This window comes from Aulonocara stuartgranti, assembly GCF_965226115.1.
Source record: "Aulonocara stuartgranti genome assembly, chromosome: 18".
Classification (NCBI taxonomy): Eukaryota; Metazoa; Chordata; class Actinopteri; order Cichliformes; family Cichlidae; genus Aulonocara; species Aulonocara stuartgranti.
Window position 1 is genome coordinate 6129117 of NC_138954.1, and position 144179 is coordinate 6273295.

The following is a 144179-nucleotide window of genomic DNA, read 5'->3' on the forward strand; positions in this document are numbered from 1 at the left end:
AGAATGTCTGAAACAGAAAAGAATCAAGGTGGTGTGGTGGCCTTTATCCCCTTCCTAAACCAAGTAGTTGCATAACCCTAACCAGGAAGTAAAAGTGCATGCAAACTTATAAGGAACTCCAAGGAAAACACAACACAGCTTCACAGCCTGTATCACTGTCTCGTGCTTTGTGACCCACTTTTTCAAACTTCTTATGACCGCAGGGCAAAACAGTCTTCATGTTTCTGAACATGTCGGAGTTTTAAAGAACAGCTTTGAAATTCTCATGAGCTGTTCGCACAAAAGAAAAACCACCATCATAATGTGGCTATCCTTTTGGCGCCAGCTGTGGGCTCATAGCTGGAGCTGAACAAAACTCCCTGATAACAACTGTGTTTAGACTGTTCTTCCCACTCTATGCAAGGTCACCTGGGTTGGCTGGTAGACTGCTTACTTAGCCTGGCAGGGCGAAGGACACTATCTCAGCTGAACTATGGACACGCACACACATATACTTACACTGATAAGCACTCACTCATCCCCCCTCCCCTTCCAACGCCTTCGATGCTTGTATCCTCCTGGGGAACACGGTCGGGTTTGGGCCCCCGCTGGAGAGTCGGCGCACTGGCAGGATGGCTGCTGTGTTGCCTAGGATTACTCCTCATCCCCTACCCACCCCTGTTGCTGGTCACGTGCTCTATAATGTTGTACTGTGGACATTTATGTGCTTTCTGTGCAGAGGAGTTTTTTTGTTTCCTGTTCTCATGCTGTCCTCCTATAGCCCTTTTTTCCCTCTTGTACTTTCCCATTGTAGTGTACATTTCAGTGGTTTTTCTGTAATGCAACCGTTCTCTGACTTGTATCCCCATGTGATGTCTGTGTTGTGTGTGTAAGGTCGGGGGCGGGTTCATTCCACTGCAGGGCCACCTGCCACTGCATGTGGCGAATAAAAATTTGAACTTGAACATGACACACTTTTGTGTTCTATTTTTCAGTGGAAGCACTTTTATGGAAATTAAGATATTTTAAAGCCAAATAGCAGCTACTTTTAGCCATGCTGGCATGGCGGTGTCAGTCAGTTGGTCTGCCACTTTCACCACGACAGTTGTGCAGACTTTTGTGCTGCCCAGAGAATTTAGCGGGTTTTTGTTCTGTCAAAAAACTTGAAGGTGAATGGGTGCAAATATCGACAATTTTATCTTTTAACAATTTTTGATGCATTTCCTGCATTATTGTTGAGTTTGTATTCACAGCTGAAATCCATCCCTGGATGCTGTGGTTGCAAGGTAAGTGTCATATCTCCCAAAAAGCCCACCGAAAACATCTTTGTATAACCTACTGAGCATTCAACACATCTGTCAGCTGCTGATAAACAGTTAGAAACTACATTCAAAAAGTTGAGGCCCCAGAAACACAGGATGGAACAAGTACAGTTTTTGAGAAGAAGAAGCAGCTAAAAACACAGCCCGTAAACCTGCCCCGAGTTCGTACTGTGAACAGTTTTTGTCATTTTAACATAAAACCTCTTATAAAACTACAGCAACTGTTTATTGTTACCAATTAGGTTAATTTGTTGCAGTCTAAGGCAGATGTGTATTTCAAGAGTGTGGAAGGCAACACGATGAGCTAAATAACCTACATTATATTTTAAAAAGGAGACAAATATTAGCTTGGAGGCCTGTCTGATGAGATCTGTAATGTGCAAACTGGGACTTGGAAAATGAGATCATTTACTTTAAACTCATAAAAAGAAATATGCAACTTGTGACTTATTTAGGTCGTTGTCATTCCCAGGGCATAAGTTAATACAGTTAATAATGTTTTGTTAAAGCAATTGGTGTCGATCATTTACCCACAAAATGTTTTTTGGTGGAAATGCTTCATGCACAAGTATTATTATACCATATATTAATATTTATGTCAGTTTTCCAGTGTGAAGTGGTACCGATGAGAAACTGATATTTTTAATTCAGTAGTTTCTATAGATTCAATCTAATAGCTGTTAGCTCTTTGACCTAGCCAGAAGGTAAAGAAAGTAAAAAGCAAGTGAAAATAAAATGAAATAAATCCGCAACTGGACAAAAAAAGCAAAACATAAAATCAAGGTCTCCTGGCGGACCAGTTTATTTCTTTGTGGTCAGTATCATCATGTTTGACATGTCAAGGCACCAAACTAAGACAGAGGTGGCTTATAAAACACTACACTACATCAGCTTATATGGACCTGTGCACGCTCATTAATAAGAAAAAATGTTTCTACATTGTGAACAAATGTGACAACGTTGTCAGCTTTTACCAACTCAGATGTCTTCAGTCTGAACTTACTGTTATTACACTTTAGAAAGTTGCCTTTGAGCAAATGTACCACCCCACAAGTCTCGACCTGGATGGACCGAACTGGAAGCTGTTTCTCCATCTTGCTTTGAAGTTGTGTTTGTTTCAGACACCCCCTGAAAACTGCCCACCTATACTGTTTCTTTCTTCCCCCTTTTCTCCTGTTTAATTCATGTACAGCGGGACACTTTTGTCTTTGGGGATGAGCTGAATGGTGATGTGTTCTTCCTCTGGGTTGTCCCAATTTTGGTTATTTGGAGAGACTGCAGACCATTTTGACTGCATACCACCCTTCTTTTCAGCAAACAATATAAGTTGAGAGTGCTCAAGAATATGGGAGAATATAGAGGATGTAACCTTAAAAAGGCTTCCAGCCAGTTGTGTTGAAATAGTGATTTAACCTTGAGAGACCACATTACTTTAGAGGCAGAGCAGGGACGTTTGTGACTTCATGGCTCTGTTTGCATTCATCATACCAAAACAGTGCTTACCTTAATGTAAGCACTTTTGATTTTTCATTTTTATGTTAAAACAAGCTTCATCATCACACTTCAAACTGATCTTTGTGCCATGTTTGGCTGCCTGAGAAAGGACTTATCCCTTGAAACTGGACTTGCTGGACACTTCATTGTTTACCAGAGATCAGTACCAGAGATATAGTATTTGGGTACATGTTTATTTGTCTTTTTATAAGGAACCCCATTAGCTTCCACAACAGTGGTTGCTAGTCTTTCTGGGGCCCAAACTATCAAATACAATCAAATAAGATATTACACAATAAAGTGGATACTAAATATCCGCATAACTTGACTCTTACATCCACAGTAAGGTTTTACAGTTGTGAAGCATATAAATATTTATATTTATATAATAATAACAAGTTTCCATTACAAATGACATTGCCCTTTTACAGTATTTCTAATAAATTAAATTTAAAAGCTGCCTAAATAGGCTTTTAAGTGATTTTTAAAATTATGAATAGAAGCCAATTCTCTAATTGCATAAGGCAACTTATTCCAGTGAAAAGATGCTCTAAATATAACAGAGTTTTTCAAAAAGTTACTTTTAACTCGAGGAGTTAGTAAATTGCGGTTTGTTGAAAATCGTGTACTGATTATGTATTTCATCTGGATGCTGCGACTGAGCAGAAAAACAATATGGTGTGTTTACCAGTATTGCTTTCTTTAAAAATACAAGTAAGCCATAGTATAATTTAGCTTGTACAGAAAGCCAAGAAAGTTTATCATGGATTTTATTGATATTTGTATAATATGAACACCTTAACACTAATCTGGCCGCCTTGTTCTGGACTAACTGAAGTCTGTTCAGATCGGTCTTATTAGCTGCTGACCAAATGATTGAACAGTACTCTAGATGAGATAATACTAGTGCATTAATGACATTTTTCATAACTGAAGAAGTAATATAAAAGCTTTTCCTGGCCATAGCTATGCCCTGTGCAGGAACTCCAGCAACACTTGAGGTAAGATGAACACTTTAATAATTGACTAACGCGTTTCGGCTTGTGGCCTTCATCAGGGTCATAATAGCTATGCCCTGCCCCAATTTTAATAGTCAATGTGCTGAGACCATGAAAGGTGGTGGTTTATGGTATGGTAAGTAATTTAATCTGGGTGACCTGTTCTAATACCGATCCAGCTATGGAAAGATTTAGTTGTGGGCTGTTGACTAAGCGTACTCTACTTCCTATGAACATATATTTGGATTTGGATACATTTAAGCAAATCGTGTTGTAATACACTTGTCATTTCGACACAGTTGCCACATGGTAGAATCATCAGCATACATTACAAGATGAGATTTATCCAGGACATACGGCAAATCATTCGTGAAAACTGAATAGAGAAATGGACCGAGACAGCAAACATAGATCAAAATATAGTTCAGCCATTTTCTTATTCAGCATTGTTAGAAAACAAACAAACTCTGCTGGTTCTGGAAAAATTCTGAAAGTTTCAAACACCTTAAACTTTTCATAAATAGCTGAAGGAATTAGGAAATGTGCTAGACTTAGAGAAAATTAAATACACAACATTAAACAAAGCAAGGCTTAAACAAAGCTTTCCAAAAATCTGGTTACCCATCAGCAGTCTGATTGAAACATTGAAATTAATTTAATGACGTTACAGATTAATGATGTCATACAGTATGAACACTTAAAAGTAATGATGTAATTTAGTCTGTCAGTCCATCACTGTTCTGTTTAACAATCAATGTGTTTTTATATATTTGTATTTTAGACCCATTTTGTTCACTTGAACTTCAAACCAGGTTTTTAATCCAGCTGTATGTCAGGAGTCAAATGCAGAACATTTAATTACAATGAGTGTTTTATTTCTCGCCATTGTTGTTCTGGGCTGTGGAAAGTGACTTTGTTTTGCGTGCATGTCAAAGCTTTTTGTGTTTTTTGTTTGCTGAAATCATTGACATTTTTGCTTTCACCCCAATGCAATGGTGGCGAGTCGAGTTCAGTTTGTGAAACTGCACAGCAAAAATAAATGACATTCAACCATTCAAAAGCAACACCTCTCTCTAAAAAGATCATGCATGTTAATGAATAATCCTCTGAACCCACTGCCACAAGTACGAAGCTCCCCATTCGGTTAAATCTATTAACATTCAATATAAAGAAATGAGACCATCAACGATTGTCAGGTTCACTCGGTGTGTTCACAAAGCCAAAAACAAAACGTGATCAGTTTTTGACACAGTGCAAAAAAATGATGTGATGCTAATGTAGAAATGATCCTTTTCAGTTTGCAAGTCTGCATTTGAGTTCACTGACTATGTCAGGGTGTGCTGAAAGAAGACCCAAATGATGGACACAAAGAGGTTAAAGAAAACAATCCTTTTATTGGCTGATACAAAAACCCTTCAAAAAGAAAGAAATGAACAAAAAGAAAGAGAAAAGAGTGGCAGATATTATTATCTGTCTAACCCTGGAAACAGCGAAGAAGACTCAAAGAGGAAGATGTGCATCCTTCCTTTTTTTCCTTTTTTAAAATTAGTTTTTAATTTTGTTTTAGCTTACTATAAATACCTTGGCAACTAGTCTGTCACATAGGTGAGACACCTAATGCATAATAACCAGAGATTAACTTACAGAATCTAACAAAATTAGATTTTCATGTGACTTCAATAAGGAAGATGTGTTCCATCATTTTCATTTCTCATTTCTCTCCGTGCACTACAGACCCTCTGACAAAAACACCCAAACACACACTGTGCCTGCAGCGAGGAGCACTCAGACCTTTACATTGGCAAAACCAGACAACCACTCCATGAATGCATGGCTCAACATAGGAAAACTAAATTAACCCTTGTGTGGTGTTCGTATTTTTGTTACTCAGCCAGTGTTCATGGGTCTGGTGGACCCACTAGAGTTTTGGCTTTCCAAATTAACACTATCAAACAATTTTATGTTAAATTACTCAACAGATGTTTACTTCATCCCAATTACAAGACATATGAATAGCAAACATGGTTAATTTTTTCCCTTTACCTTTGTTAGATCACATTTATGAATTAATGTGCTTCTCGTTTTTCTTTTATATAAAATGTTATAAATAAATCAGTTATAATCAAGTGGAGTGAGTGGAAAGACACAACACATTTACACGTGAAAAAATAATTAATTGTTTAATTTTTCTTTTGAAAAAAACTGAACACGGGTCTCACAGACCCGAACACCATACAAGGGTTAAACAGAGCAAAACTAACTTTCACATTATCTCACATTTTCACATTATGTTATAACTCCTCCACTGAACCAACAACATCGCGACCAAAGCTGTCAGACTACAGAGTAGCAGTACCTCAATAGTTTGGCTCTGCCCACAGCTGACAACAGACTCTGTGCAGGTAGAAGTCCACACCTGTTAGTGGACCTTTAACATGCTATGACCACTGAACCCTTTCCCCTTCAGCTAGAAACCTGCACTTAAAAGAGAAATGACATTATTTAGAGGATGTAAGGGTTCATAGATGGTTTAAGAGAGGGCATCTGTGTCCACCATCGTTGAAAGGAACTGGTTGGTTACAGCATCAACTATCAGCCATCTACGATGAAGTCTTGAGATACTTTTCCAGGTCTTTCAACCCCCACTCACATCAGTTGACCTCAAAAGCTGGCATAAAGTCTTACAGAGGCTTCACATGTTTGCCCCGGTGATGGTGACCTAACATTTTTCCCATCCTGGCACTTGACGACTAACATGATTGATAGTGGGTCACTCACCCTCAGGACAATCTCAGGGCTCCCCATGAGCTGTTTTACAAGTGAAAAAACATATTGATGAACCTACAGATGCATAGTTCTCTTTTTAAAGCACTCAAGATGACTGCGACCTGGATGACTGAGAACCTACACAGACACGCTCCATCATCTTCTGTCTCCATTAGTTGTGGTGATGTGGGCTATTCTTAGTGTGCTTTTTTTCTTCATCCCGTCCATTTAGCCATGCTTTCAGAGGAATCTCATTCAAACTTTTTTGTCCAATCAGCTATCTGAAGACATTCTTAGAGCCAATCAGCCCCCTTCTTTGAATGCATCATATCTGTCTGCGCTGTGCCTGTCACTCCTTCTCAGGCGTCTGTCTGTGCAGCCTCGCTGGTCTCCACCTTTGCTCCCTTTGGGTTATTTCCAAAATCTCAATCAGCCATCTGCTTATGCCGCTCCATCACCACCCACATGTAGACTGTGGGGAGTCTCATCACCATCTCCTGCCTTCATCTGTGATTCTGTTCTATGATGCTGCTTCTCACAGGAGTCTAACCACAAAATGTAGCGTTTTGCATCTTCTCATTTTTAATTTACATTTTAACCTTTTCTTATAAATGATAGATTCAAACCAGCATCTAACATTTCCTATATAATCTGCACAGCTCGGGGGTGGTCATATGAAACATTGAAACCGCACAGAAGTTTCAAGAGAGTTTAATTAAAAAACAAAAACTGGTATTTATAAAAATACTTTAATGTGAGGGATATTCATATCTCAGAAATTATTGCTCATTTCAATTATTTAGCATTGTTTGATCACTGATGTTGCTTACCTGCAGACTTTTAAGCCTAACGTGCAGATTAATGCTGTCGCTGTGTTCTCACTGCAGGTTTTCTGACAAAAGGTGGACAAAGAAATGAGAATTTCAAGAGCGAGGAACATTTGTTAGTAATTCATCCTTTGATAATACATATTGCGCTTGTTCTTTCATGTGCGTTGTCTCTCTCTGGGTTGTATTTTTCACATTGTTATGCATTTTATTGTAAGTATCATTTATAGAATAGCAGAAGAATTCAGAGAAAAAATTTTATAATTGTAAGTGGCAACTATAATAAACTCTCGATGTTATTAAATGTTAGATACAGTCTGTCTTGTACTTATTAAATCAGCAATGATAGACTAAAGGCACCTTCAGAAGCTTTATAGGGCACATCTTTCCACAGAGAACAGAATCTCCTCTTTTTCTCAGAGCTCCCTGCCAGGAGGTACTAATTTGCTGTCAGACAGCTCTGAGGGACCATCCATAATCAGAGAAAAAAGATTCTTTCATGTGTGACAGCGACAGTGAGTGGTGATGTTATCCTGAGGACGCCAGCCAGGCCTGTGTGTGTGTGGTGTGTGTGTCTACCAAAGACATATTGACTCTAACGCAGTCTGACATGAGAATCCAGCAGGCTTCACTGCAGTTACAACACAGACTTCCCATCTATCACTGAAATGTTTGATAGCCAATTTGGACTGAGTGTTTGATGCCTTTTCCATAATCTGTCCTCATCTTTATGGGAAGTACACAACCAGAGACAGGCTGCAGCTCATTTTCATCCCGAGGCATTCGTCGATGTTTTTAGTTTTACTGTTACGTACAGCGCCTTTACATATTGACCACCAAGAGATACAGGCCGTGTTTCAGAAGTCTGCAAAGGCTCTTTCACAGGAGGTGGTGGCAGGTTTATTAGTCCAGTCACAGCTTTGTCAGCCAGCTGAGTTTGGTTTGCATCACATTTGGACAGTTTGTGTTTTCACTTAGGTTCATCTTCTTCCACTTCCTTTTTTACTTGTGTCAACAACACTTTTACTAGCTGACTAGATCTTGGCATTAAAATGAGTTGGATAAGGTTAGAGAAAAAAACAAAAACAAAGCAATAGCATTCACTGACGTGTAAAAGCTGGAGATATTCACTCATGCTATAACGTCACATGCTGCCATGCTTCTCAGAATCTTATTCTATCTTACATTTATCTCATTTAGCCTATAGGAACACCTCATGATCCCACAGGAGGCACCGGAAAACTTTGCAGTTCTTTAGATGTTGTTCTGGGTTCTTTTGTGGCCTCCTGGATGAGCTTGTTGATTATTCAAAGTACTTTCGAACTGTTTGTCAAGGAACAGAATTTAGATTTTAAAAAATGCTCACACAAACTGTGGGGAAATTATAACTAATATGGTTAAAAATACGTTTTTATGTGAGAACTTTTGGCTTCATCACGTTATGTACAAAAAGTGAAAGACCTGGAGGAAGTACAATCACATCAGCAGTGTGATGATGCTGTGGTTAGCTCTTGTGCTGCACAGCAAGAAGGTCCTGGGTTCTCCTCCCACTGCATAAATAGGCTGTTTTGCTTATACATACATGTTGCAGTTTCATTTAAAACAATTTTAAAGATGCAAATTTAACAGATTCTGCATGCAAATGGCTTAATTTAGAGCTCAGCAAACCAAATGGACAGTCTCTTTTTTTTTTCCCTTTTTCCCCTTTCATCGATGTCCAAGATACACCGAATAGAAATGAGACTAAAATTGAAAAATCAGTATTACTCTCTTTCCTCTGCATACAAAATATGTATTTCACTGCTGTTCCAAAAGAAGCTAAATTTAAATCTAAAAAGCCTTTTTGCCGTTTTCACTGCACTTGATGCTTGTTCATTTGAATTTCTGTTCACTTTGCAAAAGGCTCACAGAGATCCTTGAAGAAAAGGATGTAACAGCCCCATTTGTTGACAGGGCCAAGGTCAACAGAAACACAGAGAACAAATCTGACTTTCATTTGAATCGATTGGTTTGAACTTGCTGCAAGGTGATGAGGTAGAGTGTTGACTCAAATGATTGACAGTCGCCTGATAGTTGCAGGTTTGGCCACGGTCTCAGACACTTCTCAGCTGTCATTGGCTGAAACAGAGTGACAGCTCACCCTACGACTCCTCTGGTCTTTACCATAACAACGTGTTCCCGCACGTGACCTTTGAACCCTGGCAATGTCAAGCGTCCACCAGCCAGGGACTGCCCACGCCGGGCTGTCAGACTTATAAACCATTCACTGTTGCATGCTCAAATACCATGCCATCTCGTCCCCTCAGAGCTCTCTTAGACTCACATTATTCAAGTGACATGCAGAGATCACATCAGAGAAAAGAGCGCTGGCTGAAACGTCTCCTTTTCTTAAGTGTTATTTCCGGTGTTCCAGTGTGACCAGGAGTGAGAGTGCTCTCAAACCAGCACTGCAAATTTTAAACCCTAACCTCATATTTTTGGCCTGTTGTTCTAATTTTACAAACTAAACATGCCTGCTGGGTTTGAAATATTATCTTACTGCTTGCTGATCAAAACAAATGCAGCCGTGCATTGATAAATAAAAGTCTGGCTGAAGGCTGTGTAGAAAAGAAAGAGATTGGCAGAATTTCAAGAAGTCACAGGCATCTAATATCCGCTCCCTGCACCTGCTTATGCAGTGGAAATGATGCATTTTGAGAGATAATGGCATCCATCACATCACGTCCTCTCTCATTACATCCTGTCAGTTCATGTTAACAGATACCAACACAGAGATAAAGCTGTAAGTGTATAAAACACTATTACAACTTACAAAAATAAATGACCTGGTTTTACTGAACAGTAGGTGACAGCAGATGACTCATAACTCATAACAGTTATATGGATGCATGAGTGTTTTTTTATGATTGTTTTCAAGCACGTGTTGCTTTCATTTCACAGACACAATAGAGAAATACTGGATTTACAGAGAGTCTAAACTGTATGATAGCCATCACAGAATAAATGGAGAAAATGATCCTAATGTAAAACTTTTGTAAAGTTAGAAAACAAGGAAATGATCATTTCTCTACAAATCTCTTATATTTTGCAAAACATCAGTTACTCCAAAGTTACAACTGAGGTTATTATTAATCTTTGTAATAAATATGATGTAGTGCATCTAATAAAAATTATTTATATGCTATTATAAAATTGAAACCAATCTTTTAATACCAGTTTTGAATAAACATGTATATGCAAGCAGGTGGGATGACGGCAGGGGCAAAACTGAAGTGAAGACCAAAAATGCACGCTGTTTTGTTTCATTCTTATTTCTCCGACTGTTTCTAACATTTAGAGATCAAGACTGTGTTTGAACTAGTTTTCAGGAGAAAATGTTGATTTGGGTCAAAATATGAAGAGTTTGGGAGTGAAACTGGTCTCATTATTGCCATAATGAATATGCTACATGATCCTAACTAAAGGCCGACCTGTCTTTATCTCTGAAACTGAATTATTGCTGTTGCTGTTGTTTATTAAGTCAGCAGCATCACAGCCATTGATGTGTTTCACAAGAGCGCCATAAAGTCATTGAAATGTGTTGTTAATTTGCAGTGGATTTATTTATATTATTTAACTGGAGTGGCCTATATGGGCCCTTTAAAAAAATGTACTTACATCAAATTCCCAATGAATTTACAGTCAGTAAATACAGACTAAAGATCTCTTCAATGTAGCTGTGACTTGACAAATCCCGGTTGAAGATATATTCTTAAATGTGCAAAGTTCTTTTTGTATATCTCAACTAAAAATACAAATCAAAATGTATATAAAGTGGAGACAAGTCCCAATTTGATCATCCAGAAGACTGTGGTTCATGTTCATTTTTCCATTTTGTTTTGTTTTCTTCTCTTTATGCAGATTCATTTTTATTTTCACCTGATTTTTACCTTTGCTTTCACTGGCTCTTTGGTTAGATTCAAAGAAAGGAAACTACGTGGATAGGTTTAGTAAAACAGTGTGGTTTGGGTTAAAATGGTAAAACCAAGGAGAATAAAAATGCTTTTTATATAGTCAAATAAAACCGTTCAGTATCAGAACGTTTAAGTTTTATAAATGCTGTTTTATATAATGCTATAATTCTAAATGAATCCCTGAGCATGCAGGGAAAAATAGCTGAAATAACATCAGTACATACTGATGCAAACTCATACTTGCAGTGTGGAAACAGTTAAAATGTTTATGAGCAGTCAGCACTCAGCTACAATGCTGCATTTCATGCAGGGGTTTTCTGCACTGTGGGTGAACCTATGGACATGTAAACATGAAATGTCCTAGCTGACCTAAAAGTGTCAGAGCAGCTTACACAAACAAATGAGACGCAGTGACCTTGAACCACGAAGGACAAGAATTTTTCTGCCACTGTTTTTAATCATTTTATTCTTAGTTTTCTCTTATGAATCAAATATTTACCCTAAACCTCCTGAGATGTACGTGAAATTCAAAGACATACAGCTGCTTGTTGGACCTAGCCTGGAGCTCATTGTGAAGTGTTTATTCTATGTAGGCATGTCCAGCACAAATAATTAAAATCAAGGGGTTCAAGTAGTTAAAATGTATGAGGTGTTAGCCGGAATATAATAAGAAATTAGGATCTGAATAGTGATGTATTCTGAAATGCAACAGTAACAGCTGATGTGGCAAATTCAGAATATGTGGCCCACAGCAACAATTCATTTTTTTAAAAGTAAGGAAAGCAAACTTTGAGTGTGTAATGTTTGGTTTCTTTCCAGTTGGAATTATCTGCACAAGTGCTACAAGCAAAAAAAATAAAACCCCCAAACTGCAATTCCTTTCTGTCTGATCTGCAGAGTATGCAGCAAAAATATTGAGGTTTGTGAGGACCCAAGCACAGATTTATGCAGATGCAAACTGGAGTAAACGAAACAACCAATTTAGTAGGCAGTAAAAAATAAAGGATGTAAGGGTTAATAATTCCTAGTAACAGAAACCTACACAGGAGAAAGAAATGTAGGAAACACGACCACTGACATACAGGATACACTAGGAACAACACACAGACACAAGAGTAAGTTGAACAGGACACAAGAGAAAACTAAATAAGACAAGAGACTAACTAGAAACATGAATAACAGAACTTTGGGAAACAGACGCAGGACCAGGACACTTTCATCTTAATATGGTACATTACTATCAGCACCAGCAGACTTCAGGTGGATTAGCTTTTATGGGAAAAATTCAGATTCCTCTCACATGGAACTGACAAGACTCCTATTTGCAATAATGAAGGTTTTTACTATGAAAACTGGAAAGTAGTTATTTTCTAACACAATCAGTAAAAGCTGTAATCAAAGCAAGTTGCTTTAAAAGTCAAGAGCGTGTCTCCCTGTAAGAAGAAATTCTTATTAAAAGTCACAAAAAAATGGTACTTCTAAAATACAAAAACCTCTAAAAAAGATACCTGTATTTCTAGACTCAGTGGGATTTGATGTTTCCCAGAATACTTTTGTTATTTGTGTTTGTTGTAAAATAAAATCAGTAAAATTAGCTTTAAATCATTAAGAATTGCAAACTTTGCCCTTGAGTAATCATGCTTTTAAACTCAGTATCAAAGTAATTCATCAGTAATTATCAGTACATTCAAATGTAATGGAGCTTATGGAAGAACATGACAAAAACAACCTGACACAGAGTTGAGCAGCAAAATCCAAATTAAGTTCTGCATAAAAAATCCAACAAGTAAATATAATTAATGCAAAAAGATAAATAAAAGGCAAAAAGACTCACAAGGAGATCAGACCCATATGGAAAAGAAATAAAATAAAAAAACAACTTAAAAAAACTTATAAAAAGACTTGCATCAGCTTTAGCTTGCTTCATATAGTGATTCATATAAGGCTTATATGATTTACTCATGAAAGTGGCCACTTCCCAGTTAAACAGATGTTTGGTGCAGACAGATGGAGCAGCCAGATGGCTGACTCCTCATGCGCACTGATCTGTTTCTCACTAGTTAACCAACTGCTAATTTGAAAACATGCCGTTTGAAATGTGGCCACGGGATAATTCAAGTGGATCGCTGAGTGAAGGAACTGAATGAGAAAGTGACACCATCTTACTACAGTGATTCCATCCATGAGGAATAACGTTTTCATGCATTATACAATTGTAGGACAACATAGCAGAATAATGATCCAAATAACAGAGCACAAAAAGCAACAGATGTGTTTAAACAGGAATGATCCATATTCACACAAGACGTGAGAAAAGGCCAAGCCTGCACATGTCTGAGTTTTCATTAAGTGGCATAAATTATCTGTCAAGAAAGTTAAATATGGATTTGAAAGGGTTTTAAAGTTATGCACTATGATGGCGTTTTAAGCTTGAATTTGGCTGAAGACCAGGGGTTATCAGAATAAGGGGTAGATTGTATGGTGTGTAAAAGATGGATACAGCCAGTGTGATGTCATCCATCAAGCTGAGCATTTCTTCTGTCATCATCATGTTTTGAAACTACATGTGATGAATGAGGGGCAGTTCTTACTGGGAAACCAAGAACCACTTATTTATGAGATAGGTCCACCCTAAAACATGCCCTCCGAAAGTGTTTAGTCCAGTCACAGTTCAAGGCAGCACAGAATCATTTTCCCATTGATTTGTAATACCAGGTGATAGTGGGGAAGTAGAACTCAATAAGAAATAAAAACAGAATCGAATGCAATCTCACAGACTTGCATTTCATATACAATAGAACACAGAAAACAGAACAAAAGTGAGAAATTGCACCATTTTAAAAAAAGACTGGTGCATTTAAAAAGAAAGTAAATGGTACAAAAAAAGAAACAATTTGCAACTAATTAGATTGATTGTTAACTTGTCATTAACATGATTGGATATAAAAAGAGCTTTTTAAAAGAGGCAGTTTCTCAGAAGTAAAGATGGTAAAAGGCTCAACTATTCACAATGTGGGCTAAATATATATATTACACTTAATATATATATTAAAATTACACTGTGACAGTTAAACATCTGTATCAGTTACAGTTTATTAAATGTCAGGAGTCAGTTAAATATCTTCAGGGTTGAATGTTTTTGACATTTACGTTACAGCCTTGATTAACACTGTTCACTTCCTCAGTCTCCTATTTTCATTTTTGCCAGCTAAAGAAAATGTTATAAAGAGTCAGTTTCCCCCTCTGGAAGACCGTAGTTTTCATACACAACAACCAGCGATGTGAAGTGCTCAGTCATCACCCTAACAGGGACCCCCTCATCCAGCCAGCCTGTTCCCTCCCAATTAGCAGCATCTTTGCCTCAAGTGACTCTGTCAGCTCCAATCAAGGCAGCCCGTCTTCTCAGAGATGACTAAACATCCAGCTCGCCTCCTCAAGGCTGGGCTCCAAGGACAAAAGAGCCAGCACGTCAAGAAGACATGAGAATGGATAAAAGTGAAGAAAACACGGGGAAATTACTAAAAGCCTAAATATGTTTCTTTTTATGCATGCATGTTCCATCTCTGATGCTAAGAGTCATTCATTTTTAATAGGACTGGGATTTTTGGAAGTTATAGTTGTAAAACTGTAGTTCGTTATCTTTTTAACACTGGTGTTTTGTTAGACATGATGCTCACGGTAAATTAAATCAGTGTTGTGGCATGTTTGCACATGTAGTTTAAGTAGCATACAGGGGAAATTAGCTTTAAAATATCTGGAACAAAGTTTCCAGACTTCTAACACAGTTTCAATCAGATTTGATTAATGCAGTTTTTAAGCAGTTATGTTCCTGTGACAGTTAAGATGAAAATTATGGGTCCTGCTCTGTTTATTTCGCTATTAGCACAGTCTAATCACCAAAGGATGTCCACAATGGCTTCTGAGTGCTGAGACGTGCTTCAAGAAGGACTTTGGTATATACAAATGCAATATTTATGATAACTCTGTTTACCCTCATAGCCAGGTATTAGAGTGGGATTTGGCAGGTTGGGGAATCCTGAAGCTGTTTTTAAAATTTGAGAAAATCATGCCTGGATGCTTTTCATGGCTGCCCTTTCTCATACTGCAGGGAACATCTGGCTTCAGATGCTTTCTCATTACTGGAAATACTCTCCCACTCACTAGGTGCAAATGAACCACATAATCAGCAGCGCTACTCACATATCGACACAATCCAACATCACACTGGCTTTTTACTATGGTTAAGGGGAAATTAATCTTCCTCCAACATTTACAGTCTGACGTATAAAGTATAAAGTTTGGCACGCTTTATAATCAAAACCATTAACAGACTAAAACTCAGACTGATGACTACTAACCTAACAGTAGCCCACTCTGCATTAGGTCAAGTTATATTTATTTTAAAGTACAACACCGTATGTCAAACAAAAAAAATTGTTCCCTATTCTCACAGAGAAAGAAACACACTAATAAAGTGGCTGGCTTATTAAAAATCTAAACTTACACCATTGCTTTTTCAATTTTTGTTCTTTTTTCCATCTTCAGGATTAAAGTTGTCAGACTATGTTAAGGTTCTCCGTCATCCAGGTCATGGTAGTCTAACAAGCTTGGAAAGAAAAGCGTCTGGACTAACTTAAGTTTCTTGAAGACGTTTCACCTCTCATCTGAGAAGCTTCTTCAGTTCTAAGAGCAACTGAGACAGAGATGTTCACATGTTGGACAGAGAGACAGATGGTGTGAAAGACTGTGAATGACCATCTTTGAACAGAGGCGGAGGCTTACGACACCAACTGTCTGACATCTATAATCCAGTTTTGGGATCCCTTCCCAGACGCCTTTACAACCGCTCACATCCTGGGTCATTTGATCTCAGGAAATCACATGATAGGGTGGGGCTAGGTTTTACCAATTGGTTCACCTGAATCCTTGGCTGATTGTGACCTACACCCGTTTTCACACCTTGGTTTGTGTGATTAGGTAGAGGATCAGCAGGTCTATGACCCTCTAGGGGACACTCCCATAGGCTTAAAATCTGGGACTTTCCACCAATAGCTCTTAGAACTGAAGAAGCTTCTCAGATGACAGGTGAAACGTCTTCAAGTTACTTAAATAAGTCCTAACACTTTTCTTTCTAAGCTCCTTAGAAAAGTTTTCAGGCATTTAACTGTGTTAATAAAGTTTTTTGACATTATTTTGGACAAAACTATCAGATTTTTGTGTCTATTCATCAAAGGTCTTGAGCCCACATTAAATCATAGCTCCTTAATGCCTAGTCCAGTTTGCATAAAGCAACAGTGCCATCTTTGTGACTTTGCTTTTATTTAACTCACAGACATGAATGCATGTCTGGTCCTGCATGTTGGATTGTTAATTGAAACCGGCAGCACTTATCGGAAAACCTCATCGGGGCTCAGGCAGCACAGCTGCAGGGCATTTAATAGTTTGTAAATGTAGCTGCAGACGTCATTTTGGCCCAGTCGATGTTTCATACTGCTGTGGTGTTTATTCTTCATTACCACCCAGACAAATATATATAAGCTATTTAGTCATCCAAACATGATCAATAGATCCAGTTTGGTGAGTGAAATCAGCTGAAAAGACTTTAGCGCACGGCACTTGTATTCACAACTAGTTTCTTCGACTAAAGCGTGTAATCTACACACTAATTAGTTCAAAAAGTCCTTAAACTGTTCTGATTTTATCTGTTTTGATTTTATATACTGTTGTTTGTTTGTTTGTTTGTTTGTTAATTAGTTAGTTAGTTTATTTGCTTGTTTTATTCAATTTTAAATCATGCTTTTTATTTGTTCTTGTTTCTAATGTCTCTGTAAAGCACTTTGAATCACCTTGTTGTTGAATTGTGCTATACAAATAAACTTGCCTTGCCTTGCCTTGCCTAAAGCAGAACATTCGGACTTTTCTTCAGTTGAATTTTAAACCTTTTAAGCAATGTTAAAAAAATCGAATCAATGCAACACGGCTCTTTACTCTGACTGTAAGCAACCACATATTGGTAGAAATTTTATTCACAACTGTTCCTCAAACACAATATACAATATATTACAAGTCATGGCAAAGATCATGTCATTTGCATAATATGTCTCTTCCATTTTATTGATCTAATATTTCTATTTCTTTGAAAGAATTCAGTATTTGTGTCTGAAGCATGAGATGAAATCCATGATGCATTACTCTAATTAAAATCTGTTACATGTGAACTTCAGCTAAGGAGTCAGAGTGACCACAGTTCACTGCCCATGCTGTTTTTCTCTTATCTGATGAGAGGAATTCATCCTAATTAGAGGGCAGATAAAGGACATTTGTTAGACAGCATTGTGTAAGATGATTGGACCACCGATACAGTCTGTTTGTTTTGACAATAATATCATTACTCAAACAAACATTCATCTTCATTGCAGCTTTCAGATTTTAGCAACGTATAAAAGAGCAGTTCGAGACTACATACCTTCACCAACACGAGGCAGGAACTGAGTCCGTCAGTCTGGATTAGCTTCTGATATTTCCAAGACATCAAGACAGTGTGCCCAATTAGAATTTTAATAACCCTTGCACTAAATATATATATGAAAAAGAGTGTAACCCAGGATTTCATAAGCTTGTTATGATGTGTTTACTTGATAGGTTAGTAAGCGTCCACTGTGAGAAACCAAAGTTGTTTTAAACAACTTTTGCTTTGTTCTGATCAACCTTCAACCGCTGAAACTTTATAAAAGACTAAATAAACCAGAAGCAACAAAAGCAGTGCACAGAATCTGTTTATTTTTTTAATTTTCATTCAAGCTGTGCTTCCATTTCAATGTCCTTGTCACATGTTCGGATGTCTTTTAAAAGAAAACAGTCACTAATTTCCAACCACATCAATCAACAATGAGCTGCAAAAGAGTTTTCAACAGGCTAAAAATAATAATAATTGCAACATTTGAAATGTGCTGAAGGAGAGACTGCTTTAACACATTTTAGGAATCTTCTTTTGGGCTTTGTGAACCACAATGGAGAACTGCCTGCTTATTTGGGTACCAAATAAGAAAACAGGTAAAGGTAAAGACCAATTCATGGTTTCTGCGGACTAAACTCAAACAAGCAGATCTGAACATGTCATGTGCACTAGCAAAGGAGTCTATCGTGAATATGGTGAAGGCTGGATATTTTTAAAGTTCATTATAAAATGTAGTATTCCATAAATGGATACCATAAAGTACACTCTTTGTGTGAGCTGAAGAAGCCAACACATCAAATTTTAACCTTTGATGGTGTAACGGTGCACAACCTGTTTTTTATGTGCAATATTGCTAGAAGAGACAGACACAACCACACACACAAATAGCAACCAAAAACAAGATGTGGAAGTGTCATCAATAAAATATACATGGTGGAAATTTATGTGGTGCAAAAACCAGGTTTTTATGTAAGTTTTTTGGCACATATTCCGTTGTTTCCCTCTGAGGACCCAAAATTTGGGCTGTGCATGAATTTCCTCACAGCTGGCTATGTGGCCTCTTCAACATGGAAACCATGAACTGGCCTTGAGTCAGACTCTAAAATGAATAAATTATAATAAGGCCAGTAGCTACTGTTCTCAGGTGGAATAAAAGCTTCCACGACATTTATACAGCTAGGCTCATTCCTGTTTGAGATGAAGACAGTATCAGCACTGAAGGGGCCACCAACTGCTGGGATACGCTTTAGATTGTGTAGATCAGGAGTCTCCAACTCCAGTCCTCGAGAGCTACTCTCCTTCAGCTTTAAGATGCATCCCTTTTCCAACACAACTGAATCGAATGATTGGCTTGTTACCAGGCCTTTGCTAAACTTGATGGCCTGCTGAAGAGGTAATTCAACCATTTCATTCAGCTGTGTTGGAGCAGGGATGCATCTAAAATCTGCAGGACCAAAGCTCTCGAGGTCTGGGCTGGTGTAGATACTATAATGGGTTCAAAGATTTTAAAAGTAGTTTTCAGAGTCTTTGAATCACTTGAGGCTATTAGTAATGATGATAATTACATAATAATAATTTGCAAGCTTTTGAATGGTTTTGGTTCAGATTAGTTTAAGGAAGAAATGGATAAAACCAACCCCAGTGACTTCAAATGATTTTGAACTGCAAACAAGTTTGGCCCAAGTGTCTAGAATTTTCAATGTAATAAATGTTACCACCCAGAAATCATGTTCCTATCATTGAGGGGACAGACAAACAAGCAATATTAAATAAAATGCAAATTTCCAGAGAGTTACATTCACACAGTGCAATGCTTACAATGGTAGCCTTTATCAATCATCTTTTGCATGACATTCATGGTGTCTAAGTACAAATACATGTGTTCAGGCGACATGATTCGTAGCATCACGTCAGTAAACATTAAATATGAATTCACTCGGCAAGTCAACACTGTGTGGTGTATATGGTTTTGTAGACTCTCAATCATTTGTAGTCACATAGATGTTAAATGACACACTGAGTAACATAGTGACATCTTTTAAGGTACTTGGTAACACTTTCATTAAGGCAACAGCTTTGTTTTGAAATTACAACTGAAATTTCTGTACAATTAAACAAGTTGTTTAGTTAAATTAATCGACATTGATTTCAATAGATGATCACTTGTTTAAATCGTTATTTAAACATGACCAGGTACAGCTTGTTAAGTGGGAACATTTACTTATTTAGTTTCTGTTTAAGGACCAAATAATTTTTTGACAAAATCAGCAGCAGCTGAGCTAAAACCTTAGTATGGACACCTGTACCCACCTGCTACTAAAACTGTTAATAAATATCTTAGACTAAATGATTGCTGTGTTTTTGTTTTGGTGTGTGAGGACATTTCATCTCTCTTTCAAGACGCTTGTTGGGTTGAGATGGGAGTGTGGGATGAATTGCCTGGTGGGGTTCTTAAGACTGCATTCTAGGTTACTGAGACCTGGTGTTTTAAGCCGCCACCTCTGTTTAGTGCTAACTGTTTACAGGAGATACAGACGGCCTATTTTACTCCTGTCACAGACACAGATGAGTCTGTCCTGTTGAGCTGGCTCTTTATGTTGTACCATGCATCTGACTGGTTGTAGGTGGATGACAATGACGAAACAGAGGGATGATATTTCTTCACAAACCAAAAAGTAATCCAGTAATCCAAGGTAACTAAATCCAAGTACTTAAAACTACCATGAAGTGGATTACTAAGAAACTACAAAGACATGTTACCATGAAGAACACAGTTGTCGTTATCTATACTATTCAAACATGCTTTATCTTTTTGCCCCCTCTTTTTTTGTCATTTCCTTTTCTGTTCCTTTCCAAATTTTTAACAAAGCACCATTTGCACCATAGACAGTGAATCCATGCTGCAAGTCTGCTCTTTAGGCATCTCCCTGTCTGTCTAATAAGTTCCCATAAAATAAAAGCATGAATAAAATCCCCAAAATAACTCTTGAAAGAGTAAAGCATCATACATTACTAGTAATGTAATATATAGTATTTTGTATCATCTGCTGATATGCAGAGGATACCATAAAAATGTAATAAATAATAATCGCTTTAAAAACAAAACAGAAATTTCAAGACTCATCTCTGCCTCAGTGTTGTTCACCCTGCAAAACACATTGAAATAAGTTTGGACAAATATCTGATCTCCTTCTAAGTTCTTCAAATTTTATGGACCAGATTATTTGCTGCTGCAAGTATGACTTTACCTCGATGTTTATGTGTATTTTATTAACTATATTTTGTGACACAACGCAAGAACTGAATGCTGATTTAAAATATAGGGACACACACATACACTTAAATTAAAGGTTTGAAGAGGAAACTACTAAAAATAATTCTGTATGCCTTAAATCAAGTGTCACCAGAACTTTTTGTATTGTGCTGACCATTAAATACAACATGTTAAAGAAAAATATAGCACATTGCAAAAAGCAAAAGTTTTCATTTTTTCGCGTTTTGTCTTGACAAAATATACAATTAGAATCTACAAGAAATCACACGTTAACAGCCGTTTACCAAAAGCAATCAAAAAAAGTCAAACACTGAGGATTTCATGCAACTACCACAAAACACTGGTTGCATGAATAAAACCAACATAAAGTAAAACATTTCATAGTTACTTGTATCCACCAGGCACTTCTGCATTAAGTGGTGACGGCCTGGAGGTTCTTCTGCTGAAACACATTAAATGTGTTTTGAAGCGAATTTCTATCATATAAACCTCTTTTTATGTAAGTAATTTTAAAGACAACATTATTTCCCAACACAGGCTCTCACGAACACGTCATCTTGTTAATTAAATGACATCTTTAAAGTGCTCGTCTGTGTTGTGTCTTTAGAACAGGTCACCGAGCACTGTGCCAAAACCATCAGAGCATGGATGAAGAGTTTGGAGCATGCTCAGGACTTCTCAGTGACAGCAGTTTGTTGACTGTGCATTAAAATGAAAGTGTTTTGGAGAACAGTTTGGATTAAAATTGGTACAAAACAACCCTGTGTTTACCAATGGTTTTGTTTTGTTTTTAACCATAAGCCCAGAAACACTGAGCTCATGTGCTGACCTGGGTCAAAATTTCGACTTATTCTTACCAGTAATTTTAAGTATCAAATGGGTGGGTGTGGCCACTGTGGACTAGTAAATGATTCACTGAAGTGACAAGTTGTCACCTTTCCCTGTATATTTGTAAAAAATCAATCATTAAAACTGACCTTTATGTGAAATGGTTCGAAAAAAAAAACTAGGAGAAGCTTATTAAAAGAACAGCTAGAGACACTAGAAGTAAAAACCTAATGTTTAAAAAAATATTTACAAATCAATTTTTACAACTTTATTTTTTTTTTAAATTTACATAACCAAGTTTTTCTATTTAAATGATAATAAATGTACTACCTATGGCCTCCAAAAGGGATAACATATGCCCAAATTTGGGTTTGGAGACAGCTGTGGTAAAAAGGCAACAACAATGACTTGGTACTGGAAGCAAATGCTGTGTTAAAGTTGGGTTTGGACACCAGCATTTCTCACAGATTTTTGGAAATATTCCCATTAGGACCCAGTATGCAAACACAACAGCAACTGACAGGAGGGTGGCGAAACACAAGAGGCTTTAATCAGGAATTTGATAACTTAAGGTGCTTTAAAGAGTGACAGCCAGCTAGGAGCACCAAACAACAGGAGAACATTTGGAGGCTAAGAGTCTATTTTTCTAAGACAAACACCATGGAAAGGGAACAGATGGACTCAATCAAGACAATAATGAGAATAGGAAATTAAAAAAGATTGGAATTAAAATCGACCACATTAAGATCATTCTTTCAAAGCAGGGATTAAACTGAAACAGGGTGAGGAACAAACTCACACAGACACCTGTGATAAGGCTGGGAGAACACAGGAGGCACATGGAAAAGGATTGAAAACATATAAGAAAGAACTAAGGTGAGTAGTTTTGCGGGATTTAATGACAGGACTGTCACTTTGCTGCGTTATTGCATACAGCATGCACGTTCTGGAAACTAAATCCTGACACGGCTACCATGAATTTTAGGTCAGTATCAAACAAAAAAGTATTGCAAGGTTTCCCATAGCCAATCTATTATATTTTACAACATGGCTCCAAAATGACAGCTGGTAAGACTGCAGCACAGTATTACCAGCGGTGTTAAATCGCACAGCAGGCAACAGTTATATAAAGATTTGTATACTGAAACAATCACCTGTTTTGCTTTCTGTTAAAGACAGCAAAAATGGTTCTGGTTTTTTTTGCATTTTTTGCAAGAGCCAATTTAAAGTCTGCAGCACCTAGATCATGCTGTTTCTATTACACGTATATGTTTGTTCAAAAATATAGATTTCAATGCATGCAACATTCAAGTATATACATTTTATATCTCATCTGTGCACAAAGTTCCAGGTAAAACAGTTTAAGGACGTTGCACATGTTTTTCTCTGCTCACGCAGCAGACATCATAGCATAAAGACTGCAAAAAAAAAAAAAAAAGGCTCTTAGCAGCAAACACAGTAAACCTCACTGGACAGATCTGAAAAGTTTTTGATCCACTAATGAGAAACTTGAAGGCTTGCAGAGATTTGTAAAGCTAAAACCAAAATCTGCACTACAATGATGTGCAGGTCCCACCCTTGTGGTACTTCATTTCAAAGTACTACTTTTTTGTATTTTCCTAATAACTTTGTAAAACTATTGGACCCAGGTCAATCTTAAGACTGCATTTTTTTGTATGTTTGTTTGTGTGTCAAAGACCTCGTGTTCTCACAGCACCGAGGTCTCTGTCTGCAGAATGGACTGGGTTCTGGAGTTGCTGTGAAACTGCACCATGTGCTGTGAACCGTTTCTGGAGGCGAAGGTGTTGTTGTGGCGATTCCTGCTCAGACGACAGTTCAGATACATGCTCCGCCATTTTCTTTTTAGCTCACCTTGAACCTTCAGGAACAGGTAAAATAAAAAAAATTTAATCATTTGGATCAACTAAACACCAATATAGCTAAAAAACTTGATCCAGTTAGTCAATGCATCTCATCTGCCACTTCTGGGGGATACTAAAAAATGGGAGACACAGCCTTGTGTGTGTGTGTGTGTGTGTGTGTGTGTGTGTGTGTGTGTGTGTGTGTGTGTGTGTGTGTGTGTGTGTGTGTGTGTGTGTGTGTGTGTGTTTTTTTTTAAATAATTTGATCCATTTGGTCCAGCAACATTTGGCATGATTATGTCTGATTATCTGTGTGATCATCTTATATAAGCCAGGATAAATCAGCCTGCTTAGTTGGTGGAAAATTCAGTTTCCCATTCCCCAGTTTCAGTTGGAGCTCGGGGTTGCAGAATGGTGGCAAGAAGAATGCTGTGAGACCAAATTTAGAAAATCTTTCTCAGCATTTGCATCAATGAGCACCTTCCACTTTAGGAAAAGAACAAGGAAAAGATGCTTCCTTGTTATTTTGTATCCAGTTGATCAAATTGCCTGAGTGGCATCTTAAATCTATAAATACTTTCCTCCTTTTTGATATCTGCCATTCATCTTTGTTTTTCTTCATATTCTCCATGAGTATCTATGGAGAACATAAAACTTTGCTACAGTTCAATCACTACCTCATTCCAAATATTAATCACACATATCAGTTACATGCACAGTAATTATTTGGGATCCCGGGCAGCTTCTAACTGATTGAGCGGAACTTCCTCCATCTGTCAAATTCACCACTCACCAGTATTTATGATAATGTAATGGAACACATCATGATACATCCAATGATTTTACATAAAGTCAAAAGGTGTGACAAATTCAGCTGACACAGTGTAGCTAAGTTTATTAATGAATGGAGTCTGACTGGCAGATAGAAGGAGGACACTCAGCAATCAACACTTTGCAGATTTTAATTTTAAACACTTTTTAATAAACGAATATAAGGAAAACACGTTTTAGCTCCAACAAATGTAATTTATTAAATGTTTCTATGAAAGTTTGACAAAATTAAGCAAAACAGGCACACTATCAGTTGAGTATAGAAACATTCATGGATAGATTTTCTATTTTGCCTCACAGAAATCACTTTCATTCAAATGTTTTACTGTTTAATCAATTTGGCTGCTCATTAAAATGACTAAATCCATACTTTGTATTTTATCAGTTCACCTGATAACTTACCTCACTGTTCAGGAAACAGTAGAGAATGGCCACGACCAGACCCTAAAAAAACAAACACTTAATGAAGTAAAGTTTTTTCAGAAAAGTTTCAGAATCGCTGCTTTAAAGGATCAATAAGGTGAAAGACACTTGTTCAGCACCTGAAAAGATCCAAGGGCAAGGTCAAAAAATATTTTATAATCTTCTGCGATGGATTCACTGAGAGTCACGAAGACCACATAGTGGATGCCAAACAAAGGAATCAGCAGGAGTGTGGATTTGGCCAGCCTCCTGAGAGAGAAACAGTCATATACAATTATTTTATGATACAATTTAAGAATAAGACATGATGCAGTGTTTCTTTTAATTGTTAATTACAAGACCGATGCAATAAATCAGTTAAACATGGATGACTAGGGTGCCTAATTCGTCTGACACGGATTCTTTTGTAGGTGGTCCAAACATACTTCACCATACTCTGCTCACCTGGGCCTTGCAGCCTGTAAAAACAAGCATCTGTATTCACTCTTTCTGCTGTCTCAGTGTTAAACATAAAAATACACCCAATGGTAATGTGAGGCAGTGAAATAGTGGAAAGATCTAAGGAGCTTGGAAAGAAAAGCGTCTGGACTTATTGAAGTTGCTTGAAGACGTTTCATCTCTCACTGAAGTGTCTTCAGTTCAAAGCGCAAATGGAGGAAAGTCACAGATTTATGTGGACATAAACAAAGAAGCCTGTCGGACTTTTTTAAAACTGAGCTCGAACTGTTCTCTTGAATTGAGATAACTCGCTGCATCTGCTGTCCAGGGTTCTGCTGGGAGGCTCACACCATCAACAAATCTTTCCAAAAACCCTTTACATCCCACTGCAATCAGACTACTAAATGCACCCATCCATCTGTGCTCTAACACCACGCTTGCTCATGAGTATGGATTTATTTCCAGGGTGATACCAAAGTATTCCCAAGCCAATTAAGCCAGTCAGTTGTAGTGTTTCCCACTTCTGCTCCAGGGTCTCCTCCTGGCTGAACATGCTTGAAAGTCCTCTGCTAATTTGTCTTTATTTATTATTTTATTTATAATATATGTTATTCTATTTCTTTGTGTATTTATTGTATGCACATTCCTCCTTTTTGACTTGTCACATTTTTGTAGGACTTTAATAAATTCTTAAAACTTTGCCATCAACCTTCTTTTGTGTTGACATCTTCAGCACTGCTGCTGCATGTAGATCAAGGATCTGTTCACTACACTTTGTTGGCTGTTTGGCATCAGTTTGGCTCATTTAAGGAACTTTCTTGGATACAATTCCTATTTGTCTCTTTCACACTGTGATTATGAGTTCATAGAAAACCCCATATAAAAATAAATTGACATTGTTGGGCAAAGCCTTTCAACAGTGGAAATCTCAAAAAGTAAGAAAGAAAAGTTGCACTTTTCCACGTGGCATCGGGATACAAGCGGACAATCAAACTGCTCATGCAGCACACTCCCAAAGAAAACGGTAAAATCCTCTTTTCCTTCATCACTCCCAAGCTGTCAAGTGTCAGCTCAGTCTTCACCTACACCAACAAGAGATCCTGCAGTGAAACAAATTGGGCTTACCCACCACCTCTCGCCACTAAATCGTGGATCCCTGTGGACATGAAGAATACTTGACAGCTCAGCACGAGTAAGATTTCACCAGAGAGGAAAACTGCCTGAAGATTAAACAAAGCAAAGCCTTTAGTCCCACGTGTGGGACTAATAAAGGTTATCTTATCTTATCTTAAACAGACACTAAACTGCAGAGAAAATGTGGCTCCATAAAGGAACAAAGGTTCCCCCCCGTTTCATAAGAGCAGCATCCTGAAACGCTGTCTTGTCGAATGAGCGTTAGCGTCACTCTTATCTCAGTCAGCAATACTAGAGGATAAAAAATGGTCTTGGTGTCTCAGATGATCATGTTTTATACTTTGAAGAATTTAGCTGACTCTTTTATCCACAGCAGCTTTTACTGACTGAGCAGGTGTCATTTACTTGATGACACAACAGTTGACACAACCTGTCACCTTTTGTTAACTTGGCTTCAAGTGCATGATGGAAAAAAATGAAAATATAACAAAACGAGGATCCAGGAAGGCAGAGGTGCGGTTTCCTTTGTGCTCATGCATCAAATCGAATCCTACCTGTACTGTGATTGGTCATTGCCGCCCACGTCAGGACACCTCAGCTTCTGAACCAAGATCCGAATGATGCAGATGAACTGAATGAAGTTTACCTTGGGGGGAGTGAAAAAATAACTTATAATCCATAAGGGGTGATTTTTATTTTGCTGTGTTCGATAATTTGCCACCCACCAAATCCAAGAAATAGGAGGTCATGATATAAACGCAATTTAAAACAGGAAGGCCTTGTTCTAAATAAAAAGCAGCCTACTTAAGTCTTTTTTTAAAAAATGAGGGATTTGTGTCTCATCATTGAACAGAGATTTTTTTTGCTTGTTAGGCAAATGTATAAAGTTCTTCCTTAAATACGTAAAAAAAACAGACTGAACTTGTTTTCTGTTCCAGTTATTTTCTGTTGTTTCAGATCTTTTTTAAACATTACAAATGGAAATATTTTTGCAAAAACTAGCAAAATATCTCTATCGCTGCATAATGCCATCATTCTAATGTTTAGTGTTATGTTTTTCCTGCTAGCTAAAAGGCGATCATCAGAGAACTTCTAATATAATCTAGAGCTCCTGTTCTCTGGACCTCTGGTTTCTTAGGTGAAACAGTCCCGAATGAATGGGATCCTATGGTGCTGTAGTCCAAACACAGACCTTTTGGCAGGCAAACATTTTCCTCTCACACTTCTCATCATGTCTGTGACAGAAGAAGGTGACAAAATATAGTCCTGAGGAAAGAAAATATTTTCACAAGACTCTGTGCAGAAATTAAGAGAGTAAGTATCTGCCAGCTGGTCTGACCACATCTATAAAAACAGAAGTTTTGCTACTTTGTTGGTCTGGTGTATTTGTGTGTTAACAATATGCCGCAATCTTCTCAGGGGTGGACGTCCCAGAAAATTGACTGTGCTGTATTCAGAAATTGCCCTGCACCCTACAACCATATAACATGGGTACTGGTCGCAGTTAAAATATTATGAATATATATGAACATTTAAGTTAGGCTACATCTTTGCAGTTGGCTGATACAAAGCACTGCATGCTGTAGGTCACTGATGCCTGAGACATACTGATTTAAAAAAATTTGAGGGAGGGAAGCTGATTTATTATCCTTTAGGATGTTGTAGAGTGGATAAAATGGTCTGTGAGCCACCTCTGTCCCTCGGGCCATATTATATCCATGTATGCCTTTAAAGGATGAAAGAGATTATGGTGGGCTGTCACTCAGCAGGGCAGCAGGAATGCACTCAGCGGGAATTCCTATGAAGTTAACACCTTGAGACATGAGGTACTAACACATCACACTGCTGTTTTTGGACATTACACAGAACGCTTGGTCATGAGTATGAACTTATTTAAGACTTTCTTTCAGGTTTTAAAAGATCTTAAAATCAAAAGGCTCACAAACTCTAACACTTTAGTGAAATATACCGGGAGAAACAACTGTAATATCATCCGGTAATGCTGTTCGCTGTCTTCTTGATACATTTTATTTTTCTTCACGTGTAGCTGAAATTGGAAAAGGACCGATTTTAAAAGACTACTGTACTTTAAATACAGATCATTTCTGTAGAATGTTATGGAATAATTTGAAAAATATATGGATGTATCAGTGGGAATTTAGAAAATTGTACTAGTGAGATCTGAAACATTGCCATAGGTTTCTAAAGGGTTTTGTATTATAGTCCAAAACCAGATTTAAAAAATGTGAATAAGGTCAAAGACAGATATTGTTTCACATGACGGACTTATTTGTTTTCCACTTTATGTTTTCAGTATTTGTTTTTTCTAATCAACCAGTTTTTCATTATAGGCAACTGAATGCTTTTTTAACCAATACGCAAAATCTGCAGGTAAAAATGAAAGCAATGGCTTACCATAATGGAGAATCCAATTGGTCCGTTGATCACCCAGTTGGGTATGGGTTGGTCATTTGTTTCCCAGCACCTGAAGGTCACACAAAAATATGAATGTAATAGTTATGTAAATATTATATATAACAGTAATAAAAAATGGGCATTTTAAAAAACAGAGGAAGTGCTAGTGGAGCAATAAATGTAGTTGAATCACTGCAAAAAGTACCATAAGATGGAAAGAACCTGGTCTTCACTGCTTAACTTGAGCACTAGTAATTTTTCTACAAATTTGGAGGAAGCCAGATGGTAATAGATCCCATCTTACTGACTCCTTTTGTGAGAAAACATAATTCTAACTCTATGTTTGATCTCTACTAATGAAGCTCATTTCTGCTGCAGGCAATCCTGTGACCTTCACTTAAAGTCCAAACCTTTACGTGGGGCGTAGATCAGCTAATAAACATTCCAGTTTATAGTGACAGTGTCAATATTATAACTGAGCCTCCAATGTGCCAATCAATCTCTTTTGATTTCACCTAGGTAAAAGGGTACAAGTTTGAAATCTCAAAGTTCTTTTAGATAGATCACAATCCTGAATGACTACAGACTTGTCTCAAATCCCCACCACCACCACAACCGTACCCCAATTAGGCAATGCTGTTAACCTGGCACTGCACTTCATCCTCCAGCACATAGACCTCCAGTAACTTATGTCTGGTTATTTCTGTAGACTTTAATTCCTATCAGACTCTCAGATCTTTAGCAACAGATCTCCCCAAGGCTGTGTACACTCTCCCCTGCTTTTCTCCTTGCATACCAACCGCTGCACCTCCAGTCACCAGTCTGTCAAACTCCCGAAGTTCACAATAGACACCACCCTCATCAAACTCATCTCAAGGATATGTGTGAGGGTGCACTGACAACCTTATGACCAATTCAGAGACAACAGCCAGGAGCTCTGTGCTGTTAAATCAGTGGGGATGATTGGGGTCTTCAGGAGGATCCCATGCCCAACATAAGCCTGCATGACTGCCTGGTGGATACTGTAGGTCTTGGGAGATGAAGACTTCAAAGTTGAGGCAAAACATCAGCTCCCTCATTACAAGACCACAGCAGAGGATGCACCTCCTGCAGCAGCTGAGGAAACCTAAACTCTGAAGTCAGTGCTGGGATACTCCAACTCCTCCTCCCTTGAATCACATCCTCTGGCAGGAGGCTGCGGTCCATCAGGACCAATACTGCATGGTACAGTTTCTTTCCATCTTTATCACTTTATTATTAATGTTAACACTCCCATAATCAGACCATTAAAATCTTCACAATGGACTCCATTGCATGCCGTAAATATTGAGTATTTTTACAAAATGTATATGTTCTTATGGTTCTTATGACCAAAACCATTTTGTTCATTTGGGTCAAACTCTTCACTCTCTTAAGGTCAGCGTGTCTTTGGGGGTAAAATGACACATTTAAATATGACAGATTGTCCTAACAATTAAATATTTAAGCTTTCTGGATATTTGGATGGTATGGTTCAATGAAATAAAAGTCAAGGAAACTAAATGACTCACTGTTGTGACTTAGTCTCAGTCTTCTTCTTGGCTTTGGTAATGAACTTAAAACTTAACAAATTTCATTATCATTCTCCTCACACTCTGGTGTGATGTCCTTACTGTCCTTTGCTATCAGACCCTGCCTCAGTAATTGTTATAGACTTGTTTCAGAAGCTTGTTTTTATAGTTCGCCTACACGGCATGACTCATAGATAATGAGCTGCAGTGCCAGTTGCAATAACGTGCAACAAAAGCCAAACGCCACCAGGTTCCTGTGATGACATCTCAAAGCAAACCCTGTCAGCTAAATTATCCAATAAAGTGCACTTTGACATGTGAGATATTTCTCTTATTAATTGAAAAACTGGGCCCCTTCCTGCATGGTAATGAATAACAGTCTAATCAATAAAATGCAATTTGAGGCCCTAACGAAAAAACAGAGGCAGTGGCTGTTGAATACCAATGCATGCCTCTCTTTAATGTAACTGGAGCTGCCTAACTTCTGTCAACCTTTAAAGGAGAATATAATAAACAGCTCCAGAGAGAGCATGACACATAGACACATGTCAACTTGAAGAAAAACAAATTGCAGACAGACATTCAGTCAGAATGTAAATCTATTTAGTAAAATATAATCCATGTATGTTTAACAGACTTTATATAGTTCATAAATAACAAACCTGGATCGCGTTTCTATGGTGATAACTCACTCTCTGATTGTTACACTTACCCCGTGTCTTCCAGATAAATCCTCGTTATCACCCACGCAGACACAAACACAGTGGGGATTCCTGTCAACAACCATGAAGTATAGAAAATATTATCACATCCTATTTGCATTTATTATTTTTTTTATTGCTAGTTACGATTTAATCTTTCTGAGTAAAGTAATGTGAGTTCCATCCATGTATTAAGACTCTAAACAGATTGCTTCAGTGTATATTAAGGCTTTTAATTGTTTGTTGATAAATTCCATCTCAAGCTCAAAACTAGATGGTGTTATACTGTCTTTCAGAGGAGGAAAAATGGAAATAAAAGATGAACATTGCTTCTGGAAACTAACAACCAGCAGGGGAGAAATCCTCTGTTTGGGAAAAGATGTCCCATGGGGATTACCATGACAGTTTCTCAGTCAGACCTAATCTTTTCTAACATCTGGTTTTAAAATACCAAGAAGGCAGCAGCAAAAAGGCTCAGTTCAGTTATTATGCAACTTCACTAAGGTCTCTTTTCCATTAGTACCTAATAGGATCGCCTCGCCACGACTCGACTCGGATTAGCTGGCTTTCCATTACCATCGAGTAGCAGCAGCACTGCAGACCACGCCCCACCGCAGTTAGCTTCAGCATTAATGCACAGCTTTTACTTTGTACTTTTTCCCTAGCAACCAGAGGTTGTTGGTGGTTTGCCAACCAGTCTGTGTCCTTGTTTAACTGAAGCCAAACCACGTTGAGCATATATGAAGTTTCTCCTTTTCCTTTACCTTGAGCCATTTGGTGAACTTGTAACTTTTCAGTCAAGCATTATATCAAGTTTGAATCCGTAGGATAACAAATGTAGCACGGTATTGTTGAATTTGAGGGAAAAAACATTTGGCTTATTTGCTTAAATAGCTGCCTAAAGTAATGAGAGCTCTGATATCTAATCAAAATCATAACTAAGCTGCTAAACCTGCAGCTATAACAGAGTGAAAGCTCCCACGTGGCCATTTGACTCAAAATCAAATAAAGAATAAGAAAATGTACCTACCCCAGCCGATGAACATGTAGACAATAAAGTGTCGATTTTCCGAGAAAATGACAACCAGCAGAGTGTGGAGGTACAAACCCTCCACCAGCAGCCAGAAGAAGTTGGCCATAATGAAATACTGGAAAAACACCAGGCTGGCTTTACATCCCACCTAAAGAGAACACAGAAAGAGTACAAAGATGTTAAATAGGCTTTGTGTATACTTAAACTATATAATATCAGCCTTGACTGTACATCGCTGACTGTATGTGGTTAATTGTAACCATGAGCACAGTGTAGGATAATCATGTATTTATACTTAGTATTCTGATATGTGGGTATACATTTCCATTTTTCCACTGGATCTGTCAGAGAGTTCACCCAGAGCAGATTATGACGTCACAAGCACCGAGCAGATGAGTGCATAAAGGTCAGAGTGCCCTGACAATCAGGGTGAGTGGAGGAGGAACGTCATGAGGGAAGAGTCAGGCAGCTACTGAGGCAAGGAGAGTATCAGATGTCAGCTTTCTGCTGTCAGTTTATTAGCTGAAACTAATACAACAGTCATGAATTAAAACCCGCCTTCATGAAGGTATAACTGGATGATACTTTTGTGGTGTTTCTGTTTTAAAGCTAGTGTGTTTATCAGTCTGTGTAAAGCGCATCAGTGAGCATAGATACATACATAAATAACAGAAACAGGTTGCAAATTTTGTCCTTTATCTTTTGCCCGCCACACTGCTCTGAACAAGCTGCGATCTTCCTAAGTCGGGATTTATAACGTATTGAAATGACGCAAAGGGTAATGGCGCAGATCGGTGAAATATCCATCGTGTTCTAATCCAAGAGTATGACTGTTGTTATCCTGTCAAATGCATTTGGTGCTTTTTGCATTGACAGAAATATTAGCGATAACAGACTTCATCTAGAGGCAGAGAAAGTTTGCATCGCCATAGAAGGTTCGGAGGTGGCAGTTTAAGTGCCAAGTTTGCCAGACAGAAAACTCAGTAAGGCATACTCCTTTCTGGAGAAAAACACCCCTTGTGCAACATCAGCCCTGCAGAATGAAAGACCTGCAGTAAACATACTAGGAGTAGGTCTAAAATTGGAGTTGGTTGTGTCAGCCTGGGAAAATTGACATTAACATCACTCAAGTGGGAAAAGGAACATGGAAAATAGGCAATAACAAAAAAGTTGCAGAGTTACTGATGCCACACTAAAACATTGCAGATAAATATTTGGTTGATTGCATGAAAAATTAGATCAGTGCCACAAATTTATTCAAATGTTGACTGTGCATTGTAATATGGTTTTAGGTCATAACAGTTCATTGCTATCCAAATAGAATGATCTAGTTTATAGTAATTCTAATAAATCAGGCAAAGCACCTGGTAAAATACAATATCCTTGTCTTTGTAATGTCCAGGTTATTTTCATGTTCCAATTTTTTAAAGTGTACTAACGCAACAAAGTTGGAAGAATCTCATTCCAAAATGGGAAATCCTACTATCCAAGGAGCACATGGATGCAAGGTTAGAGCACACCAGAGCACCAATGCCAGGGATACCGAGTATCTGTGAGACACCTGTAGCTTTGACAACATTGTATTATCAATGCTTTGGCAATGAAACTGGGCAGCAATGCAGGCTTTTCTATACACATCAGTACTGGGTAACTTATAAAAACAACAGTGTAACACTAGGGCATAGTTTCACATACTCTTGCTCACTCACTCAGCACAAAAGTGTCTATTACGCAGTGAAGATGGTGCACAGTTTGCCCCACGGAAGCTTTAAGGATTTTCAGGCTTTTGGATTTGCTCCCATGTTTGTGTGGCTCACTGTATATCCCGGGTGTATTAGGAGGACTGGGTACCAGATTACAACCTAACTCCTCGTGCGTTTAATGAAAGCTGCTCAGTGGTGCATGCAGTAAAGCTTTTTTTTCTTCTTGTCCACACTTCTTCCTTGATGTTCTGCATGCTTCCACAGTTTTAGGACCAGAAAGCACGCAGGCTACTGGCCCTCTCAGCTAAGCAGATAGGGAGCATGCGTGACTGGCTGCTGTCTCACCGAACACATGAATGGGCTAACTGCCAGGAAATTCTGCAGAGCCACCTTCAGAAAATGATTACTTGAATCTGAAGAACAAACTGTCACAGCAGAACGTTTGACAGTTTGAGATGTTAATTTCATATCTGAAGCATGCAGACCTAATTCCCATTTATTATTTCATGCTTTAAACTTTGTCAGGCTTTACGCTGAAACATTTTTCCCGTTGTGACAGTTCTGCTGTTAACACATGAGTGTGTGGCTTTCTGTACTCAGTGCTGCATTGTTGGCCTCCCTCGGGATATGACTCTGCTCGCTGAGGACAGAGGTGGTGACCTCACCAGTGATGGCTGGTTTGAGCAGTGCGAGTTTCGGTTGAAGAGGATGTCGTCTTTCACCAACACCGCCACGGCTCTCAGAATGAAGGAGAAGAAGAGATTGAGGTGGATGTAGTTTCTGGTGCAGTGGAGCTTCCTGCAAACATGTTGGTAATGAAAGAAATGTAGCATAGTGCAGTAAATGTTAAATAAAGATGCTACTTTTTTTTATCTTAATGTTCTGATTTAATAATATTTTAGTATTCAGTCTTACCTGAATAGGCAGAGGATAGCGCACCCTGTAGTGAGGGCAATTAAAGACAGACTGTGACCCAGAGTGTACAACGTCTGCACGACCACGTAGAAGACCAGCTGCAGACAAAGGGGGAAAAGAGCTTTTGTTAAATTATTAATGCATGTATATCATCCTTAACATATCACTAAACTGGGCCTCAAATTGAGGTGAAGATTGTGAAGCATATTACATTGCCAAAAGTATTTGCTCGTCTGCCTTCATGTGCATGAACTCGAGTGACATTCCACTCTTAATCTGCAAGGTTTAATATATCAGCCCACCCTTTGCTGCTATAACAGTTTCAACTCTTCTGGGAAGCTTTTCCACAGGGGTTAGGAGTGTGTTTACTGGATGGCTCGCAGTCTTGGGGTTGAGGTCAAGCCTGTCATGCTCATCCACAGCTTTATGGACCTTGTTTTTTTGCACTGGGGCACAGTCATGTTGGGACAGAAATGAGCCATCTCCAATCTGTTCCCACAAAGTTGGGAGCATGAACTCCCAAAAAACAACCCCACATCATGATCCCCCATCCACCAAACTTTACGCTTGGAACAAGTGCAGTCAGACAAGTTTTGCATCCACCAAACCCAGACTCATCTTTGGACTGTCAAATGGAGAAGCACGATTGTCACTCCATTCTCCACTGCTCTAAAGTGCGTGGCAGCATGCTTCACATTGTTGCATCTGATGCTTAGCATAATGCCAGATGATGTAAGGCTTGGAATCAGGTGCTCAGCCATGAAATCTTATTTATAGAGCTTAAATATAACTATCCGTTGTGTTGCTGAATTATGAAAAATCAAAAATAACTGATGGTTTCCAATGCACTTTTATGTAGTTTGAGGTCTTTTATGTAAGTAACACTTACATGTTTTTTATTACAAATACTAAAGCAACAGAAAAATAATCACATAATTCTTGAGGGTGAGATGGGAATGTTTTCCAGTTTTAGATGAAATGACTCTATTCAAAGGGAGATTTGTTTGGGCAGCGTGAGACAGAACCTAACACTCGGTGTCTCACACCAAAAATGTGAGAGTTGGCAATCCTGCATCAACAGCTGTCAAACTGCAGGCAAGTGTAATCACAATAAATCACTTTGATTTAACAGAAATTCTGGACAGAAACATACACAGTATGTGGCTGAATAAACAATGATAAAAGTGCTTTAAACAAATCAGTGTTTTGAAATTTGGCGTAGACACAAGTACTGACTAAGTGTGTGTTTAATTTGAAGATAAGATAAGATGTGCTTTATTCCTGGGAAATTCCAAACTAGCTCAATAAGGAATGATTTACCATATCAGTGTTACCATTCCTGATATTTGCATGCTTCACATGTGTTGTACTTATTTGTGTTTGTTTGTTTATTTGTTTATTTATAAGGAACCCCAATTTGTAGCATTATTTCTGTTCTGTTTTAGAGAAACCTTAGACAAGATAAGAGTTAAGATAATATATCATATTACAGAAACAATAATTCTATTAAATTCAAACTTAATCTAATGCTGACTGCTTTTATTATTATTTCAACTTTATTAAAAACTGTAGATCTGATGATATCAAATTTGCTCTGAGGAAGATTTGTGTCTAAATCAAATGAAAAAGAGGACGTTAGTGACAAGAGGGGGTGTGGTGGAGAGAGCACGGGATTAATAGAGACAGAGTGAGAGAGGCAGGACAACACAATGGGCGATTCAGCTGCACTATTCGTGACCCAAAACGGGTCACGAATAACAAGTGAACAGGATGAAGCTGCGGTCACACAACAGTAGCCTAAATATATGAACACAATGGAGGACAGGTGTTTCAATTCACAGCTAAGTTGTTCTCCGTGTCAGGAAAAAAGGCACCAAAATTTAAAACTGAAAACTAATTTAGACTCTGTGATTTTTAGAATCTGCACTTGTCATCAGCTCACATGAACTGGTGCACAGTTTGATCCATACATTTGTAAGAGAAACTGAAGCCCTACCCCATACCCTAAACTTAGCTAAAGACGTGGTGAGGACCATAACCATACACAGGAGGAAGAATCTAATCTCGAATGCTTGAAACACTCAACAACAAAACTAACAAAAGGCAGGAACAAAAGGGTTTGCACAAAACTGGCAGGAGAACCTATGAATCCAACAGACTAACCTAACCTTAAAAACTGAGGAAGAAGGAAACTGACAAAAGTTAAGGGCCGAGTTGGAAAAGCTGACAAGGCTGAAGAACGGATGATTTAACAAAGAAAACAAAGATTTTTATTTTTTTTCTCCCCCCTTTCTCACTGTCCCTCTCCCCTTCTGTTTTTCCTTTCCTTCCTCTTTCTTTCTCCCTTTCCTATCTCTCACTCATGTCTGTCCCGTCTGTAACATCTGAAAATAAAATATAATAAATAATAAAAACAAAGGTCGATCAAATGGACCAATACGGCAATGCCACGATGATCCATTTGGCAAAGTAAATCCATTGGGTATCCTTGTTGGTCTTCAGACAACAATTCTGATGGCTAAAGAACCAAATGGGACAGGCCAAAAAAAAGAAAAAACAACAACAAAGAAAACGCTTTTTCCTTCATATCAAAAATGGGAAAAGGTTAAAAGATTTAGTTTTTTCCAGTTATTCAGGAAGAATACTGAGTATACTGAAAAGTACATTCATATATATTGAGTAGTTGGTTGGGCTCCTTTATCATTAATTATTCATTACTGTATTAGTGTGGCATCACATGGAGGTGATCAGCTTGTGTCAAAGCTAAGAAGGTATTGAAGTTTACTTTTATTGTAGCATTTAGCTTTTCTGTATGTTTGTCAGGTGTTTCTTATTTTCCTCTTGACAATAATCCATAGATTTTTCATGGGTTCAGTAACATTATAGTCAACAAACTATGTTGCGATAACTTTGGCACTGAATGCAGGTACTACACCCTGCAGGAAAAGGAAATGTCCATCTCCATAAAGCTTGTAAGCAGAGGGAATCATGACGTGCTCTAAAATGTCACGGTAGATGAATGTACTGACTTCAGATAAAACACAACGACCCGGCCACCATCAACACCAGCTGACAACTAGGAATGTTTAAAGTCCGGGGCCCAAATATCTCTTCCACTGCTTTACCACTCTTCCTCCAGAATCAAGGACTGTGACTTGCAGTCCTGTCTGTGAACAGCTCTCTGTGGACAGCCAGCCATTTAGCCAGGACCTTCTTTGGTTTAGCCTCCATATTGTGGGATGCAGTGATCAACATCTGGACAACTGTCGAGTCCGCAGTGTTCCCAATGACTGTGGTTGTGTGTACTGAGCTAAACTGAGAGATACATGACATTTACACTGTTTTAATTTGCTGAAACTCTAAATTAAATATTACAATAATTTTAAATAACAGAGGCAGGCGAACCGGCAGAAACAGAGAGACAAGACAGAAGACAGCGCATGCAGGAAACACTGGGGGAAATGCTAATAATACTTCTATTGATTATATACAGCAAAAAAACAGGGTCAAAAAACTGAAACTCTGCAACACTACAAATAGTCATGGGAAAAACAGTTAAGTCAAAACTAGAGCAAAGACGCAAAATATTAACAAAACCCCAAATGTCAACATAAAGTACTCAGGACTACGAGATATTAACTGTATGAAACAAATCAGGTTTCCGATATGAATCAAGTAGCTACACCCCCCAACATGTTGTTGTTGTTATTTGTTATTCCATGTTTAGTAGTAAAACGTAGTCAGTATCTATCTCTGTGTCTATCGGCAATTAGGGGCTGGTTATCAAATAACTTCCTGCTTCTAAATACTGATAAGACAGAGTTGATTGACACCGGCCACAAAAATTTCAATACTTGTCTCAAAATTTTATCTTGAAAATTGGTGACTATGTCATAAATTGCAGGGACAAGGTTAAAAACTTAGGCGTGTGGTTCGCCAGGGTACTGTCGTTCGAATGTCATGTAAAAGAGACAACAAAGACCGCCTTTTATCACTTAAGGAACATAGCCAAAATCTGTTTTATCTAGCGACACTGCAGAGGTTCTTCTCCATGCATGTGTGTCTTCACATATCGATTATTGTAATGCTCTCCTTTCTGGGCTACCAAAGAAAGGTTTTAGAGGTTTACAGATGTTGCAAAATGCAGCTGCTCGCATTTTAACTAAAACTGGAAAATTTAAGCACATTACCCCTGAACTAAAATTCCTTCATTGGCTACCTTGTCAGGTTCAAGCAGATTTTAAGGTCCTGCTGCTCACTTCCACTTCTTTAAATGGTTTGGCGCCTTCATACCTCCCCGACCTTTTGCACCTTTATGTTCCATCCTGTCCTCTAAGAACTTTTAAAAGGCCAGGATTCTGGCCTTTTAAAAGTTCTTAGAGCCAGAAGACTATAAAAGACTATTGAAGAGTGTGGGGTTTTCTTCTCGTGCCCCATTTTTGTAGAACAACTTCCCTGAAGATATTAGACAGACATGCTCTGTGGAGGTTTTTAAAGCTAATTGAAGACCTACTTGTTCACCGTTTTTAAATTTTTATTATGTTTTTAACTTGTTATTGTGTTTTTAACTTGTATTGCTATGTGTTGCTTTTATTTATTTATCTCTTTATTTTCAAATAGCTGTACAGCACTTTGTTTGAAAGTGCTTTATAAATAAACTTATTATTATTATTATTATTATTATTATTATTCTGAGTCACTGCTTAAGGGGAATTTGACTCAGTTACTTAATGACGACACATTAATAGACATTTCACCCTAAAAACAGGAAAACTGCAGGTGGGTAGCAGCGATGTGAAACAATAGACAATTACAAAAATGGACGAAATCACTGTTGGCAACCCAAAATGGGTGGGAAAATACCAAATGATAGCAAAGATTACTGTTCCCAGATATATGACAGGTTCAATGCTTTAAAAAGTTACCAAGGCAAAGGGAGTTTGGTCCACTAGTGACTGTCAACTACAAAGCAACAGGCAACACAGCCATGGAGGAAGGGATTTCTGATCTATAATGCTGCCAGCCACCAGGGGGTGCTGTACTGGTTTTGCTTCTGGTAAGCTGGCATGTCATCCCTAATATACTAATGCTAATTTTGCTGACATTCAGTTGGAAGCATTTTAACCAGCACTAAGCATCAGAACTTATTTCACTGCATCTTATAGTGGACTTGACTGTTTGTACTTCACAGCAAACTCAAATCAACGTCATGGCGGCACCAAGGGAAATAAACAATGAAGCAAAAGATAATTTGAATAATTTGTTGAATAAACTTCATGAGTAAAAAACAAAGAGAAGAAAAGATCTGAAAGTATTTTATTTCTACTCTATTGTACTTTATGTGGTGTGTTTATCACCCACTGCTGTTTGGCAGTTATTTTATTCTCTGCAGTACATGTGGTCTGTATTCTCTGTAACCTCCTGACCTGCTTTCAGCATGGATTGCAAAATGGCTTGTAATGTGTCAGCGTTAATTAACTGGGTCAAATTCCTTTTACTCTGTAATTTAGAAAAAGGAAGCAGTGACAGGCGATTTGACCTTTTTTCCTTCAACCTAGCGAAAGTTTCATAAAAGCAAAGACCCAAGGACAAATTCCTGCAACGAATTATTTGTACAAGAATGAAAAACTGACAAAAGTGATGTCTTAGACATTAGTTTAACCCACAAGAAGTGGGAGGTGTAACACAGTTTAGTGTTTCAGGAAAGAACGTGAAAAACACCAGGAAATTCTAACAGAATTATAAAGTAAATAATGAAACAACAATACCAGAAAATTTACACAAAATGTGTTGTTGTGGACATGTAACTGATTACAAAGAAGCAGGTGGGTTTCATGCAGAAATGTGTCTGGTCTCTCTCCTCCTGCGTGATCACGAAGCACAAAATTATTATTTACAGTCTAATTTTAACATTCTGTTCATTTGTGGTCTGATTTTTTGGTGGATAAAATATGGGTCTTTGTGTTTGAGCACAGATGTGATGCAATAAGGCCTTTGTGTTTTGTAGATTTCCCGAACCCCATTATACCCTTAGTGCTGGAGGAGAAAAGCGAGCAACATTTATTCTTGTTTGAAAGATTTTAGTATCTGTTGCATTACAAAAGAAAACAAAACAAATGAAATCCGACCATACATGGCCCGTCGCAGGCTCCCGCTCCCTGCCTCTCTCTTTTCGTCTCTCTCTCTCTGTTTGCGCTGTTATCTTGTTTCCTCAGAAAAAGATGCTGTAGGTTGAATTTCTTCCACTGGCTTCTTTCGGCAAGAACATCAAAGAGTGTTTGTTTGACGAGAAGCCAGGATGCCCGACTTCAGTCAGAAAGGGAAGGTCCAGTCCTGTTCGGGAGACGTGTCCCAAACCATTTATCATCACTCCTCCTTACCTCAACCACAACTGTGCCTCTTCACAGGGTTCCCACCCTTCTAGGAATTCTTTTTTTCCAGTGACACAGGGCACAAGAAGTTGGATGGAATGTTTTTTTCTCTGTGTAATAAAATGGACCATATCATGTTACATGAAGTTTCCCTTTTTAGCTCACAGCTGCTTTGCCATGCTGCAGTAACATAACTCAAATCCTTGTTCATAAAAGTAAAAAGTGTTTGTTTTTCTGAACACTGCATCTGCTAATCATAAGGAAACTGTTCAACATTTCTTCTGCATTTCATGATAACACTGACTTCAGTTTAAAATAAGTCATTGAAATGTAGATTTATACAAATAAAAGTATGTGAGTGCCTCTGGTGTCCGATGCCAAGTGCAAAATTAGATGTTTTTATAATCATTAAACTACAGTGACAGTGACTCAGGTTATATTACCATGAAATAATCTTGATTCTTGTTTCCCGCTGAGTTTCAAACCTGGATTGCTGCCCGGGTGCTGCCAAACTGCAGCAACAGCGAGCCATGCACGATGCACGATGCACTTCAGCGTGTAATATGGCTTAAATGGCATTTCGCTGCAATATCTCCAGTATATCGTAGACAGATCGGATCCAACCGACACTTGGGAACTATAAACAAAAACCTTTACTCTGTCTGGAAAAGCATACAAAGAAAGATATTTTTCCCCTTTATTTGGTGAAGTCTTGATATTTTAATGAAATTTTAAATAGACTCAGCTGAATGAAAGGTTTTTAAAATGTTATGGTTTGACCTTGAGTCTTTGTGAAAATCACAAGGACAGCCGGGGCACTACTTGTCTAGTGTGGGATGACCTTGTAATATAGAGATTTCTGTGGAAGGATCATCTTCAAAAGTAGATTACCTTACCTGTTGTAACACGTGCTCATGTCAATTTCTATAATTAGTGTATTCTTATTTAAAAAGGAAACTCTTATGTAATTCCTTATTTTCTTATTCCTTATTTTATGTCATCTACTTACTGTTTCAATGGCTGCTGCCCAAAATAAACTTGGACAAGGTTTCAAATATTGATGTCAGTGTATGTGCGAGTAATCCTTATGAGCCCAAACCTCAGACTTCTCTGAACACTAAACAATTACAGACATTTCTTTTCTACTCTGGGCTCTATGTTAAATAAGACATCTCAGATACACAGCCCTGGCTGTGCACACAGACTTTCTGTTTAGTAAGGAAAAATGTATATGTATGTCACTATATGCAAATTTGTAAAACAGATTAATATCTAAATAGAATTCATTCCTTTGTTTGGACACAGCAAAGCCCAAACATCCAGGTGAAGAGTTCATCAGTTCATCAGCATTAAACTTGTATTTCTAAAACTACAACACTGACTATGTGTGAAAACGCTACAATAAGCCACCAGAAAAGATGCGAATAAAAAACAGGCATCATTTAGCTGCTTTCCATCTTTTTCTTTCTGTTTGCTTTTTCCCCAGTGAGCTGTAGTAAAACCTGTAAACTACTTTAATCAGTATTCCCATGTTCAAAATTCTCCTGCATACTTTACATTAAAGACTAAGGAGCTTGGACAGAAAAGCATCTGGACTTTCCCAGCTCCTTAGACTACAATGGCTTGGATGACTCAGAACCTTCACAGACATATTGCAGTTTACATTAAAGACACTTTTTTGGCAGCTGCCTGAAAAACGCTGGATTCTTTTTCCCTTTTTCAACTTTCAGTGAACAGTGAGAAATAAAACAGAACATTTCTCTTCCTTTATAAAGTAAAACGTCTTTGATTTTAGCTCAGTTTAATTACACTGCAAAAAAAATGTATGACTTCTGTCCATGAGACATTCCCAACCTACCAAAGTGTTTTTAAGTGAGTGAATGTGTATTGGTTTATTTCCCCCATAGGGTTTTAGTCCTAATCCCTCTCTTGTTTGAATTATAAAAGCTCACTTTCTATTTATGTTTTGTTAAAATAATGTTAAGTTCTCAGGTCTTTGAACCCTTTCAGACACCTGCTCAACCATTTCTTTCTTTGATATGCAAAATGACAAAAAGAAGATGGACAGCTGATGCGACGACAGTGCCGTATTATTCCTGAGTACCTCTCTACTCCCCACTGAAGACAAGAAAGACAGAAAACCACAGCAAGGGAAGAGTGTGAACCGAGAAGCCGTGCAGAGCCAAAACTGAAAAGAGAGATGGATGAACAATTGCACAAGCACAATGGGCGATTCAGGATACACAGAGTCGAGACCCAAACTGAACCACAGAAGAGTGGAAGAAGAGGGGAGCAGCAATTACCACAGCAGAGGCCAAAAAAGGCCACACACAACACACCAAAAACTCCAGTTTGGTGACCTGTCAGGACGACCCAAGCTGAACCTAATTGTAAAGGAAGTCATTTGGCATCTGTCCTGCAAAACTATTGTTTAATCAGCATTTCAGTAACTGTATTTCAATATGTAGTTAAAACCTTAAAATGTTCCTGTTGTGCAATCAATTTGATGTCTGTGTAGGATGAGCAGGGAACCTCACAGACGCCTGTTACCTCTTAGTTTGGTTTGGACTACATCAATTAAATAAAGTGAAGCTTATGCTCAACAAGGAGGAAGTGTAATCACTCATCTGCCTGCTTTCCCAGGCGTTAGAGTGTTTGTCTGTTCTTTACATCACTACCACTTTCCCACACTGGCAGTCTCAGTACTGACATCATTACTCTCATCTAATCATGTTAGTGCACATCTTCTTTGAACCAATCAGCTCAAAGAAGGCGTGCAAGACTAAGCCTAGTGTAAATCCATGTTCTCTATCATTCTTCCTCCCAGACTCTCATTTCTGCAGCCCACCTCTTCCCCATCTCCACCTCACAGACGCCTCAGTCAGAGCTCCATCCATCCTCAGTCTTCACCAACAGCATAAAAACTCGTCACTGCTGGAATTTTGTTTTGTCGTGTTGGGTCATTGGAACCTAATCCCCTTATCATGAAGTAAATCCTGTTCAATTCTTGCAAGTGACCTTATTGAAATAATATATACAATTCGCTGCCTTCCACTGTAACATAAGGAACTGGAACACATGCCTACTTTTTACTACACTTAGGGGTTTTTCCGAGCACAGTGCAACTTCTCCACTTTCCCAGTTGTTTGCTATGGCATTGCCAGGTTTTTACACTGTGCTAAAAGAACGGAGCATCTTTTTTAGCACTAAGTGTTTGGCTATTTTATTTCAGGTCAGCATCTAGTGAAACACTGCACTCCACATAATCCTCCTCCTCTGTAAATATCCATGTCTGTGATAGGTTTGTAGCTTGAACCCATCCGCTGGAACGTTGAAGGCAATATAATTACACTGCAAAGCAAGACACAAGTAGGCAAGCTTCTTCATGTTTCTCGTGCACGGGAGAGAACCGGACAGGCACCGTTCCTTCGCTTGACCCCAGTTGCTCTCGTCCGTTCTCCCGTACCACTGTTCTTTTATTGAGGTTACATGAATATGCACAAGTTCATTAACATATGACGTCTACATACACACAAAGAGTACCTTGCCTGTGTGTGTGTGTGTGTGTGTGTGTGTGTGTGTGTGTGTGTGTGTGTGTGTGTGTGTGTGTGTGGACTGCTGATCAAAGGGTCAAACATCCTTGGTCAGGAAGAGGGTAGCCTCCCCCTCACCCTAGATGGTTCATCCTAGATAACACGGTGAGGAAGTCCTGCAGTTCATCTAAACAAAGAGCACTTAGACTAGAACAGACGCAACTACGTTAATCCTACCATAAAACAATAAGACACGGTATGACCTCTCATGCTCCCAAAGTGCTGTCTAATACACACAAAGTTTGCAGACTATCAAGGATCAAAACCTCTACCAATCTACAACTAATTACAAAACTCTAAGCATATATAAGTAAATATTTCTAAGCATAAATGACAATCAACAATACAAATCTAACAGTCTGCCCAGCTGAGATCCACAAAGTATCATAATATTGATGTAGAAAGTTCATTTTTTGATGATGAATCATTTGAAAATGTCCAGGGAGCGATGGAAGAAAAACAAGACGCAGTTAGAGTGAGCTGTTAGATGAAGAGCTGCAGGATATTGGCTGCATACCTCCAATTACTCTGTGCCATGCTGTTTGCAGACACATGTCCTGTGCTGTCCTGCTTGACTCCTACTAAAGTTGCAAAGTTTTTCTTGCAATCATAAGAACGGAGCATCTTTTTTAGCACTAAGTGTTTCTCTTGCAATCGTAATTTAACTCAAAGTCTGCCAGAAAAACAATTGCAATGTAATGATAACAAAGTTTCAGATTCTGTGCTCAGACCATGAAAATTGTGCTGTACATGCACATGTACATGTGCATCTCTTGAGACTAGTTTAGGTATGTTTTGGGACTTTTTGACGCCTGTACATTACAGTTATACATTCACAAAAAGTGATTCTCTCATACTGAACGTTTCATCTGTGTGGACAAATTCACCACCACTTTCCTCTGCTTGAAAACAGAGCTAGATATAACTCAGAGGCAACAAGACCAAGTGTCTGATACAGCGATGGAGGCGTGCTGTGCAAAAGTCTTGAGCTCCTCACTTCACATTTTCAAGGAAAAGTGGGAAAAGGTGCCGTGATTTATTGAAACGTGCAAACATACATGGTGGTACAGTATATAAGGCAAACTGCAAACTGAATGTGCACATGTAGTGGAGACCATCTTAAAAAAAGATTGTAGATGCCATGCTACAGGTAGATGGGATACCAAACATAGAAGAAAAAGAAGAATTAGCAACATGTTGTATCACCTTGTGGCTATTTTGTACAGATATGAATACAATGTGTGTAGAAATATTTGCAAACCACCGGCCCGTTCCTATTCCAAGATACCCGACTGTCTGAAATGCATAGAATTCAACCAAAGCAATCTTATAGTGGCAGTGTAGTTAAACTGTATGACCTGAAAGCCGTTCAGAAAATTTCCTACCTAGATAAATGGCTGCTATTATACAGATATTCTGGGAAACATAAAATGACGACCCTTTAACACCAAATTGCTTCTAGAGGAAGGCTAATGGTGTTTTTTGTCCATTAAACGACACAAAAAACTAGACAGCAGTGCGCGCAGACACCAAATTGCTCACATTTAAACACGTATCACTCTACTGTTGGGCATATTGACCTTTTAAAGAAGCAGTCTTTCACCACTAACTGGTGTTAATTAACAGCCAACCCCGCGGGCTTCGTCAATTAGGGGCCACTAATGGTCCATGTTGGGGTCGCAGCTTCTTTTCCTGTTCCACAGTCAGAATTCATTAACATCCAGGTGACATTTACGACACCCAAAAGAACAAAAAGCAGCAGTTAAGATGTTTACTGTACCTTATCCTGGCTCGTGTCTGCCCCACACACACTGGTTATGTTTGGGAAAACATCAGACCATCCAGCTGTTGTACAGTTTCTGCTAATGTTACCTGCAGGAGAAGAAATGCACACACAACTCAGTCTCTCTTTAAGCATATTCAAAAATAAATACAGACCACTTTTTCCTGCTTTGTCCTTTTTTAGCAAACAGAAAAAAAAATGTAGGTTTCACTGTGTCAGGTTTTGCTAATACTTCCTGGGGTTTTTTGCCTCTGTTCTTTGATTTGAGCCCAATCAGAGAGGTCAGTCTTTGTTTGTTCTCAATGGTCGATGCTAAGAACCCCTGAATTAATGTGGGTGTCATTTTTATTTGTTTAACAATCCTTTGTTTCTGTAAGTTTTCATTAAACTTTGCACATAAAAACATAACCAAATGGCAAAAAGCAGATTCCCTCCTCACACTCCAGTCTCCCCCCATTGTCCAAACATCTGAGTGCTTTATGGCTAACTGCAACACACTCATCTTCAAAGAACACAATTTGCATTTTCTTTATGAACTCTGAATGCAAATCCCTGCAAAGACATAAAGTCATAGAAGACAAGAAATATGTACAAGACTCAAATGAAAATGTATAACTTTTTTTTTTTACACCACATCAGGCTTGTTTGGTTACATTCAATTAAATTTAAGCACGTGAAACAGGTTTCAAAATAGTTGTTTGGTAGTGTTCTTGTAATCAGAGTGATTTATTTTACTTCACTAAATGTCATGAAGACAGAATTTTTGTAGACTGGTTGAGGGCTTTGTAAGCTTGTAGGTGAAATGGTTGTATGAAGCTCACATTTTTGAGTCAATTAAAAGCTTAATGCAATTCTCATTTCCCATTTGTGGCCCTAAGTGAAACTCGGTTTCTCATCCCTGACTTAATTCAATTTTAAGGTTTATTCCTGAGGAGGACCTTGATAGTTGGTCATCTATATTGAGTCTGAGCCAAAAATAAGAAAAACTGCTCATCTAAATGCACATTTAAATCACACCAACATCTCTAATGTCATCAGTGACCAATAATCTGACTTTTTCTGGGGATTCGCTGGCAGCGGGGCACCCTTAGAATTTTCTCTTTTTGTTAGGTTTGTTCATCCAAGCACTCCAAGCCATATTCACTCAACTCTTAACTGAGCAAATTTATGATGAATCACTCATTTCAGTTTGATAGAAGTATTTTGTAGCATATCAGTGTTTCAATGAATTTTAGTACTAAAAATGAGTGGCCACTGTGAAGTTGGATGCTAAAAATATCTTTGTAAAGCATGATATATGAGAGCCAGTCAAAATGATTTGTCATGTAGAATGAGAGGATAGTATAGCCTACAGTAGACGTTACACTGACAGATGCTACTGGACAGAAAGCCACATGAAACTCTAGAGGGAGCCATCAGGCATGCACATTCCCAAAATGTTAAAAATGGAAAGTTTGCATTACAAATTGTCACAAAATTTAGGTTATTGCTTATGTTCCCACAGTGTAAAAACACCATCAGTGTGTCTAAAATGAATAGCATGCACAGTGGACAGTGAACCCCTGAGGCAAACTTGCAGGGGGGTGCCAGTGCCAAAATCTCTGCAGTGCACGGCAAGTTCATCCTCCTTTTGTAAATTCCCAGTAAAAAGCACGAAGCATCATTTGTGCGCTGACTGGAAGTAACATCAGCATACTTCTGCCTCACTACACACTCAACAAACCCGGTCCACTGTATCACAGAGGGGGGAGACACAGTTGAAGCTAAGACACCGATTCATTAAGCAACAGTGATTTGCATGTACAGCATGATTACTTGCAACATTTGAGCTGCGTGCACTGCTGTGTTCGCTCTAAATATAACAGCAGTCTTGAACACAAGTGGTCACCGATGTGCAGAAGTCAGCCAGAGATGTGGATTAAAGCTTTGGCAAATACAGCATGCAGTTGAGAAAAATGGTGGGGGGGGGGGGGGGGTTTCAGATCTTTTACTGAAGTAAAAGTATTAACATCACACTGTGACAGCACTCAGCTTGTTTAAGTATAATGAGCACAGTGTGGCTGAAAAATAAAAAAAATAAAGCTTTAAATGCAGGGGAAACGACTGCTTTCAATATTTGTATATGGATTCAACTGCCAATTTTTATTAAAGATTTACTCGACATTTTCCATCTAAACTCACCTTTACAAGATTTTTTTCCTTTAAGATTATAGGAAACGTGAAAAAAATCAGAAGACTCAAACTATTTATGTCTTCATGAAAACCAACTTAAAAATGAACTTCTCTTAAATAATAGTATAACTGAATAGACTCTACTTGTTCTGAGTATTTACTTGTTTGGTTAAATCCATAAAAGCATTCATGGCTCTGTCACATGGTGATTGAATGGTGACCGCGCAAAATCTATTGGCAACCACTTTGAATCAAAAGTCAGTTGCACAAGTTGTCTGGTGGGAGGCAACATGTCTTCAAACAACTGCAGTCCAGCTCAGACCGACTACAATCGCTGGTGAACGGGTTTGCAAATTAATTGAAGTGTAACTCATAAACTAAATTGGCAGCACGATGCAATCAGTCTGAGGCAGTCAAGGCAGCAAAGTTATCAACTGACCGTATTCTGGTTTTAATTCCTGACCCTCGGTCATTTTGCTGCTAATTTACCGTCCTGCAAAATTCTGTTTTGGTTTCAAATTAAGTTCTGAGTGGACTCTAAATAAAATAGATCTTTATTGTTACTGTTACAAGAAGAATGAAAGACAGTTTGGCATCTCTCTGTTAGCAGTATGTAGATTTTTACATTAAAATTCTTTTAGAATAGAGAGAATAAAGAGAAACCATGAAGTAGACTTAAAGGTAAAGAAATGTATGTAATAATATAAGTATATACACAGATTTGTACAAGTTATATACAGGTTATATATGCCATATAAAGGAGCAGTTGCAAAACAAGGAGCAAATCCACACAGGGCGAGGAAATCTACAGTTGTAGCTCATCAATCTTGTTGTTTAGTGACCGTGAGCTGGTGAGGAAAAGACTCGGAAAAGCCATTCTGTGTGGGTTAGCCCTTAGCTTAGCCCTGATTATTAATCTCTGGCTCTCTTCCACAGTGTTTCTTTTATCCCGTCTTCCTTCTCTCACCCCAACCGGTTGTGGCAGATGGCCCCGCCCCTCCCTGAGCCTGGTTCTGTTGGAGGTTTCTTCCTGTTAAAAGTGAGTTTTTCCTTCCCACTCTTGCCAAAGTGCTTGCTCATAGGAGGCCATATGATTGTTGGGGTTTTCTCTATTTTCTAACTGTAACTGAAAATTAAGTAGTTGAACTGTGAATTTCTGTGTATATAGACAGCAAGTGATTTATAACCAATTTACCACAGTTAAATACAACATTATCACAAACAGACTACATTCAATTGTCAGTTTGACCCTATTTAATCACAAACTGATATCAGACTGACAGACACCAAAGTCACTTTGAAGAAGTTCATTGTAGTAATTTTGGTCGTCTCCAACTGTTGTTTTCCATAGTGTGACATTACCATAATTTCTAAACTGATGGTGAGTTGATCTTGATTGAAATACTTAAATAATTAAATTGTCTGATGAACAGTTTTTTTAATGGCTATTTTTGATATCTGAGAAACTACACAATATTCACATTTAGGAGGCCATAAAAAACATAAAATATATTTTCTTTCAGTTTACTGATCAGTCATCTAAACAGTTGTAAAGTAAAGTAAAGTAAAAAAAAAAACAGGCTTCTAAGATTGGAGACATTTAGTGTAAAAGAGGGGTAAAAAAAATGACAAGCTGGAACAAAACTGTGGGAAGAGCTAGGTGACAAATCTCTGTTGGGTCGGGTGTTTTTAAATTTTTCTCTTAAAATGTTAAAATTGTGCAGTGCCGGCTCACCAATTTTATGGACACTGACACACCACTCAGTTGTGTAGTTATGTCTCAAGTACAAGTGACAAGTTGTCATTTTTTTTGTGCACGTTTAATGTTGCAAAGTCATTTATTTTCTGAGTTATTATTGTTTTTCCCCCTTTTTTTAGTTCTGTTTACTTAGTTAAACTAAACCTCTCGCGATGCTCTAATTAGCAGTATGAAGGTGAGCTGCCTAAAATTAATGTAGACTAAAAGTAAATAAAGAGTTTCTCTTTCAAAGTTGAATTCATGGCTTTCTCACTGGTTTCGTTTAAATGACAGAAAAAAAGTATTCGGTAACTCCAGGAAGGATGTCTTTACCATTTCAGTAAAACGTAATAACTGTAGGGTGTCTGTATCTGTCCCAGACAGGGGAAGCGTCAGGGTGAGCTTTGGCTCCGAACAAGCCGCTGGGCGCTTGCATAATGTTTAGTCATCAATGTAAATCAGAGCACACTCAGAGCGGAAACCCAAACTGCCATCTGGTCACTGGCTGGAAAATCTGATGGATTCAGGAGGGAATCCACTGACTGCACACATTCACACAACTGGGAGATGAACAATGTCAAACAGGGACAGAGAGCCTTGAGTATTAATGCTGAACCCATCTGGTGAGTGACTTAAGTGCAGCTCTAGATAATGTGAAAAGTTATCTGCAGATATTTAAGCCTGGTATCATTATATCATTATATTACAGGAGCAGCCTCATAGAAAGTGAACAAATGGAGGAAGAAATTCTGTACAAAAAGAACAATTTTTAAAAGGTCTGCTTCTCTTCATGCTCCAAATTTCATTGTATGTTTTTTGTGTGAATGTTTTTGTAAAGTAGCTGCAAAACAAAAGTAATGGAGCAGAAGAATGCTCAAGTAATATATAAACACATCAGTTTTTACTTTAACTCTGATGTCTGTGTTTTCATGGCAGTCCTTCAGTGTAAGGGGAGATTAGGACAAATTGTTACCCATACACTCTAATGACAAAATTGACCTCAGTAAGACTGAAGTGTACACTCACAGAAATCATAACAATGGTTTAAGTGAGTTACTGCATTCCAGTGTTATGTTAATATAAGACTATAGTCATGTGATCAGCAGTTTAGGCAAATAGCTACCAAAATATGGACTTTTAAATGTCATTTTTCCTCAACTTATTTATCTGCAGAAACACAAAAACATCAGTTAAAGAGATCCTTTACATTCATTTATGAATTAACCGTACTCACCATCTCTGCCAAACACAGTCCTGAGGACTCGAGGGCAGGGGATGGTCACGGTCTCTCCAAACTCCGCTCGCTCCCAGCATGCTATGCTGTCCCAGTCTCCTTTGCATCCGGGGCCTGTGAACGGTGGGTAGTTAGGTTTAGAAGATTTTCACCTTGAAGTATACATTTAAAATTCCTCTTTAGAAACAAACATAAAAAAAGGCAGCAGCACCTCTCACTTGCTAAAAGTACATTTTTGCATTTGTGAGTGGATGCACGAACTGTGTGAAGTTGTTGCCTCAGTGACACAGTAGCTCCTCTGGCTCATGACCCATCACTATACAAAGATTATTGCAATGTGTCAGATAACGATATAAAGTTATAAGCTTTACTGTCACTGGTTGGCTGTACTGCACAAACTGATGAGAAAGAAAATTGACTGAGAGGTCAAGGAGGCTTGGAAACAGTCTTATCCAGGACAAACTCATCTCTAAAATCTGACCAATACTCAGGGAGGAGTTTAACAACCTTAACCTTAAGCACTTTTCAGGTGTAGACCCATTAAGTCGACTACAGATAGGTAGACAAACTGAGTGGTCACCATTGCATAAACATGTTGGTGTTTCAGCCGGATTTGTTAAGAAACACTGGTAGACATACAGACCACAATACTGGAGGGATACTGGGGTATTCCCAGACCAGCCAAGAGATGCAATGCTTCCAGGATGTCCTGGGTCTTCCCCAGGGAATCCTTCTTCCAAATGGACATGCCATGAGGTGCCCAGTCAGACCTTCAAGCTACATCAGCAACAGCTCTACTCTGAGCGCCTCCAAAATAACCAAGTTCCTCCCTTTTTCTCAAAAAGTGAGTTTATACACCCTGAAGCTCATTTCCACAGCTTGCATCTGCAATCTGTCACAACCAACAAGGTGAGGCTGCAAATGCAGAGTGATTTGTCACTCAGCTCATGCAGCTTTGTCTGCATAATCGGTCAAGTCAGTCTCCCACTCTGGAATATCTCTCCAAGCTCTTAAGCGTGAGCCTTAATGGGTGTGAAAGTGCTGATGGCAAACTGAGCAGTCATATCGGCTTTTTAGCAACAGATGAATGGAGACGGCGTGCTTATTAAACGCACCCCTCCTCCCCAACACCCCTGCTAAACATCCATGCTGCATGAGCATCACACACACACACACCTTTTAATACAATAACATATTAAATCTGTTTTTCTTATTAACTTGTTTGTGTGACTAGAGGGGGTGGATATGAGCTTCTACAGAAATAATCCTCTTCTCCCCGATTGAGTGCACCTCTGTAAACACCTTCATCCACAGTGAAACAAAACAGAAAGAACATGAAAATTTGAAGCTCACAATTTTCAATTTGTTTTTTCTTTTCATATTATTTCCTGTTTCTCATGTTGCATTTCCTTGTTCCATGCTCACTTTCATATTGGTTTTATTTTTTTCTGTATTGCATTTAATCCTTTCCTTTGATTCTTTATTTCTTGCTATGCAGTCATCTTTGAGTCTATTCTACATTTATTTTCTGTCTTTAATTGTCTTATCGTCACATGCGTTTCCTGTTTTACTTCCCCTGTCTTTTCCTTATCTGTTTTATTGTTATGTTATTGCAGCATATCATACAATATTTATTTATCCTTCTTGCCTTCATGTCATATTATGACTTTCTCTTTGTGCAATTGTCTGTTTCCTGTTAAAAGACTCACTTTTTCTTATGTGTTATTAACTTCTATATTATAAAGGTTTAAAACTCCAGAGATGGGAAGGTTTTCAGGTATCTGTACTCTACTTGATTATTTTATACAGTATTTTACTGTCATTACTTTGGTCCTTATCATACAACTGTCGTAAAAGACAGAGATCAAAGAAACATATTCAAATGAAAAATCATATAATTTATGCATCAGTAATTGTACCATACGCAGGGATTCAAGTGGGTCAGAATCATCCGGAACAGCATTGGAGGTGCAGAATAAGTTGTGGGTGTGGCACAATCTAGCTACCTAGAAGAGGAGGTAAAATCAACCACCTTCAATGTGAACAGAAACCAGAGCTCGTTTTCTTCTTTTTTGCTCTATTTTTCTCTCCTGGTGTTCAATGTAACACACATTCAAGCTGAAAACATTCAGTCTAATCAGAAATTAATGTGAAGGAAGTTTCTTGCCCCTTAATATTTTATTAAGCGACTAGGAATTTATTAAAGAATTATTATTATTAACATAGAAGGTAAAGGTTCAGCAGTCCAAAATACTTGGTGGAAGAGCTGCTTTTTGATGAATCAGTATCAGTTTGTTTTTTTTAACGCTGTTCTTTTACTTTAGTGATGAATGTTTGTACTGTTGCCACCTCTGCTGAACGCATGCCCTGGTCTCCCATGTATGGGTCCTTGATTCTGAAATGGTTACATTTCCTTCCTTTGTGAATTTGGCCTAGCTTCCAAATGTAGGAACCAAAGCTTATTCTTGTCAAGACCTCTCTGTAAATAATCTGCAAGACGAAAATGCTAAATTCAGACACCATCCTTCCTTTAGAGTACTAAAAAGAGGAACAGCCAGGGGGTGGAGGGGGTGACGGTGAGAAGAAAAGTCGTAAAAGACGGGAAATAACAGACAGAGAGAGCAAAAGAGGGCAAAAAAGGAGAGATGAAAGAGTGAGAGAACAAATGTCTTTGGGTAAAATGGCTCAAACACAGATTTGAACTCATTGGTGCATGAAGAAAACTCCATCTACCCGCTAAGTGATCCATCCTTTCTCTGAGCGCTTTCATAAAAACACATCAGAGGACCAGTTTTTAAGTGACCAGGCGGCAAAAGCACAGCAGTACACATCTGGAGGGATGTCGTCTTTCTCTGCTTTATGGTCTTTTTTTTTTTAATTTCCCAGTCAGTACAAAGTAAAGGGTGACTGAGCCTTTTGGATTTCATGCAGTGAGTTTTTAAAAGTGACTTATGTATAAGTGGGTAAATATATTCCATTAACCTCCTTCAGTTACAGACATGTTTTGAAGGAAAATTTGACATGCAAAAGTTTCCAAATACTCGCAAATGTCAGAGTTGGTTGGCACTTTATTTCAGACAATTTTGACACAAATGATGTGTTCGGTGGTGGCCAAGTCAGTGAGGGATCACAACATGACATTATAGACTTTGTGATTTCAAGCTGCCCCTGATGAAAAATGACCAGTGTGAAAGAATCTGTCATATCTTTGGTTTAGCATTCAAACCCACAAGCTCAAGTTGACTTAGAAGAGGTTTGAAGTTGTCCATCTAAAGACTGAGTGTCAAAAAAATGAAGATGGTTGAAAATATACATCAAACTTGCTGTTGTATCCAAGTTTATTTGATTCATGCTGCACAGTGTGGCTTGCAATAAACTTGCTGAATTCAAAGTGCCTGAGGAGTACTTTGCACAGTTTTCCATATTTTCCATATTTCATATTTGATACATACAGTTTTGTTTTAATTTGTCAACTGGTTCAATAAACTATTTCATTTCATGTGGCAGTTTGTTTAATGAAGGCAGCTGAGGCTGCACAACCTGAAACAAACTGAGTCTGGTGATTGGTCACTGCAGCACACACAGTAAAAGGCTCATTGCCCCAGGGTGGAGGTCTGAGCAATACATGAGACCCTTTCTATTCCTTCTATAAAGCTCCTCCCATTCTGACGTTTGAAACATTTTAAAAATCGACACATGCACATGGACACTTTGCAATAACGTACACTTGCAACAGTCCTGATTATTACTACAGTTTTACTTATAATCGGTTCTTTGTTATCACTTAGATGATTTAAGGATACATGTAAGCAAAAGCAGCATATGAAACTAAAACAAGAAGTATGAAAAAAATAGTCATCATAACTCTGGAAATGGTCTTCTTTTTTCATGCCTCGTTCTTTAGAGAGGTCGTCACAGCGGTTATATCTGCATATCTGATGCCCATCATGATACTGCCATCCCCATTTATGCAGACTTGGGACCAGCAGTGGCTCATGTCCCCCAGCTGACACAGCCACCCATGTTTGCTGACCAGGTTGAGTGGAAGTAACCCAAAAATAGGCTAACTAACGCTGAGGATAGACACTAAATATGATGACAGACAGAGGGCAATCATGTGTATTACAGTATATATTATTGAAATGTTATTTAAGGGATCAGCATAGACCTCAGAATCAAATTAAACTTAAGGTCCATTTAGAAACATTTTTGCTACTTTTAAAGGTCAAATGTGAGATTCTTGGTTTTCACCAGGGCTGAGCGAGTTAAATGTCAACTGTTTTGTGTCAAAACATTAGCGGGGCTACAGCATCAGATAAGATCCTTAGAGATTAGTTATAATAAAACTGCTCTCCCCAGCAGATTTGACCCCGCAGAGGTTTTCAGCCGTGTTAAATCTTTGTTCTCGTTCGTGTCATTGAGCTTTAATTAACACAGCAGGAGCGTCCAAACTCACATCACAGATGAGGAAAGTCAGACTCGTCAATGCTGTGCAAACTGTTTTGGGCTTGAACATAACAAAATAATATTTTTATGAGCTTTTCATAGACAAACTGTGCATTATGCATGCAGACTTTTGTGCATTTTAGACATAGATGCGTAGTTTAAAGTTTAATGATGGAAAGGGAAAGTTTGCTCAAGATTTTCTGGCTAATAGAAACATCACTGGAGACGTTTCAAATGTGCTTCTGTTGGATCTGGTGACTTTCACTGAGAAGATGGTACACTGTGGTCATAAGGGATGGACATCAACACGCAGGTAGGCTATGGTGTTGGTACTTAGGGGCTCAAAGTATGTCAAGAAAAGCAAAAAAAAGCGATGGAGATTGATTGCGTTACACCACCAAAAGCCTGTCTCTTTAGTACAAGGCGGGAGGCCTCCATACTTTCATGCTGTTTACAGAAAATTCTAATAGTACTATCCGAAAGTCGCAGCACAAATTGAGACTCATGGGATCAGGAAATATTACCTTATATTGTCCAGTTCGGCTGATTCTTTACGAACCGTAGCCTCAGTTTCTCATTTCTTAGCAGACAAGACTGCCCGTGTCAGCGATTACCCAGTGACAATCGGTGCGGTCTATTGCTGCTGCTTCAAGGATCAATGTGTTGCACATTCAGAGATGCTCTTCTGCAAACTTTGGTTGTAGCAAGTGGTTGTTTGAGTAATTTTGCATTCCTATCAGCTCAAAGCAGTCCTTCTCTTACAGCTGATAAAGTATTTTTGCCACTTACCTGAAAGTTTCTATTTTTTGGAGGATTCTTAGTAAAGCCTAGTGACAGTTGTGCTGGAAAATCGTAACATATCAACAGTTCTTTAATACTCGGACCAGCCCATCTTTCAAGTCACTTACATCACCTTTATAGCCCTTTCTTATGCTTGTTTTGAACTTCATCAGCTTGTCTTGACCATGTCTTCATACCTACATCTGTTGAGTCGCTGCCATGTGATTGTCTGATTAGACATTTGCATTAATGAGCAGAAGAACAGGTGTACCTAACAAAATGGTCAGTAAGTGTATGTGTGACGTCGGCATCATTCCTCGTATACTTGCTTGCACTTTCCCAGTGGAGGGGGTCTTGATGCATTCTCAATCATCCAGGAAAGTAAATCTCCAAAAGTTGATTCTGTTCATCTGGACGTTGCGTTTTGTGACGTCCAGATGAACAGAATCAACTTTTGGTGATTTCCCAGTGGAGGATTGAAAGGAATACCCATCGGATTATTATTCTTATTCTATTAAGACATTTCATGACTCGAGGAAGTAACAATATTGGGCTTTTTTTTTTTTTTTTTTTTTTTTTTTTTAAATAGCAGCATAAACCTAGCTTAGTCAAAGGAGCTTGCAAAGAAAAGCGTCTGGACTTCTTTAAGTTGCTTGAAGACGTTTCACCTCTCATCCGAGAAGCTTCTTCAGTTCTAAGGTCAAATGGTGGAGAGTCCCAGATATAAACCTAGTGGGAGTGACCCCCCACAGAGGGACAAAAGGACCCCCTGATGATCCTCTAATCGCCTGAGCCAAGGTGGGAAACTGGGCGTGGGTCCCAATCAGCCAGAGTTTCGGGTGTGTTCATTGTGAAACCTGGCCCCACCTTGTCATGCGAATTCCTGAGGTCAGATGGCCCAGGATGTGAGTGGGCGTTAAGGCGTCTGGGAAGGGATCTCAAAACTGGATTATAGATGGCAGAGAGTTGGTGTCGTAAACCCCCGCCTCTGTTCAAAGATGGTCGCTCACAGTGGACATAGATGGATTCTTTCACTCCTCTTTCAAACCATCTGTCCTCTCTGTCCAAAATGTGAACATTGGCATCCTCGAAAGAGTGTCCTTTATCCTTAAGATGCAGATGGACTGCTGAGTCTTGTCCTGTGGAGGTGGCTCTTCTGTGTTGTGCCATGCGCTTGTGAAGTGGCTGTTTGGTCTCTCCAATGTAGAGGTCTGAGCATTCCTCGCTGCACTGTACAGCATACACCACGTTGTTAAGTTTGTGTTTTGGCGTTTTGTCTTTCGGGTGAACCAGTTTCTGTCTGAGCGTGTTGCTGGGTCTGAAATACACTGGGATGTCATGCTTGGAGAAAACTCTCCTGAGTTTTTCTGATACACCGGCTACATAGGGGATGACAATGTTGTTGCGTCTGTCCTTCTTATCCTCCCTCGCTGGTGTCTGATCTTCTTTTCTGTGCCTCTTTGCTGACTTTAAAAACGCCCATTTAGGATAGCCGCACGTTTTGAGTGCTTCCTTTACATGTGTGTGTTCCTTCTTTTTTCCTTCAGGCTTAGAGGGAACATGTTCTGCCCGGTGGTGTAGGGTCCTAATTACTCCAAGTTTGTGTTCCAGAGGGTGATGGGAGTCAAAGAGGAGGTACTGGTCCGTGTGTGTGGGCTTCCGGTAAATTTCAATGTTGAGTTTGCCGTTCTCTTCAATGTGCACGGCGCAGTCCAGGAAAGGCAAACAGTTATCCTTTGTGTCTTCCCTGGTGAACTTGATGTTTTTATCCACAGCGTTAATGTGCGCAGTGAAGGATTCCACTTCTTGTGTCTTGATTTTGACCCAGGTGTCGTCCACATATCTGTACCAGTGGCTGGGTACTCTTCCTTTGAAAGAGCCAAGAGCCTTCCTTTCCACTTCCTCCATGTAAAGGTTGGCTACAATAGGTGACACGGGGGAGCCCATGGCACGGCCATGTTTTTGTCTGTAAAAGCCTTCGTTGTACTTGAAATATGTAGTGGTGAGGCAGAGGTCTAACAGTGTGCAGATCTGATCGGGTGTGAAGTTGGTCCTGTCCTCCAAGGAGCTGTCTTCTTGTAATCGTTTTCTGACCGTCTCCACGGCCTCCGTGGTGGGTCTTCAAGCAACTTAAAGAAGTCCAGACGCTTTTCTTTGCAAGCTCCTTTGACTACGATGACCTGGATGACTGAGAACCTTCACAGACAAACCTAGCTTAGGTTCTTCACAAAAATGTTCACCTGTTGCTACAGAATCAAACCATTTCTAAATGTAATAAAATGATCCTGCCATTTTAAATGACACATGCAGAGTTGATGTTTATTATTGTTTAAAAAACATCATTATATACAGGATGTAATGAGACTGGATGAGAGTGCCACCCGTGCTCCATGCATTAGAGTTACACTGTTGCAATATGATGTTGTATAAATTGCATTTAAATAAATTGTACACAATATAAAAGAGGTAGCTTCACCACATGTATCCCTGCCCACGGCTATTGCACGAATCATGGTATTGGCATGTGAAGTGACATATTGCATAAAATATAATAAAATATTATAGAGAGGAGTGACATGTAACTCAAACATGTGGCAGGGGAGGTGGGAGCAGACTGAACAATACTCTGGGATCTAGAGAAGTAGAATTTTGTTTCCAGTGTCTCGGAGAGAGGCAAGAGGACAGCCAATTATTTTTTAGTCCATATCGATGACCTTCTGTAGACCTTTTTTTAGTCACCACTGAGCATCCAGCATACCACAGCACACCACAATGTGAGGCAGTATGTTAAGACACTCCCTATTGTGGAGCGGTTAAAGGTCACCAGAGCTTTACTTCAGGATTCTGAGAAAGTGTAAGAGTTGCTGCGCCTGCAGACCAGGAGAGACTGTCTGTTCTGCAGATTTCCAGGAATTCAAATCTGTGGTCCACACAGTCTCAATTCATCAAGATGGGGAGGGGGACCATCCTGCAGCTGAGTTCTTTTATTTGTTTATTTATTTATTTTAATTTTTGGTCAGCTTATGGACCTCCTCTCTCTAAGCAGACTAAAGGAGGAGTCGGACTAATATTGATATACTTCAAAATTTGAAACACGTGTGCTACAAATGTTCTGACGTTAATGGTACTGTATATTATTATAACATCTGACACAATTTGCATAGAAACTACTCACTCAGAACATTAAAATACATCACCAGATTTACAATGTTGTATTGAGTATGTCCCAGCTGAGGTTCAAACACATAAACTGTCTCCATCTGTTTACATTTTTGACTGCGGTGGCCGGATGACGGATGATTCGACTTTTTCACTATCCCTCACTATGTTTCATGTGGCTCAGGGGCGAAGAGGTTAGAGATTTTTATATCACCAACTCTCAGTCCAGTATTTCTCATTATTTTTATGTAAAAGTGGTGGATTTTTCTTTATGGATCATTAAAAACGCTTACTTTACACTTAGTTTAGTTCAACAAAAATATATAATCAAAAGCTCTTTAAAGGCTTTTCTCTTCAATTTTCTCCCGACTCCTTGTACTTTCTGAGCTGTGAACTTCATCAGAGGACCACATTCGGTGTATTTTCTGTGGTAATTAGCCTCTTTTGCAGATGGGCACGTAGGAAGATAAAGTCTGGGTGAGACCAATCAGCTATTTTGAAAGCATAAGTCAACATTTGGGAAAACTGCTGAGCTGCTTTTATATGCAGCACTGATGAAAAGAGAACAGAACTGTTAGCCTGGCCATGTCCAAAGTGAGGTCATCAAGGCAGAAGTCTTTGTACACAACCACAGAGGACTTCAAAGGAAATCAATGCGTGAAAGAACTGAAGACTTTCAGCTTTAAATCAAGGGGTATTACAAAAGTTTTGCAGTTTAATTCTTAGCTACCAGTCAGTGTTGTGTACATATCCAAAACAGAGGCTTGTTCTCAGTCGGTTCAAACATTTTTCAAACCTGCTCCTCTTGACAGCACTATTATTAAAGACCACCAGAAGCAATATCTTACGATCTTCAGACAAGAGACCCGACCAAACCTTGAGGTAAGATTATTTTGTCACATCAATAAAAGTCAAGCTTGTGTTGTAAATGATAAACAACAGCGTCCTGCAGGATCCTTGGCAGAAAAACTTACACACAAACTCATGTAATCAAATGATAATGAATTAATAGCAAGTCTGGGTTTCAGAAGAGCGCTTGGGTGTTTTTGGAGAAAATGTTTTTGAAGAAAATGCCTCGTTGCTGTCACAAATCACCCCTGACACTCGTCTCCGCCCTGCTCCACTCTCGTCTTCACCTCTCTTGTGAACTGTCTGTTGCTTCAGATGTTTTTCCCCAAGCGTTTAAACCTTCTCTATGTTCTACTCTTTGCACGTTTACCTATCTCAGTCTAATTTCAGGGTGTCAAAGCGTGGCCCACAGGCTAATGGTGGCACTTGTTAATATATTATTATAGTAAAAGATTTACTACTGTGTTTAACTCTAAGGATCAAGAATAAAGAAGTGTTTCTCTTTTGTTGAACCACCACAGCAGCTCCCTGAGCAGCAGACGCCCATGGTTATCATCCTCTGGGCTAAATCTGGTCATTGCATGCATCAGCCTCTGTGGATTCAATTACTGTGTTAAAATTTTCCTCAAAACAGAAATTAAAGATATTTCATATGGGAAACTGCCCTTAAACAAAACTTTATTCAACAGTGAGGTTAATAATCATCACAATCAGGACCTGTGAGGGGTAAGTCTCTGTTTTCTTTTTTGTTTTGTTTGATTCAAGTTTAGATGGATAGTTGGCCATTTCAACACTATAATTGAACCCGCAGGCACTGAGGCTGCAGACACTTAACTAACTTAATTTATTTAAGTTAAATTTTAGGTAGCACAATGTGCCACTGGAAGAAAATCAGCCCTTACAAAAATAAATGATTATTTGTCATTTTTATTATAGATCACAAAGTAACCCAAAAGTTTGAGCAGCAGTCTATACTTCAGGATAACAGGCTAAATTTGTGATTCGTTTTTTTCCTGAATTTGGCAGAAACAATCACACATCTGTCGTGATTTAATTCAGGAATGATTTCGTGTGAATCCATTCCCAGCTGCAGAGATTGCACAGATTTTCAGTGCACTCGGTGAAAGCTAAGTGACCTTTACGAAAGCTTTTCATGTTGTGTAGAAAACATGGCTGGACAGAAGACAAAATATGGGCTTAAACTGCGTTATGAGATCTAATCATGTTCTCACATGGTGTGATTACATGTACACACTGTATGCAGGGTCCTTCATGCTTTTGCATATCAGCCTTCAGACTGCAGGGTTTACTTTTGCAAATGTTTTCTCTTTATCTGAGCCTATTTCAGTGGAACAAAAAGCAAAACTTCAACTTTATAAAAAGAAAATGAATAATTATAAAAGTTCATTTGAAAGTTTGACTCAAAGCAAACACTAAATTACTGATAACCCGATAGCTAAATGCCTGAGGGATTTCCTTCTAAGGACCGCCAGGAGAACTGCTGTACTAAACGCTGCATTGGAGCTGGAGTTGTTCAACTACAATACAAGAGACACACTATATAAGTAGCTGAATGATATCAATGATATGAATAACTTTTGCAAGTGGAACCCGGTTAGCTTACAAATAAGGAAAGGAAGGACAGGAAATTAGCTGGTTAGCAATAATTTTAGTTTCATGATAAGAATGAAGGAATTTATCACAACTAAAGATATTTAATCAATCCTGGGCAAAAAATCAAAAATATAAAATACAAATAAATTCCAAACAGTGACGTTGCCACAGCTCTTTAACATTTATACCAATCATTAAGCTGTGAATACTCGCTGCAGCAAGAAGTGTCACCAACAGGCAAAACCTCAGTATTAGCACTTGTATAGAAGAAGATGTTTCCTATACCAGTCAAAACCTGAATCAAAGAAATAAGAGCTGCCACTACATGAAAGCACAGTTTGCACCAGCAGATGTGACTTCAGTTTCTGTGTCCTCACCATTCAAGAGGGCAAACGTGGCAAAAATAATTGTCCCAGAAAACAATCTTGGAAATCGTGCCAGAGGTCAAATAGACCAAAAGATTCCCCCCATCACTTTTTCCTAATAACTTTTCCTTCACTTTGATGAAAACCTTCATAAAGAAAGGAAAGGAGAAATTTATAAAGACTTAGGGGAGGAAAATGCAGTGCACCAAGACTTTACTTAGACAAGGCTCTTTGATGTGACAGTGAATGTTCTTGATGAGGGTCTGCTATGCTGAAACTTTGTCCCAAGTATAAATTACAAAGAGCACATCAGAAACTTAACTCCATTGGCTATGATGCTGTTTGATATCACTCACATACAGAGGACAGCCTGTAAAAATAACATTTTATTTGTAATGTTAAAGAAAAGTCTATAAAACGAGATGCAATGCTTGTCACATTCTCATCCCGTCTGCTGACATTTCCTCTTCCCACAGGAGACATGATCCAGTATAACTCCTGCCTTTTAATTAATGACAGTCTTAAAGGCTGGGCAGTATAGCAATGTGCAAAACTAATGCAAAGTGAGTTATGATAAACCTTACATTCATGTTGACCATCTTAAAATAGATCATAATCTTTATAAAGCTTATTTATATAAGCTTTTAAGCTTATATAAGCTGATTTTATTACAGCAGCATGACACTCATAGTTCACCTTTGGGTTTATCAGCCTTTCACTGAAGGTTCATAACCTATCAGGATGTCATGGCTTATAAAACAGAAAACACTGTTAATTAACATCTACACAATTTGTGCTGCTTCCCATGAATTATCTCGTTTTCTTTCCTTTAGTATTTAGAGACTCGGTCTGCAGAGTGAAAGCTTTCCACAGCCACAGGTGTTAGCAAACCGGTGTGCATGAATGAATACGCAGGATAATTAGATCAGTTGCACCAGATGTTGATCCCTAATGCAGTCAGCATAATGGATGATCGAGGGAGCTAATTTTGGTATTTCCTCAAACACCTGTTGTCGGGGGAAAGGCAACGTTAGCATGAGCCGTGGAGCCACAACGGCCACGTTAATGCTTGAAACAAGCCAGATTTAAAGATTCTGTCCAGCTACACAAAGTTTTTCCAAGTTACTGTTAGAAGATATCTGGTTTCTAACAGTTGTGCTTTGAGTGATTGTGACCTTTATAGCTGCTGTTGGCCTGCTTCTCCCTCAGCTTCTTTATGCACTCGGCCTGGTCTCTCTCCACCTCCAGCAGGAAGTTACAGGTTGGATGTCGGCCGTCAACCTGCAGTGGAAGCAATAAAAAGAATACAAATTGTAGATTAAATATTTAGGCTATGTCAACCTTAAAACAGTCTGAGAGTGTGAAGGAAATCAGGTGTCCATATCAACAAAGATGAAAACTGTTATACACTGTCTTTAACACATTTTCTTACACACGTGGCAACAACTATATTAGCAGCTACCAAGAAACTTTTTGGAATTTATTTGCATTTTCTTTTTACATCCATCTGACAGAATAATGCTTTAATGGCAGACAATCCCCTCATGTCCACTGTGCACGTGCAAGCAAGCTCCTGCATATACACAATCCAGATCTGCTGCTGCTTAAGATAAGACACTTGTAAATAAAACTACAAGGAGCAATGAGGACTCTGGCACCTTGGTATACGTCACGCTCAGGCACGCTGTGGTTGAGGAGAAATGCCAGCGGATCGTGTTGCAGTAGAGGCATCTCATGCAGTCACTTTAATGAAATTTAATTGACTGTGGAATAAATGAGTTATTTATCACTTTGTGTTCTCATTAGGTGGCTCTGGAGAATTTCCAGTTATTATTTGTCATATTGCTTCATATCACATCTGAAACCCTCAATGAAAATGTTATGCAGTAAATCTTTATATTGTCAGCAAACATAACTTCCTGTTGTCACTAGGTGGCACCACGACTATGACTAAAGGTCAATTAGTTTGTCTCCTTACTTTTCGCAGTTTTGCATTGTCAGCATAGCTGGACTGGCCATCGGGCCGATGGTGATTTTTCGTTTTTACAGGTCTAAACAATCGAAGGTTTGTCCAGATGCTGGCCGATGTGTAAAAATAACTCCGTTGTTTGGTGGTGGCTATGGCGGCGCTTCCACAGAGGCCAGCAGGTGGATGAGGGAAAGGGGAGGCAGGAGGAGCAGAGACCCGAGGCGGCCGCCGGTCCGAGTGCCAGGTGAACTGAACTTCAGGTAAGAAGTTATGACCTGCAGTCCATCTGGGTCAGATATAAACCAAGTTTAGGTGGAGTTTATTTTCGTTGTGCTGACTTCTTACAGTCAGTTACAATAACTCGTACTGCGTACTAGCTAGCATGACGGAGTTTCTATACAGCTGGGCAGGTGCTATGATCTTACTGATAGTGAACTTTATTTAATTCATAAGGTTAGTTAGTAGAGTTGCCAACCGTCCCGTACAAACATAATCGTCCCGCATTCAGAGAAAATATTAACTAACTATTAACCCAATTAATTGGGTCCACTCCTGCCTGCACACAGCCTTCACATAACATATTAAGATCTGAACTTTATTTAGATTACTTTTAAGGTGGACGTGATCAACCTGTGAGGAGTACATCAAAGGATTGCTACAACTGTCGCACATAGATAGTTTGTGGCAAATCAGATAAGGCGGTAAGTTGTTGGTGGCTTTGATCAAACTGCTCGGATCAGTGGATTAAAGTGTAAAAACTGTCATTTCATTAAATATCGTCATACATCGTTTATACCAGGACCAGATTGGACAATGTATGTCTGAATCACTGCAAATTTTGTGCTGAATAATCAGAGGTCCCAGAGATGTTTCTGTACATTGTGGGACGTTACATGTGTACATGTGTACCAAATTTCAATTCAAAGTATGTTTCTCAGGCATATTTTACAACCCCCTTGTGCAAAACCCATGAAATGCATGAATATCACCAGACCTGATATGTGTGCAAAATTTCATGATTTGAGGCCATGGTTATGCACTCACAAAAATGGTAAATGGCCTGTATCTGTATAGCGCTTTACAAAAATAACCAAAACTAAAAGAACAATGACCATAATGACCATTAGCAGATTGTATGAATGACTTATGTTTCTGAAATAATTGTGCAAACTTCTCACTTAAAATCCATGAATTCACATGGTAGGATTTGTAAATAATTTATTCGTAAATTAGGGTGGAAAATAAGTATTTGGTCACCTCAAATAAGAAAAATCTCTGGCTCTCACAGACCTGTAACGTCTTCTGTAAGAAGCTTTTCTGTCCCCCACTCGTTACCTGTATGAATGGCACCTGTTTGAACTCATCATCTGTATAAAAGACACCTGTCCACAGCCTCAAACAGTCAGACTCCAAACTCCGCCATGGCCAAGACCAAAGAGCTTTCGAATGACACCAGGAAAAGTATTGTAGACCTGCACCAGACTGGGAAGAGTGAATCTACAATAGGCAAGCAGCTTGGTGTGAAAAAATCAACTGTGGGAGCAATCATCAGAAAATGGAAGACATACAAGACCACTGATAATCTCCCTCGATCTGGGGCTCCACGCAAGATCTCATCCCGTGGGGTCAAAAAGATCATGACAACGGTGAGCAAAGATCCCAGAACCACACGGGGGGACCTGGTGAATGACCTGCAGAGAGCTGGGACCAAAGTAACAAAGGTCACCATCAGTAACACACTACAACGGCAGGGAATCAAATCCCGCAGTGCCAGACGTGTTCCGCTGCTGAAGCCAGTGCATGTCCAGGCCCGTCTGAAGTTTGCCAGAGAGCACATGGATGATACAGCAGAGGATTGGGAGAATGTCATGTGGTCAGATGAAACCAAAGTAGAACTTTTTGGTATAAACTCAACTCGTCGTGTTTGGAGGAAGAAGAATACTGAGTTGCATCCCAAGAACACCATACCTACTGTGAAGCATGGGGGTGGAAACATCATGCTATGGGGCTGTTTTTCTGCCAAGGGGACAGGACGACTGATCCGTGTTAAGGACAGAATGAATGGGGCCATGTATCGTGAGATTTTGAGCCAAAACCTCCTTCCATCAGTGAGAACTTTGAAGATGAAACGAGGCTGGGTCTTCCAACATGACAATGATCCAAAACACACCGCCCGGGCAACAAAGGAGTGGCTCCGTAAGAAGCATTTGAAAGTCCTGGAGTGGCCTAGCCAGTCTCCAGACCTCAACCCCATAGAAAATCTGTGGCGGCAGTTGAAAGTCCGTGTTGCTCGGCGACAGCCCCAAAACATCACTGCTCTCGAGAAGATCTGCATGGAGGAATGGGCCAAAATACCAGCTACTGTGTGTGCAAACCTGGTAAAGACCTATAGTAAACGTTTGACCTCTGTTATTGCCAACAAAGGTTATGTTACAAAGTATTGAGTTGTATTTTTGTTATTGACCAAATACTTATTTTCCACCCTGATTTACGAATAAATTCTTTACAAATCCTACCATGTGGATTCATGGATTTTTTTTTCACATTCTGTCTCTCACAGTTGAAGTGTACCTCTGGTGCAAATTACTGACCTCTGTCATCATTTTAGGTGGGGGAACTTGCACAATCGGTGGCCGACTAAATACTTTTTTGCCCCACTGTAAGTCCATCCATCTATTTTCCTAACTGTTTATCCAGTGCAGCGTTGCAATGGGCCTGGAGCCAGTCCAGCAAAAATCCACCCTAACATAAAATAGGATGGTAGCGTAAACTCTACGTGCAGAGTTCAGAAGACAGTCATTTTACAACACTGCCAAAAACTGATATTATTCCAAACCATTTGCAACATTTATTTTACACAATATGTTTGCATTTTTCTTCACGTTCATTAGAGATGGATGAAAGTGTTATAAGCTCATACACAGAGGAGAGCGAGGGTTATGATAGACAGATGAACAGAAGGTCAAGATAAGCTGCTTAAACCAACCAGCCAGCACTCCCTCTCTTAATATTTGTGTGTGTTTAAACAGAGGAGAGGCACATGAATCAACAGCGCGTAAATCCTGAGGAGGAAATTGTGATCGAGCCAAACGGTTATTCATTTGTCATGTGCCATCTTCTATATTTTAAGTCATAATAGCACCTGTAATCAAACATGTTCTGCACTGTGTCTGTGTCTGATCTGATTTTAGTAGTATCACTGACTCATGTAAACTCCACAGCCTCGTTACTGCAGTTACACGAGTAAAGTTCTTGCATCAACAACACAGAAAAACTACCATTAACAATTAATTTGTTGCTTTTACTGAGTCAGCACAAATAAAACACTTTAAATTTTAACACTTGTGCAAAGTTTTATTCATATCACTTTGAATATAGATTTACCTCAGAGTAAAATATCCAATTCAAGTATTTTACGACTACGTGTCATTTCTCTTATTTTGCTCTTTAATAGGATCAACAGTTTTTAAACAGCTCCCAATGTCCATCACTCAATCAAAATCTCCCATAGAGGCTGCAGCTTTTTATCCCCTGGCATGAAGCAAGGCTGGGCATCATCCAGACAGCACACACAAGCATGCACACAGACTTACACAACTATGAGCCTGAAGTGGCAGCTGAACTGCGATTTGACGCATCAAACACAGAATATTATCCAAATGTGAGCAATAGATTATTATTCAAAAACAAACTCAGAGATCCTCAAAAGTCTCCTGTCAAACCAAATTAGCTGAGATGAACGCAGCTAAAAATGAACGTGGGAATGACGGACGTGTTTCAGAAAGTTGTCGGTAATGTGACTAAAACCAAACACTTCATTTACTGGACAAAGGGTGAGGTCAAACACACAGAAACATTTGATATGTATGTAAAGGTGGAAACCAATAAAAGTTGTACAAAACATAGTAAACGCTTGAGTATTCCCATCAGCATGCACTATTTTTGTCTTTGACAGTTCTTACACCTCATGAATGAACAAATATACCAGAAAACACACAAATAGAAAGTCTTAGCTTAGCAGATTAGCTTGGGTGAAAGACCGAAAGTTTAGGCACACAACGATGTGTGCCACTGGTAAAGTTTCTGGGCTGCCTTTCCTCATAACAGCCATCCCTCAAGATTTTCTCCATTTAAAGCAATGCATTATTAGGGATTGTAACATCGAGTCATTTTACTGAATCAGTAGACAGTTCAAAAACATTCCCACACCACTCGTGCTGATGAGTCCAAAAAAGGAAGAAAAAAGTCCATGAGTGACGAAACCTTTAACTTTTTTTATTTCACTACGTATCTTTGAAATGTTTTTATATTACATAAGCACTTTGGCTAGAAAATCCAAATCCAACATTATGTTAATTTTGTAAATCATGGTTCCATGTAAACACACAATCAAGCAGGATATGATGAAAGGTGAAGCTAGCTTGGTACTGTATGAGCTTGTAGTGTCTCTCAGTTATCAGTAAGCTCTATATTACAGCGGGTTATTTAATCATTCCTAATACCAACATGGCAACAGTGACAAGGCTCAGCTTGAAGCTTCTAACTAATGGGTGATATCAGGCAGCACATCATTTCCTTTTTCATCAGAGCCTTTTTGCTTGCCAGCAGTTGTTTAGGTAATGGATAAACTCTAAGAAATGGATATACACCAGACTGAACTGTTGTTACAGCTGCCAGCAAAACTGTCACCTATTTACATCTGAAAAAAAATGATTTTAATGTCCGGATGGAGACATGGTTTTGGTTTGGTCTTCTTCGGTTTGTCTCTCACACACTCAGGTAAGTCGATTTATGTCAGGTGTTGCTTTAATGTGCTCCAACCAGAACCGCTTCTTCTTCCATTTTAGTCTGCCAACTCTTTCCTCTCTGCTTTTTCATCTTCTGAAGACATATTAAAGGTACAGTCAGTAGCAGGTTTGGCACCCTGGGCGAACACTCCCTCTTACTCTTCTTATATTTATTGTTTGTTTACTTGCACTGCTGTAACTGGAGCCTCGTCTCGTCTCTCTATATACTGGACTGTATGTAGCGGAGATGACAATAAGGTTTACTTTGACTTCAGCAGTGAGCAGGTGCACCGAGGGCTCTCGCGCTCAATTTTCGTGTATAAAATTTAGAAAAAACATCGGTGCAAATGATAAGTCTGTATCATAATGTCTGGTGTTTTCGTTGACATGTCTAATCTCCTGACAATAAGTAATCACAACAATATCGCCATGTTTATGCACACACATCAGAGGTTACACAAAGTTTATGACTGTGCATCAATTTGTTGGAAGACATAACCACACACTAAATCAATGTATATTTACGACTACAATAAATAAGCAGTAACTATCTTACTGGACCTGTAAGGTCCTTGTTCCCACACCTGTCTGAGAGCTGTGCATGGACATGCAGCATGAATAGCATACTTTACAGCTAGGCTGACATATTCATCATAGTTGCTCCAGACAGTTCAAATGCTCCATGTTACAGAAGTTTGTATGTATGTCGGACAAATGCTGAAAACAAAAACTCCACTGGATGGACGGGGAACACGGTGACACCTTGGAAATTTTCATGTCAATTTCAGGCTAAGTGCTTGTGACCTTCATTGCAGGGCATGTCAAATCCAATAGCACACCATTTGCTCACTCACTTACTCAGCAGGCTGGAAAGTATACAACAACTAGACAGTGCGACACAAAGAAGTCGAATTAATGAGTTTACCGCGATGAAGATACAGCAGAGTCTGGACATGCTGGGCAGCCAGACACAGAAAACAATATGTGCACGTGGTTTAACATTTCTAACCTCACATAGACCCATGGTGTGTTATCTTCAAAAGTTTGCAGCATTTTAAAAAATTTCTTTAGGACAAACTTAAAAGAAATTAGAAAACACCCAAGGTTTGAAAAGAGGGGCCAGTGCTCAAGTGTCTTAAACCTGCTTTTATCCTGTTTGTTGACACACATCTGCAGTAAATCACATTTTTTATTTTATTTTTTTCCTTTGATTTCCTTTCCTGCCTTGTTAAGACGTAAGTTACATTTAGTTCGTTTGTATCCCATTAGCCTTGTTTGCTAAAAGCACATATGCAAGCAGCATAAGAATAGAGGAAATCAGGAATAAAGAACCAGACTTAATACTGTTTTATCTTTGCAATTGATATCGATGCACCTACATCCACAAATTAAGCTTTGGGAACAAGGTCAGGTGTGACTGAGTAATCTCTCGCTAGCACACATGTTACTCTTCCTATGGAAAGTGAGAAATAAACTCCTCGTGTTTCCCTCGGTCTCTCTCGTCTCTCTGCCAGTGTGCAGAGCTTAACATACTTTTGTTGTAATTTTTGGTCCACTGCACACTAAGTGATTGGTGTTAAAGCCAGTGGATACATGCACTACACGAATCAAGTGCAACATAAGATAAGATAATGTGAGATAAAATTATTCCTCTAGGAGAAAATCAGCAGGAGAAAATTGATTTATCTACTACTGCATCAACAGGAGAAAATGTTAAACATCACAGTAAAACCCACTTCAGTAAAGTGTGGCAGCTATCTTTATTAACCTGATCACCCTGTGTGTGTATATATAAAGTGTTGTCTTGCCTTTACCCTTTGTCATGATGTGTGTTATCCTGCCTGGTGTCGTCTCCTTCTGTTTCTTCTGTGACTTCTTCTGGTTTTGGCTTCATGTTTTAGACTTTATGCACTGGCGGCTGGCCTAAAAAACGTCTCTTCTTGTGTTAATTCACTTGCTTCCTGCATCTTATTATCCTGCACATTATGACAGTCCAGTTCTTTTGCTGATTAGTCCTCAACACAAAGCATTCTGTTTTTAGTGCTTATTAGTTTTCCTGGTATTTGAATGTCTGTAAGAAATCTCACGCCACCCATCTCGCTGCTGCGGTAATATGTCAATAAAAGCTCAAACTGAAAATGTAGTGCTGGTGGAGTGTGAACAAGGCAGGGAACTGGGTGCCAACTCATTAAATTGATTGGTTTCATTTTATATTATAAGTATCTTTGTCCTTTTAAGTATATTTCACTGAGGTAATGTTATGATTTAGCAATGTAAAACACTGAACTGAACTAAGCCCTGGTGACCTGTTTTACGTCCACTAAGTCTCACGGCAATCTCACAAATGTCTCATGAAATATTTGGTCTGGACCAAACGACACCACTATCGTAACTAAAGCAGACACCACCTGTGTTATAGCAGATGCACTAATTGGTTCGATGACAGCTGCTTCTCCACAAAGCTGCCTCCAGCATGATGCAGATCCAGAATCTACTCTAATCGGTAGATGATAATGACTAACTCAAGTTAGCCAAAGGAAATGCAAACAAGGGCATTACTCTTTCAACACACAGCTCTGCAAACAGCAAACAAATTGCTGAGGTAGTGTCTGAAATTTTCATAGGATATTTGATTTTTCTTCCACTGGTTTGATATTCTCTGGATTGTCCACGTGAGGATCTTAAATCTGCAGATCATGGTTGATGAACTTATTTTATTCAAGAGACAAAGAATTCTGTCCTTTTTGATGTTCTTTCAGCAAAAGGATCAACGAGAAAGTTCCAACAATACAAACAAGCACAAGGAAGTGTTTGAGTAAAAACCAAAAACCAAAAAAAGTAATGCAGAAACACTTCTGTATATAAGTTCTGGCATAAATGAATAGCAATAAATAAATAAATAAATAACAGCAAGTGAATTTTTATTAAAAGTCTCCTTTTAGTTAATGACAGAGCTATCTAAATGCTAATGAATCGGTCTTATCAGCTCTTTTTCCTAATGTGTTTTCGTGCTCTGGCTTCAATCAGCAGTGATGCACACCACTAGCTGGCCACCATCAAATGAGCTTTAGGAGATGATGATGCTGCCCTGAGTTTACCTTTACTCAGTTTGATTTTATGGCAGAGGTTGGCCCCAAGAACAAGCGGTAAAAGAGCTGCAGTGACAAAGAAAAGAAAAGAAAACTAATGAAGTATGAGAAACTCCCAGAATCAGCAGCAGAAACTCCCCAGCAGGCTGTAAATACAGTGGGGGAAATAATTATTTGCTAAAAGTTTGCTCATTTGCATAAGAAATAAACACTCTCTAATTTCTTTGGTCGTTTCAATTCAACCAAATTTCAGAAAAAACACATTACATAAATGTTATAAAGCAATTTGCATGTCATTGCAAGCAAACATGACTTAGTACTCGGTGGAGAAACCCTTTCTGCAAGCACAGCAGTTAGACGTTTCTTGTAGTTGGTCAGCTGGTTTGCGCGTATCTCAGGGGGGGATTTTGGACCACTCTTTACAGCAACTCTAAATCCTTTAGTTTTTTGGCAACTCAAGGTTTTAGCTTCCTTCACAGAAGGAAGAATATAGAACTGAGGTCTGAAAACTAGGTAATAAACCCCATGACGTCAATGAGCCTCTTCTTTAGCCACTTCTTTGCTGTCATATAGGAAGAACCATGCATCATCTTTTCTTTTTCAGGAGGTTCTTGTATGGTACATGGCCTCGTCCAATGGCTCCTTAAAGTCACCCTTCTCCCTTAGCAGAAAAAAAAAACTCCAAAACATAATGTTTCCACCTCCATACTTGACTTTTGGGATGGTGTTCTTTGGATCATATTCAGCATTATTCTTCCTTCAAACACGTTGGGTCAAAAATGCCCTGAATTCAATTTTGGTTCATCTGACCACAGCCCTTTCTCCTACACCTTCTTTTAACAATTTAGATGCTTATTAAGCAAATCTAAGATCGGCTTGTACATATTTCTTCTTGTATGCCCTGCAAGATTTCAGTGCATTAGGGCGTAATGTGTTGCTGATTGTGTAACTGCCTTCAGCTCATTAACAAGCTAGTGATCATTATCACCCAATGAAGTAAGATCCTCAAGGATGCCGAACAGAGGGTGACCGATGATCATTTTATATTTCTGCCACTTCAAAATACAGGGAGTGCAGAATTATTAGGCAAGTTGTATTTTTGAGGAATAATTTTATTATTGAACAACAACCATTGTCAGGGGTAGACATTTGTTCAAACACAAGTAAGAGAAATGAGACACTGTAGACCGACTCAGAGAGTATTAGAAACGTGCGCACGGGTGAATGTCTCTGAGAAGACACACACACCGAGTGCAGGCTTGCTTGCTTTATTTATAGTGAAAGTCAGTTACATAGTACTTCCTCTTTTAACTGAAAAGGGAGAGGTCAGGCATTATCTCAGCTTATCTGACCTTGCACACATACACTGAAAATAACAATGCAGAAGTATATCATGCTTATCTGACATCACACACTGAGGTAAGGAATGCATTATGTTCTCTTTAACAATAAGCTTGGTTATGTGAAAATATATGAACACACAGAATATAAGGCACACTTGATTATATTGTATTATAGAGATTTGGTTATATTGTATAATGTAGAAAAATCTCTTAACAACCATGTTCTCAATGAACCCAAAAAACTCATTAATATCAAAGCTGAATGTTTTTGGAAGTAGTTTTTAGTTTGTTTTTAGTTTTAGCTATTTTAGGGGGATATCTGTGTGTGCGGGTGACTATTACTGTGCATAATTATTAGGCAACTTAACAAAAAACAAATATATACCCATTTCAATTATTTATTTTTACCAGTGAAACCAATATAACATCTCCACATTCACAAATATACATTTCTGACATTCAAAAACAAAACAAAAACAAATCAGCGACCAATATAGCCACCTTTCTTTGCAAGGACACTCAAAAGGACCCTACGCTGTGTCACTGCATCATTCTATGTTTGGCACTGATCACCACCTGCACTCATGTATATATCTTTCAACGTAGCACTCTTAATTCTTATTCTCATGTATATATCTCATGTATATCTCATGCACATATCTTTCCACGTAGCACTTTTAATTCTTATCCCTACTTTTATTTTTTTCCATGTCTATTTAAGTGCTATTTATGACAGCATGTTTGCACTGAAGCACCGCAGCAATTTCCTAATGTTGTAAACCTGCTCAACATTTGGCAATAAACCCCATTCTGATTCTGATTCTGATTCTGATTCTGAAAAGCCTGCCATCCATGGATTCTGTCAGTGTTTTGATCTGTTCACCATCAACATTGCGTGCAGCAGCAACCACAGCCTCCCAGACACTGTTCAGAGAGGTGTACTGTTTTCCCTCCTTGTAAATCTCACATTTGATGATGGACCACAGGTTCTCAATGGGGTTCAGATCAGGTGAACAAGGAGGCCATGTCATTAGTTTTTCTTCTTTTATACCCTTTCTTGCCAACCACGCTGTGGAGTACTTGGACGCGTGTGATGGAGCATTGTCCTGCATGAAAATCATGTTTTTCTTGAAGGATGCAGACTTCTTCCTGTACCACTGCTTGAAGAAGGTGTCTTCCAGAAACTGGCAGTAGGACTGGGAGTTGAGCTTGACTCCATCCTCAACCCGAAAAGGCCCCACAAGCTCATCTTTGATGATACCAGCCCAAACCAGTACTCCACCTCCACCTTGCTGGCGTCTGAGTCGGACTGGAGCTCTCTGCCCTTTACCAATCCAGCCACGGGCCCATCCATCTGGCCCATCAAGACTCACTCTCATTTCATCAGTCCATAAAACCTTAGAAAAACCAGTCTTGAGATATTTCTTGGCCCAGTCCTGACGTTTCAGCTTGTGTGTCTTGTTCAGTGGTGGTCGTCTTTCAGCCTTTCTTACCTTGGCCATGTCTCTGAGTATTGCACACCTTGTGCTTTTGGGCATTCCAGTGATGTTGCAGCTCTGAAATATGGCCAAACTGATGGCAAGTGGCATCTTGGCAGCTGCACGCTTGACTTTTCTCAGTTCATGGGCAGTTATTTTGTGCCTTGGTTTTTCCACACGCCTCTTGCGACCCTGTTGACTATTTTGAAAGAAACGCTTGATTGTTTGATGATCACGCTTCAGAAGCTTTGCAATTTTGAGACTGCTGCATCCCTCTGCAAGATATCTCACTATTTTTGACTTTTCTGAGCCTGTCAAGTCCTTCTTTTGACCCATTTTGCCAAAGGAAAGGATGTTGCCTAATAATTATGCACACCTGATATAGGGTGTTGATGTCATTAGACCACACCCCTTCTCATTACAGAGATGCACATCACCTAATATGCTTAATTGGTAGTAGGCTTTCGAGCCTATACAGCTTGGAGTAAGACAACATGCATGAAGAGGATGATGTGGACAAAATACTCATTTGCCTAATAATTCTGCACTCCCTGTAAGAAAACCAGCAGTTGTCACTTTCTCACCGTCTTCTAGCCCTCTGCATGTCTACAGTCTTCTCCCTGAAGCCCCTTGACAGCTGTTTGGTCTTTGCCCGCGGTGCTGGAGAGGCTGGATTGGAAGAAATTGATTCTGTGGAGAAGTGTGCTTTATATGCAGCTTCATCTGTAATTGATTGATTGATTGATCTGTGGAAACCAGAATTCTTCCTGGGTTGTAAGAATACAAATACTTATTTCAAAGGATGAAATGCAAATCAGTTTGCAACTTTTATGTAATTTGAGTTGTTTTTCTGGATCTTTGGTCGATCTGCTGTCTCACTTCATTAAATTTAAACTATGATAAAAATTAGAGACTTGTCATTTCTTCGTTAGTGAGCCACTTACAAACTCAGCAGGGTGATCAGATAATTATTTCCCCCACTACACTAACTACTAAACACAAGCAGAAAGTTAAGATGATTTAAAACAATGTACCAAGTGTGCTGTCACGTGACTCCTCCCTGTCCATTCTGGAACATGGAAACATGGAGGAAAATTCAAACAGTGAGCAAAATGTGCAACCCAAGCAGCTTGCACCAAATAACAATAACGTGTCTGTTGAATTGACATATATTTGGCTTTAGTAAAGACAACATTGAACAAAAAGATGAAAACAGAAAGCCTGAAGTCTCAGAGTGAAAGTGTGATAAGCTCACAAAGGCCCTGTGGGACTTCCAGATACAGACTGGTGATGGCTAACCAACAGGACATAGAAGTGATGGACGGATGGTTTCAAACCCGCTGTAACAGCACTGTGCATCAGGACTGTTCTTCATGCTGCTTTGGATGTCAAAAATAGCTTTTACTTACCTATATTCCTTTAACTTTTAAAATATCTTTCGCTTGGCAAATGTCTGCAACTAATGCCTAAATAAGTAGCAGTACAAGGGAAAAAAATCCTGAACTGATGATTACATGCCATTACGTCTTCAGATGGACATGATTTATGTCCAAAGGACAGAAAATACGTAAGTGGGTACATTTTTACCGAAGAAGGTAGAAAAGGCGACAAAACTAAAAATGTCTTCAAAATAATCCTCATAAGTGTATTTCTGAAATCTACTGATGTCTTGATGCACTCTCTCACCAACTGTGTGCTTTCTGTTAACGTCATGAAATTTAAAAAAAAAAAAAAAAAAAAACCAGCAGCACAGTTTAAAAAGGTGAAAAGCTGAAGAACAAACTTAGCATTTCCCCTGATAATGTCAGGTGAAAAAGAACAAAAATGAGGACTGTTTAATTACTTATCACGTCTCTTTCACTCATCCCAAGCAGGAAATCATGTTTAAAACAGAAACGTCAAAAGGAAGAAAGATTTTTAAAGTCAGCTAGAACAAAAAAGCCTGGCTACTTCCTACACAAACTCAGACTTCTTCCTCACCAGGAGGGCAGCATCTCTTATCGCTGAAGCAATTCAAACAGCACTTTCATTAACTGTCTGATCCACAATCAACCTGACACTATTAAATGCAGCAGCCCTTATTATAGCTTGAATAAAGCTTAAATTATCTGTCAGTTCATCACTATGACAAAACCCTTTCATGCTGTCAAACTGTTTTCAAAATATTACATTGTTTCTGAAGACATTAATTGTTGCTTATTTATTCGTTGTGTATTGGTTGGCTGAGCGGAACATTGTTACCATCCCTCTTAAATAGCTACATGTCCTGAATATGCTGTCAGAACAGGTCTTACTTGGCCAGGAATAATCTCTAATAAGCCTTTCCACCTTAACGGTGTGGCTGCTACTGCCTAACCTAAACCAGGTTTCACGTCTCACCACCAAAAAACGGGAGCCTGTTTCAGAAAGTAAGCACCACAAGTCGACAAAAAGTTCAGAGCCACCGACAGCAAAGACCGACAAATGCTGAACACATATTCTGTCTGCCATCATTTTCTTTTCTCAGCTTCAGCCAGTGAAGGGAATATAATAATCAATTCTCAAATTGTGGGTTGGTTCTCAAAAGGCACCTGAGATAAAACCTGCTCTGAACCAGCAGCACTACAGTACTCAGACCCCAAGACATTAGCAGCAGATCTTTTACATCCTGCAGTCTCTCAACACTCTCTGCACACTTCATGGTTTGTTTTACCTCAGACTCAAGTTGAGATTCATCCCTGATAAACCAAACACATCCCGGGACCTTCACCTCTTTTTTAGTTTGGCTGGAACAATTTGATGAATGGACTGGTTCTTATATACTGTAGTGCTTTTCTACTCTACCCGAGCACTCAGAGTCTGATTCACCTCTCATTTACAAAAGCACATTTTTTCCCTATGCTTCAGAGCTTTCTATTTAACACACACATACATACTCTCATGGATGCATCGGAGAGCAACTTGGTGTTAGTACCTTGCCCATGGATATTTGGCATGCAGACTGGAGCAGCCAGGGATCGAACCTTGTGACCTGCTCTGCAGTCACCCCAGTCATCTCAGACACCATTACTTTACCAGTTAAATCACCTGAGACTGTGCTGCTGTATGACATGTTGCTGATACCTGAATCACATTTCTCACGTTAGCCTCGACTAACTGTGATATCAGACATTAACAAAACGAAAACTGCGTTTGTGTAACAGCTGCCCAAGATAGTCCTAAAACACCGTTCACAGTCCTTATCAGAGTCTCTGTGTTTGTGGCCAGCAAAGACTATTAAAAGAAAGGGTTCACGCAGTGCATCCAATTAAACAGATAGTGGAAAATGTTGGATTGTGGTTTCCCTTATCACAGTAATCACACTGCAGGGGAGACTCACAGCTCAGTCAAGCTTCTGCGTTTCTCACAGTTTACTTGATAACATCTCACAGTTACATGTGACATGGGAGCTTAATTTTAATATGAGTTGTGATAAGAAAACCAAATAGGTCTCGACTTCAGCAGCTTTTGCTAAAATCACATTATACAGTATAAATCTAACTGGGTCTGCTGAAGCTTCACAGCCTCGGTCACAGGCGCTCTGCAGGGCAGGTAGCACCAAAGAGGGAGTAGGCTCCCACTCATTTATTTCCAACTGCCCCAAATGTATGTTATATAAATAAAACAAGACCCTGTAAGAATCTGCAGAAATCACTGCTGACCTCTGATTTCACCCTGAAGCAAAGCTCCAACCAGGCTTCACCATCTGCTCCAGGGTTGCTCCGTCACTGTGATTTTAACGCCACTGCCACACGCAGCATTCTCACTCAGCTTTTTATCAGTTTTTATAGTAATACCAATGAACAAAGTGCTAATCTGGAATTTAAAAAAACATTTTCTCACATTGCTTTAGGTGTTAAGTACCTTTTTGCATTATCGTGCTGATGGAGTGCATTAGATACAATTAACTGACACTGTACATTATGTACACTCATATACAGCATGCATTAGGTCCCTCCAGTGATGCAGCAGTTAACACATTTGTTTGGTAAGTGCAAGCTTGTTGGTTCAATTCCAGGCAGAGACACAAATCTGCTTTAGGATCGTGTCAGAAAGGGCATCCTCAGTAAAACTGCCAAATCAAACCTGTGGAGCTTCTTACTGTGGTGACCATTTGTGGCAAAGGAGAAGCTGAAAATAACTTTCTATACTGCAGTTTGTGCTATTAAATGTTATCCATCCATCTGTTTGTCTAGTTCAGGGGCCTGGCAGCTTATCCCAGCTTTCATTTGGCAAGAGGCAGGATACACCTTGGACAAGTCAAGAGACACACTGTGGCCAATCACCAATGAGCACCTCGTGCATGTCTATAGACTGTGGGAAGAAGTGAAAGCAACCAGAGTGAACCCACACAGACACGAGGAGGACGAGGAAAGACCCCAGAGATTTGTGACTTGGACCTTTAACTTTGAGTAGTAGTGACAGGCTTTGGATCCAGGCAACTAACAATGTGATCACATGATATGCACCAAATCTGTGAGGAGAACTGTGATTCAGACCATGGATTGCGATTCTGTTCTGATATTATCCTCTAACTGAGAGTATTACTGAGAACAAAAGCAGGAAAAAAATGTGTTTGGGACAATAAACAGTGTTGATCCTATTTAGTTCTATTTAACAGATGCTCTTATCCAGCCTGGTTTACAGTTGAATTTTAAACCAGATTAAAAAAATAGACTGCAACGCTCACAGCGCAAAAGCAAGTGCGGGTCAAAAAAAGTACAAGGCGAGACAAATAGTGCATTTCATATGCTGGTGTAGATTCAAGGTGGTGTTTCACGGAGAAGGAAACAACCCAGCTTAAAGCAGGGGGAGGAATTACAGCACTATGCTTTTTCATAATGGGCTATGCCTCACTGCTCAGCTGTGGCCTAAATACAAAGACAACAAACAGTTCTCTACAATGAAATTAAAAGAAGGGTGAATCACTTCAAACGCCACTAAATTAAGGGTTTTCTGACCATATTAATTGTTTGAGATAAGTTTTGAAGAATCGTCTGAGGGATCAAGAAGAGCAGAAAAGACTTTCTATTATCTCACCTGCAGGTTTTCCAACTACTGTTCCACTGAATGTAAAATGTTGCATTTTACTGATTTTTAAAAGAAAAAGAAATAAAACTATGACAGAGACCTTCCAACTTGAACCTTAGTCAGAGACACTGAACAGAAGGGGTGGACAAATGGATAAACCAAACAGAGAACGAATTTCTGGCAAAACACAACCTCACATCAAACGCACATAGTCTGTGTCTTCTAAAACTTTCACTGTTTCTAAAGTCATTTTTGTGCTTTGTAAAGTCTTTCCAGCTACGACCCAGTATTAACAATTTCCCCTCTTTGTAGCGCGCTATGAATACGAAATTAAGCAATCAAGCTGTGATTGAAGTGCAAAGATTTAGCTTCAATTCAAGGGTCTGCCAAAATCGGCGCAGTGACAGTTATGAATTATAACCTTTTAAAAGTGATGCAACTTTCACTGGGTCCAAAGTGAAACACAAGAAAAGCATTTTGAAATCTTTTTTGTCATCAGTGACTGAACTCTATAAACCATGGATGTCACGAAAGTCTCGGTTTTGATGCAAACCTTTGGTCTTTTTGGTCTTAAAAAAAAGCTCTTAAGTTGCTTCCAGTTATGTTTTGGGTCATTGTCTTTCTGTTTCTTTACTTGAAAGCGCCGTCGCATCAATTTTTAAACAATCGAGTGAATCTGAGCACAAAGTATGACTCCTTCCACTCAAGAATTCATCCTGCTATCAGCAGCCACATCGTCCAACACCAGTGATCCAGCAATCGCTGATCCGGCCTCTCTTTTTACCTCTTTGCTCTTTTCATTTTCTTTTCAGCCTAATGAAAGCCTCCTTCACTTTATATGATGCCTATTTGCACCGCATATTGACAGGCACCGTGAAAAGCTAGTGCATGCACAATCTTTTGCTGTGCTCGCTCCTCCTGTGTGAGTGTATATCAACAGCACGCTCAGGCTCTATGAGTAAAGGCTTCCTTACTTCGTGGCTTGTTCCTATCATTTCCATGCGCCTCTCCTCCTGTGCCCCAGATTCCTCTCATATGTCACCCAGCCAGCCAGAAAGCCAGACCTCCTGAAAATCTCTTCACTGGAAATTAACCTGCCTGCCTCAGACTTTTCCACAGTAAGACCTTGTTGCCCATCATCTGATTTGCTAATAAAATACCTAAACTGATACCTACAAGTCCACCTTCTACATCGTTGAGTTATTCACTGCGACTTTCCCCATTTGTGAAATTACCTGCTCCGTGTCACCAGATCAAAAAAAGCTTCAATATGTGGAACCACAAATACCTGAAAACACTATTCGTTTTAACGCATCTCTTTGTATCTTCTGTCTCCAAACTGTAAATGTTACAATTTCATTTAAATGTCACACCACACTTTCGCTTTGTGACACCTTACAAAAATATTTTCTTCTTTATCTCAACAACCGTGGAAAACATAAAAGAGGTTTATGATCCCAAAGGTGGAACACAATTCTGCTATTTCTCTACTGAAGAGAAAACAGAGTCAAACGCGGCGCGCTGACAACAGGATCCGCTATCGCTACACAGCCTGGCAGTAAAATGTCAATACATTTCCATATAAGAAAGAGCAGCTGCAGCTTTCTGTTTTCACTGCTACATGATCGGATCATGAGTCACTAGTGAGTCATCCGGTTTGCCTCTCTGAAAAGACCACCAAGCACCTCAATTATCACCTAAGCACCAATAATTAAGGCGCAGCTTACAGCATCCGCTTAGTGGACTCTTGTGTGCACTGCTCTGAGGTTTAGATGCTCTAGGTTTTCATTTCTTAGAGACAAAGCACTCAACTATATTTTAAAAAGATAACAGTGATAAGGAGACAGTTACACTTTTATAAAAGAATATATTTGCTAAATAATTCAGCACTCTAGGTGAAAGAGGTTCACTGTGATTCAGTGACATCACTACTGGTACAGCTGATGTCACTTCCTCTTAAGGGTGATAGTTTTTTCATAATGCACGCTCCCAAACTAATCTCACACTTTTTCTTTACTCATTCTGCAACATTTTCTCAATTTTTCAGCATCCCTGCTGTTTCATCAGTAGAGAATGACTCCTGGTGGTAGAAGCCACAGCGAAAATCAACCCGTGGATCATCTCACGCTCACCTTCATCAATTCATCCATCCATTCTCTTCCACTTAACCAATTCAGAGTTGAGGGGAGAGCTGGAGCCTATCCCAGCTGCCACAGGGCAAGAGGCAGGGTACCCCCTGGACAGGCCACCAGTCTGTCACAAGCTTCAAGCCATCCACAGTTGCAATCACACTCACACCTACGGCGAATTTAGGATCACCAACTAACCTGATCCAACTAACTTTGGACCTCCTTGCTGTGAGGCAATAGTGCTAACCACTGTTCAGCTAACCTCTGATGTCCTAAAAAGAAATTCCCATCAACCAATTCCCAAACTCCATTAAATAGATGTATAAAAAGAAGTATGATGTTAATGTAAGTTGAGGTGAATGAATGTTATCGCTGTCTATAACAATCAATTTCAACAGCAGGTGCTCCACTTGTTTGCACAAACAAGCTTCTTCTCTGATTCAGTTCAGTTCAGTTTTATTTATAGAGCACCAAACCACAACAGTCGACTCAAGGCCCTTTAAAATTGTCAGGTAGACCCTACAATAATGCATACAGGGAAAAACCCAACATTCACATGAACCCCTATGAGAAAGCACTTTGGCGACATTGGGAAGAACAAACTCCCTTTTTTTTTTCTTTTTTTTTTTGCGCCTGTCCCGTTTGGCTCTTTTGCCATCAGAATTGTTGTCTAAAGGCAAAGAAAGATGCCCAACGGATTTACTTTACCAAATTGACCATCCCAGCCTTGCCATAATGGTCCATTTGATTCACCTTTTATTGTTTATTTTATTTTCACTTACTGAATATGGGACAGACTTGACTGGGGGAAAGAAGGGGAGAAAGAAAGAGGGAAAGAGAAACAGCTGAGAAGAGGGACGGGGGAGAAGGGCAAAAACCAACAGAATGAGCAGAAAAAGAAAAAAAAAAGAAAAAGAAAAAAAATGCATATATCAATCACCTGGGTCACCTGCTGAGAAAGAAAGAAAACAAGCAGAAGAGAACAAGAGTAATAGAATAAACAGCATCACAATGATATATGGGAATATGACAGTAAATACTAAATGTTAAACATTATTGTGCAGCACATAAGATCAACAGAACACAGTGTGCTTTGAGGTAGGAGCCAAAAAGGGTGTAGTTTGTGGGTGTGATCACCCGTGTGTACACCTGTGAGCATGGACGCGCTTGTTTTTAAAAGGTTCCTTCATGTAATGATCTGCTAGAGGGTGTGGGGGGGCCACTGCCCCGTCCTCCAGGGCATGAAGCAGGTATGGAGGAGATCAAAACTCCAGACATCCAGAGGCCCCCAGAACACAAGAGACCAAGGAAGACCAACAGAGGGGCAGCCGCGCCACTGTCCCAGGGGGAGTTGCAGTGACGCGCCCGTGAGCTCCGCCGGCAGCCAGCCGTGCCTGAGTGACCGAGCCCCAGGCCGAGAGGCCGGGGGCACCCCACCTCCGAAGTGGCCCGAGCGAGCCCCAGGCTCCAGGCCCCGACAAGCGGCCGCCAAGGAGTGAGCCGGTGTGTACCTGGACGCCCATCCCCGGACACAAAGAACCACCAACGCACCGATGTCTGAGGGAGTCCGCCACTGGCAGGGGAAGTGGTGGTAGGGGGAGATAGGCCTCCATACCTTGGAGGGCCTAAGATGTCCCCAGAGAGGTGGCGCCTGACACCCAACCTGACATATAGACACGGAAATACAGGCACACACATATACAAACATCCATTCCCACCCTCATGCTCTCATATGCACTTACTCCACACTCAACCAACGTGGAGACAGACAAAGAGACGCTGTACACATGATCACACTCCCCAAGCGTACTCTAAGCCCCGGGTCTAGGTACCCTTGCCCCTGGAGGGGGGGGAACTGCACCCAGACCCAGGTGGTGTTTCCCTTTTCCCTGCGGTGGGGGGAGGCAGACCGCCCCGACTCCGCAGCAGCAGGGAGGCCCCACACTCCAGACCGCAGTCGGACGGCCAACTCCTCCTCCTAGCCCCCCTGCTCCAGCAGGTCGCAGAGAATGGGGGTGGGAGAAGACTCCAAACCTCCCTCCACCCGCTCATTGTAATGTTGATGCATGTGTGTTCTAAGGTGCATTTAAAACCCAGGAGGGCATGGAGCTACCTGCCAGAGAGCAGCAGGTAAGCGCATGGTCCCTCCTGCTGGCCCTCAATGTCTACATGTATTTAACATTGAGAGGTGGGCAACGACGCCAGGGGTGAGGTATACACCCTGATGGTACTTTGGACTCCGTGTATCGTGCCCACCCCCAAGATCCTATATGTATGTGTAATGAGAGTGTGAGTAATGTGAATGTCTAAGTTGTGGGATAAAATTGAGGCAGAGGCAGCCAGAAGGGGACGGGGGGGGGGGGGGGGGGGGGTAGCCTCCTCTGCACCCTGGTGACATACCCCTACTCCAAGGTCCTGTGGTTGTGGTGGAGCGGGAAGAGGGAGGCAGCTGGAGATGGGGAGGGAAGGAAGGGAGGGGCAAGTGGCCCCTCCCTGGGGCCAGCTCCCCGGCTGACCCCAGTAGGCAAACTCCCTTTTAACAGGAAGAAACCTCCAGCAGAACCAGGCTCAGGGAGGGGCGGGGCCATCTGCTGCGACTAGTTGAAGTGAGGGTTCTCTGATGAACTGCAACCTCCAAACTAACAGTAACAGAAAGTTCTTGGGTTTGAAGAAGGACCCAGTCTTATCATTTATGTCTACTAATCTTAATTTTGCTGTTTTATACAGTACTGTGTTTCACTTAGTGTGCTGTACTGATAATGTTGAGTCATTTAAAGGCTGTTGAGTGCCAAAAATGGCATTTTAATTGTTTTCAAGTTGGCTGCTTTGTAAAACACAAGTTGGAAACATGTTACACCCACAAAGTTTGAATTCACAATTCTGCAGCAGTTTGTATTTTTAGATATGTTCAGTGAGATGTTATGCTGATGAAACATCAAAGCCATACTTGAATCTTGTGGGGGGTGTTTGGGGAGAAAAAAAGGCTTAGAGCAGTTTTTCTGTCTCCTCTTAAAGAGCTTTTTTTATTATTATTATTATTTGTTTTTGTTGTGTTTGTACTTTTTCAGAGGAGTGTGTAGGTTTTCTTACTGCTACAGTGGGAGTCGGGCTTGTATATACACCTTCTTTACTGATGCTTTCATTGCTGGTTGTTGAAAAGAGATGCTTGAATTCATGGATATTAAAGATCTAATTGGATCAATTATTTTATGACAGCACTGAGAGCACAGCATTGTGGGTGGGGTGTGGGTTTTGTGGATGCTGAAACTTGCTGATCCCCCTGGAGGTGGGCTCTTATTCGCCCTATGTCCTCGATCAGCCCTGCCAGCTCACTGCATAGGTGATCACATACAGCAGGTGCTTAGGACTGTCATTTGCCATTCACAATAAATAACACACACTTTGTGAAGAACATGAGCGTGCTTTTGAGGTCAATGCTCAAAAAAAACAGCGTGAGCCTACTGGATTCTTTTGGATCACATTCACATCTGTAGTGCGGTTCGTTTATACATTTGAAGTACAAAATAAAACATATTTTATGATGTATCAGTTTCTGCGCTCACATGCCAGGAGTTTGTCTGCTTGGTTTTATTAATTTTGGCAGGTTAAAATGCTGTAATTCAAGCCATGGTGCAGACTAAACAAGTGACCCAAGAGTACCAGGAAATGGGACTCTTGAATTTCTTCCATTTGCATGAAGCATAAATACTCATACATTTACATTTGTTCACGTGTATTAGCCTGTCTATGATGATTAGCCTGTAGAAAGAGTTATCTCAAATAATTTGCATTTGAAGGTCAACTGTAGTTAATGAAACTAAAGAGAAAACTGTAAAGGATGGTTAGACACCGAGGACAGAGGTAGAAGGGCAGTAAGTCTTGAAACACAGTGTACCTCAGGATACTTGTAATGTGCCGGTGCTCACTGCCAAGTGAGGGGGGAAAACTTTTGCTGCAAAGAGTGGGATCTTTTGATCTCATGTATATGTAGATGAGAGTAATCCCAGCTGTGTCGAAGGACAAAATGTTTTATTTTGGTCTTGGAGTTTCCCTAAAATTGACTAGAAGAGAACAGTCTGATTGATCCAGCTGAATGTCTCACTCAACCTCTCCTTATCTATGCACAGCTTTGCAACTCCCTTAACTCTTTATGGCATAGATTCAACAAGGTGTTGAAAAGTATCCTGAAAGATTTTGGTTCATATTGACAATAGCATCACATGCTATTGTCAATGTGCATGCTGCTTATTTCCAGTTCCACCACCTCCCACAGGGGCTCTGTTAGAGTGAGATCCTGTGATTGTTAAGGACAATGAACTCATAACCATGTTCATAAAACCTGTTTGATACAGTGCATTAGCAGCTGTCTGAAAATGAGTACACTCTCGTCATAAATGGATGCACGTGGTCAGCAACAATAGTCAGGAAGTGTTTAACAATGATCTTGTCAAAATCAATGGAATTATGGACACAGTCAGATTTTGATTCAGCATACAATACCATCAGGAAAGCCTTCATTTTTCAGCATGATCCCAAACACACTGATAATACAGTAAAAGCATACCTGGATAGAAAAACGCACAGTGGAACACTTTCAGGCGTGGATTATTCTCACCAGAGTTGCAGTCGCCTTTTTTGCTGCCTTGTCTAAACCATGCTGTTCACAGTACTAGTGCTTTGTGTGTTCTGGGGAATTAGCAAAATATAAGTATAGCATCATATATACAATACTGTATATATAAGTATATACAGTATTGTATATGCTAGTGACTAAATGCAGGATCATGATACAGATACAGGCTGTTACTGGGATTTGTTGTTCCTCTGATCTCTGTGGTAGTAGCGAGTGCAAATTTCCCGTAGAGTCACAAAAGTCACATTAGTAGGAAATGTGTCAGGTCCAAATAAAATGAAATTATTTTTAACTGTCAAATGTCAGTTTGTAAAATAATGAACTGTTAAAACTGTTAATGTTAAAATTCAAATTATGACCTGCGAATTGAGTCTTGACTAGAAATGCTTATTATTAATTACTCAGTATAACTCTGACAGTCGATCTTTCAAATGAACACATTAGGTGCGATAAAGTGCGGTATGAGGTCTGAGCAATATCTGACTCTTAAGTACAGGCTGAGCTGATCTACAAAGCCTGTTCACTTGCTTTTAGTTCCTTTGTACTGAAGCTGGCAGTAAATCACTCACAGGGTGTCGTGAGGTTCCCCACCAATCTGGAGCTGAACAGCTAAAATGAATATTTGCAGCCCCCAATAAAGAACAAGGGAAAAGAAAAATATTTTAACACTTGCAGAAATAGTATTTCTGATATGTCCAGAAAATATGAAACTGTACTAATAATCTTTATTTAAATAAATTGCAGTCTGTGTCTCTCTTTTCTTTTTGTTGGAAGTTGATTTAAACATATAATGCAAGGAGTCTATTAATCTCTGCTTTTTGTTTGGTTTGGGATTTATACCACAATGAAAATAATGTTACTTTGAACCAAATTACTCTAATTTGATAAATGTGTTAGTTTTACTCAGACTAAAATTCTGATTTGATTGAAACTCTAAATTTCTATTTAAAATAAGTCAAAAAATATTTATTTTATTCAGAATTATTAATGTACATTGAAAAAACAAAAAGATAATTTAAAAAAAAAATTCACTTTGGTAAATTGAATGAGTTACAAATACATTTGTCCTTTAGACGTGTTCTGATATAAAATGTTGCTCAACAAATCTTCACAAAAATCTATTTTATTCCTTAAAAAATTCACCACAAACAAAAGCTATAGTTTTACAAAGAAAGCCAATTTCTTTAAGGTGAAACCAGATTTTGTCACAATGAATTTGCGAGATGCAAAGAAAAATTCTCCTTTGAAGAACCAAATGTAATATGGTGCATTTTTACAACATAAAGCACTGAACTCTGCTATTTACAACAGTTAAAAGTATAACAATTGATAAGTTAAAGAAAAAAAACACACCAGACAAAATGAAGCAAAAAGCTTTCCCTTCCCAACCCCCACCAAACCCCTCTTTCTAAACAATTCAATTCAGCATATTTTTGAACTTCTCACATTTAAACATTAGACTGGTAATGTAACAGCTATTAACATTAACATTTCTAACACTACGCAAACATGGCTACCTAAATTAAAGGAATATAATACAAATAAGCTATAAAAGACAAAAAAAAGATGTCTCTTTGGCTGATCCTGGGTTTGTGTCATTTTCTTTGGTTCGATCTCCGTGAACAGCTTCTGCAGTTTTTCAAAGGTGTATTTGAGCTCTCTAGGTTGAGAGTATAAATCCGTCCAGAACTCGTGTGCATGTTCACTGCTGAGCGAGGTGGTGGACACAGGAATCAGTGCCGAGCAATGCGAGTGGCATCGAACAGTCACGCGACACGATCGCCTTTGACTTGAAGTACATATTTACTTAAGGACAAATTGTCAGCTCCATACGGTCGTCCTCATTCTGGACGATCTTGTGAGCGGCCCTTTGAAGCCAGACTTTAAGGAACGGGAGTTCTTGTACTTGAAATGGCTCAGGAGTGACGGCATGTGGAACAGTATTACAGGGTTACTCCATCAAGGACTCAGAGAAATCCTTGCCATATAATGCACAACCGATTATCTCTCTTATTACAATGCTAGAAATTATTGTTCATTGTTGGAATACAAGTGATTTGATGATGTATAGAGCCCCACAGCATGACCTGGACAAAGCAGCACAACAGGTGTCTGCTGCCTCCAGCTCCATCATGTGTTAGCCCTTTCCATCACTGCTCAGCCTGGGACACTTTCAATACTGGCTGAAGAAACATTTAATCTTTCCCTTCCCCTCCAGACAGCACTATGTGCCATGTAATCTTGCTTCTTGGAAGCCGGACCAATTCTCTCATGTTCTGTTGCTACAACTCTGAGAAACATCCACTTAGAAGTACGTGAATAAGCCCGCAGCTGGAAGTCCGACCTTTCAGCAAGCTATAAGACATAAACAGCAGACTGTTTTCATCATACAGCTTTATTAGTTTGCCATTATCAAAAAGGAAAAAAAATCCAAACACACAGTCCAAACACAATTCTGTTTTCCCAAAAGTCACAAAAAAAGATTTTGAATTAACGTACCGTACTGGCCACAGCTTATCTGTCACGCAGAGATAACCACTGCATTTTTTTGGAGACCTACAAAGTCTGCTTTGGGACGCTGCAATGGCATAACATGCAGGTTTATCAGTTTTGCATCTTGTTTTGTTTATGTTTTCCTCTCTCATTATTCATTTCATTTTCACTCACTTTTTACCTTCGCTCACTGCTTATGTTTAGGTAATGAAAGGTGCTCCTTGATGTTTAGGTGCTGAAATGCGCTTTATTAGGTTTTTTGACTAAAAGCTACTTCATTTGGGTTAGATTGATAAAAGATTGTGGACTGGATTAAAACACTTCAATAATAGCATCCCTGCACACAGAAAACTGACAGACTTGGGAGTGACAGGCACGTCTTACAGCGCTAACCCAGTGTGTCATGTGCCACGACCAAAGGACATCTTGTGAGACACGCCGGCGGCTTGGAAAAAACTGCATTATTCGGTCAAAAGATTCTGTGAAAGCTGATTGAGGGAAAATCAGCTTCACATAAAACACCAGCGAGGGATTTCAGTTCTGATACTTTATTCCCCACGTTCCTTAGTTAGCTCTGAGAAATTATCCCAAAGAAAGAAGCTTGTGATATTTTTTTTTATTTTCATCTTCAGCTTCCATCTTTACAAGCTTCATTATGTTTCTGCTCCACGCTTGCCAAACACCATCTGTCACTCAAACAGTGTGGGCTTTGATCTCGTCTTCTACGGCTTTTCTCTGCAAAGTATGGGCGTATTAGAGCTGGATATATCCAAACATTACTTGCTCACCCAGCATTAAAAAAATTCCCTGATGTTTTGTGTTTGTGTTTTTTTTCCTAATAATATAAAAGAATGTCAACAGAAATGAGATGAAGTTTGAAAACCTGCAGTGCAAAAGTTTTCTAAATGAGTCCTCCTCTGCTACGAGGATGAACTCTCATCAGACTATAGCACGACTTTTTGCACCCCAGGGTAAATATCCCTGGTTGGATCCAGTCATGTTGCAGTCCAGACAGATGAGCTTAATATACCACTGTGGCCTTCACACCTGAGTCCCTGCTGTTCTCTCGTGCATTGAGGCTACTGAGAGACACGCACAGTATGAGGAAATGTAGGAAATACTACCTCATCAACTCTTTATTATTCTCTTGAATTTTCCATCTGTCACGTTGGTGTATTGATTCTAAGTCGATGTCAGCTTCTTGTTTTTACTTTCTTTTCCCACTGCTGATGTCCGTGTTTATCTGCTCACAGTATATTCTGTACAAACCTAACATCCATACAACCAACATATTTAATTCAAAGGAACTGATTTTTACTCAGAAGGAGAAAAGCATTCGTGAGGTTGATATCTGTAGCTTCAGTTACATATAAACTCTTATTAGAGCTACAACCAGGAATATTCCATTAGTGGCTCATATACTGATTAATCATTAATCCAATTATAATTTTCAATCCACTTTAGTTTACTGTATATGAAAGAAGATAACCATCACTTTTAGAAGTGGAACTAGAAAAACTTTGGCATTAGGTGATACCAGACTGATTGATTTTAACTGATAATTAAATCTTTTTATTTTCTCAGAGATATTTTTATTAGATTGAAGCAACAAAGAAAAAGAGATACAAACAGAATTATTACACGACAAGCAAGTAGATTTCAATGATTGTTTGAGCTGACATAATAGAATACAGATTAATGACGCATTCACATATCTTTTAATTGCTTTTATCAGTTTACCCCCTACCCATACCACACAGTAGCCCCATCCCTGAAGCCAGGTTGAGAAAACAAAAACCAAAACAAGAAACACCGCCACAAATACAACAGGACAAAACAGAACAAAATAAAACAAACACACAAATAAATATAAAAAAAAAAAGAGAGAAAAAAAAAGGAAAGAAAATCTACATTATCAGTATTGGGGGTGATTTACTGAGAAATGCTGGAGGTCGGTTCACAAGTTCTTCAGGAATTGTCCCCACAAAAAAACTTATCACTGGTATTACTAATCGCATAACAGATCTTTTCAAGGCTCAGATAGTACATAAGGTCCCTCAGCCATTGAGCATGGGTGGGCAAAGGAGCACCCATCCATCTTAGTAGGATCGCACATCTAGCCAGAAGAGAGGCAAAAGAGAGTGTGCCACACTGTGACGAGGTCAACCTTGCATCAGCCTCCCCACTGGTGCCAAAAAGCACAACTAATGGATTAGGATCCATATGGTATCCAAGAATTAGGGATAAGGTTTGAAATATGTCTGTCCAGAATCCTTCAAGGCTAGGGCACATCCAGAACATATGGATAAGGGGGGAAAAAACTTTAATTAATAAATTATGAATCATTTCAAAAAAATCTTTATAGCTCACTTTTTTAATCTAAGTGGATTAAATTGACTTTATATCACCTCTTGTTTTTGTGAGATTAGCCTTATTTCCTGAATGCTACCAAAACAACCTGCACCACATGCAGAGTTGTGGACAGTTATCCTGGCAACATCAAGGTCATTCTCCACAGCTGGAGACATTGGGTGAAAACAGAGAGTATTCTTAGTGTGAACATAATGTTCAAACTGTAAATAAGTGGAATGAAAAATGAAAATGTTTTCTCAAAAGCCCTGAAAGAATGAGCACAATTTACTGGTTTGTTTAAGTATATCTCATCTGATACTCGTTTGGCACACTAAAGTAAGACCATGAAAGTTGTGCATCCCTCCATTTATGACTCAAGAATCAGCTTTATGTCAACAATTTATTCAGAATCAAATTGCAGCTTCACAAATCCAAATCAGACTGAAATGAATCTGATCCAGTTAAACTCAGACAACATGTTTTATGATGCAGTACATATCCTGGATCTCTAGTTCATGATGGCTAAAGCAGGAGGTTTTTGTCTATTTAAGGGAAGGAAAATGCAAAATTGCACTGATGCAAAAAATCCTGTTTCTATAAGCAAAAAACAACAGACTTGCTCAAAACCCACCAAATACATTAAAAGCATCGCTGCATTTTCAGCTGTCATGTATAACATCAGTCACCCACAGTAATGTATAAATATAAGGTTTGCATATTTAGAGAAAAGCTACACTGATTTAGACCAAGCTCCAGTGACTCTATTTGGACTCATTATTGTGAGGACGCAAGAATAAAACAAACTAAATTCACGTTAAAAGCCATCAGAGGTTGAAGCTAAAACCCAGCGAGAGGAGCTGTTGTGTATTTGGAGTGGCAGCATTTGTCTGTCAGATGATTAAACTGTGGCATTTGTTTTGTGTGATGTGAACATTTTTACAGCTCCATCTGCTTTTAGTCAAAGGAGGAGGGGGCTGCTGGGAAAAGAGCGAGAGTGCACTTCCACTGTTTATCCTGCGGGGTGGATCCACACAGAAGGGCAGATAATGTATGAGAGGCAAAAAAAAGTGGGTTAATATCTGGAGGATTCCTCAGAAAGAACAACATGAAGTGAGAGATTATGTCTACAAATTATCTTCATTAATGAAACTCTACAAAACAGCTTCAGCAGATATGAGGTTTAAAGCTACAATTAATGATTATTCTAATTATTAAATGCCCATAAAAGCACGATTAATCATTTTTGCTAGGAAGAAGTCTGCAAATATTAATATTTATTAATAATTCCCCAGATTCCTGATCAGATTTTTGCCAATTAACTAATTAGAAAAACCCAGCACACTTCCATTTAAAAAAAATGACTTCATGAAATCTGTCACTAACCCAGCAAATACTCACATTACCTGCTATCATCATCAGAAATGTTATTTAATGGTTAATCTATGAAAATATACCAACTCAGTTCATCAGCCAATTCATTTATCATCGTTTGAGCTTTAAGAAGCAGATTTTATTACCTCGGGTTAAACACAATGACCTTACTGAGCATAAAATCGATTTAATGTCACATTATTCTTCATTTGAGCTGAAACCACCTTATTTCAAAGAAATTGTTTTGTCTAAAACTTGTGAAAATATAAATTCATTGAAGGAAACGTAAAGGCATAAAAACTCCACAAAATTAAAAAATAAAAAGCTTAACACATCAAACGTCAAAGGTTAAAGAGAAGTTCATCATAAAACACTCGCTTTTCTTGTTTCAATATCAAACAAGTATCAAATCGTACTACTTTAATGTCAGTTCGGACTTCCTCCCCACTAATTGGTGCAGTTAGAGAAATAATCGATGAGTAATTACCCATCAGTGAACAAGTCAAAAGATAATTTCAACTGAAAATAATTCTTCAGCTCTTAGAGCGCTGGTGACCGTTCTCACACCTCTTCGTGACATTGAACAGACCATACAATGAATGAAGCTGACACCGTAACTTTACAATCACGAATCATCACGCTCAGCAAAAGGCAACAAAATACCACGAAGAAGGATAACCTGTCATACAACTTTAAGAACATCTAATAACAACAATGTTATCAGCGAAATGTGACCGCAAACTTTTCCTCCACCAGAAGGCTAATCAGCATCAAAGAGTGCAATAATAAAATATAAGCATCAGCTGTTAATGTGGGAATACTCAGTGTAATTTCTTATATCGCGGAAGTCTTCAGTATGTGAACGGTTTTCTGAATCATTTAGAAGCACTACAGAAAAAAAGACTCACCGTGAGCGGACAGGTTGACAGACACAAGGTGACAAAGAGCAAACTTTTCATGTTTACTCCTCAGCTGGAAGCCAGTGAGCTGTCCTAACAGGAGGAATTTGGGTTAAAACACTTCATTTAAACTCCTGTTAAGAGTTTTGATCCGGGTAAAAAAACAAAAAAAACTTTAAACATTTTTTTTATTCCATGAACGATATCGAGAGAAAAAGAGCCCAGTCTGCGGTGTCCTCTATCCACGCTGCTCGCTTCCACTGAGCTGAATGTGCGGACAGATCATTTACCCGCAGCTGACTTCTACTGTCAAGTTCACAATCGCATGGAATCACATTTCCGGTACGGGCTTTCAAAATAAAAGACAATAGTGTCACAATATCTGATTCTCACGGCAAAAGCTTTTCTCATAATCAAAAAAATGTCACATACACTTAAATGCCACTTCATTATTTACACATTACTGTGCTATACCCCCTTTTGCTTTAATTCTTCTTGGTCTATATTGATGAGATCATATCACACCAGTGATGAGAATCTCCTGTTCCTCCACATCCCAAAGTTCCTTAATTGGATTGAGATCTGGTGACTGTGGAGGCCATTTGAGTCATGTTCAAGAAATCAGTTTGAGGCGGTTCCACCTTTGTGACATGATGCCGCATGCAATTGCAGGCAGCCATCAGAAGATGCGTACCCAATCATCAGCATTGGGGTTGTTACTCCAAAAAGTTACATAAAAGTTAAGTAAGTAATTTGTTACACTACTCGCTACTCTGTAATAGGAGCTCAAATGCACTGTCACATATTTATAACTAACAAAGTAAACTTCAGCCTTCAGTCTAACACGCCAACATTAATCGGATGCGGAACCTTATACCGGATTGAGGAAGTTGGAACAGTTGGTTGACAGGATGGGATGGGTGCTCTCTGGCATCTCCTGGTGTAGGTGTCCTGAAGTGGGGGGAGAGCAATCCTGCAGCAGCGTTCTGCTGTACAGATCACTTTCTGAGGAGCTTTTTGGTCCTTAGCACAGCTGTTCCCAAACCAGGATGTGATGGTGATGTTCTCTGTGAGGATGCTCTCCACAGCGCCTGTATAGAAAATCCTGAGGATCTCTGGAAGTCAGGAAGTCCAATCAGATTTTTAAAATACTTAGATCAGCCCCACTGGTATCAGTCGCTATGCCACATCCAAAGTCACTTGAATCACCGTTTTTAACCATTCTGATGCCCAGTTTGAACTTTAGCAGGTTATCTTGAGTTGTTGCCGTGTAATTGTGTCATCAGATATTTGCTAACGAGGAGCTGAACAGGTATACCTAATGAAATGGCAGTGAGTTTATGACATCTAAAAAGTAGTATTCAAATTTTATTCTATTTACTGTTTGTTTTCTGTCTTTAATGAAATACACTCAAATATAGGTGCAGAAAATAAAACACATAAACATGGCGTTCCCAAAGTGTACAATTACAGAGAGAATCACAGGTAATAGAGAATTCTAAGGAAAACAGTTGAACTCATAACAGAAGCTCCACAAAACGTAACACCTGCCATCAATGCGATGTCGACTGAAACACATGGAGGAGGAGGCAGAGAGAGTTCGGGTACAAGGCCACCGGCTGGCAGCTAACTGTTCTGATATACTGTGATTTAATGTCCACTGACCATTAGCTTACATAACCGTTTCCTCGTTCTATTTTTCACATTCTCTGTCCAAAGGAGGACATGCATCTTGGTTTTCTGTCCCTTTGTGTTAGGCCTGTGATGGACTGGTGACCTGTCCAGGATGTACCCTGCCTCTAACTCTATGACAGCTGGAATAAGCAACAACTCCCCCCATGACCCTAAGTTTGATAAGAGCCTATTTTGCAGTGTTAAGAAAATAATTCCTGCCACTGCGTTATGTGCACTATTATCATATTTATGTTAATCATATGATGTCCATATTTCATTTTTAAATTGTGAGTACCAGAATATCATGAAACCCATAAAGTAATACAGAATTAATCACATTCATAAAAAGTTGTATATAGCACTACTCTTCACTAACTCGCTAACCTGTGACGAAGGGGCACAAGTACATTTTGTCACAAGTTAAAATGCCTGTAATTAAGCTCATGCTCAATCAAACATGGGGGGGTCATCAAGCATCTGAATAGTTCGCCAGCTCTGAACCTTGCTGAAAGTTATGGCAGAGCTGAACAGCACTGGGTTGTGAGCGCACCACAGCACTAAAGGATGTCAGGTCCTCAGTCGTGTCACTGTCATGGAGTCAGTTTATGACAGCTTGGTCAGACACATGCATGTTAGTAGTCCACTGGAGGGTGTTTTGTACGTACTGCTCCTTCTGTTCTATTGGTCATAAAGGAGCAGATACTGGTCCTGCTGCTGGGTTGATGCCTGTTCTCCTGTAACGGCCAAGCTCCTGTTCTAGTAAAAACATCGTAAAATTTCATATGGAAGGAGGTGGCGTACCTTTGCAACCTTTTCATGCTACCAGTACTACAGCACATCATACATATATATATTATTCTAGTACAGTTGGTGTGGAGCGGAATAAATAGCTATTCTACTCTATTTTATTGATGTCATGAACTGGTGGAAATTTGAGAATGGGACCCAAAAGCAGACTCAATACACGAGTTGAACTATTTACAAGGTTTATTTAATAATTGGGAATTTGAACAAGAACATGGTTAGAAACTGAAACTTAAACAGGGGACCTACAGCCGAGGAAGGTTGAAAGCGGAGAAACACTAAAACACAGGGAGTGCACAGAGAGCAAAGTAACTGGGAGCTCTGCAACAGAGGAGAGGGAGGTTACCGGGCAGGAAGGCGAGAGAATGACCAGAGGTGAGTACTGCCGTGGGGTGTGCTTACTTGCAGACTGCAGGTGGTGAATCCTGGGGTAGGTGTCTCTGAGAGTGTCCAGTAGGGTGAGCACAGTGAAGGAGGATATCCAGTCTCAGAGGAGTGGCGATACACAGAAGGGCAGTCAGGTGAATATGAGGTCAGTATGGAAGTCCTTAGTTTGATATCTGACTGTAGTAGTTGGAGCAATTCGGACCAGCACTGACAGGAGGAGAATCTGGTAGGAACTGAGGACAGAGAGCAGTATTAGATACAGGACAGAGGACCATGGAACTCGACACTGGGAAACCAAATTACTACCAGAGGTAGTAAGACCAACTGGTGATGAGAAGCAGACAGTGCTGGTTTAAAAATCCTCCTTCTGGTTGTTCCTGGGTGAGGAGCAGGTGAGGCGCCAAAAACCCCACATTGGAGGATGAACCAGCAATCTCTCGCACACCTGAAAAAATCCAGATGCTCTCGCGGAACATGACACTTGAGTAGTGTACCATTTTTTTCCTTGTGAAAGTAACACACGCACACTCTGTCACAGGAACCCTCGATCTGTGGGTAAAAGGCAGCCGTCATCCCCGCCCCACATGGGCGGAGCTATCAGCTCTCTCAGAGTGGTAAATGGGCTAGTTGTTAGTCTTGCTCTCATCGCATGTTCCCTGTGTGTAAGTCTATTTCTCCTGGTATCTCTATTGACTCCAACAACCCCTGATCACTCCCTGACATTCACCTTTTCAGGAACACCATTTCTCCTGCTATGGATTAAACTCACCCACCAGATCACCACCACTCCTCCTTGTGCCTGCCCACCCTCTCATCAGTAACTCCTGGATCCAAGGATTCTCCTCCACCCCCCTTGGTTCCCGGAGTTCCACTTCCTTCCCTGAATTCACTGCTCAATCAATCCTCTCCTTCTCTAGATCCAGCCAGCCCTTATGCTGCCTGCCTCCACTCCACTTGCCTATCTCTCTCCCAGTTAAAGTCTTTTCCAAGTGACCCTTAGTTTCCTTTTGCACATATTTAAGAAATTATTGTTTTTCTCGGTTTTTTTGTTAAAGTAAATAAAATATCGCAAAGCTTATTCTGTGTCCCCCTGTCTTGCCTGAGTCCTGCACTTGACTCCAACAAAGTTTGAAACTATGACAGACTCCCTTTTAAAACATTAGATAACTGGACCTAATCCCAAACATTAATTCTTCTGCCATCCAAATGACTCAGTGTTAGAAATATTGCCTTGGCTGCTTAGTAAAAGGCTTTGGAAATAATTTAACACCAGAATAATTTGGACTGACTCCAGAATAAAAAGTTTTAAATTCACAACAAAGACATTGGATAATTAAGTAAGCAGACTATTTTAATTCGTGTCTGTTCTTTAGCAAATTCCTTTCTTCCAAATTATACTATTAAAAAATCCACATTGTGAGAATGAATTACTTGAATTTGACAGCTTTTATTATATCGACTGTTTCTAACAGCAGGGAACAGTTTGTTCATCAAACAGCTCTTATGTCTTTTTCTTATATTTGCGTCTGTTTCCACTGCAGTGAATGGATGTTTTTATATAATACATTTTCAATTCACACACAGACTCACAGCTGCACTGGGTAGTGATTAAACAACTTTGTCATCATCTCACAAATGATGCTCCCACAAAGTTTGTATCCTTTACTACTACAATTTTCATCTTAGTTCTGACCTCTGGAATCATTTATTTAAGTCTACGGTGCTGCAGCAGCACCTTGGTAATGGTTTGTCCCATCCCAAAACTAACTAAATACTGTTAACCGCTGTCTTCAGCATTAAAGCAGTGTATTCTTGGCCCATATATTACCTCACCTCACCTCTTTCTTTGTGTAGATTACTATCATCATTAAAGAGTGGTGTTCCAATAAGTATGATATCAATAAGCATCACAAATGCCCACTTAAAAATAAGAATACTGTGTTTGTTCTTTCTGCTGTTACCAAGTGGGGAAAAAAGAGCTTTAGTCTAAATCTGGCTGCCTTCAAAGTGCACAAGAAAAAAAACTAAGAGGTAATAATAATAACAACAACAACGACAATAATAGTAATAGTAATAATAACAATAAATTTTATTTGAAAGTGCCTTTCAAAACACTCAAGGACACTGTACACAGCAGAATAATAAAAGCACATAAAAGCAAGCAGTTTTCACAATCATAAAAGCGTAAGACATAAAACTAATTTAAAACAAGAGTGGAGAGGTTATGTGGGATGAGTTATTTTGAACCAGTGATTTTTGAGTTGGGACTTAAAGAGAGAGAAGGAAGAGATATTTCTTAAATCAGGAGGTAGGGAATTCCAGAGTCAAGGAGCAGAGCAGCTGAATGCCCTGCACCCCATAGTGGCAAAATGGGGAGAGGGGACAGAGAGAGAAAGAGAAGAAGATCTGAGACACTGAGATGAAGCGGTGATCTGAACCAGATCAGAGAGATATGGAGGGGAGAGATGATGAATAGCCTTAAATGTGTACAAGAGTATTTTGAAATTGATGCAATATTTGACCCGGAGCCAATGAAGCTGCTGCAGGACAGGAGGGATGTGATGATAGAAGGGGTCCTGGTCATAATACGAGCAGCAGTGTTCTGGACACGTTGGAGCTTGTGGATGGAGTTTAGAGTAAGACCAAAAAGAAGAGAGTTGCAGTGATCGATCCAGGAAGTAACAAGGCTGTGAACAAGAATGGCAGTGGCATGTGGGGTGAGAAAAATTCCTGACCCCCTGACCTCAGGAACATCAGTTCATTCCCTCTTTTTTTTCCTTTGTTTATTAGAAACAAAGAAAAGTTTTGGTTCAGAAAAACACAGAAAAAGAACAACACTGACTCTTGATAGAAGACGCAATATTCAGTGGCGAGTACTTTGTATATCAATCAATGACCTCCTAACAAAGAGGTTGCGACCCTTCAACCTTCCTTATTCACAAATTATGTAACATTCAGCGTTCGCTTGTCTTTAAATAAAGACTTGAAGTGAACTGTGAACACTGAAACCGTTTGGAGTTTTTTGTTTATATTTGTAATTAATTGGCCCTCAGTGCCCACTGTGAAGTGCAATTCACAGGTCCCCCCCACTTCTCTCACTACCATTACAACAGTGACACTTGCAATCAGGCATCTTTTCATCCCCATCACATTTTTGTGCTGTGAATACAATCAGAGCTATAGAAAGATGTTGTGTGACACACAACAGGCTAAGCAGAACAATGGGTCAAACTGGGGCCTGCTTGTTCACATGTGAAGAGGATAGTGTGATCCTACCAAACTGCAAAGTCTCATTACATCCATGCATCTTCCTCATAACAACTTGTAATGCTCTCATCCTACTTTTACTTCTACTGGATGGATGGATAGATGGATGGATCTTGTGTTTACATTTAGCCTTTTCTGCAAAATATTAAAAATGTCATCCCCCTTTTTTGTCAGCTGAGAAAGATAGAAAATGACTATGAGCAATCTGCTCAGAGTGGTATCAGCACGTCTCCCCCAGTGCATCTCATACTGCCCATTTCAGTGTCTGCTCTTGCTCCCCCTTGTCAGACCCAAATGCACAACAAAGGATGGTTTTGGTAGAAAAGAAGTTCACAGGCAGCAAGCTGAGCCATAATACAGAAAACAGGCACACGCGAAGCATGAGCGAGAGACAAATTGCTTGAAAGCCATGGCACAAAAAGAACCACAGTCAAAATGGCAATGTGAACGGGGAGCACCAACCTGTCCCTACTGGTCGCTTGTTATGTTGGTTTCCACCATGGAAATGTGGATGTTTCTGAGTATAAGAGGAGGATACTTTTCATTCATGTTCTGTAAACAGCTCCTTTATAATTGCAGCGTTTGTTTTTCCAGTGTTAGAAGTGGGTCGAGACCGTAGCTAACGTCATATACACCGCCTGACTCAGATTACTACAGCTCTGACCTTTTAAGTGAAATTAGTTTGGTGCCTCTGACCCTCCCATGAAGGTACATGGATTTATACCCCACCACCAGAGGGTTTGAGAAATTAATCATAATAGCAAAATGGCAATTTGGGCGAGAACAAATGTCGCAGTGTATTTCAGCAAGAGGAAACTAAATAATTTATTAACATGTATCACCCTGGATCAGCTGCATGTGTTTTTTTATTACCTCAAATATAAAAGAAATGTCAATTTTCTGCATGTCTAAGGTTAATTTCTATATCTGCTGCAATAAAATGTCTTTCCAGTTGTAGGTTGCTTGTTGCCATATTTTCTATGCTACTAATGATTGGAGTGGTCACATTCTCTACATAGGTATGGCTAATACATATGCTCAGTGATATGATAATCACTGAAATAAAAAATAAGTACTCTAAATACAGAGTTTGACATTCAGCAGAAAAACTGAAAACTAATAAACTCTGGGAGAAAAATAATTTTTGAAACTTTATTAATATGGTTAAACTTTAACTTCAAATATTGAGTGTTCTTCACTGTATACTGTAATTGGGATGGACGTGTTTTCCTCATTTTGTAACAGCCAGGAACAAATGACCGTCCCAGATAGTGTAATGACCCCCATAGGTTAAAACGACAGCAACCAATTTTGCTGTTTCCAAGAAGTAATTTTGGCTTCATCGGTTTTGTGTAGCAGATGGCTTTAATAATAATTAACATCCTCTTGACACTCATTCCAGAGGACACGAGTCAGAAAATAAACATTAACAACAAATAACATTAACAACTGTAGTTCTTACCAGAAAGTGGATCCAGAGCAAAATAAAAAATGTGACATAATAATAATAACAATAATAATAACAATCACAATCATTATCATCATTTATTACATACAAGCAGATGATTTTATAGACTGGCATGGCAGCTGCTGTCAGTTGTGTAATCATGCTTTCCCTGTTTCAGTGGTCCTCTGGGATCGGTCAAGGAGAGCTGAGCTGAGCTGAGCTGAGCTGGAGCAGCAGAAAAGGAGCCGGCTAAGCCGAGCTGACGTGGCTGAAACAGCCTCTGTTCTGTATATACATACACACACATATATATATATATTTAAATATATATATACACATATATACATATAAACATTAAAGATATTAAAGATGGCGCCGGTGAGGTCGGCTGCCGTCACGACTGCTCCGACCACTTTTTCTTTGTCTTTGTTTTTTAAGTTAGTTTTCAGCGTTTCTAAATCGGCAAAATCATCACCATTGGGTACATTAGGTATGACAGTGACACTCTTGTTTCTATTGGTATACAATGTACTCACAATTCGAAGTTTTTAACTCCGGATCCGAGCTGGCCGAGTGAGATCTCGAGGGAGAACAAAGGGAAGCGGCGGCGGCCTAGAGGGAAGCGAGCCGGCGTCAGGAACAGGCTGAGAGCTCGTGCACACCGCACACCTCTGCCTAGCATCCTGCTCGCCAACGTCCAGTCACTGGAGAACAAGCTTGACGACCTCAGGGCCAGGATAAAGTTCCAGAGAGACATTCGGGACTGCAATCTCCTCTGCTTCACCGAGACATGGCTGAACCCAGCGGTGCCGGACCACGCCATCCAGCCGGCCGAGTTCTTCTCGGTTCACCGCATGGACAGGACACGGGACTCGGGGAAGTCAAGGGGAGGCGGCGTGTGTTTAATGGTGAACAACAACTGGTGCAACAGTGCGAACGTTGTTCCTCTCACACGCTCCTGCACACCAAATCTGGAACTACTGTCCATCATGTGTCGTCCTTTTTATCTACCTCGGGAATTTACATCGGTCATTGTAAGTGCCGTTTATATTCCACCACAAGCGGACACGGTCACCGCCTTATGCGAGCTGCATGAGGCACTCACACAGCACCAGACACAACACCGGGACGCTGCGCTTATTGTGACGGGGGACTTTAATAGCGCCAACCTCAAACGCGCAGCGCCGAACTTTTATCAACACATCACCTGCCCCACCAGAGGTGAAAGGACACTGGACCACTGCTACACTACGGTCAAGGACGGCTACAAGGCACAATCCCGCCCCCCGTTTGGCAAATCTGATCACGCCGCCATCTTCCTCATGCCAAAATACAAACAAAGGCTGAAACAGGAAGTTCCGGTTCAGAGGAAGGTCGCGCGCTGGACGGATCAATCGGTGGCCGCGTTACAGGACGCACTCGATGACGCAGACTGGGGCATGTTCAGAAACAGCTCCGACGATGACGTCAACGTGTTTACGGAAGCGGTTGTGGGATTCATCGGGAAACTAGCGGATGATACCGTGGAGACAAAGACTATCACAACGTTTCCCAACCAGAAGCCGTGGGTGGATAAAACCATCCGCGACGCTCTGAGATCCCGCACTGCTGCCTACAACACGGGACTCATGACGGGGGACATGGACCCGTACAAAGCCGCGTCATATAACGTGCGGAGGGCGGTGAAAGAGGCGAAGCAGCGCTACGGGAGGAAACTAGAGTCACAACTCCAACAGAGTGACTCTAGGAGCCTGTGGCGGGGACTAAGGACAATAACGGACTATAAAGCACCAACAACCGGTATGACGAACGCGGCCGTGACTCTGGCAGACGAGCTGAACACTTTCTATGCTCGCTTCGAGGCTGCAGCTAAGGTCTCCAACAATGCTAGTGTTGGCGGCGCTAACGGCTGCAGACAGGAAGATACTGCCAGCACCGGAAACGTGCTCGTCATCTCCGAGCATGAAGTAAGGAGAGCCTTCAAGAGAGTGAACACCAGGAAAGCAGCAGGACCAGACGGCATCCCAGGTCGTATCCTAAGAGACTGCGCATACCAGCTAGCTCCTGTGTTCACTGAGATATTCAACATCTCTTTATCTCAGTCGGTGATCCCCACATGCTTCAAAGAGTCCATCATTGTTCCTGTCCCGAAGAAACCCCACCCTGCTTCTCTCAATGACTATCGCCCTGTAGCCCTCACCTCAGTAGTGATGAAGTGCTTTGAACGCCTGGTCAGAGACTTCATCATTTCTTCACTACCAGACACACTGGACCCACTACAGTTCGCTTACCGTCCAAATCGTTCCACAGACGATGCCATCTCTCATCTCCTCCACACATCACTCACTCGCTTGGACACTAGAAGGGGGAATTATGTTAAAATGCTCTTCATAGACTACAGCTCTGCATTTAACACCATAATTCCCTCCACACTCACCACCAAGCTGGAGCATCTGGGACTCAGCTCATCTATGTGTCAGTGGATCTCCAACTTCCTAACTGGCAGACCACAGGCAGTAAGGATGGGCAGACATGTCTCAGCCTCCACCACTCTCAGCACTGGAGCCCCCCAGGGGTGTGTTCTGAGCCCCCTGCTGTACTCCACTACCAGCTCCACCACCATCATCAAGTTTGCTGACGACACCGTCGTGGTGGGCCTGATCTCTGATAACAACGAGACGGCCTACCTGAAGGAGATTAGGAATCTGGAGAACTGGTGCCAGAGGAACAACCTCCTTCTAAACGTCAGTAAGACAAAGGAGCTGATAGTGGACTTCAGCACTAAGCAGGAGAGGAACTACCAGACCCCCGTCATCAACGAGTGCCCAGTGGAGAGAGTGGACAGCTTCAAATACCTCGGAGTTCACATCACGCAGGACCTGTCATGGTCCTGTCACATCAACACCGTGGTGAAAAAGGCCCGTCAGCGTCTCTACCACCTCAGACGCTTGAGAGACTTCCAACTGCCCTCCAAGGTGCTCAGGAACTTTTACTCGTGCACCATAGAGAGCATCCTGGCGGGAAACATCTTAACCTGGTTCGGGAACAGCACCATGCAGGACAGACGAGCTCTACAGAGGGTTGTGCGGTCAGCTGAGCGCACCATCCGCTCCGAGCTCCCTGACCTGCACTCAATCTACAGCAGGCGGTGCTGGACCAAGGCCAGGAAGATCGTGAAGGACCTCAGCCATCCCAACAACAGACTGTTCTCTCTGTTGAGGTCAGGAAAGCGATTCCGCTCCCTGAAGACCAACACAGAGAGACTGAGGAGGAGCTTCTTCCCGCAGGCGATACGGTCTCTCAATCACACCACCACACAGTACTGACCCACACATATGGTTCTTACACACACACTGGACTTTCTGGACTTTGGTTTTGCACAACACTGGTCACTATATTCTTCATTTCCGGTTAATACTTGTACAGCTGCTGTTATTGTGTATATATTTATTTATATTTAGATTTCTTCATACATTCTTATATAGTTCTATATTGTGTATTGTGTATTTTGTTGTACAGTTATTTTATTTTCAACTTTAATTTATATATTTATCTTTATCTTATTCTTCCCAGTTAAATTTACCCTTCATTCTAATTTGTGTTGTACAGTTATTTCATTTTTAACCTTAATTTATATTTTATTCCTTCCTAGTTAAATTTACCCTTTTTAATTTTTCATATTTATTTCCTATCTTATTCATAGCCTTTTCCTTTTTTGTTCTCTTTAGGTCACGAGCAGTTGTCCAAGCATTTCACTACATATCGTACTGTGTATGACTGTGTACGTGACAAATAAAATTTGAATTTGAAACAAAGGAAAACTCGCACTCCAAGTGCAGTGACGTCTGGTCTGTGTCGTACCGAGGCCTTCCTACAACAACAAACCTGTTATATGCTTACGTATTGACTGCTATGCCGGTCCAGCTTGGTTGCTGTGATGTGTAAAAGGAGCTCCTCCTCTTAGTCATGGAGAACATTCTTGTTATCCGGTCTAGAAGACTGGCAAGCACGACAGAACACACACACATTCCCCTCCGCCACTGAAAGTCCAGTTTACAGCCAGTCACAGAGCTGGACTTCCTAATTAGTTTATTCATTCTGTTGGTGTTTCCTGCTCTGCTGCTGTTCTCCCAGCAGACCACAGCTAAGTACACTGCACCTGCCACAGCTGACTGATAGAAACTCTCCATCATTCTGCTGCTGAAGCTGAAGGATCTCAGCTTCCTTAGGAAAGCTGAGCCCCTCCTTGTATACTGCCTCTGTGTTGATCCACTTCAGTTCAGCCTGTACTGTAGTGTCTGTGGGTACTTGTACTCCTTCACACCACCAACATCCTCCCTCAGGAGACACATGGGCCGTGTAGCTGTACTTCTTGAAGTCAGTCGCTCTCTCAGGTCTTTCTCACATTCAGAAGGAAATGATTTCTCCCACACCACTCCACAAAATCAACCATTAGTGCTCTGTTCTCCTCCTGCCCATCACTAATACATCAAACAGCAGAATCATCAGAGTATTTCTGTAGTTGCTATAACCTGACATACTAGGATATGAGGCAGACAGACATGGAGACGGAGTAGATTTTAAGCCCAGTTGCATGATGGGAGACAGAATTAACTTTTGATTTTGAGCCAGATATTTTATACATAATGGAACCGAAAGAGTTAAATGCTGATAAGTTAGCTGCATGATATTTTATATATTTCCTAAAATAGCTCCTGTTTTGTAACCATTTTTACAAATTGGTCCAGTCCATGCACGAGTCCTGACAGAATCACAAAGTTCGGCTTGTATTGTAATTCCAGCCGGAATCAACACACTAGTTTTGTTTCGTCCTCACTTTTTTCCACTGCACATAACATTTACTGAAAGTGTGTTTAAAGGTCAACTTTAAAGGGGAACTGTCATGCATTCAGCTAAAGTGTGGCTTCAAACCTCTACGTCTGGATTCAGTGGGGATTACCAGAACCCCCCCCCCAATCCTCCATTATACATACACTCACAGCTGTGTACATGGTTTCTACCTTGTATAGTGAGCTAATGAAAGCAGAGCCAGGATGAAGTGGCACATATTTACACAAAGCCGGGGACCATCGGGAGCTCTGCTGTGAGCAAAAGTATCAACAGTGCATTACAACCAGCAGGCACAAAAATGTAAAACAGCCATCCAGCTGCTTCAGCTGCTTTATGGCTTGTGTATAATCCAGATATTAAACAGTTTGGCTTCACAAAATGTGCCTTCCTGATACAGATGTGAGGGAATGCATCATTCTGTCTTTTAATTTATTGTTTCTTTTCTCTTTTTTTCTTTTTTTTACTTTTAAAAGCCTCTCTCCTCCTCTTGAAGATTTCAGGCCAAGGTTCAGTGGAGCTCACCAAAAAAATGATGTGATGTAATGATAAAAACTGATTAAAATGACAGTGGAATTGAAAAATTTGCTCACATAAACTGTTTTTAATGTAACAGGATTTGATTAAAAGATAAAATTATTCCAGACATGTTATTTAATGAAAATAGGCTTAATTTAATCAATCATTCATGTCAGTTATGAACTTTGCATTGATGTCACGATGCAAGAGAAGGACTGAAGGACAAAACTTCATAAATCAGAAGTTTTAAATTCATGAACAGCCATGCTTATCTGTTATGACCCACTACCTGCATTCCACTGTATCACATCAAATCATCTACTAACTAGTTTCTTGAATTCAACAAGGAGTTCACTGTGCTCAAATGGCCTCCTCAGTCAGCAGATCTCAGTCTAATAAAGCACCTTTGGGAGCTGATGGAACAGATTCACATCATACATGTACAGCCAACAAGTCTGCAGTAACTGCGTGAAGTCATCATATCCATATGGACCAAAAATTCTGAGGAATGTTTCCAGCATCTTATTGAATCTATGGCACACAAAAAAACGAGGCAGTTCTGAAGGCAAAAGGAGGTCTGACCCAGTGTTACATAGGGACACAGAGCTTACATGCATTAGTTTTCTGTGTGAGTTCACAGAGCGCGTGAATGTGCAATCTGGTTTGGAGTGTGCATAATTTTCTCATTACTGAAAACAGCACAGAGGGTTGTTATCTGAAAACAGACACCGGTTTTGCATTTGCAATGATATATATTCTGTATGTGTGAGATGAAGGCTTAAAAATAAGAAAGAAAAACACATTTTTCCCTTCAAGCTAATGGAACAGTTTCCAAAATTAGAAATTTTGTGCAAGCACTGCTAAACAATAACATGTAGCACTATTCTTGGAGATAACAGTGTCCAACGCTCCATACGCCCAAACACCCAGACACAGGTATCTACCAAGTCAACATAATGTTTCAGCCTCCAGGCACTGCTTTCAGCAAATTCCCAATCACGTGTTTATGTTTCAAGCGATAAAACTCTGTACCAGAGAAAGGAATTATGGTTCCAGCAAGAGTAGAGGAACAGGCTCTGTGACAGTTTTATAACACAAGAATGTAGGCAGAAAGAAAACAACTCTGGAGACCTTTGATAATTTACCATCTCCTTCCAACAACCAATATTTTGTTTCTTTTAACCATAACAGCAATTATTCCTTAACCTTTAAGAAAGCTTTTTTTTTCTTTTTCTTTTTTGGCAGCATTGGACCAAAATGGAAAAATCTTCATAGGAAGAAAAAGGTCACATGCTGCTGCTGTTCTCCTACTGTTCTTTTCTTTAATTAAGAACTGCCACACGGGGTATTGATCATGAATTCTTTTTGGGTCACAAACATTTTTATTCGTATTCCTTTTTTGTGCTGATAATACAGTGGTAATATCGCTGTGTTTGGCAGAGCATATCGAGGGTTCAAATCCGGGTCTGGACTTGCTTACAATAAGAAGACCAGGTGATTGATAGATGTATTTTTTGTCTGCTTATTTTGTTGTTTTTTGTTTTTTGCCCTTTATCCCCGTCCCTCTTCCCCGCTGTTTGTCTTTCCCTCTTTCTTTTCCCCAGTCAAGTCTGTCCCGTATTTAGCAAGTGAAAATAAAATAAACAATAAAAGGTGAATCAAATGGACCATTACGGCAAGGCTGGGATGGTCCATTTGGTAAAGTAAATCCGTTGGGCATCTTTCTTCACCTTTAGACAATAATTCTGATGGCAAAGGAGCCAAACGGGACAGGCAAAAAAAAGAAGACCTTATTGATCCAACCAAAAGGTCGCACAGCAATTATTCATAGAAAATATTCTGTGCGTGTGGACTGCTACCTAAAGCTAACTTTAAACTTAACCCAATCTTAAATAAATGATGTTTTTGAAATTCACCGAGAAATTCTGCCATCTTTAGTATTGTTATTATTATTCAAAACAGACTATTTCTGCAGTACCTATTTTTTCTCAAGGGGAACTTGGCTTTGAGCTTGAGCTCCTTTCCTGCCTCTTACCACTTTTCTTTCTCCAAACCTGAACGGTGCACACAAACAGGATGTGTATTGCTTTGCTTCAGTGGAGTTGCAAATTGCTTGTTTCCCACCTTCATTTTGAGAAGCACATTGTTCTGCCTCGTTTTCATCATCCGTGTCTGCCATCACTCCGGCAGCAGTCGAGAAAATGAAATGAGAATAATGACAATAACGGCATATATACCTTTTTTTCATGGAACGAAAAATGCTCGTTGTAATGTCTCAGTTTACTTTGGTCTGCAGTGACCTAAACTGAAGAGTGGATCTTGACCCAAACTAAAAGGGGTCTTTGCTGAGGTATCCAAACATCAGAGTGCACGTGGGAGATGGACTGTGAGACACAACATAATCTATTTTATTTATATGGATTTCGTTGTAAGAAAACAGTGGAGGTCATAAAATGTCGACAGAAAACTCAGGATAGTGTATCATTAACCTTCTGATGGAAAAACACTTATGTGGGTTGTTCTTCTGAGGCTTGAAAACAAGCCCAAGACTAGGTGCGTGTATACTGCCTATAATAAGGATGTTCACTTGGCCAACATGCACATCAAGTTGTCAGATCTAGTTACAGCCCAGTGGCAAAACTAATCTCATTACCAATATTGGCTGAGAGAGGTTGGACTCAGAGACTTTGTAATAAATATATAAACTCATGTATTGGTATCAGATTAGTGGTGGGGACAATTTCAGGTAATCACGAATTATGCCCAGTCCTGAAAAAGACACCAGAGCATGACATTGTCAAAAAATAGCGATAGTCTGTGGATCTGCGTCACCTCCGGGTTGACGTTTTGTACAAAGTGTCACTCACATTCAGCTTACCTACACCTTATTCAAAAAATATCCTTTTGTTTCAGCCAAATGTGATTCAGTTCAGTTCAGTTTTATTTATATGGTGCCAAATCACATCAATAGTATCTTTCATTTATATTTCTCTCTACGATAAAAGAGAAAACTTATTTTGTTGATATTTCTTTTCTTTCCTTTTCTTTATTTATATCTATTTACTAACCTTTGCTACTTTCTGAGCATTTACATATTGTTTCTTTATTCTTATTACTTTTTTTTAAACTTTTTTTAATCTCCTCTAATATCCCTGCAGACACAAACACCTACACTTGTGAGTAAATGGAACGTCTAATTAAAACCCACTTCTTTCTGTTTGTTTATCCTGCCGCATTTACATGTTCTTTCTCCTTCTTCACGTCTCTCCCACTGGACTTTATGACTGTCATGCATAATTTAATACACCTTAATAATGTATATATCATTAATGCCATATAATCAAGAAATAATTGATTTATTCATTACGAATTATGAATGCAACATAAATGTTGGGCCTGTATTACATTAATGTGAGAGATTAAATGAGATTTTGTTCGTATTTCTCTGACTGATTTAACAGACTTTTTGGGATGAGCAGTTCTTAGTTAATAGAAATTAGATGACATTTAAACCTTTTCTCATTTAATGCTACACACACACACACACACACACACACACACACACACACACACACACACTTCCAGTTACAGATGGATGGGCAATAGCTAACCATGGTTTAAATATATATAGTATAGTATATAGTATATATTTCTGGTTTATATACATACAAGCAGAGACAAACAAAGGAAGAAGGTCATAGTGATAGATGTAGCTATAGAGAGTGAAAGCAACATCAGGAGGAAGGAACACGAGAAGTTCAAGAAACACCAAGGGCTGAAAGAGGAGTCAGAGAAGATGTGGAGATTGAAGTTAAAAGTGGTCGTTGTGGTTATCAGAGCACTTGGGGAGTCAGACCTGCCCCTGGATTCCTGGGATCCAGCAGATTCCAGAAACGACAGCCAAGATCTTTGTGCATCCTTTGTGAAGAGCGCAGTCGTAGGAACAGGAGATCTAGCAACCCTCAAGCTCCCTGACCTCTTACAAAGGACCTCAGCTTGAAGGACAAAGACTCCCCACAGCGCGAGTGGGGTGTTTGTTTGTTTGTTTGTTTTATATTATATTCAAAACACAATCATATGCAGACCCAACTTTATGGAATGTCCTCCAAGTGGCTTTAACCTGGTTTTACTGTTTCATGTTAAATGTTCATGTCTGGGGTGGCTGTAGCTCAGACAGTAGAGCAGGTCGTCTACTGATCGGAAGGTTGGTGGTTCGATTCTTGGCTGTCTGGTATCTTGGCCAAATATCCTTGGGCAAGATACTAACCCCAAATTGCTCTTCGATACATCCATCAGAGTATGAATCTGTGTGTGAATGTTAGTTAGAAAATGTGCTTGGGTGAATGCACAAGTTGTATAAAGCACTTTGAGTGCTCAGAAGAGTAGAAAAGTGCTATATAAGAACCAGTCCATTTACCATAAACATTTAAACTAATCATTTTCAGGAACACTAGATAAGGATGGCAGGAGATGAATATTGTTCCTACTTTTCTTTCTTTCTTTCTTTTTTTTTTTTTTTTACAAAATCTATGATATGTATCTTTTTTTAATAAGCTTTCTTCCTAATTTATGATCATACAAAAAAAAAAATCCAATAAAAGTGATTAGCTGATTTCCCATGTTGAGTACAGTTTGTTTTTAGTAAATGACATGACAACATTTTTATTTAACTTTATGATTTTCTTTTCTATGTAACTTGTGTTGTAGGATAATCTGGAAATTTCACTAACTGAAGATTGACACTGAAAAATGCTAATTCTTAAGATAAGAAAAGAAAAGTGAATTTAACTTTTTATCACCTGATACCAGATTGTCTACACGTGTCTCTACAGTAGCTGTGATGCTTCAGTTTACAACACTTTCATGACCTCTAGTGGAGAAATGGTTTCTGTCTGCTGTAGTAGGCACTGAGAGCAGCGACGAACTGTACAGGTAAATTTCTTCCACTACACCTCATAATGCTGCTAAAACTATCTTCATTTATCTGGGCAGTTTTCTTACCTGCTCTAAATAATGCTGACTAGTGATGGTTAACATGGGTTTAGACTATAAGATTACTATAAGGGATTGCCTGCTGGAAGATGAGCACATCTGCTATTTTAGTGTCGCATCTGGTTCATAGGAAAAAAAATACATACAAAAATATATCAATGAATTATAAGAGAAAACATAGTTTACATCCTTTTATTATGGAAATTGTGTTTGCTTCCATGCAAAGGTTAGGGTGACTAAATACATTTTTTTTAGATCACTTGTGCTTATCTCGAAGTTGGAATACTGGAAAAAGACATCTTAATGGTTTAGATAGCAAACAAAATTGTTATGTTTTTCTATTTTTTATGGATTAACACAAAGATATTTTAAAATTCATCCATCGATACATCCATTGTGTGAGCAGCAGTCTAAGCAGTGACACCACTGACAACAAGGTAATCCTAAGGCACAAGGATGCCAATCAGTTTGATGAATTTCCACCTTATTGTAGGGGAGAGCTTTATGCACCTGGATAATCCCAGGAACCATATTGTTGTGGGCAATTTACACCTGATTGGTGCGCCCAGCCAAATTGGCCCTGGAAGAGAAACCAAAACAAAGAGTGTCAACAATATGGCTTGTGGTATAAGTCTGCAACACCAGATTTTTGCTTGGAATATCAAGTTTCAGAGTGCATTATTTACTTAATTTTTATTTACATATCTATGATTCTCATGGCATAAAAAGTTTAAAAATGATATCTCAGCTTTGTAACACTTGTAACACTTTGTAACGCTCTTCATCCTTCTCACCACCCTAAGGAAGTTTAGTGTTCATGTTCTCTTCACTGCCATCATGCCATTAATGATTGTAAATAATGCAGTTATCTTGATCATTTTGAAAGCGTCTAAATCCATTTTCTATTAGTGTTCATTTGATGTCATCAAAGGGAAAGGTTGTCTTATAAGGAAGTCCAATGGTCTTGTGGATATATACAGTTATTAAATAGTACCATGCTGTCTGATTGCATCCATAGCCGTATAAATGATTATCTACAACAGGGGTCGGCAATCCTGGGCACGCGAAGGGTTAAGTGATGGCACGAGCATAGCTGGACTGGCCATCGGGCATACCGGGCATTTGCTCGGTGGCCGCCGGTCCGAGTGTCAGGTGAACTGAACTTCAGGTAAGAAGTTATGACCTGCAGTCTATCTGGGTCAGATATAAACCAAGTTTAGGTGGAGTTTGTTTTCCTTGTGCTGACTTTTTACAGTCAGTTACAATAACTCATACTGCATACTAGCTAGCATGACGGAGTGTCTATACAGCTGGGTGGGTGCTATGATCTTACTAATAGTGAACTTTATTTAATTCATAAGGTTAGTTAGTAGAGTTGCCAACCGTCCTGTAAAAAGACGGAATTGTCTCGTATTCAGAGAAAATATTACGCGTTTGGTGTTGAGCTGAAAAGGGACGCAGTTTGTTCCGTACTTCAGCTAGAATGGAAAAAGACACAAAGGTGGATTTATTCTGTTACACTGCACAGCTGCCTTTTCTCTCATTCTTTCCCCTCTCTCTCCTGTTGCTACTTCAATCTTGAAACTGATCAATGATCAGCTGATCGGCTTTTCTCTCTTGTTTGTTTATTGCCCACTTTGCGCCAGAAAGAGGAAACCGCCGGATGTCCCGCTAAACAACAGCAGCATGTTTAAGCTTGATCAGCTGTTGTTAGAATTTATTTAATAACCTGCTGGTCATGATATCTGGTGATATCAGGACATCTGGTGAGAGGGAAACATGCAGATGAAACCAGGAGATGTCCTTACTGAATCATCAGAGCTGAACAGGTGATGGAGAAACAGGTTTACCTTTTAGGTGACATGGGTGAGAGGGATTGTAATGAATGAGCTCTCCCCCTTTTAGTGTCTGGAGTTGGGAAGGAGCAGTGTGTGTGGTGTGGGGGTATACCTGGAAAGCTGGCTTCCCGGTTGAACACAGGGTGTTGAAGCAGTGGGAAACGCTGTGGGTCAAAATAAAAGAACTGCAACTGACAATTGAACACTGTGTGGGTCCTGATCATTTCACAGTCAGGTTACTAGAAGGCTGAAGTGTTAAAATAGTGTTTCAGTAAGTTATAACGTAGACCTTTGAAGTGTAATTCAAGTAGAACATCCACATGGATGGAATGACTCAAGGTTTCCCATGAAAACATTGCCTGAAGCATCACACTGTCTCCTCTGGCTTGCATAGTAAATCATAGTCTCAGATGTTCCTCAGTAAAGAACACACACCACCATCCACGTGGTATAAAAAAAAGGTCAAACCAGACCTTCTTCCTTTGCTCCGTGTTCCAGTTCTGATATGCTCACATCATTGTGGCACTTTGGTCTGTGGACGGGGATCAGCATGGGCACCCTGACTGGTCCACGGCTATGCCCCATACACAACAAACTACGATGCATTGTGTATTCTGACACTAGGGGGTATCCCACAAGGATGCCTTCCCCTTACCCAGTATTGACAAGTCCCTTGATGCTTTGTCAGGTGTCATCCTGTTTTCAACTTTGGACCTTGCAGCAGGTTATAGCCAAGTCCCCTTCTGTATTCCATTTAGGTTGTTTGAGTGGAATAGACCCTGTGCACGAGAAAATGCTAACTTCCTGGTTTGAGACCGGATGTAGGGTTGTACATTTCCGGTAGCTTTACCTTGCGGTCAATCGCTACTGCGAAGATATCCTCCAAAATCATGTCCAAAACTCGAAAACGGAAAGATCGCGTTAAGTTACAAAGAGCAGAAGGTGGGAACACTCACCACTGTTGTGTCATAAAAAAATCTAATGATCAATTTTGACGTTTAAACAGTTTAGATCGATCAGTTGTTTACATCACTCAACACAAGCAGAACTGCATTACTGCAGCAGAAGACACATCATCCACATTCAGAAGCACATCTCTGTATAGTGACTGGTCTTATGATTTAAACGGGCAAATGTTCAGCATTCAAACTACAGGTGAAGAATAGTCAAACCAGATGTTTCCCCTTTATGTCGATATCAGCTAGTCAGGTACACACCTACACAGCATGTTAACAAACCGTGAAAAAAGCCACACAAAAAGTTAATGATTGCTGGTAAGGGTTTCTATACATTAGCATTTATGAAGGGTATGTTGTGACTTACCTTCAAAACTACAGTGGTCCCTCGCGGTTCACCTTTCACCTCACTGTTTCGCAGATTTTTTTAGTGCAAGTTTGCATGCCTTTTTTTTTTTACATCACATTGTGTCCTGATCGTTGCTCCTCCTTGATGTCTCTCCTGTACAGTACAGAATCGCTGCATGGCTAGCAGTGTGACTCTGAAGTGCAGTACTGTATGTCCACGATGTCCACGAAACGTTTTGCACAGTCAAAAAATAAAATTGGCTCCTTGATTTCACCTATCGCTGGTTATTTTTAGAACATAACACCCGCGATAAACGAGGGGCCGCTGTTTACAGATACTGAGAAATATAAAATTTTAATCCCTTTTCTCTTTTGCTCTGAGGCGCAGGGGAAAAATATCGACAAGTCGATGAAAATCATTTACAGATATAGAAATGTAAATCGCCGCTCGATTCATTCATTTGCTTAACTTGTTTTGGACCGTAAACAAATAGGACACCGGAAACAAAGCTCCCCACAGGAGTTTCCACACCGGAAGTAGCATATGCTAACGCGCACATAGTCTATAATGCCCTTTTAAGTTGTGTAATGCCCCGAGTACATTTCAGAAATTAAGGGACAGCATATTTGGGGACCAGCAGTCATTACTGCTCTACTTGGAAGATGTCATTGTGTTCTTTCTACAGTGGAGGAGCATGTGAGTTGTTCTGGGCCATCTTCAGTAAGAAGGTCTCAAAGTAAAGTTGGAACAGTGTTCCTTTTTTCAAGCTATTTGTGTGTGCCTACAGACACTAATAAAATAGAAACCGTTTCTAAGTGGATTTGAGTTCCTTCTTTGGCTCTGCAAGCTACTATTGCTGTTTTGTTGAAAGATTTGCCTAGTTGGCTGCTCCTTTGCATTGCTTAATAGCTGAGCTGACTGGTACTAAGTCTAGGAAACTCAAGAAGGGTTTTGTCTGCAGTATGTTGGGGGAGATTAAGCACTTTTGGTGAGGTTTCCTCTTATGCATTTGAGGGTAAACACCGGAATATGAGCATAAAACCCCATTTAAGTTGCAGCGAGAACTGCAGTGCGAATCTCGGGTATCTGGTAGCACCCCTTGGGCACTCCTCCCTGGCCTCTCCGAGTTGCCTGTCTTTAACTGCATTAATCAATTAATTTTGTTGTTTTTAAGCAATATCTGGTGTTTTAATTAAATGTCTTGTAGTCTGCTACTTAATTTTCAGTTATTTTTGTTTAATGAGTGATTGCCGCGCCTCTGTCTTTGTCAATAACAAACCTGTGTGCCTTCGCAAAAACTTTTGCACTAGTTAATATTTCCTGGGGTGAATCCCACCCCCAGGTGGCGTTGTCGGCACCTTTTAGTTGCCTTTTCAGTTTTCTCCTCCTTGCAGCCACGTAACGTTATACCTGATGGTTTAATAGATGAGTTGGACTTAGACCGGGGAGGAAATGCCAAGGAGGGCTTTAAATCTAGATTAGGCATGTGACACTTTAATAGTCACTATTTTATACAATCACTTTTCTCTATATATATACAATGATAAACCAGCGTTGAACTGACAAAAAAATCGCATCACTTTATCTGTGAGCACTGTATTTATAAAAATAGAGAAAGTAAAATGGTCAGTTCAACATGCTAAACTAAATCTGTTTAAATTTTATTTTCTAAACTTGAATCTTATCATTTAAAACTAGTTTTCTTTCGATGTCTGTGGTGGATTTTCCGCCACCGGGTGGCACCCGTGTCTGCTGCTGTGCTGTGCAGTTTGAAGCTCCCTCCCTGAAGGAGGCTGACCTCTTTCCCGCGATGACAGTTTCCTGCAGGCTTGCTGAGGCGGACTGCTCGCCCTCACAGTAGGATGTGCTGACGGGGAGCAGGGTTAGAAAGAGTTGAGCTGCTCGGCATGCAGTGGACGAAGCTGACAAAGTGATTATTAGTTCATTTTTCAAGGAGAAGCGAATGTCGCAGGTGGATACCGGTGAGTGTGACGCTTCCTTGGCGGTAAGGGAAGAAAAAGAAGTTGTTTTTCGTTGGTGTTTGATGCACGTATTACTGGTAGGTGAAGTCCTAGCCCTAATACGTGTCACTCTGGGGCGTCAGACTCCATCTAAGAAATGAGGATTTAAGACTTGCACTTTTTAACAGTCAAGTTATGTGCGTTTTTATGAATCGTGTAACTACACTCTGATTTAATCATTGATGCTCTTTTATTCGGCTCGCATATAGCCACATAAAATAACACATTTAGCAGTAAAGAGTGTACTTTAATGACGCCTTCACACTTGTCGGTGCTAGCCACTGCACTGTGTTTTGGCAGCGCAAGGCTGAAGCGAGGACGGGTGAGGCACTTTTCAAAGTTGAAGTACTCTCGTAGAAATGCGAGGGGATGCAATGAATATATGCCGAATTAAAGAGTGACTCTAATTGTTTTGCCACAGGTAATGAATTCGTTTCTATCTAAAGCGTACTCTCCCCCTGTTCCTCAGAGACAAAAAAATGGCATTTTTGTAAGGGAGTTTTGTGCAAGAGAAAAAGATAAACGACAGCTTAGCCTGTAGTCTGTATTGATTTACACTGCAGGCCAAGAAGAAGATTTTCTTGTCTTGTACAGATTTGTTTAACGGGGATTAGTTTGCAGCTTTAATGTATTTTTCTGTCATTTGCATCCAGGCTACTACAGCCTGCTTGTTGAAGGGGAATTAAGACAACATGGATCCTCTGGAGAAGGCCTATTACTACTAAATTGGGCATTTTTATATATATGTACCAGCGCTTTACATCAAAATAAATGTTACTCTTTTTATACTTGGTCCGAAAACCTTCTAGTGTTTACTTTTGAACATAGAAATCGTGGTTGTTATTACTGGATTCTTTTCTTTCACCATCATTTCTCATCCAGTTCTAAATACTAAAGTCAATTCTTAATTAAAAGAGATGACTACATAGCAATCTTGGTGTTCATTTGAGGGAATCATTTCTCAGTTTCATGTAACACTGTCAAGCTTAAAGTTGTTTTATTCCTTTGGGCATAACTGTGTCTCCATTCATCTCTTATAATTTGGTTTATGGAGATGGAAATCTTGCAGCCACAAGGCCTTTTCTTTGTAGTATTGTAGTAAAAAAAACAGTTGGAGCTTTGTCTGCTTCTGCCTCTGTAGCGTGTGAATAAGCACTAACATTTTCTTGTAATTTACTGTTTTTCCAGAGGGGAAAATGAGTAACAAGATGGACGGTCCAGCGGGAGAGGGTGCCAAAGCCAATGGGCCCATTGCAGCACCTAACACCCCCACAAGTACAATGGGCCCCCCTCTGTCCCCAGAAGAGCTGGCCGAAGAGCAGCAATCATCCCTGACAGATGTCACTCAAATGTGGATTAACTTTGCCAAGACTTTTGCCCTAATATTTCCTATCTACGTCTTGGGATATTTTGAATTCAGCTTTAGCTGGGTTCTGATTGGACTTGCAATGCTTTTCTACTGGAGGAAGAACTATGGCAACGGGGACTACAGGATAAACCGTGCCTTAGCGTTCCTGCAGCAGGAGGAGAAAGCGGTGAAGCAAAGTGTGCCAACCACAGAGCTGCCACCATGGGTATGTACCGCAGTGTTGTTGTAGTCCGTATATTATCACAGTCTTGTTATGGTTTATTTGCTTTCCTATTCTCTCAGGAGTTCTCACAGTCAACATCAAATATAGGATGTCTGCCAAGATGGCTGACATGGATGACTAATTTCCCTGCAGCTCTGCCCACTGATTTTTTTTGTTTTGTTTTGTGTTCTTTTTGCTTCTTTACTCAAAATACTTGACAGACATCCCAGCTCACATGCTTGTGTGTCCAGTCAAATTAAAGGATCAGACAAACGCCCTGTAATTTCCATGTTTGGGATATTTTCTGAAGTCTTGCGTGCAAGATGATACAACGGTATTGGCATTTGTTTTTCTCATAGGAAAGACTGCTGCAGTTTATTGCAGATTGGTTGACCAGAAGTTTAAGCCATAAAGTTTAATTTAATTTCCCTTAAATTCCTGAGCATCAATAATAAAATGCATAAAAGTTGCAAATAGCATAGATTTTATTGGCTGAATCTCTGCTAGGTCTTCATGAAGGCATCACTTTTTTGCTGTCTCCTGTGTCCTGCACATCACCTACATATAGGGCAGGTTGTGCACACATTGTCTGTTTTTGCTGTTTGTTGCATCACCTTCCAGGAGGTATTTCTCAGATTGTCCATGGAATGATCAAAATGGCATCCAGACTGCAGCATGTCTGACATTTGAAACCCTGACTGGGCAAAACAAATTTTGTTGCTTGTTAATGTTGGCCTCATAAATAGCCCCTGGAAAGGTCACATTCTGCCCTTTTGGTGACGGTCCACATCATCAGTCCTAGGATTTAGTCAGCATTAGGCTCATTTCAGTGTTTTTAAATGGCCAAAGAAGTTGGAGATGTCAGTCAATTAATCTCCTACGTGTGACTTCACAACCCAGTGTGCCCCTGAAGCTTTTTAGGAGAGTCATCAAACCTGTTCTATTTTTCAATTTCTCTCTTCATTCCTGAGATGTTTGGTGTATTTGTCTGTTACGAAATTAGTGTATAAAAGCAGGAGGCAGACTGACTGCACATCTTTAACACAGCTGTCATTCTCTCCATTTACTTGATCTTTGCTTATAAAATGTGACATTACTATTTCCCATTATACCAGGAATGGAGATTAGTGTTGGGCATGTGCACACAGGTTCCAATGAGAACTGAGAAACGATGTGAACTCTGCAAATTTGTTCGTTTGGCCCGAGGTGGCAGATAATCCTTAAGAGCACAGTGTTCTCCCATGATGCTTTTTCTTTCGTTTCTCATTATCAAGCTTAACGAAATCCATAAAAAAAACGTAATATCACAGTCTGTAATTTCCTTTACTGCAGAAGGTCACATGAAAGCATCGTTTTATGTGGTCATAATGTTGAGAGAATATCATTTTTGTTTTCGTTGATTGTCTAGTTTGTCAATGTTCTTTCTGACGTCTAGTATTCTTTTGGGTTAAAAATGTCATAATGTACTTCAGTTCAATTCTGTTTTTATTATATAGAGCCAGAATAAAATCCTGATAAAACCAAAATATTAGATGGGCAACAATCTGATGAGACCCTGTGAGCAAGAATTTGGCGATGATGGAGAGGAAGAACTTCTCTTTAACAGGAAATACTCTGTGGTAGGACTAGGCTCAAGGAGGAGGAAAGCTTTTTGTAACTACTCGTTGGTGAGATGTTGGGAAAACAATGACAGAAAAGCGACTGATTTTTCTAAGAAAAAAAATCAATGGCCTGATTAGCATATTGAGCACCTTGGTGTGTGTCTTTGAATCCTGATGAGGACTTGATAGATCTCTGCACTGCATGCTCATCCTGTAGTGACTAATCAATCCTTCTTTTTGACTTTCCCCCGTTTTGACTGGGGGAAATGATTAAGAAAAAAGTGTCATGCTGACCATTAAATGAAACCATAAACTTATTAGAAATGTGATTACTGAGGTCATCGATCAACTGAGCCAAATTCATGCCTTCCCATAGACCTCTGTACAATTAGACTTGTGCAACCAGAGGAGTCAACGCCTGCTGGCCATGAGAATTCATATTAAGGGACTTTTTACATTAGCTTCATTTTTCAGATACAAAAGCTCTGGCCATCTTGTGTCCAAAGTTTATGCTAGCAGACCGTGGCTGACTTACCTAGCATGGGCTCAAGGATCGCTTGTTAGCTCAGAAAGTAGTAGCAGTAGTTACAATATTACGTTCACTATTAATAGTTCTACATGAAGATAAGCTCCACTCTTGTCTGTGTTCAGCCTTCCTTTCTCCTTTAATACAACAAAAAGAAATGAGGCGTATCCTTCTTTGTGTGTTAAAGTACGAAGCAGGTACAAAAATAACACAAAGGAATTGTCCAATAAATACTAAAGCATTTATCCAATTCTTCAACCCTGTTTTGTTTATAATAAGAGATTAACAGATAGCTGTCACTTATTGTTAACAGTAACAAACGGTCACACTGTATACCTGTGTTTTTCCACACTTGCAAACTGCACAATTCATCAGCCATCCTTTCCAAGGCTTCTGTGATTTGAAACCCGCTGACACTGTAGTGAAGAGGCTTCTGTTTTTCTGTCACATTTACTATTATCGATGATGATGCCAGAGTAGGAACTGTAAGAGGCTGAGTCGATGGCAGGATGCCAGGCAGACCCAAACACGGCCCCCCTCCAGTCACAGAGCAATCCATCAACACAGCCATTGTCACACAAAAATGATGCCCGGCAATAACAATAGGTGAAAAATAAAAGCTTACCTGCACGCAGAAAGATCAGTGGATTAGAGCAGCTGTGTGGAAACCGCATGTTTTCTCTGTGTGACACTGTGGAACCTTTAAGTAACTTTGTGTTTAAGAAGAAAATGTGAAACCAGTGAAAGGATGTTAAAGTATTTACACGTCCCAGTGATAATCGGCATCAGTGGGACATAATCAGCTGTGAACTTTGACCTCTGAAACAGACACGGTCTGTCACTGCCTGTCATACAAGACAGTTTATCTACGTCACCTATGTCACATTAACCTCCAAACTAAATGATTAGGAGCTCACTGTGAGTCCTGAGACGACATAGAGGAAAAAAGTGAAACAGTTTTCTTAGGTTGTTCTTTTCTCAAAGGACAACATTAAATCTTCAGGCTGCATTATTTAAGCAGCAGACCAAAATCTGGGCATGTAAGAAACTAGAAACATGGGTTGTTTCTTTTTGAGTTGATCAATTGTTAATTTGTTCAAGTATTTCTGTCAGACAGGAAGAAAGTCCTGCATCAGCCCAAGCTTATCGTAGCATAAATAAGTGATAATTCAGGGTGACTTGGTTCAGCCTCAACTATAAACTTCATCAAAAAGTTTCAAACCTATTCTTAAAAAATCTAAAGGGTGTCTGTCTCTCAAATCCAAACTGGGAGTTGGTTCCAAAGAGGAACTGATAACTGGTAACTGAAGGCTCTGCCTCGCATGCTTTGAAAGCACACGGGAGCAAAGATAACGTGAACTCTTGGTTATTTAAGTAGGGCTGCAACTAGAGATTATTTAGTTAGTACATCGAATGACCTTCTCAAAGCTGAAGTTGATATATTCACATTGCTTATTTTGTCTAACCAACACAACAAAACATGGATATTGGAAAAATGTATCAAATCTTCACATTTAAGAAGTCTGAGTGTTCTTGGTTAATCGTTGTTTTTATAAAAGCAGCAAACCTGAACCTCAGTAGTGAATTAATTTAATAGTCAGTGAAATAGCTGTGATCATCTGTGAAGTATAGATTTTGTTGGAGCTACTTGTCTACTATTTCTCACCCTCCTAGGAAATATGCCTGGAATGAGGCTTGATAGGCAGTGTGGGCACCAGCTCATAGTTAGCAGGCCAAGAATGCCGGAGGATAATGCTACAGTTTTATCTTTCTGAAGACAAACCAACACCGTTCACCTTGTTCTCTCAGCATTGTTGGACACAAAAAGATGTATCTGTTGTATCAGGGCTTTTGGAGTTTACAGCAGAATTTAACTCAGTCAAGACTCTGAGTGAGACTGGATTTTAAGAAGCAAAAGTTAAGAAGAAAATTCAAGATAAATAAAAATCAGGGTTTATGATTATGTACTTCCAGTACAGTGAACCTACTCTTTCAACTTCCTCTGACAACTGCACTCGACTCCTATGAGGATGTGTACAGTTTACATGTGTTATAAGCATTACCAGCTATTTTAAACAAATACTCACCCTTTTATATTCTGTTGTGCAATATTAAATAACTCCCAGCGCATAGAATAAACTTTGATTCAATGCAAAATACTCTCATAACAAACTAAGTTATTAAACTTACATCAGAGTTTGTAAATTGATCAAATAACAGGATATAAACCTATTTCATTTGAGGCTGTTGTTTTGCGACTGGCTCTGAGTTCTAGCTAGTTTTAACTCAGGCCACTTTACCTTTTTTTAGTTTCTTTAAGATGTCAATGTCCAGCTGGGTGACGTTGATTAAATTGTCTGATTAGATTTTTGGGGATTTTTTTTGTCCTCCTTCCTTATCATCCACTGTGAATGTAAACAATGGCAGAAAGTGATACGACAGTACTAGACTGATGCAACAATACTATCATGTGTGCTTTTGAAAGACACCACATACAGTTTTTTGTGCATTCTTAGTACTCCATTGTCCTGTAATCTCTTCATCCACATAAGCTGGAAAATCAGATGTTTTGTTCTTCTGCTGCTTATCTTTGCTCTGCTTTTCACAGTCTGCAGCCTCTAAAGCTTTGAATGTGATTACTGAATGTTAAAAGGCAAGATATTCCTGTGGAGATAAAGACAGAGCTGATCTTTGAGTGTCCGACTCGGACCTTTGCTTACCAAGCTGATAATGTGCATTATGTGTTTTAAATTGAATCATGCTTTCCTCTGATTGGCTGACTGCCATAATTGATTAAGTATTTAAGATAACCAAAAAAACCCTTTTTTTTTCAAGCCAACATGCAAAACAGTTGATGATTCCATAATTTCATGTGTGGCAGTTTTACACTCTTAACTTGATATTTATGACTTAATCCCACTATTTCACCCTGGTATTTGTTTCCTGATATTTTACAGTATAAACCATGAACCAGGAAAATAAGTCTAGAAATAATAGTTGGTGGAGTCACTGTTTATGTGATGGAAAAACAGCAGGGATAATAGCAAGTGACGTTTCTGTGTTTAACCATATTAAAAATATCCCCCTGTGTTTGACAGCACACATAGCAAAGAGTAGGAAAGCCAACTGTGTGTAACTAAGTGTAAAGAGCAGTCTGAGTGTTTGACAGCGAAGAGTTGAGTTTTGCACTCCTGATTTGATTGATTTATTACATTTAAGTTGACCAACGTGAACAGCAGCGGGGCAAAGGTGAAGCCTGTAGGAATCAAAACACACAAATGAAATCCAGCAGGTGGGGTTGTTACTGAGTGCTGAATAAAAGCTCATGTGTCCATTTTCCATGAGAACATCAAGTAGATAATTTGTGTCATCTTCTGGTGTTTCAATCCACATACCAGCAGTAATGTGGAGTCGTGGACGGGGAACAGAGGCTTCAGAAAATGACTGAGCGGAAAAGAGATGTGCACTTAGAGAAAATTATTACTTTTCTTTTTTCAGGCAAAAGTCATAAACTGATGTAGCTGTAGAAGCAAATACATCTGTGCAGCCAGTTTCATGGCAAAAGAGGGTATTTTATGATGCACACCCTAGTGAAGGTAAACCACATGATCAAAGATCATTTAAGTCTTTGTGTGAAGCTGTTAAATTATCAGAGTCATGACCAATTGAAGCCAGAGAAGAGGAGCAAAGAGAGACGGTGAACAACTACAAGAACTGGCGAGAACAGGCACAAGTTAATGATGTGAAATGGTGGCGTGTACATGACTGGGAGTGAAAAAGAGGGGCGTGCAGGACAAATGTTGAGTGTGCCATCCAGCAAACTGAGCCTGCAACTAAAACACGGTTCCACGCTCACCAGTTTTAAGCTTATTCTTAAAAGCAGAGAGAGCGTGTCTGTGTCCTGAATCCAAACTGTGAGCTGGATCCAAGGAAGAGACGTCGGACAGCGGAAAGAAACCACAAGTCAACCTTCACTCTTTGTAAAACACGGTGCTTGGTCTTCAAGAAGCGATGGAACCTGGCAATTCAGGACTTTGTATGTGAAGAGAAAGATTGTAAATGCAGAGCCAGAGACGAGAAGCTGATATGACACGTATATGATCTCTTTTTCGAGTCTATGCTTTTGTTTTGTAAAGCAACCTACGCTACTATCAACTGGAAGCTTGTGAAACAGGTTGTTATGAGACGGCTGTGGAGTTGCTTACATGTCAGACTGTAATGAGAGGGAATTCGTTTGCATGACTAATGGTATGATTTTTATATACTGTGCAGTACTCTGGTTATATTTGGCTTTTTTTATGGAGGTTGGAACCATGCTCATGATTTGTGGTTGGGTTTGAGTCAGACGAATTTGGCTGTGTTGGGTAATTCCTGGGTGGGACCATGAGTATGAACGTTGTGGAAAATTTCAGCCAAACATCTTCTCTTCTTAGTCCAATGTTCCAGTGACCTGGTTTAATGCAGCCCGACTGCATTCTGCCTTTCAAAACACAGACATAGGAAGTTGCTGCATTTGCAGTGTAACTGTTTCCCTCCGTGTCCCAGTGGCTTTCTTCTCCTCCTCCTCCCTCTCTTCATCTGTGTGTGCTCATATGACATGGGATGGGTAGGGATTCCCTGTTCTTTTGAAGTGCCAGAGGGCGGGGCTGTGCTCTGCAGCCCAGAACGAAAACAATGCGAAGGAACAGAAAGGCCTCGGCTGCTCTGCCCTGATTCAGGTGTCTATAAGGTTTTATTTAGTTGTGAAAAGAAACATGAGGTGTTGTGCAAAAAGTGCGAGCGTTTATCTCAATCTGGGTGCGTTTGAATCTGCATATTTATTGCAGTCGTGAAGGAAATATTTACCCTACCACCCCTAATGATAAAAATGAATGCATCGGCCTTGTTATTGTTATTCTTTTAAAATATAGTTGGAGTAGAGAGCAGCACTGTCCAGTGGATTGGCTCTCTATTTTTAAGAAATTAGAGAGCAATGTTGACTCGATACAGACACGCAAATGAATTAGACCTGATCAAAGCTGAGTTTCTGAAACCTGCAGTGAACATGGATACTTTTCCTGCTTTTAGATATTTAGACTCTTGTGATTTGCAAAAACACTTCCGCTTGTGTAGAAGTTTATCAGAAAACTGATCTTACTTACATTGACTTTATGGGCTAAATTGCTATATTCAGGTCAGGTACTAGTATCATTTGTAAATTATGGTCACTCTGAGAGTCAAAAAGGCGGATTATCCAGGACTATCCTGGCTAACAGTTAGGTAATCACTTGCTTACAGACAAAATTTAACAGCAACAAAAATTTCTGTGAAGCTGAGTGACATACAGGCAATATCGTGCGTTCGCCGCAACCCAAGTTAGGATATTGTTGATGACTACAGAGGGGCTGTTGCATGCTGTCCTACAGCATTAAAACTGAATGCATATATTCCTCATGATGGCCTGTTCTGCTCTCTCAGCCTAAATATAGCCGTCAGTGGAGCAACTGTCTCGTCACATCCACCTTTCGACATCTTCTGTCGTGTAAAGAGGACATGACTAAGCACATTTTCCTGTTTTGTTGTCACCTTATAGATGTGCAGAGTCACAGTCTTCCCACTTTTTATTCTTTTTTTTTAAATTATATCCACTTTTTTTTTTTTTTTAATTTCAGCCAGATGGACACAGAGCAAACGTTTAGAATTTTCTGCTGTAGAAGGATTTTTTAAAATATATTTTTTGTTTCATTTTTTCTATCATTTTTATTTGAATTTGTTACTCTTTTCCCACACCTCCCCCTGCTCTCTCTCACACAGACATGCTTTGTGTTTGGGGTGTGGCTGGGGAGGAGTGTCAGGATTTCCTAACAGCTGGTGCATAGTTGTGCTGTGAGTCTCTTCGCCCATGTCGCACATTTTGGCATGAACACGCACACACGTGACGGAAGGTGACGCTCCAGTCTTCTGCTAATCCTTTGTTGGTTTTACAGAAGACCTGCTGTACAAGGCGAAAGCCAAAAATGTTGCCCGACATCGGATCCATGTTTTTCTTGAGTATAGAGGGGCAGGGTGACAGGAAGCAGAACTGCAGATCAAGATGCGCAGGTCTGTGCTGGTGTGGGCGTATCGCTGCAGGCGTATGAAGCGCAATCCAGGAAGGCCTGTTTGAGAAATATATCCATAAGATTACAAAAATATTGACAGACACTGCTCAGTATAACCTCTCAGACAGGATTTGACTGGAAGTCTGGAAGGCTTACAGCAGTGCTAATTTTCATCATTGGATTATAAGTAATGATAATGCAACATTTAGACGAAGCGGGATTTGCTTGTTTGCTGAAAGTCTTACTGAAATAAATGAGGACTCGCTTATTTGATTGCTTACATTTAGGGAAACGGTGATCTGTAAGCTGTCAGGAAACATGTTTTATTTACTGTATTTTGTAACTGATTAATTGTTTTAGCCATTTTTTGAGGAAAATGGTTCTGCTTAAACTAGATTTCCTTCCATTTTTAAAAGTGTGCACAAGTTATCCAGTACTTTGAGAACCCGTAGGTGCTTATTTGTAACACCAATGAATTGTGATGAAGTTACGATTAGTGATGGCTCATATTGGTGTGTCTGTAATGTGTTAGTGCGATGAAAAGTTATGAATGCATATTTTCCTCATGATGGTCGGTCCTGCTCTTTCAGCCTAAATATAGCCGTCAGTGGAGCAACCGTCTCATCACATCCACTTTTCAACGTCTTCTGTAGTTTAAATGAATAGACACTGGGAATCGCAGTGGTCCAAACTGTCAATGGAAACTTTATCATTATTGTGATGAGGTTTATGATGGTGTTATCTTCCACATGCTAAAATAACCCCAGAGTTTATATTAGAGCTTGATTATGGTAAAAAAAAAATTACAATCATTTTCTAATCCCCCATCAACTCACCGTAAATCACTTTGTTAATTATTGTTTGACCTTTTTACGGCAGCCTTTCTACTTTAAATATTTTACTTGAAAATCTAAAAAGAAAGTAAGTAAGAAGGTGTTCTTGTCCATTAAGCCCATCTCACATTATCACTCCTTGGCAGCTTGCTTCCACTGTGGGACGTCTACGGGTGCTGATGGGGGTCAGAGGAAGCCCCAGGTGGCAGAGGACTTGTGCACCATTGGAGATTTTTGTAGCAAGAAAGTTTTACACCTGTATTCTTGTGGAAATTTGAACAACTGCCAGTAGTAATAAAATAAAGGCCTTTACTTCTCCAAACCTACTTTGAGTACCTGGAGCTGGATGTTTTGGTCAAGGACTTTTTAATTGGCCTGGTCCCAGTTTACTCTATGGAATGTTGCTGACTGTGTTTAACTTTGAGTAGAGGACTGAGCAGATTATCAGCTCCTTCATGCATTTTTGAAGTGCATGCTGCTGATTCAGGGGATTTAGAGAGAAATCTGCAGGAAGAGCACGCTGAGGTCAGTCGTTGGGAGTTTCTGGTGACGTTATACTTGAAACATTCAATGAACAATCGTGAAAGATCATTTTCCTTCCGTTACCTGGACCTTGTGCTGCCATTGTTGCTCTAAAAGAGGAAAATGTTCCCAGTTTATTGAGGAAATAAATATGTTTCCTTGTTTTGTTACTCTCTAGAGAACTCTGCATTATTGAATACAGAATAAAAAAACATTTACATAAATTAAATGTTTCTTCTTGTTACAAATAAAAGGTTGTATTGCCCTTTAGTTTCAGTCCTCAGACACAGTCTTTCCCACATTCCTTCTCTCGTGATAGTTTTATGCTCAGTTTTTTTAGTACCTAACCTAATTTCCTGTGTAATTCATATAAATGAGGGAAAATTAGTAATTTGCTGTACTTTCCTCACTCTCTTATCAAGATGTCCAAATCTAGATTTTTCTTTCAGTTATTTACCCTAAAAGTAAACTCTGCTTCCTCAGCTGTTGGCTTTTTATTGGCCAGATGAGTCATACTTTCCTTTTTTTGTCTAGTTCCAACTCTGTTGTTTTGGTTTTCTGTCATCTGCCAAGTTGCAGACTGTTTATGTGACAGATGTGGTTAGCGCTGGGACTAAGGAAAGAATGGCGCAATGACATGTCAGGGCCATATTTGGAGCAGCTTTGCCTTAAGTGTAACCTGGAATAACTCGCAGAAAGACACTGTCACCAAAAACAAACAATGATTTGTATTTCACTTACATGTAAAGCTCCACTTTAATCCCTGATGGAGTGCTTTGGCCTAACTAACAATGGGATGCAGTAGCAGTATTTTCTTTCTATCAGCCTTTTGCCTGCTTAGCTCATAATGGCATCTTCAAAGATGCTGATGTTTCGCTATCCATAAACCCCACAGGAGTATTGACTTTTTGTGTTTTAGTAATTTGAGACAGGGGGCCCGGTTCTTAGAAACCATGTGACATTCCAGGGGAAAGTATTCAAACAACACTAATAAAAAAACCACCAGAGAAACAGTCATTTGCATTAGTCACATGTTGTTGTTGTTGTTGTTGTCTTTCCATTTTCTATACTAGCTGCACGCCTGCGCTGACATAACGAGATTAACGCTGACAGCACTAATTTATCTTTTAAATAGTTTCAGCTTCTTAGTGGTGAAAATCTGCTTCTTATCTTTGTGTTATGTAAAAGAACACTGAACATAGTTGGTAGTTTGCGTTGTTGATTGAAGAAAGAAAGACATTTGAGGACGTCATCAGAGGCTAAACTGAGATGGACTTTTCACTATTTCCTAATCTTTTTATGGCACGTGAAATTAATCAGGGAATTCAGAACCGATTTATCAGTGCCAATACTGCTGCACTTCTGTCATGTGTAAATGGGATTCTATACACTTGGCAGTAAATGGTGAGCATGACATCAAGCAGGTTTAGTATAAAAACAGAAGTTTGTTCACGTGGTTCATTAAATGCAAACAGAAAAATGGTGTCGTCATAGGAAATGCAATCCACAGTGGGATGGTGATGCCATCATTAGCTTTTTCAGTTGTAGGATGCATGACTGCATGGTCATGGTGTGCAAAGCATGCATAACTTGGATAGCTTCTTGGGCCACGTTGGGCCACATGTGAGACTCTGTGACTCTGTGATGCTTCTGTATGCGACACATGCAGCATTCGGTCATGTCTCTGTACCCATTTAGATGTTTATAAAGACACTCGGCTGTCCCTTTAAATTTCTGTGAAGGCTTTCATGTATTTAGGTGTTCATTTTTAACACAAAGTACGTATGGTTCGCAGGTCATCTATGCTTTAATTTGTACAACTTTACATGTGTGAGAAACAGTTGTGAATACATCTACTTTAAGATCTACTTTAAGTTCAAAGACAGATTTGTCTTTGAACACATAACAATTTCAGTTTTATTAAAAATATCTTAGAAACTTTTGGAGAATCATAAGAACAAAAGCAAATATATGTTTTATGTCTTAACTCCTCTCTTAGCTGTGATGTTTGGTCCTTGACTTCCTGAGTAGGATCAGCTTTGGTCAATTTCATTTTTCAGTGAAATGGACTTTGATCTTTGAGCATTCAAATACACTTAAATGCAAAACACTGAATGAGGAAGCACATGCAAAGACAAACCTTTTATTTATGCTTGTGCTTTGAGCCTTACCAGCCTGTATTTAAATGGACTTTGTTTGTGGCCCCTGCCACTCGTGTATCTGCCTCGGGCCTGAGTGTTTCTCCCGAATCCTCTCAGCGTGCCCATTACGTAACACGTCTGCCACCGTCTACTCCCTGTCCTCCAGAAGTCCTTTGATGCTGCTGCACTGACATCCTGGTGTTCGGCATGTCGCAGCACTTAGCCTCTGAGTTATATTTTCCTATGAGACATCCATCATTTGTCAGAAAATGATACTGCACTTAGTGAAAACATACAGCAGCCACTTTGCCAGGCTGCCAGCATGACTGGCTGGATGGCAGTACAGGTCTGTCAAGTCGGGTCTGTAGCTTGAAGTCGGATCATTTCAAGCCTAAAATGATGAGTGCATGCGTCTAAAATAAGTTGAAGTCTAAGAAAAGAAGTGAAGCTAGCTGGATTTTCCCTTTTTCCCATACCTAATGGCAGCAGCAGTGGTAACTTGAGCTGAGCTCTCACCGTGAGCAGTGAGCCCAAATGGCATCTGCTGAAGACATTTTTGCTTTTCTTTTTGAAGTACAGGGCTCAACAGTTCCCCATCTGCCCAACAGTAGCCACCAACACAGCTACTGAAGAGGCCTGTGAATAGACTATATATGATACAAGATGATAGTTTATTAAATTTTAATGAAATTTGCAGATTGTTTCGGTGAAGTTTAATAAACTCCTTGCTTTCTAAAATATAACAGGACACTGGAGTATATTCTGGAGCATCTCACACTTCTGATAATCAGCTGTCTGCTTGACGTTTATTCAGCTGTGTAAAAACTATAACTTTAATCTCAGCCAAACCGATTTACTCAGGAACAAATAAAATGCTAAAGAAAGCCAAACAATAACATTTTTAAGTTATCTAAGTGACTTATATATGTTTAACCTGAGTAGCCAAAGACGGTGGTGGGTTTGAAAACTATTTGCCGGGAGTCCGGTGTTCTCACGGCTCTAGTGAGCCTTGCCCCCAGCTAGCTATCGAGCTAGTGGGTAACAGACGTCTCCGAAAACGTCGGAGCGCTTTTGAAAATATGTGGCGTCTTGATAAACTGAGCAGATATTTGAGGTTTACACAGCTACATTCTCGCCTGAACATATGTTAAATGTTTATTTTGTGACCCAGAAAGAATAATAAGAGTAATATTAAAACTAACTAGCTGCCGCCATTGTTGGAAACTGAGCTGGGCTGCGCTATGAATTCTGGGACAGGGTTACTTCTTCTTCTTCGGGGTTTAACGGCAGCTGGCATCCTTGTACATGCAGTGCTGCCATCTTCTGTTTCAGTCCGTTATTACACTCTTAAATCCTGCTACTTATTCCTGCGTCTTTTGGGATCTTACAAAGCTTCAAACGAGGCGTCGACTATTAAATTAGTCGTCGACGATTTTGATAGTCGACGTAATCGTGACTAGTCGACTAATCGTGGCAGCCCTAATACATACATAGACATAGGCTGGATGTTTGGCATTTAGCGGGGTAATTGCTAATGCTAATCCATTAAGCTTATTATTCATATTGTGTTGATGGGGTGTGTCAGTTCACTATAGTTTTTTGTTTTTTAGATGTTTTGCAGCAACTCGCACAACATCTTTCTGTCTCTGTGAGTATTAGAAGATCTCAAGGCGGCAGCACAGTTCTGCTTCACTTGGATCTGGAAGGTGAACAGTTGTTTGTAGGCTGATTCATATTGTGGAACATGTCACCTCATTCTGCACAGGCATGTAGACGTTTGAAAAGAGGGCTGAAAGTGCTGACACGGTCTGTGTTTTAAAGTGTTTTCTTGCTCTCCATGTAATATTGTATTTACTAGCAAGTTAGTTGTTAGGAAGAATCCCTAGTTATTGTAGCTACTCCAACGTCTCAGCTGTGATGGGATGAATTAGGATGAGATTCAGTGCAGATGTTCATGTTCCCCAGAGGAAGAACTCTAATTACTTTGATGGCTTTTCATCTTGTAAACAATGATGTACACATTGATGGTTTTCAGAGAAATGTCTGTTGTAGCCAATTGGTTTGTTTTCACCTCAGCAACTCAACTGAAGTTCTATCATATCAAGTTCTTCATAGTTACTAAACAGACTGAAGCATTTCCTGTAATTTTTTTTGTGGCCTGACCTTTGAACTCCTTACTGTTTATCTCCTCGTTGACCTTTGACCAGCAGCATGTAATATGTATTTTTTTACAGGTTATTTTTTACAGTTTCATTGCTTTGTTTTCTACCTTGCAGCCTAATGTAAGAGCCTGTAAATTCATGCCACAGATTACAGTAGTTGTGATGTAGTTTGTGAACCAGAAGTATAGAAACAATGCGTCCTCTATAGTAATGTCAAGAAACGGAGAGGAGACACAAATGAGGGCACGCCTAAAGAAAAGCATGACCTTTCCATTAGAGCTGTTTAAATAAATGTAAATCGTGTTTTTAACTGATACATTTCCATCTTCTATTCCAGGTCCATTATCCAGATGTGGAAAGAGTGGAATGGCTGAATAAGGTATATACACCTCTTTCTTTTTTTCTTTATATTATATTTAAATTAATTTTTGTGCTTAGACACCTACTCGCACACCGCCTTACATCCTCAACAGTAGTCTGCCAGCTAGCAGAGGCAGACAGGCAGGGTTTATAAATAGGATCTGAATCTGGAGCTCTGAGAGACCCTGACCCAGTGCTTCCACCTCCCCAGAGAGAGACACGGAGGTGGGGAGAGCGTGAAGGAGAGAGATGCAAAGTGAACTAGAGAGGGAGAGAGAGTGAGTCTTAACATCAGAAGAGCACCACTTACTGTAAATGTGTACAGGTCCTTCCAGTAAAAAGGTAATGGATGAAGATGAGCAGGAAAATATCTTTTTAACATCTGTTTATGGGAACACAGAAAATCATTTGAAAGGCAAATAAAAACCAGAGGTATTCTCCTCTAAAGCAAAGAAATGGCCATAACTTACCTGTAACATGGCAATCAATAGTTCTGATTATCACCATACAGATGGGCCCTTTCATAGGAGGATGGAGTGAGGGACAGCCAGGGCTTTGGTGGCTTACTCTTTATTGGATTCAAATGTCTTCTAAAGTATTGCTAAATGTTTCAATAAATGTTAAATTAGGATATAAAAAAAATAATTTCTTACAAAGACCCTCATTTATTTAGTAAATGTACTGTAAATGTCACTTCATTTATTAAATGTGATGGTCACCAGTGAATGTATGTGATGGATAATTACTCCCTCATTTCCCTCAGATTAGGATTTTGACATGTAGCTGCGTTGCTCAGCTCAGGCAGATTAGATGATTTTACATTTTTCGCACCCAAACACAGAAGTGAGGAGCGTGCTCCTGTACAGAAGCCTGAAAAGTCATGTCGTCCGCTGCCAACAGATATCGCTCAGTTCATTGCTTCTTCATCTGGATCAAATAGGTCATAATGAGCAGAACTTTACCTGCCATAACATCAGACCTCTGTGAACCTTTAATGCTCCTGGTCACTGTAATCAAAGGACGGTTTATAGCAGTTCATAGTGTTCACCTGAGGGCACAGAGCATTTTTACACTTTTAGAGGATTTTACAGGGAAGTTTGCACTCATAATATGACTCAGTCATTTCTGTGGTAGTGAAATTTCTGAGTGTGGCTTAGTGAATGGATGTTAAAGCAACAATCTGGTAACTTCTTAAGGCATCCGTAACGTTAGTGTGTATGCTTATTAATGCTGACATATTCAGTGTGTTTTGTTATGTGACAGGAGACTCGGTTACACTTGGACTCAAAATGCTCGTAATAATTAGAAGTGTCATGCAAAGTTTGAGTGCATTATTTCTCTCGCTGTGATTGCACAAGGAATTTTTGCGAGGTGATATTATTTTAATGCGTCAGCAGCAGCAACTGAAGGTCAGGTGAAGGAGCAGCTGAGAGTAATTGCAGGGTGGTTTCTTTTATCCCGTGGACTATAAAAATGACCTCGTTTGGCAAAGGTGTTGGTAACACAACACTGATGATAAGAAATACAGCTGTAAGACATATTTTTGATTGATGTTTACCTGCAATGGCTGTGAGGGTATAATATTATACAGTGTGATGTAATATGATGTAATGTGAAGCAATACGTTTTATTGCCCGTCAGGGGGATTTCAGATTGGGCACAAATGGTGCAAATAGCTGCACATGTAGTTACAGAAACACAGGAGTCTTGGTAACAGCTTCTCAATTGCAGTAGTAAGTATAGACAATCTAAAGTATGACAAACACAGTGACAGTTTAAAGTACACCGATCTCTGCATTGTTTGTCATTTGAACTAAATTGGTATAGTGCAACAAACACACAAGCGTTTGCAGAGAGATGCCAGGTAATTGTTTTTCACCAGGTCTGCTGTAAAACATGAGGCTTGTCCAGCAGCTGCATGCATCAGTGCTCAGTGACTGACTTCAGGCTGTGGGCTGAAGGATTTTGGGCTGTGGGATTTGGATGTCTTGTATCTGTCTAATTCTTTCTCCCACATGATTTTTCTCTTTTCCCTTCCTCAGACGGTGAAGCAGATGTGGCCGTTTATCTGCCAGTTTGTGGAGAAGCTGTTCAGAGAGACCATCGAGCCGGCGGTGAAGGGCGCCAACCCTCATCTCAGCACCTTCTGCTTCACCAAGATTGACATGGGCGACAAGGTGACAAGATAAGAACACAGTGTTGTGAATGCACTCCAAAAGGCCATGGCAGGACACTTCTGTAATCTGGGTTATTCGTACTAATACACCAGCTAGCACTTTGTTTTATAGGCTTTTATTGCCTGTAGAATAACACTTTTATTTTTAGATGTTAGCTTTGTGGGAAATCCTGGAGAATTAGTGTCATGGACGTTTTAGGCAGCACCATCTGTCACAGTGTACGTGTTCAGATCTTTTATCGCATGTTTCTATTTGTGACTCCTTCGTTGACTCGCATGAACTGATTTAATCAGAACTGGAAAGTTTCTTCGCCACGCACCCAGATTTACCTCACACGTAGAATTATGCAGAGCTAGTAAACATTAAATAAAGCTTTTACTGCAGGTCTGATTTCCGTTTTGTCATGTCCTCTGTTTTTTTTCTGCAGCCGCTGAGAGTGAATGGAGTGAAAGTTTACACAGAAAATGTGGACAAGAGGCAGGTTATCATGGACCTGCAGATCAGGTAGACCGCTCAGATTCATTCATTGTTGAATTTACTTGACTTTGCCAGTGATGTAATCTTAATTGCACTTGTTTCTTTCAAATTATGACTTCTTATGTACAAATCTTAGCGTCAGGCTGTCGTTTAAAACCTATAGTTTGTTTAATTTGGTCTGAATCAGTTGATGAGTTTTTAAACTCAAGTGGTTTAGTTTGTTGTCACACAGAGAAAACTCGTTACTTCAGTAAATGTTTATTAAAGTGCTCATTTTGTGCGCTTCCTTTTTCTCAGGATCATAATTGGTAATAATTGTCAGTTGTATTACCTGATTGGAACATTTCCACGCACTCGTTTTTTGAGCCCATGCAGAAATGCTCACTGACACATCAAATGTAGATTAAGTCACCGTCAAATTAGTCAAATAGATTTGGATGGTGGAGGTACAGCACTCTCATCGGTTTGTGTAAACTTGTCCTTTAAAATCTGAATAAATGCATGATGAGTTTTTTATTTTTATCTTCATATGAATACACACATGAATCCCCTTCTACGTTCTTCTCGCCCTTCCTTTCAGTTTTGTCGGGAATACAGAAATTGACGTGGACATCAAAAAGTACTACTGCAGGGCTGGAATCAAAAGTATACAGGTACGAATCCAAGATAGATGCAACATGTTAAGGTCAGTAGTTGTATGGCTATTTATCCCATATAAAGACATGAAAAATACAAAGTCCGTTGTCACAACACTTTCTGCTACAAATGGTAAATGGCCTGTATTTATATAGCGCTTTACTAGTCCCTAAGGACCCCAAAGCGCTTTACATATCCAGTCATCCACCCATTCACACACACATTCACACACTGGTGATGGCAAGCTACATTGTAGCCACAGCCACCCTGGGGCGCACTGACAGAGGCGAGACTGCCGGACACTGGCGCCACCGGGCCCTCTGACCACCACCAGTAGGCAACGGGTGAAGTGTCTTGCCCAAGGACACAACGGCCAAGACTGTCCAAGCCGGGGCTCGAACCAGCAACCTTCCGATTACAAGGCGAACTCCCAACTCTTGAGCCACGATCACCCCAAACAACGAGTCCCTCCATCTTCTGCTTTTCCAGTTCAGGGCCCAGTAGGAGTATAGATAACCAGTGTAGATGATCAACAAACAGTCACACCTACAGCCTGTTTACTATAACCAGTGACCCTAACATGCGTGTCTTTGGACTGTGAAAAGAATGCCAGAATACCCGGAGCGAACTCATGCGGACACGGGGAGAACGTGCAAATTCCACAAAGAAAGGCTGGTGGATTTAAACTCCGTGGTGTAAGGTGACAGTGCTAACCTCCACACTGCTGTACCCAAAACTACAAGTCCATTAATTCAATAGTCTGAAAACTGAAAGTGCAAAAACTGAGACAGGAAATCAGTGATGTTATTTATTTAATTAAGACCTCCTGCATGAGTCATCACCGTTCCCTTGGAGTCCAATGACGACTCATCCAGTAACTTTGGGCGGATGGCCGTTCCTGGGAAGGTTCACCACTGTTCTGTGTTTTGTCCATTTGTGGTTAATGGTTCTCACTGTGGATTTCTGGAGTCTCAGAGCCTTAGAAATTTTTTTTTTTTACATAGTAAATTTTAGGTGCCAGGAACAAATGAATGTCTGGAAATTCTCCCTAATAAATAAAGTGGCTGATTTAATGGACATAAAGTTGTTATTCAAGTTTGATCCTTGAAATAGTCCTAGTGGTAGCAGAAGTAGTAACAGTTTCTAAAAAAAACAAATGAATGAAAAACTTAAAAACACACACTGTACCCCAGCGGTGACTTCTACATTAAGTACTGACCTCTGCGGAGAAAGTTAATTGCATCATGTGTTTACACAGAACTGATAACGAGACGTTATCCACTCAGCTGTTGGCACAGGATCAGACCATATTTGCTGACCAGAGATCAGAGTGGGAGAGAAGACCCAAAGATTTACAGAGAGAAATGGCTACGTGTACGAAGCCCAGTCGATGTTTTCCTTTTGTGTTTGGCTCAGATTGTAGAGCTTCAGTCCCCGACGGTGTGTCAGCATTTCATAGGCTGCTGAAGATATAAGTAGTTTAAATGGAGAAGATGTGAACTGGGAGCTTATCATGCTTCATGAGTCAATTCGGGTTTACTCTCCTCCACTCGCTGGCTGTCGACTTATTTTTTTCTTTTCTTTTTTGCTGTCACATCTTTTATTTAAAAAGGTATCTTCTTCGTCCCAGCGGGCCTCTGATGGAGCATTATCAGCTGCACATGACTTCTAAAGCATCCTCCTTCAGGGAGAAATGAGCTGCAGGACGGAAAGTGGTATAAACAAGAGGCTATCTGCAGTCTTTCCGCTGCACGCCCGTTTCGATGTGCAAAATGCTGGTATTTGATTACTCAGAGCAAGCTACAACCAAATTTGGTGCTACAGACGGCCAGTCTGCATGTCTGAGGTTTGAGTCACTGCAGCCTCTGAGAAACCTGCATCCAAAATAAAGAAACATTCACTTAACTGTGAAGTTTGTGTTGCAGACTTTCTTCATTCTCAGGGCCTCAAAATTAGGATTACAGTAGGCTTAATGATTACAGTATATGTGAGTCTGTTAGTACAGCCGATCTAGTTATATTTTGTGTTCTTGCAGGAAGTGGGAAATAAACTCGCTGGTTCTTTTTCCCTCTTTCACCAACCGTGTATTTTGAGCTGCTGTTCCACTGTTCTGTGTGGATAACATTACATATACCCAACCACCACCCACGCCTCGCGGATGAACACAACAGAAATCTGAATAGACTCTGTATATATGGTAAAAAAAAACTATATAGAGACATTATTCCTCAGTATTTTACAGATTTTTGACTCACAGTCTGAAATAATTGCTGCTCGTTCAACAAGAATTGTCAGAATTTAATCAAATTTGTCTCTTAATGGGTCGTTGCCCAATTTGTGTTCACTGTGCATTTTTACCACAGTATTGATCCGATTCTACTCAAACTAATGGGTCCTCACACAATATTCATTGTTGCTGGTGGATTTTGGTCATTATTTCTCGTAATGCAGCAAAACGGTAACAAGAAAACATCACTTTCTCTCTACTTTAAACATTACAGCAACCTGTGATGGATTGTGGGCTGTGAGTGGGGGGAAAAAAAGTCAAATTGAATGCAAAACACAAACAGGAGAAGAAAGACCGTCTCCTGACTGACAATCCTGTGACTTATTATCCCACCCATCCATTCACCTAAGCTGGACTTTGTAGATCAACAGAATCATGTTTTAGGGCTCATCGATGTAACCTAGACCTGGGGGTCATCACAGGCTAAAAAACAAAAGACTCATTTGTGATGTTTCTTTCTTTTTCTCTGTTCAGCTTCATGGAGTGATGAGAGTGGTGATGGAGCCGCTGCTGGGGGACATCCCTCTGATCGGAGCCCTTTCTGTCTTTTTCCTCAAGAAACCTGTGAGTACTTTAACTTTTGGCAGCCTCTAAAATGCTTTCAGGTTTTGTTGTTTCCATTATGTTTCCTGGTCAGATTTTTACATTAACGAGTCCCCAAATGCTTTGTTTTCGTTGCGCCTTGATCTGCATTGCAAAGAAGGGAAATATCAAGCTTTTTACATGAAAACACACGCAAGCTTTGAGCTAATAACTTGCAGAGTTCTAGCATACCAGCACCAGCTGTTATCACTGAGATCTTATTGGTTTTCTTTGCCTGATGGTGGTCCTGCTGGTACTGTGCACTCTGCCACCTACCACAGCGCTTTTCTCTTCAGTCTTCTTGAAGGCAGCCTAACTCAAGCCCTCCTTTATCAGTGCATTCCTTCTCTTTGACTGCTGCCTTCCTTCCTGTGCTTCAACACGGTCCCTCTTCTAGATTCAGTCTTTGATGGTGGCACTCAGAGGAAAAATATTTGCTATCATAATCTTCAAATAGAAATGTGAAATTGCCCCTGTCTCAATAAACATACATCTTCAGTCTGGAATTAGTAGGAGGAGGCTTTTGTGGAGTTTTGAACTAAACGCTGAAGCTTGTGGTTCAGATGTGAACCAGGAAGAAGTCAGGGCGGTTACAAGTGATTTTATCTCTCTCTGCTGTCAAACAAGGTGTGGAGAGCTCAGGCAGATCTTTGCTGACATGGAACATACATCAAACAATAAAGAGTTTCAGATGAGGCCAGAAAATGAAATCAAATTTTTGATTTTCATAGATGTTTTTGTGCAGAATTAGAATAAGACTGTTCAAGTCTGTCAGATCATTTATGTCATCTGCATATGTGTGAAGTGCCCTGACAGGGTCCCTCTTCTAATCTTTTACCACAAAGGATCTAACAAAAAAGGAGCGACTGCTGACACATTTATTATGACATTGTGACATCAGCGTTGTCTCTTGTAAAATGTATTTGTAGGACTTCAACTTAGAAACTGGCTTTTCTAATAATTTACTACAGAGATGTCCTAGGGCAAGGAGCCAAACACTGATACGCAGTGTTCACTTCAAGCATATAAGGTCAGATCCTGTCTGTCAGGAAGCTTTTCACCTCTTAAGGCATTTTAATCATTTTCCTTTTCAGGATGTTTTAAAAATCCTTCCTGATTTAGTTGTATTGTACTTCCGGATGTAATGAGTGTAGTAATGTGTAACGTGTGAATTTACACAGTGCAGTTTTGTAAGTCAAAGCAACAGATCACTCGCCAAATTTGTCCTCTGCTCTGTAGTGTCGTTTATCCTCATTGATTATTTTGCTATAAATTGCCCAGTTCCAGAGATGACGCCTGCCCTCTTTTGATGATCATGGAGCTTGATGACATTCACCAATCTGGTGCAACAATTGTATTTAACGAGGAAAAAAAACAAACAAATCCTCAACAGCTGTGTCTCTTTCCAAGAAATAGTGACCTGATTATTCAAATAAGCTGTTCTGTGTAAGAACTATTGTTTTTCTACAAGCTAGCTATATGCATGCTGCTTTGATTAGCAGATGTCGACAGTAGAAAAATGGTTTCCTCCAGCGTGTGGTGGGTTTCAAGTTTCACCAATAGTTAAAATTTAGGAGGAAATATTTCCCACCTGTAATAATCATTAACAATGAAAATATGAAAGAAATAATGAGAGAATCTGAAAATCCCGCCCACTGTGCAGGTTTTCTCTTCTCTCTCTGTCTCAGGCACCGCTCACCTGAAGCACAGGTTTGCATCTGCGCATGTAACGCAATGATTGATTGTTAATTTTGACCCGAACTAAAAGTGAGGCAGCCCGGGAGTTTTTTTTTTCCCCATAATCCTGTTTTTTGATATAGCAAAATATTAAGTAAGTTCATATTAATGGCAGATTTTATAAATAAATCTTCACAGATTCTGACAGATTTGTCTACATTTGAAAGACATCTAATAAAGGCCCGTGATTGGCCGGTGCCTCGTGTCATAGGGTAGATTTCTGTTGCTTTGTTGCGAATCAGAAAATTGCAATAAATACCTTTAATTAATATGTATTTCCTGGAATCGTTAGTTAAACCGCTGAGTGATGGTAGTAGCAGCAAAGAACTTTCTTGGCTTGTTAAAAATGTCTGTCAGTTGTGCTTCCAGACTCAGACTAGCAGCATTGCTTCCACAGCTATAGATGGTATATTGGTGTTATCATTACACCTGGTCGATAACAACCCTCACACTGACGGTTACCTGCTGCTGTACTGCCACAAATAAACCAACTCGTCACACCGAGCGTGACGTTGCTGATATTTCTTCACTGTTGTTGTTTCTCCTTCCCGTTCCTCCCTGTGTGCCACAGTTGCGTTGTGACAGGTTGCTTGGCTCCAGGCGTGACAGCTGTGTTCTGACAATGCGGCTAATCAGGAAACTGAGCATTGGTGTCAGTTAGTATCAACCACCAGCCACCTCTTTGTTTTGGTTTATTCTGGTGTGTCTCGTGCCTTTGATTTCATCAGGGGCAAGTTTGAGGCTTCGTGTCGGTTTAAATGTTTGTATTCATCGCACGACGCTGCACAGGGCAGGGTTTGTGCATTAGTCGGTGCACCACTTTTATCCAGTGTTGTATTATCAGGTCAATATATATGCATAATAGAAACATCCAAAACATCATCAATGTTCAGATAATAAAGCAGACTTTATTAGTATTGTCACAGATTTAGCATCTGACATTGTGAGCAGGTTGACTGCAGTTGTATAAAGTAATTGTTTTATAACAGAAAACATATTTTAATATAACTTGATTGAAACTGGCTTCCAAGGGAAGGTTATTAACAGAATTGATCAGTTTTCTTTGTATAATTTTTTTTTTCTTTTATTGCAATGAAACATAAATATAAAACTTCCAGGAACTGCTCGCCAGCTTAAAAGTGCAGCAGACATTTCAGTAACTGTAACAACGAATACAGTAACTGTAACATATCATTTAGCATGCACTTCATAGTAGCTACAGCAACATTACTGAATGCCTAAACCCAACCAAACGACAAAGAAAGTGTAGAGAAGTTGTAAACTTTAAAATGTAAAAATGTACTATTGTGGGATATTATATGGACGTCGGTCAGCATCGGTAAATCAAGCCAAAAAAGGTCATCCGTCACATGTGAATATGGTGAGAACAGGAGTGGGAGTGCGTTTGACGGCTACAGTTATATTTAAGTGATGTTTTTGCCTGAGCCACATGCTGTCCAAAGTGACATCAGACCTGTCCAGCGTAACTCTAAGGGCTGGTTTTACATGTTTTACACATGTAGATCGGTCAAACCATCCAAACAGGTCCTCGAGTGACGCAGCGCTTTGACACAGCAGTTTTAAATAGCAGCCACTCTGACTTTGGCTGTCCTGACATAACAGGACAAAAGATTGTGGTGGTTTCGGTGAAGTCATAAATCATGATACCCGGCAGTATTTCTATTTATCTGCTATGAACGGTTTGCTTCTACAGCAGCCAGCAGACGTTTTTACTTTGAATGAATCAGATTTACAGTACTGGGCTCTGTTGAGCACAAGGATAAATCGCTGATGTGTTTCTCTGCTAAGAGAATGTAAATGTGCTATAAAGTGTGGGTAGTGGGCGACGTTTAAAAATTCAAAAATGGTCCAATAACCGAGGATGGGCGGTATTTTAGCGCAGGCACAGACTTTTTGATGGGCGGAGCAATGCAATCATGCACGGACGGACTTGCATGTTTAGAATTTAAACGTTTTGTTTGAAGGGAATATTTTACCTTCTTTTTTGTTTGTTTCAGTATTAAAATAGCTACTTTTGGATTCTTTATTTATCTAATTGACATGCGCCAAATTGCAAAAAAGAGATTTATCTTTTATGTTCACTGGAAGAGACATTTTGATTTTTAACTTACTTTTTGTTTAATTTTGTATTTGTTGTTTGGTCGAGTGTGTAAGACACAGAAACACTGGAACAGCCTGTAAACATGGTTGTAGTGGAAAAAGGAAACCAGTTTCTCTTTGTTTCCCTCCCCACCATTGTGGTTTTTGTATTTAAATAAAATCTTTTTGTTTTTTTCTGAACTGCCTTTCTTTCTTTCTGTTATGAGTTTGAGTGCATGTATTGCTGCTGCATTTGGGTGCAGTCTGAGGAGGGTGCATTGGTTCGCAGCTGGAAGTGGGTGCCATTAAAACAGCACTATTAATTTTTTCCATTGATTGCCTCTCTTAGCTTCAACCAGCATTATTAGCAAACTTACTCATTGGCAAATAAATAAATAAATCACCCTTTAAAACAATCGTCGAAAGGCTCAGCCTGTCATCAATAGTGGATATATTCGTCCAATCACCCAACCTTAGTAGTGAGTGATGCCGCCTGAAACTGAGTGACGCTGTATTCTTCATCTTCTTTTTTTCTATACCCGAAATAACAGCTTAGCAGTGTCCACACAGTAAGTTGTGGTTAGTAAGACACCATCTTACGATCAGATGAAAGTAAGGGCAGCTCTTTCTCACACTTCACACAAACACCTCACTGAAGAAACCTGAAGAAACGTTTACTTTTTCAG

General features: G+C 39.7%; 2 protein-coding genes and 1 long non-coding RNA gene across 6 annotated transcripts in view; 1 reads left to right on the forward strand and 2 right to left on the reverse strand.

The window, feature by feature from the left end:
- Positions 1-17533: 17533 nt before the first annotated feature.
- LOC309694536 (vasoactive intestinal polypeptide receptor 2-like) lies at positions 17534-94884 on the reverse strand. 2 transcript variants are annotated; one of them, XR_014272895.1, is made up of 14 exons: positions 94609-94884; positions 64183-64288; positions 51795-51908; positions 46648-46739; positions 34904-35001; positions 34654-34786; positions 32283-32433; positions 31264-31324; positions 29002-29071; positions 27141-27232; positions 25134-25263; positions 24994-25035; positions 19844-23777; positions 17534-19812 (listed from the first exon to the last, which is right to left on the reverse strand). XR_014272895.1 is itself a non-coding variant. In XM_082514696.1 (13 exons), the coding sequence occupies exons 1-13, from the start codon at positions 94657-94659 to the stop codon at positions 23607-23609; spliced, it is 1311 nt and encodes a 436-aa protein (XP_082370822.1). In that variant the 5' UTR covers positions 94660-94884; the 3' UTR covers positions 17534-23606. The 2 variants fall into 2 exon arrangements, 1 of the variants encoding a protein (XP_082370822.1); XM_082514696.1 differs by having other exon boundaries at positions 17534-23777.
- A 17876-nt stretch (positions 94885-112760) lies between these two features.
- Positions 112761-116055, reverse strand: LOC309694615. Its single transcript, XR_014272938.1, has 3 exons — positions 115699-116055; positions 114488-114539; positions 112761-113117 (listed from the first exon to the last, which is right to left on the reverse strand). It is a non-coding gene; the product is annotated as an uncharacterized lncRNA (long non-coding RNA).
- A 161-nt stretch (positions 116056-116216) lies between these two features.
- The window catches only part of esyt2a (extended synaptotagmin-like protein 2a), a 52949-nt gene continuing 24986 nt past the window's right edge, over positions 116217-144179 (forward strand). For 2 of the 3 annotated variants that reach the window (XM_082513688.1, XM_082513690.1), the window contains exons 1-8: positions 116218-116376; positions 117498-117662; positions 118890-119275; positions 133475-133516; positions 135540-135674; positions 136102-136178; positions 136732-136804; positions 139549-139638. In XM_082513688.1, the coding sequence (XP_082369814.1) occupies positions 117644-117662; positions 118890-119275; positions 133475-133516; positions 135540-135674; positions 136102-136178; positions 136732-136804; positions 139549-139638 (822 nt within the window). In that variant the 5' untranslated portion in view covers positions 116218-116376; positions 117498-117643. Of the gene's footprint in view, positions 116377-117497; positions 117663-118889; positions 119276-133474; positions 133517-135539; positions 135675-136101; positions 136179-136731; positions 136805-139548; positions 139639-144179 lie in introns of all 3 variants that reach the window. The other variant, XM_082513689.1, reaches the window with a different exon arrangement.

Excerpts from the sequence above, each read along its gene's own strand:
- LOC309694536 (XM_082514696.1), bottom strand. The coding sequence starts at position 94,659 with ATGAAAAGTTTGCTCTTTGTCACCTTGTGTCTGTCAACCTGTCCGCTC. Across the intron at positions 64,289-94,608 it reads TGTCAACCTGTCCGCTCACG|GTTGACGGCCGACATCCAAC; the intron begins GTGAGTCTTTTT and ends CTTCCACTGCAG. Across the intron at positions 51,909-64,182 it reads GGCCAACAGCAGCTATAAAG|GCCCCGGATGCAAAGGAGAC; the intron begins GTCACAATCACT and ends CACCGTTCACAG.